The 143,422-nt window shown below is 47.0% G+C and overlaps 6 protein-coding genes, 3 long non-coding RNA genes, 2 other non-coding genes and 1 pseudogene across 16 annotated transcripts; 5 read left to right on the top strand and 7 right to left on the bottom strand.

Annotated features, from left to right (window-relative positions):
• Positions 1 to 18,289: 18,289 nt before the first annotated feature.
• LOC4335334 (putative glycine-rich cell wall structural protein 1) lies at positions 18,290 to 19,281 on the bottom strand. Its single transcript, XM_015778650.3, has one exon. The coding sequence runs from the start codon at positions 19,223 to 19,225 to the stop codon at positions 18,512 to 18,514; it is 714 nt and encodes a 237-aa protein (XP_015634136.1). The 5' UTR covers positions 19,226 to 19,281; the 3' UTR covers positions 18,290 to 18,511.
• A 23,284-nt stretch (positions 19,282 to 42,565) lies between these two features.
• Positions 42,566 to 44,202, bottom strand: LOC136355963 (F-box/FBD/LRR-repeat protein At5g22660-like). The gene is made up of 2 exons (XM_066309283.1): positions 43,227 to 44,202; positions 42,566 to 43,194 (listed from the first exon to the last, which is right to left on the bottom strand). The coding sequence occupies exons 1-2, from the start codon at positions 44,200 to 44,202 to the stop codon at positions 42,566 to 42,568; spliced, it is 1,605 nt and encodes a 534-aa protein (XP_066165380.1).
• Positions 44,203 to 55,733: 11,531 nt separating this feature from the next.
• On the bottom strand, positions 55,734 to 58,214 carry LOC136355935 (uncharacterized). Its single transcript, XR_010740525.1, has 3 exons — positions 57,945 to 58,214; positions 57,035 to 57,103; positions 55,734 to 56,157 (listed from the first exon to the last, which is right to left on the bottom strand). It is a non-coding gene; the product is annotated as an uncharacterized lncRNA (long non-coding RNA).
• On the top strand, positions 57,447 to 58,799 carry LOC9271229 (uncharacterized). Its single transcript, XR_001545164.3, has 2 exons — positions 57,447 to 57,748; positions 58,011 to 58,799. It is a non-coding gene; the product is annotated as an uncharacterized lncRNA (long non-coding RNA).
• Positions 58,800 to 64,475: 5,676 nt separating this feature from the next.
• Positions 64,476 to 68,169, bottom strand: LOC9268768 (uncharacterized). Its single transcript, XR_010740669.1, has 3 exons — positions 66,892 to 68,169; positions 65,325 to 65,928; positions 64,476 to 64,982 (listed from the first exon to the last, which is right to left on the bottom strand). It is a non-coding gene; the product is annotated as an uncharacterized protein (transcript).
• Positions 68,170 to 72,654: 4,485 nt separating this feature from the next.
• LOC136356173 (low molecular mass early light-inducible protein HV90, chloroplastic-like) lies at positions 72,655 to 73,914 on the top strand (annotated as a pseudogene).
• A 437-nt stretch (positions 73,915 to 74,351) lies between these two features.
• Positions 74,352 to 77,914, bottom strand: LOC136355962 (uncharacterized). 5 transcript variants are annotated; one of them, XR_010740569.1, is made up of 4 exons: positions 76,737 to 77,914; positions 75,030 to 76,658; positions 74,671 to 74,950; positions 74,352 to 74,586 (listed from the first exon to the last, which is right to left on the bottom strand). It is a non-coding gene; the product is annotated as an uncharacterized lncRNA (long non-coding RNA). The 5 variants fall into 5 exon arrangements; XR_010740568.1 differs by having other exon boundaries at positions 75,030 to 76,115; positions 76,197 to 77,910; XR_010740566.1 differs by having other exon boundaries at positions 75,030 to 77,470; positions 77,559 to 77,907.
• A 7,557-nt stretch (positions 77,915 to 85,471) lies between these two features.
• LOC136356254 (FBD-associated F-box protein At5g60610-like) lies at positions 85,472 to 87,393 on the bottom strand. The gene is made up of 2 exons (XM_066309882.1): positions 86,405 to 87,393; positions 85,472 to 86,366 (listed from the first exon to the last, which is right to left on the bottom strand). Exons 1-2 carry the CDS (start codon positions 87,347 to 87,349, stop codon positions 85,764 to 85,766), a joined length of 1,548 nt encoding a protein of 515 aa, XP_066165979.1. The 5' UTR covers positions 87,350 to 87,393; the 3' UTR covers positions 85,472 to 85,763.
• A 394-nt stretch (positions 87,394 to 87,787) lies between these two features.
• On the top strand, positions 87,788 to 89,499 carry LOC4335333 (F-box/LRR-repeat protein At3g26922). The gene has a single exon (XM_015779629.3). It carries the CDS (start codon positions 87,818 to 87,820, stop codon positions 89,039 to 89,041), a length of 1,224 nt encoding a protein of 407 aa, XP_015635115.1. The 5' UTR covers positions 87,788 to 87,817; the 3' UTR covers positions 89,042 to 89,499.
• Positions 89,500 to 97,672: 8,173 nt separating this feature from the next.
• TRNAT-GGU (transfer RNA threonine (anticodon GGU)) lies at positions 97,673 to 97,744 on the top strand. The gene has a single exon. It is a non-coding gene; the product is annotated as a tRNA-Thr (tRNA).
• A 17,273-nt stretch (positions 97,745 to 115,017) lies between these two features.
• On the top strand, positions 115,018 to 116,743 carry LOC9266443 (F-box/LRR-repeat protein At3g26922-like). Its single transcript, XM_015779271.3, has one exon. The coding sequence runs from the start codon at positions 115,063 to 115,065 to the stop codon at positions 116,518 to 116,520; it is 1,458 nt and encodes a 485-aa protein (XP_015634757.1). The 5' UTR covers positions 115,018 to 115,062; the 3' UTR covers positions 116,521 to 116,743.
• Positions 116,744 to 117,302: 559 nt separating this feature from the next.
• Positions 117,303 to 123,280, bottom strand: LOC4335330 (transketolase, chloroplastic). Of its 2 annotated transcripts, none has more exons than XM_066309881.1 (7): positions 122,813 to 123,280; positions 120,993 to 121,083; positions 120,790 to 120,895; positions 120,426 to 120,708; positions 120,192 to 120,340; positions 118,667 to 119,100; positions 117,303 to 118,565 (listed from the first exon to the last, which is right to left on the bottom strand). In XM_066309881.1, the coding sequence occupies exons 1-6, from the start codon at positions 123,215 to 123,217 to the stop codon at positions 118,920 to 118,922; spliced, it is 1,215 nt and encodes a 404-aa protein (XP_066165978.1). In that variant the 5' UTR covers positions 123,218 to 123,280; the 3' UTR covers positions 117,303 to 118,565; positions 118,667 to 118,919. The 2 variants fall into 2 exon arrangements, with proteins under 2 accessions (XP_066165978.1, XP_015633388.1); XM_015777902.3 differs by having other exon boundaries at positions 118,667 to 118,820.
• Between the last annotated feature and the right edge of the window lie 20,142 nt (positions 123,281 to 143,422).

Here is a 143,422-nt window from a genome sequence, read left to right as displayed (position 1 = left end):
ACGCATCCAGGCAAGGGTGAGCGTGATGGAGTTCGGATGGGTCCTGCGACGGCCTATGCGGCTTTCGGATTCACCTAGGCACGAGAGGGGACTGCCCGCTGCCTTGCGAGGAGTGGGGGTGAAACCTAAGGTGTGGTGTGTTTGGTTAGAGGGGGTTATGCGAAGCGTCCTGTCACGGTCTCTTTCCGGTATGTCGTGGTGGCATGTCAGCGCACGGAAACGTGTCGTGGGGCTGTGTCTTGTGGCTACAGTTATACACCTCTGATCAGAGTAAAACTATTCGAAAACGTGCCCGCGATTATGGGCGGTCAACCAGATTCACCATGATTAGTCTCACCCTAGCTTAGTCTAATGGAATTGATTATTTCAGGTGGATGGTTGGGCCTGTTGCAACGTGGTGTAGCATTGGACAGTGGATGAGTAATATTGATTAATTATTACAACTGTTTTACCGCTTTCAACTACTGTTTATAAATGCTCGCTTTTATGCAAATGAACCGCTCTAGCTATCCTTTGGTTATATCCTGCATCATACCCCGGTTCCGGTATGACATGCTAAGTACAGTGGGTAGTACTCAGTCTTGCTCTATTTTCCCCAACCCCAGAGTTTGAGTATGCGCCAGATGGTGGCTTTTCCGAGGAGTAGGCTTCGTCCGTGCCGTCGAGGATGCCTGTGGAGTGGTGTTCCCGCTGCAGTCCAAGTCAAGGATCAGCTCCAGTTATCTTTTATTTTCCGCTGCATTTATGTAAGACTTTTATGATGTTTGTAGGACGTAGATCTGTATGTCAACTTTGTCGTTTGTGTACCCTGGCCGGTCTTGGACAGGGGTTTTAATGCACATGTTGCTTGGAATTCTATTCGGAAATTTCTGGGCGTGACATAGATGTAATAGTAGTAGTAGGGACGCCGGCTTGATCCCGAAGGGGTCGCCGGCGATCACTTGCGGGGTAGCGGTGGACTTCTGGTCGCCACCTGCACTATCCCTGAACCGCCTCACGTTTCCCCTCCAGCGCCAATGTTGATCGGGGTTTAGGGTTTTGTTATCGGGGAGATTGAGACCGAGAGAGATCATCATCCCTCTTGGGCTGGCCTCCCCTTTTATATTTAGCACTGTAGGGAATCAGGGGCGACTCAATAGGAAATAAATTGGGCACCACCGATCACGGCGCGTTAGTTAATCTGGAATTAAAACGGATTCAGTCGCTGTGATTTCGCGTAGACAAGGGGTGGAAAACGGTCTAGCACGATTTCCTCCTAGCGCGGTCTCCTCCCGGTTTTCCAAACCGAGAGATCAATTTTCCCAACATTCTCCCCTTTGATCTTGAGGTTAATGAATTCTTTCTTAATAAAATAGTTCACCAAGGCAACGCGTCATGGCAGTTATCATATCGTACCAAGACTCCGGTACCTATAGTTCACTATAAAATTTCTAAAGAACTCTATCTAATCTTAATGGGAGTTAGTTAGGACTAATGCCCCTATTTCCAGGATCTTAGTCTTAATCAAAGGCAATCAGTTATTCCCATGCCGGCTACATGATCTTTAAATAAGTTGGGAAGTAAGCCTTTGGTAAGCGGATCCGCGAGCATTGACTTAGTACTAATATGCTCAATCTTAATGGTTTGATCCTGGATTCTATCTTTCACAACATGATACTTAATGTCGATGTGTTTGGCAGCACCACTCGACTTGTTGTTACTTGAATAGAATACTGCAGCTATATTATCGCAGTATAATGTGATTGGTCTAGAAATGCTGTCGACCACTCTTAAACAATGGATAAAAATCTTAAGCCATTTGGCCTGCCCCGTTGCTTCAAAACATGCCACAAATTCAGCCTGCATTGTCAACGATGCAGTCAAAGTTTGTTTAGAGCTTTTCCATGAAATAGCTCCCTTTGCGAGAGTGAAGACATAACCTAATGTAGATTTCTTAGTGTCTACACATCCCATAAAGTCTGCATCTGAATAACCTAGGACTTCAAGTTCTTCAGACTTCTTGTATGTGAGCATGTAATCCTTAGTGCCTTGCAAATAATGCAAGACCTTTTTAACAGCCTTCCAGTGGTCTAATCCTGGATTAGACTGAAATCTGCCAAGCATCCCGGTAACAAATGCTAAGTCTGGACGCGTACAGACTTGAGCATACACTAGGCTTCTGACAGCTGAAGCGTATGGTACCATTTTCATCTGATCTAATTGTAATTTATTTTTCGGGCTTTGAAATGATCCGAATTTATCGCCCTTAACTATTGGAGCAGGTGTTGCAGAGCACTTACTCATATTATATCTTTCTAGTACTCTGCTAATGTATGATTTCTAAGATAATCCCAGTACTCCTCTAGACCTAAAACATAAGATACCTCACCAAGATCCTTCATATCAAAATTAGATGACAAAAATTCTTTAGTCTGATGCAACATATTAATGTCGCTGCTTGCTAACAGTATGTCATCCACATAGAGTACTAGTATTATAAATTTTCCACCCTTAGTATTAATGTAAATGCAATTATCCACCTCATTCTCCTTAAATCCGAATCTCTTAATTATTTCATCGAATTTAAGGTACCATTGCCTTGACGCTTGTTTAAGTCCATAAATAGATTTCTTAAGTTTGCAAGCCAAATGGTCCTTGCCTTCCATAATAAAACCCTCGGGTTCTGCCATGTATACATCCTCATGTCAGTCACCATTAAGAAATGCAGTCTTTACATCCATCTGATGGAGCTCTAAATCATAATGAGCAACAAGCGCCATGACAATTCTAAATGAGTCTTTCTTAGAGACAGGAGAAAAGGTTTCATTGTAATCTATTCCCTCTCTTTGTGAAAAACCCTTTGCTACAAGCCTTGCCTTGAACCTTTCAATTTTCCCTTTGGAGTCAAGCTTAGTTTTGTAGACCCAATTACAGCCTACTGTTTTGGCTCCTTTAGGAATTTCTACTAAGTCCCAGACTCCATTATGACTCATAGATTTTAATTAATCTTCCATAGCTTCAAGCCATTTGGATGAATGTTCACTCGTTATTGCTTCTTTAAATTAGGTGGGATCATCTACCTTCCCAATATCTTCACCTAAATAAACCTCATAATAATTTGGAATGGCAGATCTCCTCTCCCGTTGTGATCTTCTAAGTGGTTCATTTTCCATCACTGACGGTTGAGAAGGTTCCTCTAGAATTTCTTCATTTTGTGCCTCAGAAGTATGTTGAGTGTCATTATTTAATTCTTTATTATTTTCAACAGAGTCGGTATTACCAGAATTTTTATCTGGTGCTACCACGGTCTGAGTCACAGGTACAACATGAGGTACCAAATTTATTGGAATATTATTCTCTTGGATTTCCGGTGTAACATTAGCCCGAATTTCCTCAAGATTAATTTCCCTTTCTTGTGAGCTCCCACAGACTTCATTATTTTCTAAGAATACGGCGTGTCTAGTTTCCAAAAATTTAGTGACACGGTCCGGGCAATAAAATCGGTACCCCTTAGATGTCTCAGGGTATCCGATAAAGTGGCAGCTTACAGTCTTAGGATCTAATTTCTTTAGTTGTGGATTAAATATTTTTGCCTCAGCACGACAACCCCACACACGTAAATAATTTAATGTCGGTTTTCTTCCGGTCCATAATTTATAAGGTGTTTTGGGTACCGACTTACTTGGAACTCGATTGAGTATGTGTGCAGCTGTTTAAAGTGCCTCTATCCATAAATTCACAGACAAAGTAGAATAACTAAGCATACTCCGTACCATGTCCATAAGTGTACGATTGCGATGCTCAGCCACTCCATTTTGTTGTGGTTCTCCAGGCATGGAATATTCGGCAATTATTCCATGTATCTGAAGGTATTGGGCAAATGGACCAGGACTTTGCCCATAAGGAGTATGTCTCCCATAATATTCTCCTCCTCGATTTGATCTCACTACCTTAATTTTTGCATTATGCTGATTTTCAATCTCAGCTTTGAATATTTTAAACTTATCAAGTGATTCAGATCTATCTTTAATGGGGAAAACGTATCCATAATGGGAGAAATCATCTGTGAAGGTAATGAACGAGTCATATCCATCAACAGATGTTACTGGGAACGGTCCACATATATCCGTGTGAATTATTTCTAATGGACACGTGCTCCTAGTAGCTCTTTCTTAATTTTCTTAGTGAATTTTCCCTTAATACAATCTGAGCAATGATCCACATTCGAAAAATATAAGGGTTGAAGTATCTCTTCCTTAATGAGACGCTCCATTCTTCCCTTAGAAATGTGGCCTAAACGACAGTGCCACAATTTCGAAGACGTCTCATTATCATTACAGGCATTCAATATATTCATAATATGATCATCCAAAGAGAGCAAATAGAGCTTGTCTTGCACGCTAGCAAGACCAATATCAATATTATTATACTTAATAAAGCATTTGTCTTTAGAAAAATTACAATCATAACCACTGTTTGTTAAAACCATTACAGAAATAAGGTTCCTCTTAACAGAGGGAGCATAAAGAACATCATGAAGTAAAAGATTATTGCCGCTTAGAAGTCGAAGATGAAGCTCCCCAACGGCCATCACTTTAATTTCAGCTCCATCAGCCACTCTTAGGATCCGCTCCCCCTTTCTTAGCGTCCTCACGGAACGGAATCCCTGTAATGAGTTAGCAACGTGCACAGTGGCACCTGAGTCAATCCACCCTGATTTATGAGAAAATTCAACATAAAGTAATTCATCAACATTAGAGACAATATTAACATTAGTACCTTTCTTAGCAAGCGAAGCCCGAAAGCCTTCACAGTTCCTCTGTGCATGACCTTCTGCCTTGCAAAACTTGCAAAAGAACTTACCAGCAGAGTTCTGACCTGCTGGAACCTGAGCTTTGCCCTTATGGGCACCATTAGAAGCCTGAGTGGAAGGAGTGTTGGGCTTCTTCTTCTTGTTTTGGGAGTTGCTGGACTCCCCTTGATAGAACTTTTTCTTACCGCCCTTAGCACTATGAAGGAGGTTCAGCTGATCCTTATGCTTCTGTTTGTCAGCCTTTTGACGATCCTCCTCCTCAATAGAATGAGAAATGAGTTCTTCAATGGACCACTTATCCCTATGATTATTATAGTTAATGATGAAAGACTCAAAATCATCATTAATTCCCATGTCCATACTCTTAAGCTCTCCATTCATAGCACCCATCTGCATAATGTGCTTTCTCACACCACCTTTATAATTATAGCGCGTGGACGTTAGGCGCTTAATTATAGAGCTAGCGTAAGACATAGAAGAACTCCTGAAGTTCCTATCAATATTTTCTAAGTATGTCTTAACATCATCAGAGTCCTCAATACCACCAATAATGACATTTGATATGGCACTCTTGATGTACATGAGAGAAATCCTATTGGACTTCTCCCATTCATTAGTTTTCTCACGATATAACTTCAGTTTCTCCTCATAATCGTGCTGAACACTAAAGGGTTCCTCAGGACGGTCCTCTCTAATGGCATAATCATAATCAAGTATGCCTAAGTTGAGCAACACGTCAGCCTTCCACTTAGCATAATTTGACCCTTCAAGAGGCTCAATGGGTCGGATGTCACGCCCGGAATTTCTATCCAAAATTCCAAACGCTTACATGTGTGTGAACCCTCGTCCAGGAATCAGCCGAGGCACACAATAACAAATTGATAATAGAGTACAAATATTACTCTAATTAATAAGCGAATAAACTGTCATTACAGAGGTAGATAGTTCCTCTCAATCAATAAAGATCTAAGCAGCGGAAAATAAATAAACGGCGCAGACGGCTCCACTCCACAGGCAGCTTGACCAAGGCTACACCTAATCCTCCACACCATCAGCCTCATTGTAGAACTCTTCCTCTGATGAATGATTGCAAGGTGAGTATATGACATACTCAGCAAGCCACGCAGCAAATATGCAAGTGCACAGGATAACAAAGGATGGCATAATAGGGTTGCATTTGCAAAAGCAGCATTTAACAAATATTTGAGAATTTGATAAAACAGTTAAGTAATTAAACAATATTAATCCAACGCTATACAACATACCCTGTTGTATAGGCCCAACCATTCTGAACAACCACCCCGGCTGCACAGTTCTATCTCCAAACCAGGAATATACCATTCCAAACCAGGAGCTAATCAAATTATTACCAGTTTAAGCATCTTTTACAATGATGAGAGGTGTGAGACTAATCACGAAAGACATTGTTAGACCCGCCCATAACCGCGGGCACGGCTATTCGAATAGTTTTACTCTGGCCAGAGGTGTACCACTGTACCCACAAGACACAACCCCACATCATGTCACCATGTGCCTCAATACCACCACGGTATCTCGGAAAGGAGTTGTGACAATACCCCTCGCATAACACAATCCACTGCAGCGCACCTTCCTGGATCATAATCACCCCCTTATAAACAAGGCATGGACTCCCCAGCGACCCCCGTGGGCTTATCTCCGCCACTTCTCAGTCTGGTGCCCCGCAATGAACCATGCTATACAAAAGATAAAGCCGTTGCCCATGCTGGCTTGTGGTTGGCACGGTTAATGTTTCACAACCGAAACTCGTGAACCGGTCCTTAATTGTCATGAGCACGACCAACAAAACCATGTGCTCACAACCCACCATTACCAGGTTTTAGTTGGCACATTAATTAATTAACTAATCACGATTGACCATCGTGAACTATCATGAAACCATCATTAAATAATAGTGAATCATTAGTTATCCCATAAGTGAGCTAATGTTTCTAAGCATGGCTAAGCAATTATATCTAATATCTAGTTGAACCAATATAAATAAAGCTCAACTAGTCAAATTATAATATCCCAAGGTATCAAGGAATAAGGTGATCAAGAACAAAAGGGCTATAGCAAACAATAGGTCAATTCCACTCAATGACATTCGAAAATAGATGCAATAGTTGAATAGAAACAATAGCTTTAAATAGGATCAACATGCTCAAAGGGTTGTTTGGGATCTGTGTGACTTGCCTTGCTGGCCTTGGAACTCTTCAAACTCTTCTTCTGCGAAAACGGACTCTCCGGAAACGACGGAATCTAAGCAGAAAAGAGCAAAATCACCAAAACAGCACATAAACAAGCATGAACAGTACATGTGGATATTTTTAATGTGTAGATCTCGATTTTAGAAAAATTTAGAGACTTGAACCAACTAAATCGGAGCTAAGATGAATTAGTTATGAATTTTTAAAGATTAAATCGGATTAAAACACTTAAATTGATTTTAATTGAATTATGGCGCAATAATGAATTATTTTTGAAAAGGAAAAGGAGGATTATTGCGTCAACGGCTAGGGTTTGGTGGACCGGGCGCACGGGCGACGGTTCACGCGAACGGACGGCCGAGATCGAACCAATCCAAAACGGACGGCCGAGATCGATCGGTCTACGACCGGCTCACGGAAGAGGGCGACGATGACGTCAGCGATGACGTCACCACCGGCGGCGGCGGCTCGGCGGCTCGGGCTTGCATGCTCGCCGGCGAACGACGGCACGGCGACGCGGACGGAAGGCACCAACGGACCAAAGCGACGGCGGAGGACCAACGGACGGCGACGGCGACGAGGTTGAAACGGCGGCGGAGATCGGGTCGACGACGGCGACGATGCTCCGACGGTCTCCGACGGCTGCGAAGCAGCGGACGAGGACGGCGACGACTTGGCGAGCACGACGGCGGTCTTCCCGAACGACGGCGACGGCTGAAACGACGGCAACGCACGGCTGGAGCGGCGGCGGCGACGGCGGCGCTAGGGCACACGGCGCTAGGGCTCTTCCGGCGACGAGAGGCGAAGGCGAGGGTGGCGACGGGTAGAGGAGACACCGGGGGTCCTTTTAAAGGGGCTAGGAGGCGGCGGCGAAGGCCCACGGCGGCGGCAACGGCGAAGGAAAGCTCGGACTTGGAGAGAAGAAAGCCGATCCGATTCGAACTCGAATCAAACTCATTCCAAACCGATTTAGCCGAAGTTTCCAAAGAAGAAAAGGTAGAGGAGATCCCGGAGATCATTTCCCCTCTATCAATTCGGCCAGAGAAGGAAAGGAACGGCCAGATTGGAAAGCGGCGGCGGCGGCGGCAAAGCTAGGGTTTCGGCCCGAGGAGGACGACGATCCCGACAGGTGGGCCCCACCTGTCAGCGGGCGGACGCGCGCTCGCGCGCGGCGGACTGGGCCGGCTGGGCCGAGGAGAGAGAAGAGAGGGTTTTGGGCCGACTTTCGGCCCAAAGCCAAAAGAAGACTTTTTAAAACCTTTTTCAATTTAAATTATTCATGAAATGCAATTCCATTTATTAAAAATACTTCCTTAGCTCAAATAAATCCCAGAAAAATCTAGGAATTATAGAATTAAGCAAAGTATTTAGTGAAATTTTATCTGGCCCCATTTTATATTGGAATTTATTAATTAAAATTAGATCTTCTCTTCAAGACTTTTAAAATTATTTCTAAAAATTCCAGTTAAACAACAATTTATATATTTTGAATTTTCAGGGTGTGACATCGGATCTGACCAAAAGCTGAAAAAATCATGAAGAAAAAATATCCAAAAGTACATATATGCAATTAATTTGCGTTGGCTCAATTAATTACATAATTAAACAGAAATGAATTCCCCTAATTACATCACCGTTGGGCAGAAATAATTTTGGGAAACATAATCATAAATAAATTTACGTGAATTTATAATCAATGTAGGTCAGAAAATAAATTCATATCATGGAAAACAAATATCTAGCCAAATTTCTCGTTGGTTCCATTTAGCTAGTATTAAATTAATAAGCCTCCATAAAAAATTTCATAATTTTTCAGCAATTTTAAGCAATATAAATGGTACTAATGCAATTTCTGAAAAATACTTAAAGGTGGATTAAAAAATTAGAAATTATAATATTTGGGCCGGCCTGGCGCGTGCGGCCCATGATGCATGGCTCGGCCCAACCCGGAGGGCGCGCTGCGGCCTGCTAATGGCAGTGGCCCGATCGGAAGCGATCCGAGCCGTTCGCTTAGATGGACGGCTCAGATCGATTAATATTAGTAAAAGAAGAAAAAAAAATTAAAAACATAAAAGTGCCGGCTCTAACCCTAACCCTAAAAATTTCCCCATTATGTTTCTCTCTCCCGAAAAGAACGGCTGCAGCGGCGATTTTCACGGTGGCGGCGGCGGCAGCGGCGCTTGTGAGGCGGCGCCACGCCATGACGTCGCTTGAGGCGGCGGCAGAGTGCAGCACGGGAGGCGGTGGCAGCAAGGCGCAGCACGGGAGGCGGTGGCGGCAGGGCACAGCGCTGGTGGCGGCGGCGGTAGGGCGCAGCGGCGGGGCGGCGCGGTGCGCAGCGGAGAGGCCGCGGCCGGCGGCGCCTCATGCGGCAGGCTGATGCCGCACAGTCTGATGCCGTGCCGGCACCCGCCGTCCCGGTTCTCCTCCACACGCAGCCGGGGCCATGGCAGCGAGGCTCAACCTCGCGCGGCTAACGGGAGGCAGGTGCGAGGCCGGTCCAGGACGACGGCAAGGACGTCAACGAGCGCGCGGGCGAGCTGATGCCACGCGCGGCGACGACAACGTGTTTGTAATGCCGGTAAGTGAGTTGCTAATTTGGGGATTTTAGGGTTCTAATTTGGGGAATTATGTGATTAGGGTTTCTGAAAATTTTGGGGAAATTTGGGGATTGTTACTATCCGCCGAAATTCACCTCCTTCTAATTGCTACCCAAGCCCTAATCGATCTTGGAACGTAAACCTAAACTTAATAAACCATGAGCAGCGCTTAATGGAAACATAATCCGAATAAAACATGATTAATTCACATTAATCTTAATGTAATTTGCATCAAAAACCGACATGGAAATGAGGCTTAGATGCATCTTATGGCTTCTAAACAGGATGATGGGATCATTAGGCTATAGCAGTGGCTCTGATACCAAATGTAGATTATGTGATCTACTAAACATAATTTGCTAAGCCGATACATGATCACCCTAATGCGGAATTTTAGGATTACACTGACCGTTGTTTGAAGCCATGGATGTGATTCTCCCTTTGTTGTCAACCGGACTGGAAGTAGGGGATCGAGAACCTCGAACCACCTCCTCACTTGTCGGTGTAGGTGAAGTAGATGTAGCAGTAGCAGTAGGGACGCCGGCTTGATCCCGAAGGGGTCGCCGGCGATCACTTGCGGGGTAGTGGTGGCCTTCCAGTCGCCACCAGCACTGTCCCTGAACCGCCTCACGTTTCCCCTCCAGCGCCAATGTTGATCGGGGTTTAGGGTTTGGTTGTCGGGGAGATTGAGACCGAGAGAGATCGTCATCCCTCTTGGGCCGGCCTCCCCTTTTATATTTAGCGCTATAGGGAATCGGGGGTGACTCAATAGGAAATAAATTGGGCGCCACCGATCACGGCGTGTTAGTTAATCGGGAATTAAAACGGATTCAATCGCTGTGAGTTCACGTAGACAACGGGTGGAAAACGGTCTAGCACGATTTCCTCCTAGCGCGATCTCCTACCGGTTTTCCAAACCGAGAGATTAATTTTCCCGACAGACATGAGACCGGATCCATTTGAAAATAGACTTTATAAGCTTTCCATGAAGTGCTTGCACTCCCAAATTGGAGTTCGTATGAAGTCGTGGCGGTCGTCACATGGTGCTTTCCTTCAGTCCGAATCCAAACCGCACGAATACTCTCCCCTTTTGATCATCTCCATCATTCCTGAGTAAAACAAGAGCCCATGCGTCTCCGGGGTATAAATAAGATGAACATGAACTCAAGAATGAAGTCACCTGATAGTTGAGTTGATGTGCACAAGCGCGGACAATAGGACCATGAAGTTGTACTTGTAGAGACGTGGATGTATCGATGGTGTTGATGTCCTCATCAATTCCTGCTATTCACATAGTACTATATAGTTTTCTTCTTGATGGAAGTGTCAAATACTTACTAGGAAGTCCCCGTGGGTAATCACCAAATGTTCTAGTATGAGTAAATCTAGTTCCGGGTGGTCATCTAGTATGGGACCTAAGAGAAGCCCTTTTTGTATGTGTATGTCTTACTTGTGTCCAAATTTATTTAATAGTACTCTAGACATACTGTTTTTCTCAGTTAATGGGATAACACCGTTGACATTAGACATGAATATCCCTCTAACGGGTGAAGTCGACGGTGATGCCATGAAATCTTTGCCCCGTATCATAGAGGATGGCATAGGTAAGCATGCATGTTGAACTATACCGATAACAGTGGACTCCCACCGGGGCCACCTTATGTCGAAACTAGATTTCGTCAATACTAAAAGGGGGTGGCGAACAAGCTATGAAAGTGGATGGGTTAGGAAACAACGGATTTATACAGGTTCAGCCCTTCTCGATGATAAGTAATACCCTACTCCTATCCGAGGAAATATTCCACCGATCGTGGTATTTATCTGATGATCTTGGATGTGATTCTCCCCTCAGGGCACCCCCGACCCCTCCTTATATGGGCTAAGGAGTCGGGATTACAAGAGAGCTTATCCCTTACGATCTAAGTTCTATATATACTTTACAATTGTAACCGACTAAGACTACGGGATACTTCCTTGACATAGAAGTTAACATAACACCCGAGTCCTTATCTTTACATATTTTGTTACTCTGAGTTACCCCCGATATCCAGTCAGGTAACGTAGCCCTGTGGGTATATGGTACCCATAATCTCCACAGTAGCCCCTGAGAGCTTCATAGATGACGAGACAACCTTCTCCCGAGTGGTAATGATCTTTTGACGAGTGATTTCATGAAGAATTCGAGTACTTGAATCATCCTCACCACAACTCCCGAGTACCTCAATCATCTCAAGCTATGAAGGGCTAAAAAAGAAAAAAAATCTAGGTGCATCGACTAGATGCACCAAATTAGGTGTAGCCCCCCGACTATATGATTAGTTGAACAACCTAAACATATAGTCAATAAAAAAATAAACAACCGAGTGGTTTATAAAAAATATAGTCACCAAAATGATTGAATCAATTAGAAAGCATATGCGGCTTAAATCCTCAAAAATAATCATAATTCATTGGATATACCGACTGCTTTTGATATAGAAAAACATTTAGCCTAAGCATAAATGCTGATTTTAATAATTTACTTACGTGATAATAACATTTGATATAGTAATAAAAATGTTGTATTAAACCCCACAACTTTTGCAGCTTATAAAGAAGCCCACAAAATAAGCATAACAAAGCTATAAACTATAGGGTACCTTTTAAAATTCATCGTAGCAATTTCCTAAGGAATTATCTAACAGCGGTATAAAAAGATATGTAACGGTATTGGGTAATTGATCACGTACAAATTGCCGAAGCAGAGTTTGCTGAAATCCCAAAGGAACGTGACAAATCACACCGAAGGATATGGGCTGAAAACACTATACGGGCCTCGGCCCAACACTGTTTTCCAATACCCTAAATAAAACCGCCGAAATGAAGTCATCTTCCTGCGCTGCTTCGTCTTCCTTGCAGAATCCCCTCACAAAGCGTTATTCAAACCTTCACGCCGCCAGAGTTAGGGTTCAGATCCACTGCAGCATTCGCCATCCAAAAACAACACCAACTGCACAAATCAACTACGGGCGAACCCATCTCCATCTTCCCCCAAACGATTTAGCAACAATCCCCCGCAACCCTCTCAACCAATCTCACGGAAATGGCAGAGGAGAGAGAATTGGCTCAAAGCCAGTGGGCTTTGTCTGACGTCAAGGAATCTACCTTGTTGGAGATGGTGGAACACTGTGTTCTTCCCAGCAAAGAGATCATCGGTTGGCATCTAGCATTCGGTGAGGCCTTCCCCACTCCGGACACCGACGAAATCATGGTATTTACTCACTTCTTCTACTCCGGCTTCGCTTTGCCCACGTCTGATTTCTTTCGTTGTCTTCTGGAATTCTACGGAATCAATATTTATCACCTTAACCCCAACTCAATTCTTCACATTTCTGTCTTCATTCATCTGTGCGAAGCCTTCCTTGGTATTCAGCCCCATTTTATTCTTTTTCGCTGCATCTTCTTCCTCAAACTCCAGCCTAACAAGAGAAATCCCTGTCTGGTTGGCGGATCCGGCCTGCAACTCCGCGGGTCCCTCTCCAAAAAATACTTCAGTCTTCCTTTTAAATCATCCAATAAGGGCTGGCATTCGATCTGGTTTTACATCCATAACCCTTCTCCTTCTCTACCCGAGTACTCTTGCACTCCTCCTGTCTATAATGAAATCTGGAGTTCACTCCCGATGGGAGACGAGTTATCTCAAGCCAAACACCCTCCTGGAAAAAATGCTGAAAATCAAAGAGCAGGGACTGCAACGGGAGCAAGTCACCTGGCACTTCATCAAATGCTGACTAGCTCTGATAAAAGAGAGGTCAAAGCCTGCCTTCGAGTACAAGGGCCAAACTGTCCCAATCATGAAGACCCCGACTCACTGGACTTCAAGATCACGAAGGCTAGAATGTACACGATCTTCTCTACGGGCATTGAGGTAGACTACAGCCAAGGGCTGCCTGTTACCCCTTTCAACATATTCAACCTGCCTCCAAAGGTAATTGTCAACAAACTTCTGCCTTCTTCTTTCAGTCGGTATCATAAATTGTAATTCGCTTTCTTGATTGTTGCTATAGGAAAATGCTCTTTACAGCTCTAAGCCATTCTCCTCGCTACCAAACGACTAACTGACCAACAGGTGGCCCAACCATCAACCCTGCCGGCCAAGAAAAACAAGCTACGGGCAAGGATAGCCAAGCTATGATGAACCCTGAGTTCCTCTCGACACTCAAGGCTGTTGTTGGCCTGATCTTTCGGTGAGTACTGATAACTACGATTTTTGGAGAAGACGTTGACGATCCGACTACAACCGTACGAGACGTTATGTTGCGCCTTAGCGATCGATACACCTCTCCGTGGGATGTTGATCTTGCCGATGCAAATCAACCTTATTCCTGCAAGCAAATCAAAGAAACAAGCAAGAACAAGATAAAAGCAATCTGAATTGCAAATAGGAATGAATACACACCATAAGTTGGGGTTCCGAAGAACAAGCAGACGGATGGTCTAGCCGACACACGCGCTGCAAGCAAGTAGCAATGGCTAAACTTTAATCTATCAAAACCAAAGAAACACTGAAGGGGTACCTAACTATTTATAGTGGTGGGAGGACGGTCGTCCTCCACCTGGTTGGGGCGCACCCCACATGGGCCCCACTTGGGCCGGGGTCCCAAACAAAGTTACAAGCCCAGAGGCCCAAGATAGGTGATGCAGCACCTTGTTTATATGATTGCGGCCAAATGACTTGGAATCTGGCGATGAGGCAAGATCCGTTGGAAAGAGGGCTCCGAGAGCTTTCCATCAAGTATTCACGGGCCAAAAACAAAGGTCGTATGCAGATTCGACGGCCATTTGAAATCAGCAGTATAGCAGGTGGCCGAATCGGATTCCAGCACTTGGAGGACTTGAACTTGATATCATGCTGTTCATCCATGATGTGAGCAATGGTTGTATCCATAGTAGCCATGGTCCCATCATCCTCCCCTTCTTCACGGAAAACCGTCCTCGGTTTTTCCATATGGTGCTCATCACGTGGTCGATTTAAAACAACCTGTTTCATCCAATCAAAAGAAGACAAACTCGAAGTAATATGATTAGAAATAACATGTCTCTCTAGCTTGCAAGTTTTATCCACATGTACAGGAGGTTCTAAATCCGAGCATATATAAACTCTATGCACCAAATATATTTCTCTATCATTATATTCGCCAAAGATATGAAAAATAGCATTAGTTGGACATGGCAAATAATATTTAGCAAATAATTTCTCCTTCAAACTATCGAGCTCACAAAAATCATCACACTGAACATAGCCCAAAGTATTTAAAGAAGAAGTCAATTCACATTCCTCTACTTCATTAGCAATTTGAATAACATGCTTAAAATCATCGCATAAAGAACTGACATTAGAAATAGCATGTTCATTCACTAGTTGTGGCATTGATATAAGTGAAGCATTATCACACAACTCTTCTTTATCACAAGGAACAACAAACAAATCAACTTGTGACAAAGGAATCTCAGCAGTTGGTTACACTAATGGTTGCTCTACTATAGCATGAAAAGTGGATAAATTCAATTCATTAACAACACACTCACCTTGATTAATTTCAGCACCATTAAGTTTACCTTTGATGCCCTCTTCAGATGATGGAGGTGCCTCGACTTTGAGTGTGAACAATGGGACTGACGGCTCTTTCATGTCTCTCTCCTCCTTGTTGCAGTTGTTCACTTCCTGCAAAATATTAGTAATAGGAGGTACGTGCACAACTTGTTTCTTGTTCACATCCTCAATTGGTTTTTCCACATGGCAAGCAAGTTGTAACAAATGAGCAAAAGAGCTATAACTTTGACAAACAAGCATGTCCTGAATTTCTTTATTAAGCCCACGTAAAAACCTCAACTCTGTAGCTTCTTCGTACTCATCTAAACTACAACATAATAAACAAGCATAATACATGGGAACATAAACATCTCTGAAATACGAATTTTTTTGTATGGCTATTTTCTGGTTATAGGAAGATAAAAACTCACCGAGCAACGAAAGCTCTGATACCACCTGATGAACCCTGAGTTCCTCTCGACACTCAAAGCTGTTGTTGGCCCGATCTTTCGGTGAGTACTAATAACTACGATTTGTGGAGAAGATGTTGACGATCCGACTACAACCGTACGAGACATTATGTTGCGCCTTAGCGATCGATACACCTCTCCGTGGGATGTTGATCTTGCCGATGCAAATCAACCGTATTCCTGCAAGCAAATCGAAGAAACAAGCAAGAACTAGATAAAAGCAATCTGAATTGCAAATAGTAATGAATACACACGATAAGTTGGGGTTCCGAAAAACAAGCAGACGGACGGTCTAGCCGACACGCGCGCTGCAAGCAAGTAGCAATGACTAAACTTTAATCTATCAAAACCCAAGAAACCCTGAAGGGGTACCTACCTATTTATAGGGGTGGGAGGATGACTAAGGGGTGCCAAGGGTCGTCCTCCACCTGGTTGGGGCGCACCCCACATGGGCCCCACTTGGGCAGGGGTCCCAACACAAAGTTACAAGCCCAGAGGCCCAAGACAGGTGACGCAGCACCGTGTTTATGTGATTGCGGCCAAATGACATGGAATCTGGCGATGAGGCTGGATCCGTTGGAAAGAGGGCTCCGAGAGCTTTCCATCAAGTGCTCACGGGCCAAAAACGAAGGTCGTATGCAGATTCGGCGGCCATTTGAAATCAGCAGTGTAGCAGGTGGCCGAATCGGATTCCAGCACTTGGAGGACTTGAACTTGATATTGTGTTGTTCATCCATGATGTGAGCAATGGTTGTATCCGTAGTAGCCATGGTCACATCAAGCTAGCTCCAGGAAGAGGCCAAGAAAACTGATCATTGACGACGATGATGAAGACTCGGACGACCAAACGATTGGCCCGACTGCCTTTGCCCAGAAGAAACCAGCCGACAGATTCGTCCCCTAAATCCAAAAATCTTCAAGGTAAAGAAAAAACACTTCTTTTGACGCATAACACTTGATGGTACTGCAATGAAATCAATGAATGTCTCTTCTCCGACTTTAGAAAACCCTCGAACATAGATCCGTCTGGCAAGACAGAGATTCTGGTTGCCAGATCAGAGACAGTTGGTACAAAAGAATCAGACGCCAACTCCAACCCAAACGCTGAGGAAGAGGCAAGGAAAACCAGCGGCGCGGCTGATAACAAGCCCCCGACTGGAAATCAGTCGGCTGGCGCCAACACTGGATCGAACCAGGAGCCCCTGGCTGAAAACCAATCTGGTGGAGAAAACCATGACGACCAAATACCAAGTTTCCAAGAGAAAACATCTAGCCCACCACCTGCCCAGGAGGAAAAAACCACTGATCCAGAGCTCAGCGGTGGCCCTCATCACTTCCATGCTGACATCATCACCGGTTATTTCTAAAATTCGTCACTCGTAGCCTCTCACAGTCTGCTTTATAAAGACCCAATAATTAGAGAAAAAGAAGAAATCTTCCGAATAAAATCTACCAAGGACTCTAATCCTCCTGGCAAGCTGACATGGAGAGATTTTCGTAGGCGGATGACAAAATCAAGCCCCGTCAACATTTTCGCATGCGGTATTTTAGTCTCATCTAAAATGTCCGCGTGCGAAAACAAAAGGCTCTATTATGCGAAAATCATTTTCCTACCAGTGATTTACCGATTAGCTTCACACAAGTGTTCTCGATGCCCACTGTCGAAAGAACGGCTATGATTTGAAGTCGTTATTACCTTCATAGAGGGTGATATCGAACAAGGTCAAATAATTTATTCGTCGAATTGCACAGACACATTGCTTAATCGGCACTTCGAACTAGTGATTTGTTCTCGAAGAATTCACCACAAGTTAAAAACGCTAGATCCAAGGTAATTAATTATTTAAAGTAAATATTGGTTATCTGAGCTAGCATCCCTTCTCCCGTACTTCTAGCTTTTGGGATCATATATCACAGATTAATAACTAATTGATCTAACTGGATAACAATGTCCCTAGATCAATTTTATTTTACCGTCCGATTAAATAGCCTATGGATTCAGGATTATCGTAGGAATGTTGAATGTTTTTTAAAAACTTAATTTAACAGCATCTCTTATGTTTTTGAAATCAAAGTATTAACTTTCAAATATTTAACTCATACATTTGTAATCTCCATTAATTGTCATAAACTCGAACTTTTTAGGACGCATCACTACTCACTCACGTATATAGTCATGTTTTTTTGTGAGAGCGATGCTTTGGTACTCTACTGGTAGTATTATCCTACCATTAAAAATATTTGTTACTAAGAATATATCAGTAAATTACTAATACAGTGATATATTAGAGGTAATTTTGTCATATATGTTTTTTCCTAACTAGATTAATATGCGGTCATCCATTGCGTTGGCATCGCTTTCCATCGGAAAAGCCAAAAAAGATGGGAAAAAAGGTTTAGTCACTGCTAAATAATAATTATACCTATTCGCACCTTTTTTTCAATAATATGTCTCTTTATTTTTCTACTACCGCTAATTAGAATAGTAGTATAAATCCGACCTTTTCGATCAAATGAAATCAACTATGTATATTTTTTTTATACTAGTAGTAGAGGGCATCATAGTGGAGCTTAATTGCAAACCGGGAACTAATTCGAAGAATCTGCGCACATCGATGTGCATCAAGTGGAGCGGCAAGACGATTAATTTATTGAACAACAGTTAATTAACTAACTAATAACATAACATCATCGCTTAATTCATACTCCTACCAACATGCTGCACACGGTAACAGATATAATTAATTAAGCTCACACATTAACACAGCACACGTCAACTACGACGTCATCATATTAAGCTTTTGCTTCCGACGCACGTACACATGGCAATGCGCGCAACCACATAGTCCTCACGGATGCCCGCCAGCGCCGCCGCTTCCGGCACCGCCGCCACCGCCGCCAGCCGATCCTCCCTGCCCTGAGCCGGACCCACTCCCTCCGCCACTGCCCGTGCCGCCGTTCGCGCTTCCAGAGCCCTGCCCGGTGCCCACGGCGTTGCCGGAACGTCCAGTCCCGCTACCTCCGCCGGAAGCACCACCCCCGCCGGATCCTCCACCTGCGCCGCCACCGCCACCGTGGGTGACGGTCACGCCGCCAGGGCCGATGTGAATGCCTACGCCTTCTCCGCCGCCGCCACCCACGCTGCCGTCGGCCGAGCTCGCGGCACCGCCTCCGCCAACGCCGATGCCGACATCGACGCCGCCTCTGCCCACGTCGACGCCGACCCCGACGCCGACGCCTCCACCGGCGCTCGAGCCGCCGCCACGGCTGGTCCCGACGCCGCCGCCAACACCTCCGCCGAACCCGATGGTCGTGTCGGACCCGTTGTGCGACACCATCCAACCGAAACCATGGCCACTGCCAGAGCCACTCCCGGACCCGGCGGCTTTACTCGGGAACGGCAGCGAGAACTTGCTGCCACTGACGACGGCGCCGCCGCTCTTGTCATCCGGGAAGGTCCTCGCGGCGGCAGGCGGGAACACAACCGCCGTAACACACAGGAGCGCAAGGAGGAAAAAGGGGAAGGCACTGGAGCTGCTACTACTACCACTAGAGATCGCCATTGTTGAGGTCGTGTTTGTTTGATGTGTGAAGCTCTCGTCACCCCAGGTGGGGCTTTTATAGGGGATTAGGTATCAACAAGTCGCGGTATTTGGGTCCAAATCTAGAGGCAGAGATGAGCATATGAGCTACTAGGTTTTGTGGCAGCTTGCGTGTGGAGAAAAAAACCTAACTTAGTATATATGCGGCTTGCATGCATGCCTGTGTGGCGTACGTTGACCGATAATTCATTTGGATTTAGCGAATTAAATGCGAATTTAAAATAAATTATGGACGGTGTATGAAATATTCATGGAGTGTAGTTTAAGCTCGACAGTGACTGATTTGTTTGTGTTGGCCATTTGGGTGGCATCCAGATTACTGTTGCGTAGCTTAATCACGCCCTGGTTTGTGTAATTTACTTACAAAAGGTATGGACGTAACTATATAGCTAGTGATAGCTGGTTTTAGCTATTACTTCATCTATAAGAGACACCATCAACCTATACTTTAAATACAATTTTCTCTTAAACTACTCATCCAATCTACGATCCGATTACACCGTTGTGTTCGTAACAATTAAATATTTACAATAAGATCTCACATGATTATATTTTGATGAAAAATCGCAAATTACTTTTAAGATATATCTAAATTACTTTTAGATTTCACTAAGCTACTTCTTAGACATACAAAAGTAAATTCAGTAAAGCTTAAAAGTAATTTACATATATTATAGAAGTAACTTATAAAAAAAGAAAGTAACTTTAATTAATACCTTTTTTCATTGAACAAAGTATCATATATATATAAGTTACTTTTAGATTTTAGATTTGATTAAAATACTTCCTATACATTCATAATGCTCTAAGGTGATTACTTTTATTATGGACGTAACTACACAACTAGTGGTAGCTGGTTTGTCTAAACCAGCTACCACTCCATCTATAAGAGGGACCATCCACCTATACTTCAAATACAATTTTCTCTTAAACTACTCATCCGATCTACGATCCGATTACACCGTTGTGTTCGTAACAATTAAATCTTTACAACAAGATCTCACATGATTATATTTTGATGAAAAATCACAAATTACTTTTATGATATGTCTAAATTACTTTTAGATTTCACTAAGTTACTTCTTAGATATATAAAAGTAAATTCAGTAAAACCTAAAAGTAATTTACATATATTATAGAAGTAACTTAGAACAAAACGAATGTAACTTTGGCATGTCATTTGAAGTAAATCCGTTGTAGAGATAAAAACATGACTCTATCTAGAAATTAAATTAATCAGCACAAATTATGGAATTAACTAAAAAATAACCGAAGTAATCACCTCAGAGCATTATGAATGTGTGTGTGTTTGATAATTTGTTCAATAAAAAAAGGTATTAATTAAAGTTACTTTCTTTTTTTATAAGTTACTTCTATAATATATGTAAATTACTTTTATATGTCTAAGAAGTAACTCAGTGAAATCTAAAAGTAATTTAGACATATCATAAAAGTAATTTGTGATTTTTCATCAAAATATAATCATGTGGGATCTTATTGTAAAGATTTAATTATTACAAACACAATAGTGTAATCGTATTGTAAATCGGATGAGTAATTTAAGATAAAATTTTATTTGAAGCATAGATGATAGGAATATTTCCCCTACTTGCTCAATGGATTAATAGCAACCAAAACTCCTAAAGTACTAGTACGTGGGTGTCTCTGGTTAAGACTAATTGGAGATGCCTCTCCAATTAGATTTACCGTTTTATTATTGTTTTTAGTTAATTTCATAATTTGTGCTGATTAATTTAATTTCTAGATAGAGTCATGTTTTTATCTCTACAACATATTTACTTCAAATGACATGCCAAAGTTACATTCATTTTTTTCTAAGTTACTTCTATAATATATGTAAATTACTTTTAGAATTTACTTTTGTATGTCTAAGAAGTAACTTAGTGAAATCTAAAAGTAATTTAGACATATCATAAAAGTAATTTGTGATTTTTCATCAAAATATAATCATGTGAAATCTTGTTGTAAAGATTTAATTGTTACGAACACAATGTGTAATCGGATCGTAGATTGGATGAGTAGATTAAGAGAAAATTTCATAAGAAGAAAAAAAAATATGCACAACCTAATAGCAAAAACTACTTGCATCTTGCATGCATGTCTGTAACGCTACTAGTACTTTCCACATAATTGTCCGCGTCGCTCGTTAAGTCTAAATCGATATGCCTCTCGAAATAGATTTTACGAAAAGGTATACGTACTCCTAGAAGACATATTTGTTTAAAAGCATATTTGTTTCAGTTCAAAAAAACCATATATGTTTATCTACACATATATTTTGGATGTAAAAAATATTCGTTTTATTGCTTGGGGTGCTGAAAAACTCGGTTTGGGGCTCAGCTCGAAAACCAAACGAGAACCAAGCCCAAACTTCCTTCGCAGCTCGAGAAAATCAAGGCAAGGTCTCGTTTTTTTACCCCTATTGCGTTTTCAGTAGAAATTCCTTGTCATCTATCCATTTGATTTTTGCCTAGATAAGTACGTTTCAGCGTGGGTTATAGTGTGGTGTACTCATAATAGATCCGTCTCTATACCAGTTTGAGCGTACACGCACGGATGTGTGATGGTGTATGCATATTCGTATTTATTTATGTAATTTTTAACTTAGAAAGGAAGACAGGAGATTACATAGTGGTCTACAGCTACAAAATTAACACTATATAAGAGTACTTTCAAATGAGAATATAATGATATATATTAAATGCGTCACACTAAATATATATATTATTTATTAGTTCAATTACTGGTCAAAATTACATTTGTTAATTAGAAATCTGCATGATGGAAGGCTTAAAAATCTGTCACATGATGTATAAGCAGTTCCTTGTTAATTTTGTTGGAAATTTGGTCATAATTCGGCATATTTTAATCCAAAATAACAAGATAATAAACATTATATTTACAATAGGATTTGATCCAGTGATAGTGGTGAATGTAATCAACATGAGCATGCTTAACGTTGAATAAGCATCAACAATCACATAATGACACAATGTTGACATTGCGATGAACATTAACAGTAAAACTTCTAATTGAAATAATGTAATAAGGTTATACCCCAAGAATGGTCCTCCGCTGGAGTTTGAGGCAGTATTGCCTCCGTTGGTGTTGACGGGAGTCTCCTTCTCCTTGTCTCCAGTGTTCGACATGTTGGTGAAGATGAAGTAGATGTTGACGAACAGTGAGTAGTCGCGCCTTGCGCTCCCCAAAAACCTGATCGCCCGCCCGTCTGTGCAAACGTCGCAGCAACGCGTGGTTTCGGAGGCCTACTCTCCCAACGCGTGTGCACACACTCGTCGGGATGGGATTACCGTAGCAGCAACAGCTTTTGAAAATGGATGAAAGTGTGTCTTCTTCTTCTCGCGGGAGATCAAATCCATTCTCATTTTATAAGAGGAATGGAAGATGAAGAGTAAGAGTCATGGAATAGGAAGAGGAATGGAGCAACTAATTGTCATCAACTAGCCATGAACCATCCTCCACTACACAACCATCAACCAACAATCAATTAAGAGTAATTGATGTAAGTTACCAATGGAATAGGAAGAGGAATAGAGCAACTAATTGTCATCAACTAGCCATGAACCATCCTCCACTACACAACCATCAACCATCCATCAATTAGGACTAATTGATATAAGTTACCAATTCCTTAATCAAATGGATTAATTCTCAAAACTCTTCATCCCATTGATATCCCATAGAAGAATGAATTCACATGAATTCCTAGCATAATGAGCCTTGGAATTTATTTGATTTAATTGATTTAAATGGATTAATTACCCAATTAAATCTAACAATCCCCACCAAATTTCAAGGCTCATGAGAATGCTCTCTATTCCATAGCAGCTTTTATATACCAGTGTTTCGGTGAAGACTGTTAAGTTGAACTTTCACCTAGAAAAGGAGCTACACCTGACCACAACTGAACAATGGACTATGCCTTGAATTGTCAGTCTTGTGCAGTTAGGTTTCACTCAATTCCATAACTGATACTAGGCAACCATTAGTATTCCCTCGGGTTGGAGCTTATAAGTCATACTCCAGGCCTTTCATGAGTATCTAGAGATCACCCAAATCTCATAGACTGTGACTAGCAGTCGAACTCATATAGGTGTGTTCCTTCTAAGATGTTCTGCAGGTCAACATCTCTGCTTGGAAAAGCCACTCGGATCACATTAAGACATAAGCCATCCTACCATGCAGGAAAGAAGAGAAGCACATCATGAAAATGAGCCCATTTCAAGGGTCTCTTCTCTCAGTCACACAATAGTTTGTTTCACCATCCAAATTCACGGGATCTCTGATCATAATGGACAGGTTTCCACTATTATGCAACCTTAGGTGGGTATCAAGCCCATTTCCCTCGATGCACTGTCTATCACATTACGTGGTAGCCCCTTGGTAAACTGATCTGCCAGATTTCTAGCCGTTTGGACATAGTCCAATGCTATCACTCCGGAGTTTTTCTGCTTTCTGACAGATTTCAGTCTTCTCTTGATGTGTCTAGATGACTTCATGTTGTCCTTTGAACTGTTCACTTTAATAATCATTGTTTGATTATCGCAGTTCATTAGGATAGCTGGCACTGGTTTTTCAACCACCGGCAAATCCATCAGGAGTTCACGAAGCCACTCGGCCTCAACTGTCGCAGTATCTAGTGCTGTAAGTTCTGCTTCCATTGTTGACCTCGTTAAGATGGTCTGCTTACAAGACTTCCAGGAAACATCGCCACCTCCAAGTGTGAACACATATCCACTTGTGGCTTTTATCTCATCAGCATCAGATATCCAGTTTGAGTCACTATACCCTTCTAGTACTTTTGGATACCCGGTATAGTGAATTCCATAGCTCATAGTACCCTTTAGATAGCGCATTACTCTTTCCAGAGCCTGCCAATGATCATCTCCCGGATTTGAGACAAACCGGCTCAGCTTGCTTACAGCAAATGAGATGTCAGGCCTCGTTGCGCTAGCCAAGTACATCAATGAACCAATGATTTGAGAGTATCTCAGCTGATCCCTTGCTATTCTTCGGTTTTTCCTTAATAGCACGCTGGGATCATAGGGAGTAGGAGCTGGCTTGCAGTCACTATATCCAAAGCGACTCAAAACCTTGTCCACATAGTGGGATTGCACAAGTGTAATCCCACCCTCATCTCCTCTTTGTAGTTTGATGTTAAGAATAACATCAGCCTCTCCCAAATCTTTCATTTCAAAACTCTTGGACAGATAGTCTTTGACCTCCTCAATCACATTAAGGCTGGTCCCAAAGATCAGTATGTCATCGACATATAAGCACAAGATCACCCCTTCTCCCCCACCATAGCGATAGTATACACATTTGTCAGCTTCGTTCACAACAAAGCCTGCAGATGTAAGTGTGGTGTCAAACTTCTCATGCCATTGCTTAGGTGCTTGCTTGAGGCCATACAAGGATTTCAATAGTTTACACACCATTCCCTCCTGACCTTCTAGTACATACCCGTCTGGTTGATCCATATAGATCTCCTCCTCCAGCTCTCCGTTTAGGAAAGCTGTCTTAACGTCCATCTGATGGACGAGAAGACCATGAGAGGCTGCCAGAGCAAGTAGTACTCGAATCGTGGTCAAGCGAGCAACTAGTGAGTATGTGTCGAAGAAGTCCTCGCCTTCCTTTTGGGTATAACCCTTGGCCACAAGCCTTGCCTTGTACTTTTCGATTGTACCATCAGGCTTAAGCTTTTTCTTGAAAACCCATTTGCATCCTACGGGCTTGCACCCATATGGACGCTCAACGACTTCCCAAGTATCATTAGACATAATCGAGTCCATTTCACTGCGTACTGCTTCCTTCCAGTAGTCAGCGTCAGGAGATGAATATGCCTCTTCTATGGTTCTTGGGGTGTCATCCACGAGGTATACAATGTAGTCATCTCCAAAGGATTTTGCAACCCTTTGTCTCTTACTCTTGCGAGTATCTACAATGTTGTCCTTCTCAGGATTTTCCTCAGGCGTTTGATCATTGTGTTCTATCGGTGCAAAGTGCTCATGGGGCATGACAGTTTCTTTACTAGAAGTGCTAGGTGTATATTTCATAGGAAATTCATTCTCAAAGAATGTAGCATCTCTGGACTCAAGAATTGTACCAACATGCATGTCGGGTACTCCAGAGTTTACTATTAAGAATCTATAACCCACACTGTGGATAGCATAACCAAGAAACACACAATCAACAGTTTTTGGTCCAAGTTTCCGCCTTTTGGCTATAGGTACATTTACCTTGGCCAAACAGCCCCATGTTCGTAGGTATGAGAGATTTAATTTCTTCCTTTCCCATTCCTCGAATGGTGTTATTTCCTTATGCTTCATTGGAATTTTATTCAGGACATGACACGCAGTCAAAACTGCCTCACCCCACCATTCCTTGGAAAGCCCCGCAGTGTCTAACATGGCATTCACCATCTCAGTTAGAGTACGGTTCTTTCTTTCGGCCACCCCATTTGATTGGGGTGAATAGGGAGGCGTCATCTCATGAATAATTCCAAACTCTTCGCAAAAGGATGCAAACTCATTGGAAAAATACTCCCCACCTCTATCAGACCTCAACCGTTTGATTTTCCTTTCAAGTTGGTTTTCTACCTCAGCTTTATAGATTTTAAAGAAATGCAATGCCTCATCCTTAGTTTTCAATAGATACACATAGCAAAATCTAGTGCAATCATCTATCAGTGTCATGAAATATTTCTTTCCCCCTTTAGTCAACACGCCGTTCATTTCGCACAAATCGGAATGAACAAGTTCTAGAGGTGCCAAATTCCTCACCTCAGATGCCTTGTGAGGCTTGCGAGGTTGTTTCGATTGAACACAAGTATGGCACTTGGAACCTTTTACCAAAGTGAATTTTGGAATTAAACTCATGTTAGCTAAGCGCGTCATACAACCGAAATTCACATGACAGAGTCGCGAATGCCACACATTAGACTCATCATTCTCGCTAATATGGTTCACAGCATTATGATTATTACACATGTCATTCAAAGAAAAGCGGAACAAGCCTCCGCTGTCATAACCTTTTCCAACAAAAGTCCCATATTTAGATACGACACATTTATTGGACTCAAACACAAGTCTAAAACCTTCTCTACACAATAGAGAGCCGCTAACTAGATTCTTCTTTATTGAAGGGACATGCTGCACGTTCTTCAGCTGCACGGTCTTTCCCGAAGTAAACTTCAGATCGACCGTACCAACACCATGAACAGCCGCAAGCGACCCGTTTCCCATCAACAAGGAGGAACCTCTCCCGACCTGATAAGAAGAAAATAGAGAAATGTCAGCACATACATGAATATTAGCACCAGTGTCCACCCACCAATCAGGTGAATGAAAAACAGAGAGAACTGTAGGTAATATTTTACCGTACCCCGATGTTCCTCCGCCCTCGCTAATGATCATGTTGGCAGACTTCCTGTCTTTGCGCTCAGGACAGTCCTTGGCCCAATGCCCAGACTTGCCACACACAAAGCAGTCTCCCTTTGCCTTTCCCTTGCTTTTCTTCTTAAAATTGGTTGCAGCCTTGGGTTTGACATCAGGCTTGACTTTCTTGTTGTTGTGGGATGCATGAGGGTTCTTCTTCTGTACCATATTGGCACTAGAACCTCCCTCAACCTTTTTGCCCCGGACGTCCTTTGCCCTCGCCTTCTCCTCAACACCCAAAGAGCCAATGAGATCAGGAACACTGAACTCTTGTCTCTTGTGCTTTAGAGAAGTGGCAAAGTCCGACCAAGAAGGTGGTAGTTTGGCAATAATGCCACCTGCCACAAACTTGTCCGGCAACTCACAGTTGTTGTTCTCAAGTTCCTTAGCCAGCATCTGAATCTCATGAGCTTGTTCAACTATAGAACGGTCATCGACCATCTTGTAGTCATAGAACTGCTCCATAACATACAGCTCACTGCCGGCGTCAGAAACTCCGAACTTGGCCTCAAGTGCATCCCACATTTCCTTCCCAGAAGGCATGTACATGTACACGTCCACTATGTTGTCAGCGAGTACACTGATCAATGCTCCACGGAACAGGCAATCCGAAGCCTCGAACTTAGCCTCTTCCTCAGGAGAAAGAGGTGGTTCACTTCGTTTGCCCCGTGAAACATAGAAGCACTGCATCGCTGTCAACCACAATAGTGCACGTGCTTTCCATCTCTTATAGTTTGAACCATCAAAGGCATGTGGTTTCAGTGTAGCAGCAAAGCCAACTACCGAAAATGACCTATCAGGTTTTTAGATTGTTGGAAATTTGGTCATAATTCGGCATATTTTAATCCAAAATAACAAGATAATAAACATGATATTTACAATAGGATTTGATCCAGTGATAGTGGTGAATGTAATCAACATGAGCATGCTTAACGTTGAATAAGCATCAACAATCACATAATGACACAATGTTGACATTGCGATGAACATTAACAGTAAAACTTCTAATTGAAATAATGTAATAAGGTTATACCCCAAGAATGGTCCTCCGCTGGAGTTTGAGGCAGTATTGCCTCCGTTGGTGTTGACGGGAGTCTCCTTCTCCTTGTCTCCAGTGTTCGACATGTTGGTGAAGATGAAGTAGATGTTGACGAACAGTGAGTAGTCGCGCCTTGCGCTCCCCAAAAACCTGATCGCCCGCCCGTCTGTGCAAACGTCGCAGCAACGCGTGGTTTCAGAGGCCTACTCTCCCAACGCGTGTGCACACACTCGTCGGGATGGGATTACCGTAGCAGCAACAGCTTTTGAAAATGGATGAAAGTGTGTCTTCTTCTTCTCGCGGGAGATCAAATCCATTCTCATTTTATAAGAGGAATGGAAGATGAAGAGTAAGAGTCATGGAATAGGAAGAGGAATGGAGCAACTAATTGTCATCAACTAGCCATGAACCATCCTCCACTACACAACCATCAACCAACAATCAATTAAGAGTAATTGATGTAAGTTACCAATGGAATAGGAAGAGGAATAGAGCAACTAATTGTCATCAACTAGCCATGAACCATCCTCCACTACACAACCATCAACCATCCATCAATTAGGACTAATTGATATAAGTTACCAATTCCTTAATCAAATGGATTAATTCTCAAAACTCTTCATCCCATTGATATCCCATAGAAGAATGAATTCACATGAATTCCTAGCATAATGAGCCTTGGAATTTATTTGATTTAATTGATTTAAATGGATTAATTACCCAATTAAATCTAACAAATTTTACATAGAACATTAGTTAAGGACACATTATATTTTGGGCGGGATAGAGCAAGTATAATCTCTATTATTTTGGTAAAAATATATGATATGGGTGATAAAAGAAAGATTGGGAGCCTCGATTATTTTACATTAATTACGTTAGACCAACAAAAACGTGCATACTTACAGCTGCAATTTCATTTTTCTATGTAAAATTTATACTTTCGGAAATTAAGATAACTGATTAATATTCTATTTCCGGACTGTCATGCACTTCGGTTTCTTTTTGACTTTAGATATGGCCGTGCCTTCGCTTTCAACTGAATGTATAATTTTCTTGCTAAAGGTCAACCCTTCCGAAAGTAGGATAAAAAATTATCAGCGTATATATTAACAAAGTCAGATACAAGAGTTCGACGTTCAACTGACTAAGAAAACAATCTTCTGCCAAGTTTTCCCTATAATTTGCCTTTTCCGCATTTTCTCGCGCAGATTATATCTTCGTTTGACCTTACGAACCCGATTTGTTCCAAACAGTTATATGTACGTATCAATTTTCGATGAAACTTATGAAGCATATATATATATATATATATATATATATATATATATATATATATATATATATATATATATATATATATATATATATATATATATATATATATATATACTAGTATGGTCCAAATTAAGAAAGATGAACTACTGTTCAGACACCTTTCTGTGAACATTGTTTGTTTATATACTATAAAGGCTGTGAGGTTTAGAATCTCTACCTAATTAACCAGCTTCCAGATGGATATATTTTGTACTTTCCACGGACCAAACTTTTGACCGTCGATTTTACCAACTACCTCCACTGAAACTGAAGATGGCTGTGAAACTGAAGAAACAGGAAGCCAATGAGGGGAGAGAGAGAGAGAGAAATGTCCAGGGGTTTTTCGGCTAGCTCCACAAGGTGGTGGGCTAGACGACCTGGGTTCAAAGCCTCACCCCTTCTAATTATTTGATATTAGATCCTTCCCTAATATTCGAGTTTTAACGAGGGGAGAGAGGGGACAACAATGGAAACTCTTTCAATCACCCAATCACCCAGGAAAACATCCACCCTTTTATTGTAAATATATCATCTAAATCTCTACTATTATAAAAATTGAAGATGTTTTTACCGGTGTTTTGGTAGGCGATCCGTATACGAGAAGGTTTTAAGTTCGTTTGCTTTTGGAAATACAGATCCGTATTTGAGTTGGGTTTTAAATCCGTTCGCTTTTGGAAATATAGAAGGAGCCGTATCAGAAATCTCTTTAAAAAAATTGCATACTAACTTGACATGATTTTCTGGAAAAATATATATCCAAGCGAATTCTCACAGTGAACAATAATAATAAGATTAAAACAGCCTTCACCCATTGCAACGCACAGGTATTTTTTCTAATAGTTATAAAAAGAAAAAAATAACAGTAAGATGGAGCAATATGTAATATATCACTCCGCAAAGATGTAGCTTAAAATTCAACTTGTATAAATTGTAACAAAAATAATAAATAAACTCAAATTATTATACTTATATTTACAGCTAAATTTATCATTTTTGTTATAACTTGTACAAGTTGAATTTAAACTTTCATGTTTGTGAAGTATTATATTACATATTTATCGATCATGTTAATATTTTTTAAGAAAATTTATAACCATTTAATTAACATATAATAAACGGATGAACATCGACGTGATTAGAACCATCTTGGGGATAACAGGACGAGGAGACGCCGTCTTGTCAGCAATTCGAGTCGGCTCAAGTCACTCAACAGTCAACACATTCGAGCACAAATTGGACGAACACCTAGTCGGCTATGCGAGGAAACAAAGCAAGAACAAAGACATGGTTTGTGCTGCCGAACACATCGCAGCTTGCTCCGTGCCGAACAGAGACATAGGCGTGTGAAACAAACACATAAACACGGCGGTTAAGCCACTCTAATAATCGTGCGCCATGACCGTCCATTGTCCGCACGGACCGCACAATCACAACACGCACGTATGAAAAAACAGGAAAACATGAAAAAGTTGAATTTGTTGAGATTATAGGCATATAATGATTTAATCTATTCCATAAATAAATCATGACATTACAGACGAAAACTAGCATGAACGCATCATTAGATCTACACATGTAAATTACACAGTATAACATAAACAGATCAAATATGTACAACATATTGAACACGTACCGAGGTGGGGGAAAGACCGGCTGCTCGGACGAAACTTTTCGCAGGCGTCTACGAAGGCACGCAACACGCGAACGAAGAGGAAGACGAGCCGACGCGGACGAACAGGGAGCAGTCGCGCAAAGCACTTCCCAAAAACCTTATTGCCACCTTCTCCCGGTGCAGGAGTCGAAGGCAGAGATTCCGGAGACCTGCTCTCCCGATCGCAGGTGCACGAGCGACGGTGCAGCACAGAGTAGGAGGCAAACCCTAGATTGATTTCGCGTGTGTTGCGTAAAGATGGCGGGTCGGTTTATATAGAGAAGGGTCGCTTGATCAGGGCGCCCGTACGATCTCCACTGCGCGTAACCTTACCGGATAAGTCGCGTGTAACTTATCCAGACTCCACGCCCTGCGCAAGGTGAGGAACCAATTTTGGTGGACCATTCGACGCGTACGTCGTGCACGCGCGCCGCCTGCCCTGCCCTGCCCTGCCTTGCCAGGTGAGGCGAGCGAGCGCGCGTGTGTTCCCCCTCTTCTCTCCACCACACATGCTTCAAGTGGCTAGGAGGGTATCCTCCCTTTTAAGGAGGTCCCCCTCTCCTAGAATAAGCAAGGTGGTACTAAACTCCACATGCATGCTATCCTATGAGGTGGGCTTTTGTGATTTTCCAGAGAATTAATCTTCGAGTGGGCTAAGGCCCATTCATTAATTCCAGCAATCCCCCACCAAATCTCAAAACCCACTGAGATTTGCCTTTTCCAATGTACTGTTTATATACCAGCGATTCGATGGAGACCGATTAAGGTTGAACATCCACCTAGAACTCCAAGCTACACTTACTCACAACTTGAACAATAGACTATGCCTTGAATTGCAAGTCTTGTGTAAGCAAGTTTCACTCAGAGTCTTATCTGGTACTAAACCGTCTGTAGACTACCCCTCGGGTGGAGCATATAAGTCATACTCCTAGGTCTATAGTAAGCTTCCTAGAAGATTCACCCAAAATCTCCATAGACTGCGACCAACAATCAAGCTCACAAAGGTGAGTTCTTTGAAGAATACTCTGCAGGACAACATCTTCGCTAATTAAAGCCAACAGAACTCATTAAGGCATAGCCAACCTGCCTTGTAGCTCACGAGAGTACATGCATCTTCACTTAGAGAGGGTATAGATTGGTACTCTCCTCTAGTTTATTAATGGTTTGTTCTTCCCAGATTCTAATTCACGGGATCTTCGATCACATAGACTGGGTTACCACGATAGTATAACTCACATGGGTCTCAAACCCATCTCCTTCGATGCATTGTCTATCACATTTCGTGATAGTCCCTTCGTGAAAGGATCTGCCAGGTTTCTAGCTGTTTGGATGTAATCCAACGTTATAACTCTAGAGTTTCTTAATTTCCTGACAGACTTCAATCGTCTTTTCACATGTCTAGACGATTTCATATTATCCTTAGAACTATTCACTTTGACAATTACCATTTGATTGTCACAGTTCATAAGGATAGCCGGCACCGATTTTTCAACAATAGGCAGATCCATTAATAGATCATGCAGCCATTCTGCCTCAACAGTAGCAGTATCCAGTGCCATCAGCTCTGCTTCCATGGTTGACCTCGTCAAAATGGTCTGTTTGCAAGACCTCCATTAAACAGCACCGCCACCCAGTGTGAAGACATATCCACTAGTGGCTTTGATCTCATCCACATCAGAGATCCAGTTAGAATCACTATAACCCTCCAGTACCGCAGGATACCCAGTATAGTGAAGCCCCAATTCCACAGTACCTTTCAGATAGCGCATTACTCGCTCAAGCACACGCCAGTGATCATCTCCCGGATTAGAGGTAAATCGGTTCAACTTGCTCACAGCAAAGGAGATATCAGGCCTAGTTGCACTAGCCAGGTACATCAACGAGATAATGATTTGGGAGTATTCCAGTTGATTCCTAGCAATTCTCTTGTTCTTGCGAAGCAACAAGCTAGGATCATCAGGTGTTGGAGAAGGCTTACTATCAATATAGCCAAAGCGATTCAAGATCTTCTCCACATAATGGGACTGCAAGAGTGTAATCCCATTCTCACCTCTAATTAGCTTAATGTTTAAGATAATATCAGCTACTCCCAAATCCTTCATATCAAAATTTTGAGACAAGAATGATTTAACCTCATTTATCACCTCAAGATTTGTCTCAAATATCAGTATGTCATCAACATACAAGCATAAAATAACTCCCTCACCCCCACCATGGCGATAGTACACACATTTATCTGCCTCATTGACTGCGAAGCCTGCAGATGTCAATGTTTTGTCAAATTTCTCATGCCATTGCTTAGAAGCTTGTTTCAGACCATACAAAGACTTCAACAATTTGCACACCTTGCCTTCTTGACCTTCAACTACAAACCCATCAGGCTGATCCATATAGATCTCCTCATCCAGCTCTCCATTCAGAAAAGTTGTCTTAACGTCCATTTGATGAACGAGAAGACCATGTGAGGCTGCTAGGGAAAGTAGCACACGAATTGTGGTCAATCTAGCAACAGGTGAGTAAGTGTCAAAGAAATCTCCGCCTTCTTTCTGAGTATAGCCCTTAGCAATAAGCCGAGCCTTGTACTTTTCAATAGTACCGTCAGGCCTAAGCTTCTTTTTGAACACCCACTTGCATCCCATAGGTTTACACCCATAGGGTCGCTCTGTCACCTCCCAAGTCCCGTTAGCGATAATGGAATCCATTTCACTACGGACAGTCTCCTTCCAGTAGTCAGCATCAGGAGATGCATATGCTTCTGAAATTGACTTAGGAGTGTCATCCACGAGGTACAAAGTAAAATCCTTACCAAAAGACTTAGCCGTCCTTTGTCTCTTACTCCTTCGTGGAGCTGCACTGTCATCCTCCTCAGTGACATGTTCATGTGTATGTTCAGTTTGTTCTGGTGGTGTGATTGAACTGGGAATTATTTCAGATGATTGGCTCGAACTACTATGTGTATCCTTCATTGGGAAAAAGCTTTCAAAGAAGGTAGCATCACGAGACTCCATAATTGTACCAACATGCATGTCAGGTTCCTCAGATTTAACTATTAAAAATCTATAGGCAATGCTGTGATAAGCATATCCCAGAATGACACAGTCCATAGTCTTAGGTCCAAGTTTGCGCTTCTTCGTTATTGGTACATTGACTTTCGCCAAGCACCCCATGTGCGCAAGTAAGAAAGTGATGGTTTTCTCCCAATCCATATCTCATATGGTGTTTTGTCCTTATTTCTGTTAGGAACTCTGTTTAACACATGATTCAAGGTCAACAATGCCTCCCCCCACCATGCCTTAGGTAGTCCCGCAGTGTCCAACATGGCATTCACCAAGTCAGTCAGTGTGCGGTTCTTTCTTTCAGCAATCCCATTAGACTCGGGAGAATAGGGAGGCATCCTCTCATGTATGATGCCATGTTCCTCACAGAATAAGTCAAACTCGTTTGAGAAAAACTCTCCACCACGATCAGACCTAAGTCTTTTTATCTTTCTGTCAAGTTGATTTTCAACTTCTGCCTTATAAATTTTAAAATAGTCTAGAGCGTCGTCTTTCGTTTTCAACAAGTACACATAGCAAAATCTAGTAGCATCATCAATCAAAGTCATGAAATATCGTTTTCCACCCTTTGTCAACACCCCATTCATTTCACAAAGATCTGAATGTAGGAGTTCTAGTGGTGCCAAGTTTCTTTCCTCGGCAGCCTTGTGAGGCTTGCGAGGTTACTTCGATTGCACACAACTATGGCACTTAGAACCTTTGACAATGGAAAACTTAGGAATTAAACACATGCTGGAAAGCCGAGACATCAAGCCAAAATTAATATGACATAAACGTGAGTGCTAAACATTAGCCTCATCATCCACACTGCCACAAATATGGTTCACAGACTTATTGCAGAAATCAGAAAGGAAAAGCGGAACAGGCCTCCGCACTCATAACCTTTACCAATAAAATATCCATGTTTAGACACGACTACTTTATTAGACTCAAAAAACAACTTAAATCCGTCTCTAGTCAGACGGGAGCCACTAACAAGATTTCTGTCGATAGAAGAGACATGCTGCACGTTCTTCAGCTGCACGATCTTTCCCGAAGTAAACTTCAGATCTACCGTGCCAACACCATGAACAGAAGCATGTGACCCATTCCCCATTAGGACGGTGGAACCCCGTGCGACCTGATAAGAAGAAAACAATGAGATGTCAGCACAAACATGTACATTGGCCCTAGTATCAACCCACCAATTAGTAGACTGATTAACTGAAAAAACAGTAGGTAAATTACCACACCCGCTTCCATCTCTAGTGTTGCCAATGGTCACATTAGCAGACTTAGATGTCTGCCCTGCAGGTGTCTTCATCCCCTTGCGCTGTGGACACTTACTAGCCAGATGACCAAGTTGGCCACACACAAAGCAAGTCCATTCATCCTGATTAGGATTGTTGTTGTTCTTCTTCTGCTTCTTGAAGTTGGTGGTCTGCTGAGCTTTGTATTTCCCCTTGCTCTTGTTCTGGGCCTTGTGCACAACATTGGCACTGGACTGCCCACCATCGCCCTTAGACGCGGCATCTTTTTCCTGAGCTTTCTCCTCAACATCAAGAGACGCTATCAACCCCTCAACGGAGTATTCCTGTCTCTTGTGTTTGAGTGCAGTACCGAAACTTCTCCAAGATGGACTTAGTTTCGCAATAATGCACCCGGCCACAAATTTGTCGGGTAAGACACACTTAAGGAGTTCAAGTTCCTTAGCCATGGTTTGTATCTCATGAGCCTGTTCGACTATAGAACGGTTATCAGCCATCTTGTAGTCATGAAACTGCTCCATGATATACAGATCATTGCTAGCATCAGTAGCACCGAATTTAGTATTCAGTGCATCCCACAACTCCTTAGCGTCGGTCATATGCATATACACCTCGACCAGACGATCGCCAAGAACGCTAAGAATGCATCCCACAAAGAGAGTAGTGGCTTCCTCGAATTGCTTCTGCTATTCTGCAGTAAGAACTCCTTCAGGTTTGCCAGTACTCACCCAGAAGCATTTCATAGCTGTCAGCCATAGAGTGACCCTGATCTGCCATCTCTTAAAATGCACACCGGTGAATTTATCCGGCCTCAGTGCATTGGCAAAACCAGCCATAGTAAAATCAAAGTTTTTGGATTGTTGAGATTATAGGCATATAATGATTTAATCTATTTCATAAATGAATCATGACATTACAGACGAAAACTAGCACGAACGCATCATTAGATCTACACATGTAAACTACACAGTATAACATGAACAGATCAAATATGCGCAACATATTGAATACGTACCGAGGTGGCGGAAAGACCAGCTGCTCGGTCGAGACGTTTCGCAGGCGTCTACGAAGGCACGCAGCACGCGAGCGAAGAGGAAGATAAGCCGTCGCGGACGAACAGGGAGCAGTCGCGCAAAGCGCTTCCCAAAAACCTTATTGCCACCTTCTCCCGGTGCAGGACGTCGAAGGCAGAGGTTCCGGAGACCTACTCTCCTGATCGCAGGTGCACGCCGGCGAGCGGGATGGAGTAATCTACGAGCGACAGCGCAGCACAGAGTAGGAGGCATACTCTAGATTGATTTTGCGTGTGTTGCGTGAAGACGGCGGGTCGGTTTATATAGAGAAGGGTTGCTTGATCAGGGCGCCCGCACGATCTCCACTGCGCGTAACCGTACCGGATAAGTCGCGCGTAACTTATCCGGACTGCACGCCGTTTGCACGCACCGGATTTTGGCGGACCATTCGACGCGTACGTCGTGCACGCGCGCCGCCTGCCCTGCCCTGCCCTGCCAGGAGAGCGAGCGCGCACGTGTGTTCCCCCTCTTCTCTCCACCACACATGCTTCAAGTGGCTAGGAGGGCATCCTCCCTTTTAAGGAGGTCCCCCTCTCCTAGAATAAGCAAGGTGGTACTAAAATCCACATGCATGCCATCCCATGAGGTGGGCTTTTGTGATTTTCCAAAGAATTAATCTTCGAGTGGGCTAAGGCCCATTCATTAATTCCAACAGAATTAACCCCTCGTTTTTTATACACCCTTCCTCCCAAAATATAAGGCACAACCACTTTTCTCTCATGTCTCATAAATATAATGCATGTATACATTAACTAGCACCTCTTAATCCTATAAAATTGATTTATTTTAAATCCTATACCATCAAACCTCCCAATCATATTGTTTGCACGAGTCAAGGTGATCCAACCAAGAAGGCGATTAAACATTTTCTTGGTTTTTTATTACGAGTGGTTGAGCCTTCTACAATAATATTGTAGGATAGAGAGAGTATATCTATATGTCTACTATCATAAAAATTGAAAATTATTTCGTCAAAATTTTGGTATGTCATCTATAGAAATTGGTTTTTATATGTTTATAAGGGCATCTCTAGTGTGAGTTCAACTGTACCATCCATTTTTAGATGATGGAAATAGGTTACATCTCCGGCCTCTGCCCGTAGGCACACAGCCAAAAAGTCCAGAAGTGAACAGAAAAGAGCTTAAAAAAAAGGCGAGATGGGACAAACCCACTACTTCTGCCAATAATATGATCTAGTAAAATAATGTTTTTAAAATCACGTAGATTCTATCACAAAATTCTGTAGGTACTACGCCATCCAAACAGGAATAAAAGTTCCTTGGCTACCAATTCCAAGCATAGTATCCTGTTGTTCCTGTGAAAGCATCATACATTAAGAGTAGAGCCAATTTGAACACATAAAGATAACCTGCATGATGTTAGGCATTTTTTTATGATTAAAAACTATATCATTACGGCAACGCCAAATTGACCAACATAGAGCACTAGCTCCAAATAAGATTATTTTTTGTCTAGGCACTCCCCTTAGCCATTTACCAAAAATAACGTTGTGGGGAGGGGAATATTGAAGGCAAAGAAGACACATTGCCAAGTAAAACGTGCAACATGACAGTCAAAGAAAAGATGTTGGATGGTCTCTTGTATATTAAAAAACAACATTGCTGGTTTACCCTACATTTTCTCTTTATGAGGTTATCTTTTGGTAAGATCATTTTTTTAAGAAACCACATAAATACTTTGATTTTTAACTGTATCATCCATAAAAGCGAATTTCACTTCTACTCGGTGCATGCAGTGTTTAAAGTCGATCTGCAGGACCTATGTATAAAATTTAAAAATGGGCAAAGATCGACTTCAGCCGAGACGTCGATTTTCATTCTGACAAATAACAACCGACTCTCACAACGTGCATGGTTCAGTTTTTTTTGTTGCAAGTGTCGATTTATCATCACGCTGGAGTTGCTCTAAGTCGTCTGTATCTAATTCAACATGAGTCTAGAATAACTATCATGGATCCTTCTCCTAGCCCAGCCCAACGGACCAACACCTTCCAATGCGCCTCCACTCCGCGCTGCACGCGCTCCTCCCCTGATCGACGTCTTTTTTTCTTTCCCTTGTTTTGTTTTCTTTTTCTTCTTTTCTTTTCTCACAGCCATACTGATCCCTTCTAATCTCCTCTCTTTTCTCTTTTTCCTTTTTTTTTCTCTTCCAAATTTATCTCATCAAAAATATCTTCCTTTTGAAATTATTATTGTTTAAGGTGTATATGAGACAAGTTTGTTATTTGCAATTGCTTTCCATTTACAGTAAAAAAATTCACTAACTGAATAATCAAAATTTCAATCTTTGGTCAACTTATGGAATTGTCACAGAATCGATTTGTGAAGCTATGGAAAGGTATACATAAAAATCATGTGATGATGCATGAAGTGAACGCAACTGGATTCAATGCTATATATGATTTCTGACTTTGTTTTGCCATTGTTTTGTTTTGTTTTGTTTCAATTTGTCGTTTAAATTGACAGAGTTTTATCAATCGTGAAAATTGTCTTCACCTGTTGCAACACACACCTATTTTTCTAGTCACCTAAAAGTCATAAAAAACTTGTAAAAAATTGGTAGGACAAATTACGTGATACATCACTACAAAAATATATAAGTGCAAATTCAACTTATATAAAAAAATATGCACATCTCTATGGATTTGTATGACAACCACCATTGTCCACGCCATATTTCATAAAGAAGAGGTTTTCCATTACCATTCTTTTCTTACAACAAAATAACTTTTAATTATATATACTTGAGTGAAGGCAAAACTAGCGCACAAAAAATCATCAATATAATGGAAATAGAAGCATGATTCAAGGACTCAACCGAAAGTTTTAGTTGTTTACATGAGTGTGTAAATTAAATTTTCTTTTAGATTTTTAAACCCAACACAAGTTTTAATTATTTAGCAACCAAAAGCAAATCTTTAACTGGTTAATCAAATCTACTAAAAATGGCATTGCCATTTAGAACTTGGATTATCTACTGCCTGCTTTGATACCATCGTATCAATTGTAGTGCCGAGTGCTAGGGCGCTACCCAACATAAAAATCCGGACAGAGCCTTCTAGTATATATGGGATCCATTAGTGACTGTCTACATGAATTTTAAGCACATTAGCCATAAGCAGGAAATTAATGAGTGTGTCCGCTTATTGTGAGTGCCGACGTTTGTAATGTGTTTAAAAAACGGTTTGGCTATTTATATTGAGGGTACAGAGAGGGCTGAAATTTCTGAAATTTTAGATATTTTGTTTAGGGAAGGCACTGTAGGGGAAGCCCCCACAGTTAAATAGCTTTATTATAGAAAATAAATTACAAAAGATATAACAAATTCAAAAGGGACTGTCTCTCAGAAACATTTAATCTAAAAACTAAAAGGGAAAGATCACTCTTAAAGAGAGCTTTCCAAGAAGAAATTGAGGGTGCTAAATTCTGGAAAATCAGGGAGTTCCTCTGTTACCAAATATTCCAGGCTGCATAAAGAATTTGTAGCGAGGTGGTGTGGCCTTTGTGCTTGCAAGCTGGAGGTACCAAATTTTAGATATTTCAGTACGAAATAATTTGAAATGTTTTAAAAAATGGTCGAATTTGATTTTATTTAATAAATTCAAAAAAATTTGAAAAAATCCTCAAATTTTGGGCAAAATAGTTTACTATCGATTTTGGAAATTCCACTCCAAAATATTGAACCTTGCCTTTTGAATGAATGAATGACCCCTGGAGGGGCAAAAATACACCTTCGATTAATGATATTGCTTTAGAGTTTCTTAAGTGTGGTTTTAATTTTGATATCTCCTCATTCTTTTCATCTCATCTAAATAGTCACTAAAAAGTTATAAAAAAAGTTAACAACATAGAATATGAGATATACCATGACACAAACATATAAGTTTAAATTCGAATTTTGATATATTAAAAAATAACAAATTAAGCTATTATATGTACTTTTTAAAATTTTTCTTAGGACTTGTAAAAAGTAAATTTTGACTTATATGTTTGTGCAGTGATATATCTTATATTAATATATCTTTTTATTTTTTTAAATAATATATATGATTATTTATGTGACATAAATATAGAGGATATGTCTTCTTGATAGCAACACTTTTTTTTTCAATTGTAGCATTTTGGAGCAGGCAATTGGCCCAACCATTAAAGAAAAACTAGATGATGCCACGCTCTTTAATGTGGGATATTTCGATAAATATATGTTAAATGATGGATGAATTTGCGAAACGATTACAAATCAGGCACCTGATTTTTTCCCAAAAATCGGGCGCTATTTCATGATCTTTTTATGAAAATGTTTCAATACTTGAAAAAAATGTGTCAGCATTTGAAATGATGAAACATAACCAAATCATTCTTGAAACATTGGGCTAAAACATATGAAACATTGATTTCGAACCATTGAAACATTAAAAAACCCATGTGCATCAAAGATGAAAATATGAAACACTATCAAAATATCCACTGCAATATTTAATCCAAACAAAAAGAAACATCACAAGTGCAATAGCTGAAACACACAAAAAAAAATATACCCGGTCTGTACTACATCTTCCTCCCCTCTTGCTAAAACAGGCTTGCTGAGGGCCACCGGTTTTGTGCTCTCCTCCGATCTTCGCTGGAGATACACGCCGAGACGCTACAACACACTCCTGCTACGCTGAGGTGAGCAACCGCCGCTTCCCTATCGCTGCTGCTACTGGGAACTCGGTATGCCATCATTGTCGCTTGGGCAAAACGGAATCCACGCCACCACCAGATCCTCACAGGGTTCGTCATCTTCCTCCCAGCTCCTGGCCTAGCTAGAGCTATGCTGATGTGCACCGGCACGCCACTGCAACCGCGAGGAACCCTCTCCGGCCACGACAACCATGGCCTGGCCGCTGCCATGGAGCCCATGCAGTGATGCTTGGTCATCATGAGCTCGTACATGTGAGAGATAAAAGGTGGCTGAGAAGGAAGCGATTACGTGGCGATATGGAATAGGTGGCTGAGCAGGCGCCTGATGTTTAGTTAGCCATCAGGCGCCCAAGCCTAATCGTTTTCGATGAATTTAGATCGTGAAAATGATGAGAAATGATGATTTAGCATGTTTATATGTTGAGCTTTAAAATGTAATAATTTGTAGATGATAGACGTAATTAAAGTTAAGTTTTTGTATGTACTATGGTGGTGTTTGAATCTCTTGAAGATGAAGATGAAGATTAAGTGTTTCACGCAAAACGATATGGTAATAATGTGTGATTAATTGAGTTTTAATTATTACAAACTTGAAAAATGGATTAATCTGATATTTTAGAACAACTTTTATATAGAAAGTTTTCGCACCAAACACACCATTTAGCAGTTTGAAAAACGTGCCATTTTAATCCAAAATTTAATCCACTCTTTTAAGTGGATTCAAACAGGGCCTATACATGTTGATCTTTTAGTGCTTAGTGGGTTGATGTGACCTACTTGCATGTTACTAATTATAATTGCTATGCTTACATATTGTGTTTTACATGTTTAGTAGGTTGTAACTTCGTAGAAATGTATAAATTCACACATCAACAATCATATGCTCAAGCAGATCAATATATTTCACAAGGACAGGGGTAAATAAATTAAAACTTCACATAGATTGCTCCAACTTTAGGATGATTTCAGCGCAATTCCTAATTCGCGCATATGCGCCCGCTGCGTCCACTTCCAGCCCACATGACCCATGCGGCACCGCAGAAGCTTGGCACTAGTTTCTTTCTTTTTTTTCATGAAATCAGGCGCTAGTTTTTTTTTGGGAAATCGCTTCTTTTTTTCTCTCCACACTCGTGCGTGTTTTGCGATATTTTATAAATTCAATATTTCACCTTCAATAATATCCATTGAGAGTTTTGAATTTGAGTTGAAAGTTTCTTAAATTAAAGTTGAATGTTTTGAATTTTGCGATGAAAGTTTTCAAATTTAAATTGAGTTTTTTGAATTTCGAAGTGGGAGTTTTTAAATTTGAGTTAAAAGTTTTTCAAACGTGAGTTAAGTTTTCAAATTTTGAGTTAAATGTTTTCAAATCCAAGTTGAATGTTTTTCAAGTCTGAATTGAAAGTTTTCGAATCCAAGTTGAAAGTTTTTAAATCCAAATTAAAAGTTTTTAAATCTTGACTTGAAAGTTTTCAAATTTAAGTTAACAATTTCAAAAAATCTTAACTTAAAATTTCAAACCTTTGTTGAAAGTTTATTGCAGCTAAACGTCCATACTTGTTCCAATTTTTCGCGTGCTAAAAAAATAACTGATCAGAGTAATTAACACTAATGATAGTAATTAGTGGGATCCGATCCACTAATCAGGAGGACGTGGGGAGGGGGTCGCCCATTAGGAACCCCCTGATTTTAGACAAATGAGGGGACATCTCCTCGAGATATCAGATTCCCCTCCAAAATTTACAAGAACACGGCCTTCGCTGACCTGCTCATCATCCACCTTTTAATTTTCCTTTTCTTACGCATCTGCATCCCAATTCTACCCCTCGTCAGCACGACGCACACGCATTGGAGCACTAGTGCGTTCCTCAGCAGCAGCCTGGCCACTGTCGCCTGCCCGTCATCACCCTCGTAGTGCACCAGGTTGATCTCCTTCACCCGACGCCGCAGGCACCGGATCGCCGAGAAGCTCGCGATACCAGGGGAGCTGTCTTCTTCGCTGTCGTCGCCATCTTCTTCGCTGTGGCTGTTGTAACCGATGTTGCTGCCGTAGTCATCACCGTCGGTGTCGTCGTCGTCGTCGTCGCTGTGGCTGATGTAGCCACTGTCACTGCTGCCGTCGCTCTCGCTCTCACTATCACAGTTCGTCGGATTACATTTTTCTGGTTTCAAGAACAGGGTGAGAGACTCCAGGTTTGGGGTCATCTCCAGGATCCTCCTCATGGCGATGGCTACGCCGCAATCTGGGACGTGCCCGGTGAGTTCCAGCCGTCGGAGGTTCGTGAACGTCCGGAAGCCGGCGGCCGGGAAGAGGTCACTATCGATGCACGAACCGAGACGATCAAACTTGAGGTGGAGGTGCGTCGAGCCTGCAAACATCGCGAGAAATCTTTTTGCATACTGTCGAATTCCTCCTCCGAGGTGATGAGTTCCTCGCTGCAGAAATCCACAGTGCAGGAGGTTATTGCCAGTGAGCCGTGCATCGAAAGAGTATACGACGGATCGTCCGACACGGCGCCCCTGTACGCAATTGTTGTGAGCTCCGACGCGTCGATGGCGACGTTGTCGACGTTGTGGCAGCACCGGAGGGCGAAGCTGCGGAGGCGCTTGTCAAGTAGGGAGAGGGTCTTCAGCTGGCGGAGGGCTTCGAGCGTCAGGTCGGCGAGGCGCGGGCAGCTCGAGATCAACCGTTGGATTCTGCTCCTGGAGCCGTGGATGCCAGTCAAGCGCATTGTCTTCAACAACGACAGGTCGATGGATTCCAGCAGGTTCAGGTCGCAGTAGCTTAGGCACAGGGTCTGCAAGGCGACGCAGGAGTAGAGCGACCGTGGAAGCTCATAATGGCGCCCAGGGAAAACAGGGGGCTCGCTGTCGACGATGGTGGAGAGTCTGTCCCTTTCGCCGCCGGCGCAGATCGGGCCGATCCAGAAGCGCAGGTCGAGGTGGAGCTCCTGCGAGCTATGGCACACGACATAGGTGACCCACGCGTCGACGATGACCCTGTCCCAGACGTGGTAGCTGTCGCAGGCGAAGTGGAAGCTGCGCAGCGGCACGTGGCGGCCGGCGCAGCGGCGGCGGCAGAGGAGCGCGGCGTTCATCCGGTCGAGGAGCTTCCAGCTCATGCTCTTCTTCTCCTCGGCTTGGAAGTACATGGTTATCCAATCGTCCTCCCTCTCGCCCTCCTCCTCCTCGAAGGAGATGGTGTGGACGTAGCCGAAGATGTATCGCCACCGGCGGGACAGTACGGCGGTGCGGGCGGCCAGGTTGTTGGGGAGGAAGGAGAGAATGTGGCCGAGCAGGTCGTCGGGGAGCTCACTGATCCGATCTTCTCCGTCCCCGCCGCCGGCGATGCGCCTCTTCTTGCTTTGAGAAGCCATCGGTCGTCGGCTCGTCGGTTGTGGCCCTAGGTTCGTGTCGAAACAAGATTTCGGCAATAATAAAAGGGGGTGGCTATCAAGCTAGGAAAGTGGATGGATTTGGAGACAAGGAATTTTATACAGGTTCAGGCCTTCTTATTCAAGAAGTAATACCCTACTCCTGTCCGGGGATGATTCCGCCGAGTGTGTTATTGATCGTATGATCTGGGAAAAAAGAAATTGTCCCGAGAGGAACCCGGACCCCTCCTTATATAGGGGAAGAGATCCGTATTACAAAATACAGTCCATATCCCTAAAGGAATATGTGATTACAGATAAAATACAATCTTAACCGACTAAGATCTCGGGTATTTCCTTGACATACAAGTTAGAAACTAACCCGAGTTCTCATAAATATATTCTATCTATATTTGGTACCGTATATCCGACTAAATTATAACTGTCATGTAGATATGGGGTATCCATAATCTCCACAGTAGCCCCCGAGACCTTCGCAGTTGACAAAATAGCCTTCTCGAAACAAAAAACAGTAATCCGAGTGCTTCAATTCAACTTGCTCCAGCTTGCCGAGTGCTAAAATCAAAGACTGTGAAGGGCGAAAATAAAACATGGTGCATCGAGTAGATGCACCTAATTAGGTGTAGCCCCCCGACTATGTGATTAGTTGAAACACTAAACATGTAGCCAAGAACCGAGTGGTTTTATAGCGAAGTATGCATGGTACTCAGTAAAATACCCAGCCGACTACTTCTCAACTTGAACATATCAAGGATAAAAAATACGAAAAGGGCCGAGTGATAAACACTCAAAAGGTCTAAAAATAGACATATTTGATAGGAATCCGAGTAAGAAACTCTTAAAATGATCCACCAAACATGATAAAAATCATAGTAATCAACGAGTCTAATAGCCTAAGCTATGACTCTCACCATAACCAAATTAAGCATATAACATGCTAAGAGAATGACTCTTAATAAATTAGTCATCTCCAATCAACCCAAACAGCTTTTGCAGCCTAATAAGGCTTACAAAAATAGTATAACACCTTCCTGTCAGGCACCTTTTGTTTGCATCGTGTTAATTCCAAAGAATTATCAAACCACATTAAAAAGGATTTTAACAGCATTAGTCCACATCATTGTGAGCACAAATTGCCAAAGCAAAAAGCGCCTAAGTCCCTAGAGATCACAACGGGCCACGCTGAAAATAAAATTGGGCTAAAGTACTGTGTTTAGGCTAATAACACCGAAGTGAAATAAAACGTCTCTTCGTCTTCCCCGCCGAGACTCTCGCCATTTTCCCCATTTCCTGCTATAGTACAAAACTGCGCCGGCAATTCATCAATCCGCTCCAATCCATCCTCAAAAACTTCACGAAATTTCACCCCGCGTCCACCGCTTCAATTCCCCATCCCTTTCCAGCCATATCTCGGATCAAATTAAACCATTCAGTTCACATTCATGGCGGAAGAAAGAGAAAGCTTCGAGAGTCAGTGGGCGCCCTCCGATGTGACGGAAGGTAATCTGAAGGAGATGGTGGCGCACGGCGTTCTTCCGGCGAAGGAGATTATCGGGTGGCGACCGGCATTCGGCGAAGCATTCCCGACCCCCGATACGCATGAAGTCGTGGTATTTGCTGATTTCTTCTATGGCGGTTTCTCCCTTCCAACCTCAAGATTTTTTCGGGGAATTCTGAATTTCTATGGAATCAGCCTGCATCATCTGAACCCGAACTCCATAGTTCACATCGCCAATTTTATTCATGCCTGCGAAGCTTTTCTGGGCATTAGGCCTCATTTCACCTTGTTCCGCCGAATCTTCTTCCTCAAGCCCTAGCCAAACAAGAGCAAACCATGCGTTGTTGGGGGCACTGGTTTCCAACTCAGGGGAACACTAAGCCAAAAATACTTCTCCATGCCCTTCAAGACCTCAAACAAAGGCTGGCACGCCAACTGGTTCTACGTTCAAAATCCTGAACCTGCCCTTCCCGAGTACTCTTGTCTCCCTCCGGTCTACCAAGACACATGGAATTCATTGCCTATAGGAGATGAGGCTGCTCAAGCAGTGGAACTGATGGAGCGCATGATAAAGCTGAAGGAGCAGGGTTTGCAGGGAGAACAAATCACTCGGCACTTCATTAAAAGCCGGTTAGCTCCAATCAAAGAGAGATCCCGCACAGCTTTTGAGTTTGACGGCAAACATGATCCAAATCGTGCAGATCCAGACTCTCTTGACTTTAAGGTCATGAAGAAAAGGATGTACAAGATCTTCTCAAATGCTATCGTCGTCAGTTATTCGCACTTGCTGCCAGTCGTGCCATTCAATGCCTTCAATCCTCCTCCACCGGTATGTAATCAAACACTTAAACCTTTCACAAAATATGGTCTTGTCTTTTTATTGAATCAGTTAACAATGAAGGATATTACGCCCAGGAATTTGCTTTGATGAAGTTGGATCCCCCAATCACTCAACGCCGATCACCCCACCACCAAACCGGTCAAGGGAGCGGGGGTCCCAAAATCCGTTCCGAAGCCCGGCCAAATACCTCTAATCCAGCCGGCCAGCCAGATTCACGCAAAAGGAAGTTGGTGTCGAGTGACGATGAAGGCGATACCGCTAGAAAGCCTGGAGACCGAGAAACAACCAAGAAACTGCCGAAGCAGGCTACTACAAGGAAAAAAGCATCCAGTCGTCCAGTGCCAAAGATCAGGAAGTCTTCCAGGTACAAACCACATAACGATCTTCCTTGCATTGATGTGTACCCAGTGTAGTAATAATACTGATAACCAAACTTGTAGGAAACCGTCTGATATAGACCCTTCTGGAAAAGACTCTAACCCAACCAGCACGGGAACAAACTTAAAAGAAACCGAGCCAACCGCTGAGGATCATCCGAGTGATAACCAGCCAGCAACCGATAATGTAGGATCTGGTGATCAACCCCCAACCGGAAACGAGTCGGCCGAAACTGGAGCCGGGGTTAATCAGGAGCCCCCGACTAAAAACCAGGCACTGGGCCAAGTCAAGAGATTCCAGAAGTTGGAGCTCAGGCAGACAGCCCTCGTAAAGAAGACACCAGCAGTGACCCAACGCCAGGATCTCCCGTTAAGACGCAAGAATCGACTCATCCCCGTCCGGAAATCATCACGGGTAAACACCTTGCCCGAAACCGTGTTGATCCAAATGACTCTAACCAATCGTCTACCCTTTATACGTGGATACATTAGGACCAATGATTGGTGATGAAGAAGAAATTCCCCGTATACAGGCGGCTGAAGACTCACGCCCTCCCATCCTAGTTAAGTGGTGGGACGATGATATGCAACCTCAAGGAATCGTGATAAGCAAGCAGAAAGAAGATGAAGAAGTATGCTTGTTGAAAAAGGCACTCAGCCAGGCCACTCGTATTGTAAATGTAAGTCCATTTGTGCATAGTTTTAATTGTCCCCTTTCATATCTTGCTGAAACGCCGATAAATTCATATTGCAGAGAATTCATCTTAGAAATGAGGCGAAAACCACAACTTTGGAGAAATTAGTTCCCCATCTTGGAACCCTTGAAGCTACTAAAAACCAGCTACATGAGGTCAAAGAGCTCGCGAGAAAAACTGAGCATGATCTAAGGAATAGAATCTCCGAGCTTCAAGAATCCAACTATGAATTGAATGGTTCGTCCAAAGGTAAATACCATATCTGTCTGACGTATTCGCGAAGCCTTCCTTGTCATATCAATTAACCGAAAAGCATTACAGTACAAGCTGCCAGGATTTCCGACCTAGAGAAGCAGGTCGAGGCCCTGGAGAAGGACAAGGCCGAATTAGCAAAGCAGAGGGACTCGACCTTAAAAGATGTTGAAGGTAATGATAATTGATTCCCCATGTTCTTATAGCCGCTCGCTGATATGAATCTATTGATGAAGATCGCAAAATCAAGTCCCAGGCACAGTTTGATGTCTTAGTTGACAAGATCAATAGGCTTGAAGGGGCCAGGGATAAAGTCGCTAATGCCGCTACCCCACTCATCCAAGCCATGTTCTTCAATAACACCGGTCCAAGTGCACTTGACACTTCCGAGATCTTTGACAAGCTAAGAGTCGCTCCAGATACTTACTTCAAGAATATCAGGGAGGCTGGGAGTATGGGAGCAAGCCTGGTGTTGGCGATGACCAAGTCCTTGTACCCGAAGATTGATATTGACGCCATTGACGGCTTTGCAGACGGGACAAGTGAAGAAACAGCCCTCGACCTCATCAATGATGCGCAAAAAGCCGCTGACAAGATTGCTGCTGACGTAGTTGAGAGATTCCAAGATGTCGACCTTCGGCCGACTGGGTCTGATAATTCCGATGATGAAAGAACTGACACTGATTAGTAACAGTGATTCTGATTATGATGGAAGATCAATTTGTACAATACTGATGAATTTATGCTGTGCTAGACATTTCTAACTTAGCCTCTAATTTCTTAAAAGTTTTTGTCAAACCTTATTGAGCCTAAAACTCACAAAAGTTATTAAAAAACTTTCAGTCCTGATTGACTAAGCCAAAAAATCAAGCAGGGCAATGATAAATCAAGTAAGCAAATTGAATTGATAAAAATCATGTTCCATTATTATTATAGTAGCCCCCGACTGATAACTCAAGAAAAGGCTTGATGTTAGCAGTCAAAGAGAAAAATACAGAAGTAATGTCTAAGCATAAAAATGATGAAGATGTTCAATATTCCAAGAATTGTTGATAAGAGTACCATCTTCGCGCTTGAGTCGATAAGAACCTGGCCGAGTGACTTCAGCAATTATGAACGGTCCTTCCCACAAGGGAGATAATTTATGCCGATCCTGTGTGGTTTGAATTTTCCTCAGAACCAGATCGCCGACTAAAAAGGCTCGTGATCGAACATTGCGATTATGATAACGGCACAACCCTTGTAAGTACCGAGCTGACTGGATTAGGGCGGCTTCGCGGGCTTCTTCCAGTCGGTTGATATCGTCCGCTTGATCTTCCTCATAGCGCTCCTCCCGGAAGTTGCGAAATCGAAGGGATTCAAACTCTACCTTACTTGGCAACATTGCTTCTGCGCCATAAACCAAGAAGAACGGCGACTGGCCGGTAGCCCAACTGGGAGTAGTGCGCAAAGACCAAAGTATGGACGGCAGCTGTTCTACCCACATGCCAGCATAGGGACGCAGTCGGTCGAAAACTCGTGCTTTGATCCCTTGAAGTACCACGCCATTAGCGCGCTCAACTTGTCCGTTACTCATGGGGTGTGCCACGGAGGCGTAACAAATTTTAATGCCAAAATCTTCACAAAAGTCTTTAAATACTCCGCCAGTGAATTGAGTGTCATTATCAGTGATGATACGATTTGGTACTCCAAACCGATGTACAATATTGATGAAGAAATCTTTAGCTTTTTCTGCGGTGATTGTAATGACCAGTTTAGCTTCAATCCACTTGGAAAATTTATCCACAGCTACAAAGAGATGAGTATAACCACCGACCGCCTTTTTGAATGGGCCGACCATATCAAGCCCCCAAACTGCGAACGGCCAAGACAACGGGATGGTTTGCAGCTCCTGAGCTGGTAAATGAGTTTGTCGGGCAAAGAATTGACAACCCTCACATGTTCGCACAATTTTGTCGGCGTCGGAGACAGCTGTGGGCCAGAAAAAACCCTACCGATAAGCCTTGCCGACAATGGTTCGTGCGGCAGCGTGATTACCACAGATGCCTGAATGAATATCTTTTAGCAATTGTCTTCCCTCTTCCAAAGATACGCAGCGCTGCAGAATTCCTGATGGACTTTTCTTGTACAACTCGGTCTCGTGAATGACATAGAGTCTGCTGCGCCTGGAAATCTGCTCGGCTTCATTTTTGTCTTGAGGGAGTTCTTGTTTGGTCAAAAATCTTATGAGAGGTTCTCTCCAGTCGGCTTCAATCATGCTTACGCCTTGAGTATCCATGGTTTCAATTGTTTCTTTTCTGGGCACGGTTGGTTCGTAAAGATGTTCGACGAACACATCTGAAGGAGCTGCTTCCCGTTTTGAACCAAAATTGGCCAGTCTGTCTGCTGCCTCATTATTATGTCAGAGGACATTGGTGAGCTCGAGTCCATCGAATTTATCTTCCAACTTGCGTACCTCTTGTCGATAAGCGGTCATATTATCATCTAGACAAGACCACTCTTTCATGACTTGATTAACAACCAACTGAGAGTCTCCACGGACGATTAATCGGCGAATGCCTAGAGAGATGGCAATCCTTAATCCATGGAGCAGCGCCTCGTATTCCGCCATGTTATGGGACGCAGAAAAATGTATCCACAATACGTAGCTCAATCTTTCTCCAGTCGGGGAAATTAAAACAACCCCAGCTCCAGTGCCTGTAAGCCTCCTCGACCCATCAAAATGCATAGTCCAATATTCCATCTTTTTCTCTGGCATGTCTTCTTGGCACTCGTTCCACTCGGCGAGGAAATCAGCTAAAGCTTGTGACTTGATCGAAGTTCGTGGCTTGAAAGATATGTCCAAAGACATCAATTCTAAGGCCCACTTTGCAATCCGTCCGTTTGCTTCGCGGTTATGAAGTATATCCCCGAGTAGAAACGATGTGACCACCATGACCGAGTGACTTTGAAAGTAGTGAGATAATTTCCTGACGGTAATTAAGACACCATATAGTAACTTTTGAACCTGAGGATATATTGTCTTGGAGTCGGCCAAAACCTCGCTAACGAAATAAATTGGTCGTTAAACTTTTTGAATATGGCCTTCCTCTTCACGCTCGACAACCAGGACCGTGCTCACAACCTGGGAGGTCGCTGACACATATAACAGTAGCGGCTCTTGCGGATGTGGCGAGGCCAAAACTGGTGGAGTAGTGAGAAGTTTCTTAAAGTCTTCTAAGGCTTTTTGTGCTTCGGGTCCCCACTGGAAATTGTCGGTTTTCTTCAGCAGCTTGAAAAAGGGCATCCCCCGCTCGCCGAGTCGTGAGACGAACCGGCTGAGCGCCGCCATGCAACCAATCAGCTTTTGGACGTCTTTCTGGGAGCTTGGCGGTTTCATGTTGAGGATGGCGTTGATTTTCTCCGGGTTGGCCTGTATGCCTCTACGAGACACCATAAATCCAAGCAGCTTCCCTGACGGTACTCCGAAGATGCACTTTTCAGGGTTTAGTTTCATCCTGAAAGCGCGGATGCTCGCAAAAATTTCTTCTAAGTCCGCAATCAGATCATCCTTCTGCTTGGTCTTGACGACTACATCATCAACATAAGCTTCAACATTGCGGCCGATCTGAGTTGAAAAACACCTCTGAATCATGCATTGGTAGGTTGCTCCTGCGTTCTTTAGTCCAAAGGGCATGGTGATGTAGCAGTAGGCCCCAAAAGGCGTAATAAATGAGGTCTTCATGCAGTCGGATTCTTTTAGTCGGATCTGATGATATCCCGAGTAGCAGTCCAAAAAACTGAGTAGCTCGCAGCCGGCCGTTGAGTCAACTACCTGCTCAATGCGAGGTAACCCAAAAGGATCTTTGGGACAAGACTTGTTGAGGTCGGTATAATCGACACACATGCGCCATTGCCCCGTCTTTTTCCGAACCAGGACTGGGTTAGCCAGCCAGTCGGGATGAAGAACTTCTTTAATGAAGCCCGCTGCTAACAGCTTGGTTAATTCCTCCTTGATCGCATCCTTCCTGTCCTGTGCAAAATGGCGGAGTCGTTGCTTGATGGGTTTGGCGTCTTCCTTAACATGTAAAGAGTGCTCAATCACCTCTCTAGGAATACCAGGCATATCGGATGGTTTCCATGCAAAGATATCCTTCCTGTCCTGGGAGATTTGCGTCCGAACTTGTCGACTAGGTCCTCGTGGCGAATGCCTTTAGTAAAGGCGGCGATGATGACATCGTCGGTTATGTCGGAGATCTTGTTGCGTTGCTCGGAGAAGCATCGGATGTAATCTCGAAGGGATTCTCCAGACTTCTGAATGACGTTGTAGAGATCAAACTGTGTGTCGGGGCGTTCAAAGGTGCCCTGGAAGTTGGCGATGAAGTGATCACGAAGTTCTGCCCATGATCATATCGTGCCACGGGGTAGTCCATGGAGCCAGGATCGGGCGGAATCTGCTAGGGCCACAGGTAGATAGTTTGCCATGGCCTTGCTATCTCCTCCTGCTACACGGATTGCGAGTCCGTAGACGGTGAGCCAAGACTCTGGATTAGTGGTGCCGTCATACTTCTTGATTCCACTCGACGCAGGTCATTAGTGAAGGCAACTACTCCATCCACGTCGTCGTCGTAGCGATCTGGTGAATGGCGGTGACCTCGTGCTGCACGGCGCTGGTTGATCATGTCGCGAAGATCGACGGGACGCTGGCGAGGTGGAGAGCGAGGCTGTTCAACTCGGCGTTCCCTGTGACATTCGGGAGGCGAGTGAACAGATCGTTCGTCGTGGCCCCTGCTCCTGCGACTGGATCCTGTGCCGATGATGCTGAGGCTTGGCTGATGATAATCATGAGATCGGAGATGGGGAACCCGGCTACCAGTCGGCATGCGAACGCTGCCGGAGTTAACCAGAACTGAAGCGGCGATCATGGTCTTGGTCTGGTTCAAGATGTTGACGACGTGATCGGCTTGATTGAGTGCGTCTTCCTTGAGGAGGGTGTCGAGAAGGGTGATCGCAGCGACAGCGTTCTGTTGGGGGGTGCGGAAGACCGCTGTCCCCTCAACCTCTTTTTGCCCGATGAGTTCTCTCGCTCATCGCCCGGATTCCAAGGCGCGTTGCCGTCGATCTTCAGCCTCCTTTGCAATCCGTTCGCGATCTTGTTGCTCACGCTGTAGTCGTTCTCGCTCCTGTCGTTGTCGTTCTTCTTCCAATCGGCGACGTTCAGTTTCTTGCCGTGTGCGCTCTTCCTCCACTTCTCGGGCTCGGCGCTGTTCCTCCGTTTCGTTGTCAGCCATGAATATGCCGAAAAAGAGAGGCGTGTAGTTATCTTCGTAGCTGTCGTCGAAGTCGTCGAAGTTGCCGTGGTCGTAGTGGTAGCCGAAGTCGTCGTAGTCGAGGATCTCGGTTGGTCGTGAACTGACGCCAGGGGAGCTGAGGTAGCCATCCAATTCTTCCGTCGAGACTGTCCCAAGAGGTTGGAGTATAACGCCAACCTCCCTAGAGCTAGATTGGATCGGGGCCGAAGCCGGATCTCGCCTAGATCGTCGGGTGGGGAGATGCCTTGGTGGTGAAGACAGCGGCCAGATCATCAGGAAGTCTCATCAGGATTAAGGGATAGGACCCGTCTTCTTGATCTGGTCGCGGAGGAGTAGATTGGATCTCGTCCGAGTGGTTTGAAGCCGACTTGGGAGAGATGATCTTGGAGTAGGCCTCGGCAGAGTTCGGAATACCGAACAGCGCGGGGACCTGGTCTCTCCCCGACTGGTTCGAATCCGAGTCAAGGAGAGAGATCCTGCCGAGGTCGTTGGTCATGAAGTTGAGGCTGCCGAACCGGAACGCCTGCCCGGGAGGGAAGGCGAAATCGTCGATGCCGGAGACGGAACCCATCGCACTTAGTCGGCAAAAACTTGACGCTGCCCCTACCTGGCGCGCCAACTGTCGAAACAAGATTTCGGCAATAATAAAAGGGGGTGGCTATCAAGCTAGGAAAGTGGATGGGTTTGGAGACAAGGAATTTTATACAGGTTCAGGCCTTCTTATTCAAGAAGTAATACCCTACTCCTATTCGGGGATGATCCCGCCGAGTGTGTTATTTATCGTATGATCTGGGAAAAAAGAAATTGTCCCGAGAGGAACCCGGACCCCTCCTTATATAGGGGAAGAGATCCGTATTACAAAATACGGTCTATATCCCTAACGGAATATGTGATTACAGATAAAATACAATCGTAACCGACTAAGATCTCAGGTATTTCCTTGACATACAAGTTAGAAACTAACCCGAGTCCTCATAAAGATATTCTATCTATATTTGGTACCGTATATCCGACTAAATTATAACTGTCATGTAGATATGGGGTATCCATAATCTCCACAGTTCGTGTGATATGGCGTGTTATGACGAGCAGAAGGGTTTTGTTTGTATACCCGAATCCATAGTGGATTACCCTTGTCGCGCGCGGAAAAGCTAGTTAACTTTTTGGGAGTTAACGTAGTTAGTTACTTAGTTAAGGATAATGACAAAATTAAGAGAATACTTCCTTTTTTTTGAGTTTTTTTACTAACAAATTGAAAACTTTCAAGTTAGATTTGAAAATTTTTGACTTAAAATTTAAACTTTAAAGTCAAATTTTGAAAACTTTCAACTCAAACTTTGAAAATATTCAACTCAAAATTTAAATTTGTAAGACATTTTGAAAATTTTCAACTCAAGATTTGAAAACTTTCAACTTGAGATTTGAAAACTTTTACCTCAGATTTGAAAATTTTCAACTCAAGATTTGAAAACTTTTGACTCCAGATTTAAAAACTTTCAACCCAAAGATTTGAAAATACGTGGGTTGAAGATTAAAAAAAATAAAAAAACGAAAAAAGAAAAAATGACAAAAAAAGAAAATCGCAAAAAGAAAAAAAAACAGCGCTGGAGGTGCTAGCTGGCGTGCGCGACAGCAACGGAGGTCACACGCACCAATTAGCAATCCCCGATAACAATACGTATGTTCGGCCGTTTGTTCAGCCTTGCCCCGTCCGGGTAGGAATATGGCTCTGCTTAATGCTCATGGCTACTTCCTCCGTTTTATAATGTAAGACTTTCTAGCATTGCCCACATTCAAATAGATCTTAAATGATATGTCTAGATTCATTTAACATCTATTTGAATGTGGGCAATGCTAGAAAGTCTTACATTATGAAACGGAGGGAGTATTAGCTAATTTAAATATTCTCCTAGTTGTGTAAGTATTTTCCATTGCCAAATGACAATTTGAATGTGCTGCTCGTAGTGTGTAGAATACTAATCCCTCATGCTTAATAATACTTGTTGTTTACATAAGACTAATATGAAACTTTAAAATCTTTAACCATAGATAATTTTCAAAATATCTTTTCATAAATATAGAGATCATATGTAAAGTTTAGTCTTAAAAAATACTTTAATAAAACCATATATTTGTGAGAATTACTGTACAACGTGTTGTTTACTAAACAACGCTTTTCACCGCCCTATTCCCTTGCCCCGTGCGGTACCACCAGTTGTCGAAGTGACAACCGCGCACGTCGAAGGACGTGGTTACTCAACAGTGTTGGAAACAGTAAATGTATTAAGTAGTTAAAATTTTTCGGGATCCCCCTTTACACGGCCCTAGGGGGCTATTTATAATCCTATTGCATAGGGGGCTATTTATAATCCTATTACAGGTTCTCCATTAGGGTTTAGGTTTTACAGGGGAATTTACATGGTTGCCCTTATGAAAACGATGTTTATACGGGTACACAGTGTAATTTGGATACATAGGCCTTCTATGGGCCGACTGGCGAACGTTAGTGAAACGACCCACATATTCCACAACAAGAGTAGAATATAAGTCTATAGCATATATCTTCATAAACATCGTTTACTCAGAGATATGCACATCAGAGTTGCATAGCAGAAACATCGCATTGGTTCCAGTTATTATAGTACCATAGATACAGCTCAAGACAAGCCTCGAGCGATAACAGCAAAATAATATACAAACCCCAAAAGCTCAGCAAATATACAACACACTAGAAAATTCACAAGTACCGCTACAGATATTGCTTCTATTCATATTAACGTTACTGCTACTAGTACAAATACTACCGCTGCCACTGCTACTACCATCACCACTACAGCAACTATATGAACCATGCATATTATACACTAATTATCATAGTCAATCTCAGCATCATCGTAGAGTCCTTCCTGGTTGTCATCCATAACATGAGTTCCTTCACTTCCAGCCATATATTCTTGTTCAACAGATTCTAATGATTCAACATCTATATACAAGGAATTAACATAGGGGATGAGTACAAATGGTACTCAACAAGCCCATCAATAGCAAGAAAATGTGTGAATGCAACTATCTCTAGAATCCAAGATTCTTCAAAGAATTCATAATGTTTTTGACAAATATTTGTTGCAAAAATTCAAATTTTAATTATAAAACACTACTGCATATCAAGTACCACAGGATAGAATCTCCGATTGATCCCTTTCCTGCCGCGTTCGCAGTTTCTACCCGAAACAGGGAGTGACATATCACAATTCATACACTCTGCAGAGGTGTGTCGCTGTACCCACTGACGCCTTAAACCTTTTAATGCCCACGCCCGTCGGCGCTTGAAGCACACTTCATGGTGTATGCCGGCAAGGCTAAGGTCACAAGCTTTTTATCAATCCCATCTATTAATTATCTCTGCGGGTGATTCCCGCAACAACAGCGAATCATTGGATCCTGCAACAATGGCGATCCACATCATCTAATCGAATTCTGCAACAACAGCAACCCTCATCGCTAGGCCACGCTCACAGGATTCGCGGAAGTCCTTAAGCCCGTTGGATAAAGCCATTAAGAAAGAACTACTAAGCTAGCATGTCCCATTCCAAGTCATATGGTCGACACGATCGCTACGACGCTTGCATACCTTACAGCAGTTGTTAATTAACCTTATGATGTTAAGCATATACAGCTGACTACACAATAACCAAGTTCAGACTGCCAATTATTAAGATCACCAAAGAACTGATCCACAGATCCACATGCACAATATTAACATTCAAAAATAAATTTCTGGTTTTCTATGCAATGGTGAGAGTTATATAGGTTGCAAATATTTGAAATAACTAAGCAATATGATCAAGAGATGGACTTGCCTGGATAAAAAACACCACGAATACCCTCAAATTCAATCGAAATGAATGATTCCTCAGGAACTCGAACTTCTGAAAAAAAAAATACGAAAGTCCGAATAAGGACATATTCCGAACGCATAATTTACCGCATGCAATGCATATGAATGATGTATTATGAATGGCAAATATAATGATCAGGTGCTGCTTTATAAATTTATTTTGCTCTGTTCAGATTTTATTTTAACACTCATATCAAGAATTTAGAATCATCAATTTATATGACATAAAAACTTGCTCACATTCTGTTCTAAATCTAAATCTAATTTCCTGGAGACTATATATGATCAATTTAGTCCAGCCCACAAAACCAAAGCCCAACCAGCCCACTTTCTTTCTTCTCATCTTCTTCTGTCCCTATCTCCTTCTCTCCCTCACGCCTTCTCTCCTGTGCCGCCATCCCCAAACAGCGCCGCCAACACCGACGCTCTCCCTCAGGCCGGCTGCCATGCCCCACTCCGGTGATCTCCCTAGCAGCTACCCCTGCAGTGATTTGATCCCCCTAGTTCCCACAAACTCATGTCCTGCTTCACCTCCATCCTCTACTACCACCACTCCTCTCTCAAGTAATTTGAGCATTGCTGTCCTCCATGGCTATTGGTACCCAACTCCTGTGATGGTCGCTGTGGAGACGGCCAATGCCTCAAATGGCAACTCTGCCGGCCACAACCCTCACCAGTAACTCCATATCCCTTTTCCCCCTTCTATTTCTCTGTTCTATTTCTCATAATGTCTCACAATAGAAGTATTTGTTAGATGTGTGCCACTGTAACCTTGTAATGCAAATAATATGGTCTCTAGATTCTTGATTTGTAAATAATCTGACTTCTAATCATGATTATATGCCATGGATGATGCTCTTAATCTAGTTTACCTCTTTGTTGATTATTCAGTGGTTGTGAAAATATATAGTTGAACTCCTCTTTTGCTTCTACTGCAGCTTCTATTGGTTGGTTGATTCTACTGAATCAGCGTCTCCTCCTTGAGCTGGGGTACCTGCTCCAAATGGAGCTGGAGCCCCTGCTCCACCTGATGTTGGGTGATTTTGCCCTCTTGTATTTTTCTTTTCTTCTCTAACTCTCTGGTTATGGTGGTTCTTCTTGCTAACTGGTTTTGGTCTCTACGAGGAAAATGAGGCTCGGTCAGGATGGAGTTCACACTGATATGGTTTTTGTGACAGGGACATGGTTGACTACTAGGTGACTCACCTACTAAGGTTTTACTGGTGGTCTCCCTGTTTGACACCTAAGCATGGTTTATTCGGTGGAGGCTCAGCATAATTTTTCACAGATTTGCAATTAAATAAAAACCTAGTGAAAAATATAATATTTGTAACTTTTGCATTATAGTACCATAGACTTTAAAAATATGGAGATTACTTTGAGTTTAGGGACTGATTTTCAATTGCCCAAAAACTCAGAGTTTACCTAAGAAATAAATAGTTTTGGAAGCTACTAAGAGATGGCTAATGTTACTAATTTTGTGCCCCGAAATGGTTTGGTTGCAAAATATGTGACATCAAGCAACTCTAAATTTTCTCTTTTGCCTAAATCTTATATTTGAAATCTCCTAAAGCAATTAGGTGTGGTCACAGATCACACCAATATTTTTATTTAATTTTCACTATTTCTATTTTAGATGAATAATGTATGAGATGCATTATTTGATGTATGCAACAACACTGTATAATGTATATGTGAAGAAATAAAGAATTTACTTATGTGTCTAATTTGTGTTTTCATCTGTGATATATGCATATGAATCGATCCTCTAACGCAAAAAAAAAAAAAAATCCAAGCCAATCGTGTGACACAACTAGTCGTTCAGCTCAACACACTGAGCATACTATAACTAGGTTGCCAACAGCGCGGCGAAGCAAATTAAAATTTTAGGTTCGTTACAGTTAGCCCATTAGCGAATAACCCTAAGAGGCCGGGATGGCCCATTGGGCTTCCCTGGTGCCGAACCTGCTAAAGCGAAGTCTACACCCTTCGCCCCATATGACTGGTCCTGCGAGGTACCCACACGGCTTTTTGGCCTTAGCCGTCTTTGTTCCACAGCCTTCGCCATGGAGGCTTCGCCCAGGTACACTTGACGTCTTTGGCTTGAATCCTTGTTGGTATCATGGTTTCGGTAGGTCTGGTCGAAGGGTCTCATGCCATACCGCCAACAAGCCCCTCACAGGCGAGGGTGAGTAAGGAGCTTCAGCCGAGACCGTGCAAATTATGTGCTATGGTATGAGGTGCCCCCATTCCGACGTTCCTGCCGAAACCCATAGTGGAGTCCTGCAAGAAATTTTGAACGCATTCATTTATATTTTTATGGTTACCATTGTTTCGAATAGCTTTCGCCATTTGCCCGTGTCGAAGCCCTTTTTTCTTTTTTGGTGGGCTGCTGTGAACAGAGATGGGCTTCTCTCTGTGGGCCTAGCGCTGTGCGGCCCGAGCCAATGGGAATTTACCGTTTCGCCTGGCCCTGGGACACGTGGCGGCTTATGATTGGGCGGGGAGGTAAATCGTCGCCTGGGTGGGTTATATATACCCCCCACCCGGTTTTTACCACCACCCCCCAGTCATTTTCACCGCGAGCTCTCTCTTTCTCTCTCTCTTTTGTGCGCTTTCGATCCGCTAGTCTTTTCAGCCATATTCCTTCGACAGGTCTCTCACTTTTCGACATAGCCCCTCGCAAGCCAGACCCGGCCTCCGTAACAGGCCCTAATCCCGGCAAGATTGATGATGACACCACCAATCTGGTAAATCAAGAAATGAAGAGGTATTGGTATATCAATGAACACACTCCATAGAGTTTCTGCTCAAATCAGAGTGTTGGAAATTAAGAAACAGCTGCTTATCTGGGGACTTCGCTTGTCGACGAAGATGAGCTTGCGAAGCTGGTTGACTCCGGCGTGCTGACGGAAAAGCAGGTCTCTGCCCTGGGAAAGGCTGTGGTGCCAAAGCCCGCCGACAACCGGACGATGGTCTTCGCTGTGTTCTTCGAGGCAGGCCTTCGGTTTCCATGCAACGTCTTGCTACCGGAGATCCTTCGCCTGTTTTACGTGGAGCTCCCCCAACTGAGCCCATCGGCTCTCGTCCGGATCGCCATCTTTGACTGGGCATGTCGGACTGGTAGGTTCGAACCGAGTGCTGAGCTTTTCGGTGCCATTTTCTATGCCACCGTAAACTTGAAGACGAAGAAGACAGCGTTCGGGAGCGTGAACTTCAATGTTCGCCCCGAGCGTTCCGATCTCTGGCCAGTTAATGCTTCTATGTCCAAGTGGGATCGCCACTGGATGTCGAAGTGGTTCTACCACTCCATCCCCTTCGAGGCCAGGTCAGACGCAACGAAAGCTCTCCGATGACGGCGCAAAGCGATCGCGCCGATCAGGAAACCGAAGGTTGCTGGCATCATGGAGGCCCGTTTCTCCCTGCTTCGCAAAGTCTGCCTCCGCCTTAGCTGTCGTGACTTGGTAGAGGAGTTTTGCGTGCTTCAGATCTTCCTCCTCTCCCAGTCATTGCAAATCGAGGTGGACCGGGACGAGGAGGCCGATGGCCTGTCGAAGCTTGTCATGCCAAAGGGGGGGGCGAAAAGTAGGCTTCTGCTTCCTACATGTATTTGTATTTCGCTCTTTTTCCCTGCTTGGCGCCTGATATGATAAGATGTTTTGTTTTTGTAGTGTTAACTCTTGTTCAGGCCGAAGCCGAAGCTCGGAAGGTGATCGGCGATGTGTCGATCACAGAATACAGCCAGCTGCTTACGCGGCAGGCGGCTGGTCGGGCGAATCACATGTGCGATGGCGATCTCCCCTCCCGGGCGAAGCCCTCCGAGGTCGATGGCGATGAAGGGACCTCCAAGAAGCGCAAACGTGGGCAAGTCAAATCGGCCCCACGGAAGCGAAAGGCCCCTGCCTCCACCGACTCTGATGCTAACGATGAGGACACCGTCGACGACTAGGACAGTGAAGAGGAGGGGGAGGATGAGGTGGAGACGGATGTTGCGATCGAAATGGCCGCGAACGAGCTCGCCGACAACCGCATCGAGATGCGCGGCTACACCCCAACCCCAAGTCCAGACCATGTCGAAACTGGGGTGGAGTCGAACAGTTCCCCCCTCGGCCGGAAGGATTTGGAAGGGGCAAAGCCACTGGTTTCGATTGCGGCGGCCAAGGTGGCGAAGGGAGGGAAGGTTAAGAAAACCTCCAAGAAGAAGGGGCTCGTCGATGTCGCTTGTGTTTTCAGCGATGACGAGTCTTCGGATGAGACCCCTACTTCGCCCGCTAGGCGGAGCCATGGTCTTTCGACCGCTCTCGGTGCTACGGCCGACGTGGGCGAAGCGCGAGGGAGCGCTGCGGCCGGTACTTCAGCTTCTGCTGACCGGGTTGTGAACGCCGCTGCCAGGCTCTTCGGAAGCCCTCCGCGTGATCCAGTTGCTTCGCTGCCCGCCATCCAGAAGGGGAAGAAGGCAGCCATTGAGACGTCGGCTTCGGAGTATTCGCTTGCGGCGCCTCGCTTCGCCCCTGGGGATTTAGAGACCCAGGCGGGTCTTATCCCCTTCGTCGAGGGGGTAAGTCATCTCGTTTCTCCGGCTGGGAGCCGAGCCTGTTCACCGAGTTGAACGAGTTCGATGAAGGCTGTACCGCCATCAAGAGCTTAGCCATCCGAGTATGTTATTCATTTTTTTCTTTCTCTTTAATTGTTGTTTTTCCACGACTTATGTTAACGACGATCGCTTTCGCCCCCTCTCCCCCCTTTTTTTTTGACCCAGATTCTTGTGGCTCATTGTTCGACTGAGCGAACCGTGAGGGCTCGCTTTGACGGCTTCAAGAACCATCTTCGAGCTAAGGACGACGAACTGGGCCGCAAGAGCCTACAAATGGAAAGCCTCGCCAACACCCTTAAGGAGGCGAAGGCTGAGAACAGGCGGCTCCAAGCTGAGCTGGAGAAGGGGAGCGAGGCGAAGGCCGAGATCGAGCGTCTCAAGGCCGAGCTTAAAAAGGAACAAGACCAGTCCGCCGCCTTAACTGAGGGTGCGCTCGTTTGTGCATATTGTAGTATCGAATTAAATCTGAGTGTAATTATTACTATAGGCTGTTAGTAGTAAATATGGTTGGTGGCTGAATAGTAGGTAGCAAGGGTTGGATGGAGTTTGACACCGGCTGGAGCAGCTCCATGAGATTGCCGACGGAGCAGTGATGAAAGCGACGCGACGGGACGGGCAGGGCTGTCAGTGCGCAGGCAGCAGTAAAGGCGCTGCAGCCACAGCTGCTGGTGTCGGCGTGACTTGGGAGAGGGTGGGGGTTTTTCCTCCTTGCTCAGCTAGGCCTGCGCGCATGGAGCCGACAGTGAAAGGCGCACAAAAAAAAGAATAAATGTGATCAGCAGGATGATTAGTTGCATATTAATGTACACAATTAATTGCTCGATAAAATTGTAATGAATGTGAAATGCGTGATTGACAATACCGAAGTTCACATAGATAGCAATATAATAGCGTCACACAAATTCGAGTAGAACAACAGGACAGTAGTTTCTCATACCGATAACACACATAAAATAGGATAAATTGAGAAAGACATGAGCAAGGAGTACAAATTTATTAAGGATGGAAAGTGATGCAGGACTAGTTGTTGTAAACTTCATTTGCAATGGCGTCACGAACAGCTCTCATCCCAGCAGCACTGTTAGGTGCGTCGTACCAAGTCGCGCAGCGGTGGTGCCTGTGGGATGGGAGGGTACCCGTTGTACAACCAGTTCTGTGTCATGAAATGGGGGTCTGCACTGTCAAGCCTGAAGTTTTGGAGAGCAAAAACGCAGTGTATGATCTTAGTTTGGGTGTTTGGCCTAGGGAAAAGAGGTATCTCCCTAAAAATCCTCCACTGACTCTTCATAACTCCAAAAGCTCTCTCAACTGAAGTACGCAGGGAGGAGTGTGTATAGTTGAATGTTTCTTCCCTCCCTTGCAGTTGACCAGCAAATTCATTCAAATGGTAGCGTACATGCGGGTACGGTGGCAAGAAACCGCACCGGCATGCGTACCCAGAATCCACTAGTAGATATTTACCTGGACAGTGAACATGAGAAATTTCAGATGAAAATTGCATGGGGGAGTAATATGATGGTGATGTGTACTAACTGGATTAAAAAAACCTTCAACATTATGTACTTACCCCATGGCAGCCTTGGAAAATTATGGGGATAGTTCCGGACAGCTTCTGTTAGCACCCTCTGGTCGTGCACAGCTCCAGGCCATCCGGCATGTGCAAATATAACATGATCATCCCATCCAATTACAACTAATACATTCCTTGATGTGATATGATGACGATTGCGGTGCAAATTAGCTTCTTCAACTGCAACACGAACTGGGATGTGGGTCCCGTCTACAGCTAGCAAAAGGCAGGAAATTTTCATCTCGTGCGACCCGGTTATGCACTCTTCGAAAACTTGGATCCACAGGCTTGTTGATATCAGCTGCCATGGAGTAAACTGCATCAAGCACTTTATGGAAGTACTTGCATATGGTTGATCCCGACCGGGCCATCCTATTATTTGTTGCCCTTTGCGACTGCCCAGCTGCCATGATGTATAGAAAAAGCCCTAGTGCTTCCATAGGGCAAACCTCGTTACTTCCATTAAGATGGTAACGATTAGTTAAAATTGCGAACAAAGCATGAATTTGGTCAGCCCTCATGCGAAAGACATTATGGCACTGAGTAGCATTGGCCATTGTCTCCATCATCCACTGCATCCCTGCCTGTTGTGGCGCCCGCCTTGCAGCTCTACCTTGCACTTGGGCTTCCAAATCAGCTACCAACATATCGATTATGTTGTCTTCCTCATCTGTGTAGTTTCCAGCCGATGACCCACTCGTGATATCTGAAGAAGTGCTCATGGTCTTGAACATAATACGTATACAAATAACTTAGTGGTTACTGCACTTTCGAAGTGGACAACATATATAGTAAACATGAATGCTCCATGCAATGTACATATTAGTGCAGTAAGTTAACAATAAGTTTTGTTAGTGCATTAAGCTAACACCTGCACAGCGAAGACACAACCATGTTAGAACTGTTAGTGCTACAAAAATACTAAAAGTTAAATTAGCGAAGAAAATTGTGAACCCAAAAGTTAACAACCTAACATTCGACAGTGATACGCATGAGCAATAATTAATGGCCCTATATGCACGTCAAACATAAATACGGGAAGTGCATGCTGCAAGTAGTCACTGATGTACTGTAGTTCATTAAATACTTCATTTAATTCGGTTCCTGCAAAGAAAGCATCATCAATTAGCACTTGAATGAAGTGCTCAGTCGCTTTTCACCAGGCAGTACAACCTGCATGTCAGTCAACCTGCATGTCGCCAACCTGCATGTCAATATAGAATGCAACACACAATAATAGGCAGAATAACAAGATAACTAGGGACTAAGCAAACTTATTGAAAAGCTACATCAAACGAAATGTGCCGATATTGTTTTCACCTACACACTCAACATAATACCACAGTTACGTTGCTCGAGATGAAGTCGAGCAAAAATTATTCGAGACAGACAACACGTTCGAAAAAAGAAGTGCTCATGGTCTGGCACACTCATCGTTCGACAGGAACTCCCAGACGGATCGATTATCAGATAGTGTCATGCAATGTTAAAACATTGCATATCCGGAAAGATCATAGCTTCCAGGGACGCCCCCGTAGAGAGCACCCCCATAACCAGATCCCCCATAGCCGGCAGCACCACCATTTCCATCATCGCCGTCGTCATCACCACCTTTACCATGACCACCTTGTCCTCCCTTGTTGTCCCCAACTCTCTCGCCGTCATCATCAGCACCGTCCTCATCATCTCCAGCTCCAACTCTTTCAGCTTCGGCAGCATAACCAGAACCCTCTCCAACCACAATACCTAGAGGTGACAATCAATAACTGTAATAACAACTGGTTATGTATTGTAAATGTAACAACAACTTTATGTGACAACAACTTGCGCAATATTGATCAACACTTTATGTAACTAGGGGTTTTGTTATTGTGTAGCACTTTATGTAACTAGAACCTAGAGGTGACTTCCAGTAATGGTAATAAACCTTAAATAGTAGGTTGCCATCATTGCAAATTATGTCTTTGCATAATGCTTAACAACAGCAGGAATGACTTTGGTACCAACAGTCTAGGTATGAACAAGAGCAAGTATGAATGAAAATAAATTGTATGATGAACCTAAACAAGCTGCATGCAACATACATACCGGGAGGAGCTGACTGGAGGTATCCTCCAAAACCAGGCGGGGGTAGTGGCTGGTACTGGGCCATGTCCTGATACTGGGACTGGATGAAGTAGAGCCTCCCCTCCGGTGTGGGGCAGTCATCAAGGAAAAACTCGCGCAAGAAGCCATCACGAAATACCCGGAGGGCCATGTGGTATATTGGGTCCCTGGAGCTGACTCCGTCTGCCTTCAACAGCTCCATGCAGGCCCTAGCACTCTTTGCTTGCTTGAGCTCTTCGCGCCTGGCCCTGCTCTCGTTTGACTGAATGCGGAGGTTCGCCAAACGGTTCAGTGCGCCACTGGCATAAGATCCCCTTGACCACTTCGAGCTGCTGCCAGAGGATGTTCCACCAGTGAGTGTTCTCTTGCCACGCCGTGGAGTTTGATCCTCGGGTTCTTGCTGCGCTTGCTCAGTCAAATCCTCAATGTCGAGGATTTCAGCCTGTTGAGGAGCTGCAGAGATGGCGCATGGGCTCACAGGGACCCCAGAGCGGTTTAGGGTACATACCCTACCCCTAAACACCGTGTGGTTCTCTGGAGTGAAGAGAAGGGGACCGTTGCGGAAGGCACGGGCACCTCTCCTCATCTGCACAGGAATAAGCACAAAAGGATTAATGAGTACGGTATTCATAAAAATCATACTAAACAGTATGCAAGGCATATGTACTTGTAATCAAATGATATGTAATACTACCTTTAGTACTCTTAAAAGTAGACTAAATGAGCTATACATTACAATAAACTAGTACAGCTACAACCTTATCTTAATTTAGTCGTAACTAATTAAGTAGGTTGGTTTATGTCAAATAATAGTGGTGCAAGTTTTTATAAGATCAGTCCTTACTGACTGATGCCATGGTTGGTTAGAACATAATAAGAGGAAACGACGTTATGTAATTCTAAACATATTATTCATAAATGTACCTTTAGTACACATAAATGCAGCCTAAATGAACTCTACATTTCAGTTCACTTCTACAGCTAGAACTACTTAAATAGCTAATTAGCCGATCGCATGGTTGGTTCCAACTAAATTCGAAAATGCTACCTTATGTACTTGCAAACAAATAATTTGTAATACTACCATTACTACTCATTCATTGTACAGTAAATGGCCTTTACATTACAGTAAACTACTACAGCTACAACCATAACTACCAATAGTCCTAACTAATTAAATACCTTGGTTAAAGTCACATAAAGCTAGTAATAGTGATTCTGAAAGTACTCCTAAACAGAAGCATGCTCAGTCATAAAACAATAGCGCTACCTCTGTACAACACTAACTGAAGAGTATGAGCCTACATGAACATGACAACAGAGATAAGTACTAGAGCAAAAAGTATTTCTATCTAATTACTTCCAACTAATTAAATAGCTTCGTTAAACTCAGCATACTAGTATTACATGTAATCAAACGGTGTGCAGTACTTACATTAACAGTAGTCTCTAATGCTACACCTGTTCAGCATACATTTTGATTTGCTAATTACTAAAATGTATATGAACCTATATTGATGACAAGAACAGGAATGAAATGAACACATACCTGGTCCATCCTTGTCCACCACTCAGGGCTTGCAAGGATGTTTCCCGTGAATGGGCAGCGCCCAAGGCCAGTTGCCATCGACTCCAGCCAGCACCATGTTTGGAAGCGTCGGCGATAAGTGTCCCCAAAGTTCTTCAACTGAGTGCGGTTCACAACCTTCTGGGCCTTCTGAACTGAGTGTGGTTCACAACCTTCTGGGCCTTCTGGTACATCTTGACCTCAAGGTTGGCGTAGCCTTGGCGGTTTGGGCAGGTGCTCGTGATGGTTCGTGCCTCGATCTCTTCCATGTAAGCCTCGAGGAAAGCTTGCAGCTCCGCCTCGTTCCAAGTGGTGTGCCCAGCAGCCATCTATGAACCAAAGTCATGCAAGCAAAAAAATGGGGAATAAATCACAAAATGTTGGGCTGTACCTTCCGAAGGTGATCGGAGTCGAGGAGGTCCCAATCGAGCGCCACAGCAACGTTCCCCGGGGTGAGCTGGCGCACCAACTGGCAGATGGCTTCAGGGAAGTTCAAGGCGATGCAGATGACGGCGCGAGCTACAGCTTGCACATCTTCTTCGGTGGTGGCGGTGTAAGCAGCGTCCGAACGGAGAGATGTGAAGAAACCCTCAGAGGATTCCAGATCTGAAGGTAGCCCCCTCCTTCTAAGCAAAGCGATGGGCGACGGAGGCAAATGGAGGAGGTGATGGGTAGGGGATTTGTCGACGATGAGTTTGCGCTTCACGCCTACCGCAGCCATGCCCTTATATAGAGCTGGATCCCCTTTCCGCAATGGCGATGCAAGGGCGCCAAATCCCCTTCAACTGTGCAGCACGAGATCGGAGATGACCGGTCTCTGCAATGGCCACAGCGATTCCGGAATCGGGCAGCTGATGCCTTCCCTCTGCACGAAGCGCCGATGCCCCTGCGAACGGCACCTTTCTCCTCCTCCGATGCACCACACCAAAGTGGGCTTGTGGATGCTTCCTTTTTAGGCCAAGCAGCCTATGCCATGCGCGTGGTCTGCCAGGCTTGCCCGGACTGGCGACGATGAAGATGATGCAGACGACGACTGCCCTCTATGCTTGCTGCCACGATTCGAGATTCGACGACCGCCGGTCTTCATACTCCTGCAGGCGACCTCGAGATGTCCTCTGTGCGAAGAACAATGGGGAGGGCACAGCAGTATATTTTGGGCAATAGGTGAGCTTGAGCTTGGACATGCAACAATGGTGGTGCGGTGCTCTGGAAGGAACGATGAATGGCAAAACACAACACGCAAGCTTTTGGGGAAAGTTTAGCTCACTGCGAAAACTGATGGGTAATAAGGTGTCTGGACCAGACGGAAAGGCAGACGGCCACCTAACTCTCGTCACCACCGTCACCATTACATCTGTGTCCATGTTACTGACTAGCGCCCCCTCCTCCACGCCTGATGCATGTCTATACGCGCAGCACAGCCAAACCTACACTAATGAGCGCACCCTGAATAATACAACCTTACCGAGCCGAAGATGGAGGCTCTTCGTCTGGAGGCCCGCAAGGCAAAAGCAACTGCTGAGAAAGACGCACAAAGGTTCACGCGGGAGATGGCGAAGGCGACTGAGTCCGTAAAGACCACGTGCCACACGCTTTGCCTCGCCCTTACTGAAATGGGGGAGAAGGTGCGAGTAATCCCTGGCGAAGGTGCTTCTGCCTTCGACTTCTCGGAGTGGACCCAACAGGCCGGCGGTGCGGTCTCCGATTCCGCCACCGCGTACGCCAATTGTTGCGCGTGTGTGTCAGTGGCCTTCACCATGGGCCTGCTGCAACAAAATGAGTGCGAGCACATCGCCGAGTTCCCCAAGCTTACGAAGGGGGATTGGGAAGTCAGCTCTCAGGACGTTTCGCCCGCCTTACGCGCCTGGCGCAAGCAGTTCTGGCAAAAGGAGGGCCGATCTACCGTTAAGGCGCGCCTGCTCGAGCACTTGGCGAAGGTAGAGGCAGCAGAGCAGGGCAAGGAGCCAGCGACCGAAGAAGGTGGAGCGGATACGGGTGCAGGGGCGGACGTCGACCAATATCATCTAGAGGTGTGAGGACCTCCGCCTGTTTTTCAGATTTTAGATTTCTTTTGGCGTTGGCTGCGGAAGGCGAACGATGTAAATTTGGCCGATGGCCCTCCCCCTTTCGCATTGTAGCCGAAAATGGCCCTTTTGATATATGAAATAGATGAACCGGGTTTAGCTAAATGTCCCGTTTTGATGGCTTTGATGTGTATGCTTGCATCATTTTGTACACGAAAAGGGGGCGACGCTTTTTGCCCACTTTATGTGCTCCGCCCTCTCTTAACCTTGCACTTTGCCATTTGTCATTTTTATGCTGTCTCAGCAGGGTTTTCGCCGAAGTTGTGTGATCGGCCTCTTTTTTGGGATCGGTGGAACAAAAATGAGAAATTCGTCGCGGTTAAAGGCCTGCCAAAAATTAAGTATTCATGTCGCGAGATGATAATAAATGGTAATAGTTACAAGGTTTTGAAAGTTGCCGGCTGGATGCGAGCGCACCCCGGGCGAACCCTAGACGACTATGACCGTATCCATGTGGAACATCGGGAGGACATGGCCCGCTTTTGGCGAAATCATCGGAGGACTGATCGTCAGGAAGCGATCGCCCAACGCCGTTATGGTCTAGTTTGTGTTTCGCCTCCTTCTCCTCTTAGGGTAGTGTATAATATTAGTAGTGATGACGAACCAAGTTCGCCAAATCACACCTTAGGGAGTGGAGGGTGCTTTGGAGGCGAAGATGTAATTTTTTTTGTAAGTTAGGCTATAAAGCCAGTTACCTTCTTTCACCTGTACCATGTTGTATGGCATATATTTTTTGAAGTTAATACAGATGTGTTATATTTCCTTTTCGCTATTATACGCATAGCCACCTTTCGTGCTTTTGTTAGGTTGAAACATGTCGGCCCCCTTGCGTATATTAGCGAAATAGGTCTGCTGACTTTTCAGCTTTCGACTTCCGTTTTCGACCTGTAGTATTCCGCGTTAAAGAAACGCTCGTGTTTTTTACATAGATCGAATACGACGGTGCTCGGTTATTCATTTCCTGAATCAAGTTGTCGCGGTTTCAACGTTCGGCGAGCGATGTTTCGGCCGATTCGTTTTGCCCCCTAGCGCTTTCGCTGATCAGACGTTTGCCTTGGGGTTTTTCCACGAATTATCACACACAAGTAAAAAAGGCGAAAGACATAAGGATTTTATATTGGTTCGGGCCTCCAGGATGGATAATAGCCCTACATCCAGTTTTTTTTTTCATTTTCCTCTTTTTTTTTGTATTTTTGTGCCGAAGGGCTTACATAATAAGAGATGCCGAAAGGCCTATATGATAGTATGTACATTTTTACAAGATGGCGAATGGGGTGCCACCCCTTCTAGACATAGAAACGGTTAAGAGAAGCAGCATTCCAGGAGTGGTTGAACTCTTCGCCTTCCAGCGTCGCCAAGCGAAAAGAGCCAGTCCTGGACCTATGCTTGATGAGGTATGGCCCTTCCCACTTCGATTCAAGCTTTCCAACCGCCACTAGGTTGGCCTTCTTCCTTAGGACTAGATGGCCAGGCAACAGCTCTGTCGATCGAACCTTTTTGTTGTAAGTTGCCGAAGTGCTCTTGGCGTATTCGTGCATGTGTTCTAGTGCTTCGACTCTCACCCCTTCGAGGAGTTCGAGCGACACCTCGCGCCCATCTTCGCCTCCAGAGAACATTACCCTTGATGAGTTAGCCCCTAGCTCTGTTGGGGTCATTGCTTCGTCACTATAAAGAAGCATGAACGAGCTAAACTTGGTTGGCCTTGTGGGGGTCGTCCGAAAGGCCCAGAGAACAGATAACATTTCGTCTAGCCATTTGCCCTTCGCCGCCCCTTCAAGCCTCTTCTTGAGCGCCTCAAGGATCTTGCAATTTGCTCATTCGGCCGCCCCGTTCGATTGTGGGTGTGCGACCGAAGCAAACTTGATTTGCAGGTCTAGGCCTTCGCACATCTCTCTGAACTTGTCAGAATCGAACTGCTTGCCATTGTCAGTGATGAATTCTTTCAGTACTCCGAAACGGCAAACAATGTTCTTCCATACAAATTTCTGTACTGCTACCAAAGTGATCGTACCGAGCTATTCGGCTTCGATCCAATGGGAGAAGTATTCAATTGCTACAATTGCAAACTTGTACCCATTTCGTGCCACCGGGAAAGGGCCAATGATGTCCAGCCCCCATCTAGCGAAAGGCCTGACTGGTGCGATAGGTTACAGCTCGTACTGGGGTGCTTTCTGGTTTCGGCCATGCCACTGGCAGCTTTCGCATTCCTTGGCTTGCTCCACACAAACTTTCAGCACAGTGGGCCAATATACGCCCTAGCGAAACACTTTGGAGGCAACCGTTCTTGCGGCTTGATGCGCACCGCACAACCCCTGGTGTATTTCTTTCGCTATTTCCTCGCCTTCGGTAAAGGAGATGCAGCGAAGCAAGGGTTGGAGCACCCCGGAGCGATACAACTGCCCCGAAGTCAGCTTGATCTTGTGGCTCTGAGCTGTAGGCGCTTTGCTTCTGCTTACCATTCTTGAGGTACTTCACGAACGGTGTTCGCCAGTCCTCTGGGTCTTCGCCCAGTTCTGCCTGGTCAAATGCCATGATGTCCAGGCTCTCTGTGGGCACACTTAGTGCGTACAAAACTTCAAAAAATATGCCTGGCGAATGTGGGCCTCCACTGGCAGCGGATTTCGCCAGGGCGCCTGCTTCCTCATTCCGGTCTCTAGGTAAATGTTCGACCGTTATGCCGGCGAAACACTTTTCCATAGATCGAACAGCCTCCAGATTCCTCTTCATGCCTTCTTCTTTTGCCTCAAAAGATTTGTCAACATGACTTACCACCAGTTTGGAGTATGTTCGGATGAGCAAGCACCGAACCCCAATGCTTTTCCATCCAAGAGGTTTTCACACATCAGGGTTGCTTAGTGTGTCTGCCTGAAAAAAATAATTTTCACATGCGTTTAATTGCAGTGGAACTTTTAGCCGGCTGAAAAAAAAAAACTGTTTGTTGCTGCATAGCAAGGGAGCAAATATCATTACCTATATGGCAGCATAGCACGGCGAGAAAAAAAATCAATGTTTATTCTTCTTGTCGTTTTCTTTTGTTGATGTTCTGTGAAACCAAGGTCTAAGCACTTGTGATATTTAGCTGTATATATCCACTGGTGATATATTTGCATAGTTTCTATCCGTTTTATTTTTTAAAAGAATTGGATCAAAATCTGATGACCGATAAATAGCAAAATATTTCTATATAGGAAAAAGTACGAATTACCCCCAAACTATCGCGGTCGTCCGAATTACCCCCTGATCCGGAAAACCAGACATTCTTCACCCTCAACTTTTAATACCGGACAAATTACCCCCCTCGACCTAATACAGACCGGTTTTGTCCTACGCGGCGTACACGTGGCAGTCCAGTAATCATTTTATTTATTAAAAAAATATAGTACCCACCTGTCATACTCCCCTCTCTCTCCTCTCTCTCCTCTCACACTCTTCCTCTCGCTTTCTCGCCGGTCGGCGCGACTCGGCGGCAGGCGGGGGACGCAGCGACGACGGCGGGGGACGAGGAGGCGGCGGCGGCCACGGCCATGACGAGCAGCCGCCCCTCGGCGCGAAGATGGATGGAGGCTGGTGTGGGCGGCGGCGCGGGACACGGAGACGGAGGCGGCGGCGGCCACAACGAGCAGCCGCCCCCTCGGCGCGGACCCCCTCGCCTTCCACGTCGCCGCCTCCTCCTCCCTCGCCGACGTGGCCGCCGCCGCTGCCACCACCACCACCACCACTCCCCACCTCGCCGCGTGCCCTCGTGACCTCCTCCTTGATCCCCCGCCTATTTATACTCGTCTCGTCACCCGCCTCATCATCAACAGCAGCAGCAGCAAAAGAAGAAAAAGAAAAAAGAGTGATCTAGCTAGCTCGCCTGAGTTCATCAGCTGTGTAATTTGAGTTATTAGCAACAATGGCGGCTGCTACCATGGCGCTGAGCTCCTCCTTCGCCGCTGCCGCCGCTGGTGGCGCGCCATGGCGTGGTGTCGTCGGCGCCGGCCGCGCCGCGGTTGGCTTCCCGCCTCGCCGGCGTGCTGTCGCGTTCGTCGCTAGGGCCCAAGCCGAGGTGAGCTGAGCGTTCTTGATTGGTTTCACTGTGCGTGTTCTGGTGATTTGTTTCGTGTGCTAACTTGGGGCGACTTCGTCGTCGTCGTTCGATCGATCTACAGCCGGAGGTGGAGCCGACGAAGGAGGAGACGACCACATCGTCGACCCCGACCCCGACTCCGAGCCCCGCGGCGGCGGTGCCCAAGGCGAAGTCGGCGGCAAGCACGGGGCTGTGGGACGTGCTGGCGTTCAGCGGGCCGGCGCCGGAGCCGATCAACAGGCGGCTGGCGATGGTGGGGTTCGTCTAGGCGCTCGCCGTGAAGGCGTCGCGCGGCGGTGAGCTCCTGGAGGAGGCCAGCAGCGGGGGCGGGCTCGCGTAGTTCGCCGCTACCGCCGCCGTTCGTCCGTCCCGCCCGTCGCGCCGCCGCTTACGCGTCCCCCGCCGCCGCTGCCTCTGTCCGACTCCGCGCCGAGGAGGCGGCTGCTCGTCGTGGCCGCCGCCGCCGCCTCCCACTACACTGGTCAAGGTCACCTGTGACGGGCCCAAACCCTCACCTTTGACGGTTTTGGGCTTGGTCAGTGATCAGTGGTCACTGGTAAGTCCAGTCACCTTTGACGGGTGGCCGGCCGTCAGTGGTGACATCCACCTCTGACGGGCAAGTTAATAGAAGGCCGTCAGAGGTGTTGGTCTAAGCTAGACTAGGGCTTGTTAGGACCCGTCACAGGTGTCTCATCTCTGACGAGCCCCTAAATAAAGGCCCGTCAGAGGTGATGATCTCCGGTATATAGTAGCCGTCACAGGGTGACCCACCTGTGACGGGCCCGAAAGTAAAAGCCCGTCACAGGTGGGTCACCTGTGACGGTCCGACGTTTGCGAGTCCGTCACAGGTGAAGTTACCTGTGACGGATGTTTCTTCCGAACCGTCACTGATGAGTTAATTCCAGAAAAAAAATAAATGCTAAATATTGGCTAGCCTCAGGAATTGCTAGCCATGCCCTCTGAAAAACAGAAACATCACAGGTGCCAGTCACCCCCCCTCCATATCACATATTCCCCAACTGCCCAACATCACAGATGCATCACATATCACAGATCCATCACAAAGCAACAATTTACAACATCACATATGCAACAATTTAATTTATTATAGCACACAATTCATACCCCATGAAAGTCCTCAAATGATTACCAAAATTTCTTGTATTCTGTTCGTTGTGAACCTCCACAACCTGTCAATAAGGGAAAAAAAAAGGAGAAAACAGATGAATAGTACAACATAAATCGTAGTTGATCAAATGTGATGACAATTTAGTAAAGTACCATAAATATTGCACATATGAAAGTAAATTACATTGCACTCTATAAAAACATAATTTTTTACATCGCCAGAAATTATAAAAACATCTTTTTTACATCACAATAAATTATCTAGCCAAGTTCATGAGTCTATTTGGCATGAAAACGTCCTTTCTTGTTCATTATTTCTGCAAGAATAAAGGCGCACAATTCGCCTCTGATAGCGGGGGGGTTGATGGGTGAGATCTTGAAGCCAGCTCTACCTTTCTGTTTAATAAATAAGAGGTTAATTAGCACGTTTTGAATAGCAATGTAGATATTGAAATGAGCTTATTCGCCATTAGCAACAACCTCAGGGTCGAAATCTTTCACCTCTCTTAGAAGTGTTGACATGTTGTGGCACACGTGGAAACCACATTGGTCTCCGATCTGTTGTGCGCATGCAAACTTGGTGTCATGATAAAGTTCATTCTTGCCCTCCTTGTGCCTACCACCCTTTTCCACATATGGACCCCAAGCCATATTTAAGGCCTTGGTGATTTCACTGAAATCATAATCTTTGGACTTATTGGAGTTAAGGTAGGTAACCCTACTCCACTTAGGTACGATGACTAGGAGAATCCAATGTCGCCTGCGCAGTGGTTATGTAGCGTTAGTACTAAGAACCTTAACTTCAAAAACAATATACACGAAGGGTATTGTCCTCTTACTCTTGGTTGTGTGCGCACATGATGTACTCCTTGTCTTGATGGGCCCATAAACACCGGTTGACATAGTCAACCACCTCAGTGAAGCTCTGTCGTAAATTAACCTCATTCACCATGGATGGATCAAGGAACCCAACCTGATTACCATGGCGTCGACTCTCGATCCAACACAACCTTAAAATATTTACGTATTAGAACTAATTTAATTAGGAGATATAGTCCAGTCATATCACAAGTATAGAAGGTATGCACTTACAAGGAGTAGCATTTTAGAAGACCAGTGTCCAACTTCCGGATCCTGAAAAGGTCGAAGAGGTCATCAAAGCCTATAGTTATATAGGCAGGCGACGATAGGAACGGCTGGTGGTCGTGATGTCCAACTATGGATGACTCCCTCATTTTCCGCTTGGCATTGCTTAGCTCCATGTATTGCTTATGTAGCTCTCGGCAAGCAATACCCATCACAGCTAACACATTGTCCTCCACCAATGGCATGCCTAGCTCAAATTGGGCTGGCGCCCTCACGACCTTCCCCGATTTGCTCACCGGCATCGACGTCGCAGCCTTGCCCCTTTTTGGCTCCGGCGCCAACTCCCCGACCTTCCCCTTGCCTCGTTCACGCTACTGGCCCTTGACAAGTGGTGGGGAGCTATCGGCCTTTCTTGTGGTCTTTATTGGAGCCAAGCTTTGAGCTATATCTGCCAAGTCCATATCAGCTCCACCGGGAGAATGAGGTACTGACAATGCCGGTCCACGGGGAGCCTCAATTGATAGCTTAGACTTGGGAGGTGTAAGCTCCGTCGGTCGACTTGGACGAGGAGTCATCTTCACAACTATGTCTTCTTTAGGCCATTGTATGAACGTCTTGCGCGCATCGCCCAAAGTCATGATTTCATCATTTGGGGGCACGGGCAGCGGATAGCCTGACCAGGTGTCCTTTACTGTATCGATGGACACCTTGGCATACCCAGCTAGCAGGTCTGCGCCGTGGACCTTGTCTGTAACCGAGGGCTTGAAAGCCATGCCCTCAGCGACTTCAGGAGCGAAAGTTGGGTGGACTCTCGCTAGTAGGACACACTGTGCTGCGCCCTGCATAAGGTGAAAGTTTGAATTTAATATTGGAATGTGTAAATGTCTTTTATTAGATATGGATCGGATAACAACAATTACCTCGATGTGGTCCACTGCAGCTAGTGGTGCGATCGGGAGACCAGGGGCCGGCACCTCTGTGGATGCACAACTACTCCTATGCTGTGACGGACTCGCGTCGTGTTGTACACGAGGAGTTGGTTGCACAGCAGGTGTTGTGACTCGGGGTATATTCATGTCGGCGAGCACCTTGTTAACCCTTTCTTCCACCCTTGCATTCATGCTAGCTTCTAGTTCTTGAATGACCTCAACCTTAAGTTCGGCCTTCAAACGAGCGTCCCTCTCTTCCTTGGAGACTTTCCGTTTCCTGTATTGGGAGCTGTACTGAGGGAGTCCATGCTTCCAGGGCACATCGCTACCAATTCCCCGAGTTCGGCCAGGATGTTCTTTGGTTCCGAGCGCCTTTGTGAGGATGTCATCTTCGCGCCTCTTCGGCGCGGACTCAACCTCGCTTTGTGAAGCTTGTTCAGCAACCAAGCCCAACTAGAAAAGAAGATAGTCGTTTATACGAACTTGTACTTTATACGAACGGAAATTAGTTAGGTTAAGTAGTGAACTCACCAGTTCCTGATAGACGACGGCATCACTTTTGTTCTCAAATGTGACAGAGCCGTCCGGGTTGACCTTACCCCTTGCCCGCGCCCAGTTGCGAGCTCTTTGTTCAGGGATGTCTGAAAACGGGGCAGGGACATTCGCTGCTGCAGCGGCTGCATCTTCTTGGGCCCATATTGCCTCCTTGCCGATGTACCCTGCGGTGCCCAGCCGATGCGGGTGCTCATTCCGCTGTTGCAGTACGCGATGTGCCTCGCTGGATTCCCTAAACTCTTGGGTGGTCTTGAGAGAGCAGAATTCCTCCCACACCGCTTCGGTTATTTGAGGGTATTCATCGAACGGCGTATGATTGCCGGGCGGGTTGACATACTCGGTGAAGAGCTTCGACTTCCAATTCTTCCAAGCTTTGCCCATCTTTTGGAATGCCTTCCGCTTGAGCCTATCCTTTGCTTCGGCTGGAAATGTGAACCATTTCTCCATTGCCGTCCAAGCTCGCTCTTTCTCGGCTTCTGTGACCTTCCCGATATCTTTATGGAGGATCCCGAAGTTCTCACGTGCCGCTATCCCGCAGCAGTTAGACCATCTTCCAATGACAGTCCTGGGCGCCGTGGGCCTACCACTAGCGTCAACCTCTCTTATAACTTGCACTGTGGTCGGCCATATATTTTGTGACCGCGGATTTCTACTAGACCTACTTGCACTTGTCTCGCCCGACATCGACGTATGTTGTTCCTGCGGCAATTCTGCAGCACAAACAGAAGGCAATATTTGCTAAGGGGTGCTAGCTAAAATTTATGTGGTCATGTGGTGAAAATTTATCCTATAAATTACCATGAATTTCGGGTTGTTGGACCGCCGTTGTCGCGGGATGACCTTCGGCAACTGCCTCTGTGGCTGGGTTTGCTTCTTCCTGGATCCTCGCAGGTGTTGGGGAGGACGGGTTTGCGCCGGGCGTTGACATGGTTTAACTTTCGCGAAAAAGATTATAAATTTCCTACCATTAGACTAAATAGCATTAGATCCAATGTAATACGGGGTATACTATGAAAGATATGGCCTCAGTTTTGCTGAGAAATATGCATCAATTACAATCATTTGCATGAAGGGATAAAAAGAGGAAATCAGCTACTAGGAGAAAAAAGCAACCCAAAGAAAATAGAACAAGTGTAGTTCATCTGTTCTTATCAATAAAATAGAACAAGTGTAGTTCATCTGTTCTTATCCATAAGGAAAAGAGCAAGTGCAGGAAATTAGAGTAGTAGCAACAGCATGGCCATATAATAGCAGCAATAAGAGCAGTAGCAGGGCCATATAACAGCAGTAGGGGTATATATGCCACAGGGGCAGCAACAGCAAGGGGAGATTCACATAAACAGCAACAGCAGGGTGGAAATTCACATAAACAGCAACAGCAGGGTGGAAATTCACATAAACAGCAACAGCAGACGGAAATTCACATAGACAGCAAGGGTATATAAATCAACAAGTGTAGATAATCTGTTCTTATCCATAAAGAAAAGAACAGGTATAGATAGAATGTTATTAAGCAATTCATCCTTGGCCATTTAACAAGAAGTACAGGGGCAACAACAGCAGTGGTATATAAATCATGCATATATTATTGTAGATAAAAAAATGAACAAGTGCAGAAAATCTGTTCTTATGCATAAAAAAAGAGAGAGAGCACAAAATCTGTTCTTATGCATAAAAAAAGAACAAGTGTAGAGGTATATAACCACTGAATCAATCATGAAAATTTAAAAAACAGCAGCAGCAAGGGTACAGAATTTGCATGATTGACATAAAACAGCAGCAGGAGGAGTATAAATGCAAGTCCACAAAATTCAATAGGTCTAGCAACATATATAGCAGTACACACTCCATGAATGGTTATATGTCCAAATGGCACTTAAAACCACATTCAAGTTGCACTTAACTAACAGTTGCAACCATAGGCAGCAGCATGGGCAAACATAGACAGCAAGGGCAAACATAGACAGCAGCAGTTGCACTTAAATCCACATTCAAGATTCACTGCACCAAAATCATGTAATACGGGGTATACTATGAAAGATATGGCCTCAGTTTTGCTCAGAAATATGCATCAATTATATTCATTTGCATGAAGGGATAAAAAGAGGAAATCATAACATCAAAAGAGCAAATCTGTTCTTATGCATAAAAAAAGAACAAGTGTAGATACTCTGTTCTTATCCATAAAGAACAAGTGTAGAGGTATATAACCACTGAGTCAATCATGCAAATTTAAAAAACAGCCCACAATAAGGGTACAGATAAACTATTCTTATTGAGCAATTCATTACTTATTGAGCCACAACAGGGGCAAAAAGAAGAATAGATAAAAAAATGAACAAGTGTAGATAATCTGTTCTTATTGAGCAATTCATCACTGGCCATTTATCAATCCAGAAGAAAAGAGCAAGTGCAGAAAATCTGTTCTTATGCATAAAAAAAGAGCAAGTGCACAAAATCTGTTCTTATGCATAAAAAAAGAACAAGTGTAGAGGTATATAACCACTCTACACTGGCCATTTAATAAGGAACAAGTGAACAAGTGTAGGGGCAGTAGCAGGGGTGTAGATAAAAAAGGAGACAGTACTACTAACTTCATGTAAACAGCAATTCATCCATTCAATTCAAGCAAGTCTAGATAATAAAACAGCCCACAATCATTGTGGCAGCAGCAGCAAGGGTATATAAATCATGTATATAAACAACAATTCATACAATTGACCTATTCATAGACAAAAAGGGTATATAAATCAACAAGTTTAGATAATCTGCAAAGCCTCCTTAATCATCAAATTATGACAGAAAACAAAATGCATGGAGAATTTTGGTGTCTAGGTCGGTTCCGTCCATGGACTACACTGGCCTATCCACCAAAATTCCCCATGCATTTTGTATTCTGTGATGGTTTGATAACCTCGGAACTACATTAAATCTGCGGCCAATCTATCAATTCTTCCCTTGTAACTAGATTTCAAACCCTACACCTAATAAAGGTCCTTAATTATCAAAGAATTATAGAAAACAAAATGCATTAAAAATTCATGCTAAGATCCTCTATTGATGCTAAGATTCACTGCACCAAAATCATGTATATAAAATCTAGCCCCTACATTCATCCAAAACATCCACAGACAACAAATCACATTTAATTCATCTATACAGCAGCACCAATAATCGAAACAACAAATCACATTTCATTCATCTAAACAATGCAATTCATCCATCGGAAAAAAGGAGGAATGGGGGAGGGTGGCGGCATACTTGGAGAAGCGGCGTACTTGGAGACGGCGGCGCAGGCCGTAGTCGTCCTGGATCCTGGTGGCGGCGGCGGAGAGGCAGTGGCGAAGAGGTCGAGGCGGTCGGCGGTGGTCGGGGATCCCGGCGTCGGGGAGGTCAGGGTCGGGGAGGTCGGGGAAGTCGATGGACGGACGGCGGAGAGGACGACCGGCGGCGAGGGCGGCGGTGGAGAGGACGGCAGAGATGGCGGCGGAGAGGGCGGAGGAGAGGTTGAGGCGGCGACGGTGGAGATGGCGGTGGAGAGGACGGCGGCGGTCGAGAGAGTGAGTGAGGAGGCGGCGGTGGAGAAGGAGGCGGCGAGGGCGGCGGAGAGGGCGGAGATGGCGGCAGAGAGGGCGGCGGCGAGGAGGGTCTGGATGGCGGCGGAGATGGCGGTGGATATGGATGGCGGCGGTCGAGAGAGTGAGTGCAGCGGCGGTGGTGCAGGCCGGCGTCGGTGGAGAGGTCGAGGCGGCGGTGGAGAGGAGGGCGTAGAGGGCGGCAGAGAGGTCGAGAGAGGCGAGGCGGCGGTCGAGAGAGTGAGTGAGTGAGAGTGGGCGCCGGATCTGGATCGATCTAGAAGATGTCCAACCCTAGGTCAACCCTAGTCAAACTCACCTGTGACGGGCTCCAACTATGTGGCCGTCACAGGTGGCCTCACCTGTGACGGGCGCCAACCGTGGAGCCGTCACAGGTAAGACCACCTGTGACGGGCCCAGCACTCTGGGCCGTCACAGGTGAGGTCACCTGTGACGGCCCTACAGATAGAGCCCGTCACAGGTGAGTTTGCCTAGAGCAATTTTATTTTATTTTATTTCACTTAGTTCTTTTATTTTCCTTAACATATTTTCACATACACTACATATTTTTTTATACTTAATTATTTTATTTCACTAACAGTAGTAATTGCACTTCATTATTATACTACTTTAATTATATTATTTCCAATGCTAATACTTGCTTAATTATTTTATTTCACTTCTAGTGGGTGTTTCACTTAATTATTTTATTTGACTATTTCATAAGCAATATACTATTGATCATTCCGAACATATTAGAGTCATACAGATAACAGACATGTAGACATAAACTACGTACATAAATTACAAAAATAATCCTTCCTCGTGGTCGACACGTGCATATTGAACTTCATCTTCTTCCTCCTCCTCTTCTAGAGGTATTTCTTGACCTATGCCATGGACGTGCTGGTTGTAATCATCCTCGTCTGCAATATTGTCCAATCCAACAATTCTCCTTTTCCCTTCACGAACAACATGTAGTTTCTTGTTACACGGGTCAACTATGTAGAACACTTGAACAACTTGTTTGGCGAGAACGAACGGTTCATCCTTGTACGCGTTGTTAGCCAAGTTGACAGTGGTGAAAGCTTCATTGTCAACTTTTACATTGCGAAGATCGACCCATCGACAACGAAACAACGGGACTTTGAACTTCAAGTAATCTAGCTCCAATATTTGCTCAACTCTACCATAGTATTGATCACGACGACCACCGTCACTAGCAGCCTCGATGCGTAACCCACTGTTCTGCACTGTGCATTTGCTGTCTTGCTTGACCGTGTGAAAGGTGTATCCATTTATGTCATATCCTTGCCAGGTGGTGGCACTCCATTCAGGACCCTGTGACAACCACTGAAGTGTTTCACTAGGCAAGTTCTGCAACCTGGCAATTCGGTTCTTCAGCCACTCGTTGAAAGAAGACATGTGCTTATTCCTGACCCAACTCTCTGATCGGCCTGGGTTCTCTTGTCGGATAACTGCAAGGTGTTCGTCAACGTACGGCACCACCTCAGTCATATGCTGTAGTACCGTGAAATGAGCTTTATCGTACACCTTACGATCCAACCTAATAGTCTTTCTTCCAACAGTACCAACACCGTCAAGCCTCCCTTCGTGATGAGATCGTGGTAATCCAATTGAAGATGTTTCTGACATGTAGTCCACACAAAATTCGATGGCCTCTTCGGTGGTGTAACTCTCGATGATACTCCCCTCGGGGTGTGAACGGTTCCGTACATAACCCTTAAGGATCCCCAGGTACCTTTCGCAAGGATACATCTGCGTCATGAATGCTGGACCACAGCACTTTGTTTGCCTCACAAGGTGCACTGGAAGATGTTCCATTATGTCAAAGAAAGTTGGAGGAAAGTACATCTCAAGATGACATAGGGTTCTCACAAGTTCTGCCTGTAGTTCATCTAGTCCCTCGGGATCAATGATCTTCTGGCCGATTGCATGGAAGAAGGAACACAACCGCTGGATCGTGTGTCGCACCTTAGGAGGCAAAATATTCCTTATTGCAACGGGCAACAGCTGTGTGATAAGAACGTGGCAATCATGCGACTTCATTCCAACCAACTTAAGATCTTGCAGTGAAACGAGCCTACTGATTCTTGATGAGTAACCAGATGGAACCTTTATACCACTCAAACATGTTAGCAAATCAATCTTCTCTTCTTTCGAGAGAGTGTAGCAGGCTGGAGGAAGGTAAACCCTGCCGGATTCCGTGGTTATGGGATGTAGCTCCGACCGAACACCCATATCTTCCAGATCTCGTCGGGCGTTGAGACCATCCTTTGTAGTACCTGGGTTAAGTAGTAATCCCATTAAACTCTCGCATACATTCTTCTCGACATGCATCAAATCTATGCAGTGGCGAACTTCAAGATCCTTCCAGTATGGTAGTCTCCAGAATATTGACTTCTTTTTCCACATGCTCCTCTCTTTTGTCTTTTGTTTTTCCACATGCTCCTCTGTTTTTTCCTTCGATGTGCTCTTCTCTTTTCGCTTTCCAACTTTCCTCTTTTTTCCAAACTCGTTGGTTATTCCCATCACTAAGTTGTGCACCTCTGTCCCTGTTAGCTCTGTCGGGGGTCCGGCTGTATCTCTGTGTCCATTGAAATTCTTTCTCATATTCCTATACGGGTGATACCTTGGGAGAAATCTCCTGTGACCCATGTAGACCGTCTTGTGTGAATGCTTCAACCATTTGCTTCTTGTTTCCTCCATACACTCCGAACACGCCCATTTCCCTTTCACAGTTTAGCCAGAAAGGTTGCCAAGGGCCGGATAATCGTTGATGGTACAAAACAGCATCGCATGGAGGTTGAAATACTCTTGTGCATATGCGTCCCATGTTCGTGTGCCCTCATTCCATAGCTTTTCGAAGTCATCGATTATCGGTTCAAGGAACACATCGATATCGTTGCCAGGTTGTCTCGGTCCTTGAATGAGCATGGCAAGCATAATGTACTTTCTTTTGAAACACAACCAGGGAGGAAGGTTATAGTTAACAAGCAGAACTGGCCATGTACTGTGACGACTGCTCAAATCACCAAAAGGATTAATGCCGTCCGTACACATTGCGAAACGCATGTTTCTTGGGTCATTTGAGAATTCCTGGTAAATCCTATCGATTGTCCTCCACTGTACTGAATCTGCTGGGTGCCTCAGCATAGTATCGACTTTCCGTTCTTCGGCATGCCAGCGCACAAGCTTAGCTTGTTCCTTGTTCGCAAACATTCTCTTCATGCGCTCCGCAATTGGGAGATACCACACCACCTTTGCTGGGCCTCCCCTCTTTGACTTACTTCCTTCACCTTCACTCTTTGCTCGTTTGTATCCTGATGCCCCACAGATAGGGCAGACATCCAAGTCAGCGTATTCCTTATAATACAAAATGCAGTCGTTCGGACATGCATGAATTCTTCTGACCTCCAGGCCCAACGGACATAATACTTGCTTCGCTTCATATGTCGTCTGAGGTAAATTGTTCCCCTCTGGCAACAGATCCTTTAACAGCTCAAGGAGTTCTGTAAAACTCTTGTCCGACCAGCCATTACTAGCCTTAAGCTTCATGAGTTCCAACACGCATGACAACTTGCTGTGCTTCGACTTGCATCCATCATACAACGGCATCTGGCAATCTTCCACCAACTTACTAAACTTCTCATAATCTCTGTCGTTGTCCTCTGCGTCTTCAATGTCATGCAACATTGTAGATAGACATTGAGTGTCCAAATCTATGGTCTCTCCACCTAAAGGAGAAGGTACGAACATGCCTTCTCGAGCTGCGGCGGTGTTCTCTACATCCTGATCCAACACTTCTTCAGCTGCGACATCAGGCGCCTCTTGCTCTCCATGCTTGGTCCAGCAGGTATATTTCTTCATGAATCCATTCATTATCAAATGAGCATGCACTTCATCCTTGTCTTCGATCATCTGTTCATTCTTACAGTCCCTACATGGGCACAACATGTGCATGCTCATCCTACTTTTTCTATCATTATCCGCAAATGTGACAAATTCAGTGACCCCCTCTCTATACTCGGTAGACGAACGATGCGCATAGTACATCCATCTACGATCCATCTGAAATCAACAACATACGAAGAAAAATAAATGATGATCGATATGTTGAGAATGAATGGAGAATAATGTGTTTTTTACCTTGAATTTTAGCAAAAAATCGCCCCCCTTGCCCTCCCAACCGATTTGTGAACAGTACAATGGTCGGGATGGAAAGCAGTTGGCAGTTTGGGGGTATTTATAGACCCAACACACCTCAAACGGGTTAGATAAAAAAAGCCCGTCAAAGGTATTGCTCATACCTTTGACGGGCTTCTATTCAACGGCCCGTCACTGGTATCCTCTCACCTGTGACGGGCCAGAAATGAAAGCCGTCACAGGTGGCGGCCCATCACCTCTGACGGCTTCTAATGTATCGGCCCGTCACAGGTGAGGGGATACCAGTGACGGGTTGGAAGAAAAACTCGTCACTGGTATACCTCTGACGGGTTTTCCTTTCGGCCCGTCACAGGTGAGGGGATACCTGTGACGGGCCGCGGCCAGATGCCTCACCGGTGACGGCATCCCGTATAACCCGTCAAAGGTAATGGTCACTACTGACCAATTCGTTTGCCCGTCACAGGTATCCCGTCAGAGGTGTGAGGATCTGGCGTAGTGTCCGTCTCTGCGTCCCGCGCCGCCGCCCGCAACCGCCTCCATCTGTCCCCGCGACGAGGGGTGCCTGCTCGTCGTGGCCACGGCCGACACCGCCGCCTCGTCCCCCGCCACCACAGCCACTGCGTCCGCGTCACCCGCTGCCGCCTCCGCCGCCGCATCCCCCGTCTGCGCCGCCGGCGATAAAGCGAGAGGAAGAGTGAGAGACAGAGAGTGAGAGAGAGAAGAGAGAGGAAGAGAGAGGGGAGCATGATATGTGGGTCCCATATTTTTTAATAAATAAAATACTGACTTGACTGCCACGCGTACGCCTCATAGGACAAAAACCGCTTAGGATTGGGTCGAGGGGGGTAATTTATCCGGTATTGAAAGTTGAGGGTGAAGGAAGTTTGGTTTTCGGGTTTAGAGGGTAATTCGGACGACCGCAATAGTTCGAGGGGGTAAGTTGTACTTTTTCCTTCTTTATATGTCAAAAGGATATATAGTAGTTGAAAAAGACATGCATAGGCATTCTTTGGAAAACAAAAAAAAATAACTAATACGTGCTGAAATAACTAGGGCGAAAAACACAAAACACCTTTAGTGGCGTATCCACTATCAGAGCTATAGGGTCTCGAGCCCCCACTAAAAATTTTTATTATACATCCATTAGAATAAGAGGTTATAGTTTTGTGTAGTTTATTTAGCCCCTCTTGATAGCCCTTCCTATATCCGCCCACCAGCTTGTTGTAGACTTGAGATTCTACTACGTGAACGTCGCCTTTGCTGACTTGCTGACAAACCAACCCTCGATATCGTGCTTTTGCTTAAGCTGCCACGCTAATTTTTGCTTGACCAGCTTAACGCACACTCGTTCAAGGACGAGCGCGTTGCCCAGCAGCAGCCTGGCCAGCAGCCTCTGCGTCAACTCGTCGCCGTTGTAGCCCACCAGGTAAATCGTCGTCACGCGACGTCGGAGGCACTCGATCGAAGAGAACATGGACTCGTCCTCGGTGGTGAACAGATCGTCGCCGTCGCGCTCACGGCGCTTCTCGTCCACGTCCTCTTCCTGTAGGCCGTAGTAGTAACCATAGTCCGGCTCCTTCGGTACCGGCACCAGGAACAGCGTCAGGCACTCCAATTTTGGTGTCTGCTCCAGGATCCTCCTCACAGCGTTGGCAGCGCCATCACTTGGGAGGCATCCGGTGAGGTCCAGCCGCGTAAGTCCGGCGAACGTCAGGGACGAAGTGAAGTGCTTGCTCTCCATGGATGCGCCCATGCGGGCCGACTCGACGTGGAGGTGCGTCGTGCCGGCGAACAGGTCGAGGAATCTGCCGAGCCTGCCGATCTCCTCGCCGAGAGGTTTTTGCTGCAGAGTTGGACGGTGCAAGACGAGATCCTCTGCACGCCGCCGTGGAGGGACAGAAGCGACTCTGGCTGCACGGCGCCGCTGTACGCCAGAGTAGTCAGCTCCGTCGAGTCGATGGGGACGCTCTTGACGTTCTGGCAGCACCGGAGGGCGAAGCTGCGAAGGCGCTTGTCGAGGATGCAGAGCGTCCTTAGGTTGGGGGCGCCTTCGATCTTCAGGTCGGTGAGACGGGGGCAGCCGGAGATGAGCCGCTGGATGTCTCTCCCGGAGTTGCCGGGGCCCGTCAGACGCATCGTCTCGAGGAGCGGCAGGTTGATGGATTCTGGCACGTTGAGCCAAGCGTAGCTGACGCATAGCGTCTTCAGGGCAACGCAGGAGTAGAGCTTTCTTGGAAGAATGTACCCACACCTGGTGGAATACAGGTGCCCCTCTTCATCGTCGTCGGACTTCTCCGGCGTCTCTCTCCTACTCTTCACCTTCGCCTTCCGCTTCCTGCAGCCGCCTCTCTCGCAGATTGGGCAGATGAAGAAGCGGAGGTCGAGATGGAGTTCCTTGGAGGCATGCCGAAGGACGTGGTGGAGGCACATGTCGACGAAGACAACGTCCCACCCGGTGATGCTGTCGAAGGCGAAGCCGAAGCGGCGGAGCGGCAAGTTCCGGCCGTTGCACCGTCGACGGCTGAGCAGCGCGGCGCTGAGGCCGTCGAGGAGATGGCCGCTGCAGCTCTTCCGCTCCTCTGCCTCGTAGAAGAAGGTCTCCCAGTCGTTGCTCCTCTGGCCCTCGTACTCCTCCAACGAGATGGTGTCGACGCAGCCGAAGACGTCGCGCCACCGCCGGGACAGCACCGCCGTGCGGCCGGCCTCCACGTTCGGGAGGAACGACAAGATGTGGCCCAGCAGCTCGTCCGGGAGATCGCTCAGCCGGTCTCTGCCGTCGTCGGTATGCATCGCCGGGGATGACGACGACTCCTCGCTAGACGCCATAATATCGGTTGGTCGATCGATCTCGATCTCCGCCGTAGGCGGTTCGCATTTTCGCAACAATGTCTGCGGTTGTCTTGGGATTTATATTGAAAAAAATAATGCAGTAGGTTCGTTTGATCGATCCGTACGTTGATCGTGGAGAACCAGGGCTCGTTCAACAGTACGCATCCGAGGATTCAGCGATCTCGAATCTGTTATAAGGAATTTATCTAAATCTAAAAATAGTAACTATAGATATCTTTTCAATTTTTTGGATTTGCTGAAACAATGTTGATAAGAGTTCTTAAAATGCGCTCCACGAAAATCGAGACGGAATCGAGTTGGTTTCTGCCGCGATTTTGTCTCGCATTGACTTGACCCGGCTCGACCGAAAACGATCTAGGGCTGGCACAGCGTCGCGATCATCATAAATACACACACCTACGTTACCAGTTCACCACGACGAAGACGACGCCAAGATCGAATAATATGACGGAGCCGAGATCGAATACGGCAAAGACGATGACCATTATGCAGCGCCGCGACCGGCTGAGCGATCTCCCGGATGCGACGCTGGCGCGGGTGCTCTACCACCTCGGCTCCGTCAACGCGACCGTCACGTCCGCGCTGTCCCGGCGGTGGCGCAACGTCCACGCCGCCGTCCCCGTCGTCGACCTCGTCGACCCCAAGAAGGGCGAACGGTGGGGAAACGTCTCGGGACAGAAGACCTGCTTCGATCATCAGGTTACCGCCGCCATCCTCGGCAAGGACTTGCCGACCCGCAAGTTCCGGCTCGACGCGTTCTACCCGCCTTACGACCTGCGCGACCAGTGGTTCGCCATCGTCTCCGTCTCCGGCCTCGAGGAGTTCGACGTCAAGCTCCGGTACTGGGACCACTCCAGGCGCAACCTCTGTCCGTTTGGCACCCACCCCAAGGCCTCCGCCGACTTCGACGAGGAGATGCGCCACTCGTTCACCGCAACGCCGCCGCACATCTTCCGGTGCGACACGCTGCGCCGTCTGCTGCTCACCAACTGGACGCTCGACGTGCCGGCGGGCGGCGTCTCCATGCCGTCGCTGGAGACCCTATTCCTCAAGAGGATCATGGCGGAGGACGGGGCGGTGCAGCGTCTCATCTCTGGCTGCCCGAACATCGCCGACCTGACGCTGGAGCAGTGCCCCAGCGTGAAGAGGCTCGTCGTCGCCAGCCCGCGCCTCGACAGCTTCGCCATGATCTGCTGCCACCACGCCAGCCACGTCGTGCTCCAAGCCGAGCGCCTCCGGACGCTGCGCTACAAGGGCGGCCTCCCCGGTGAGAACTTCTTCTCCATCGCCAACTGCGGTGACGTACTGGCCATGACCATCGACATCTGCGAAAGCCTCCTCGGGAAATCGGCATCGGCTGTCGTCCCCATCACAAAGGTCATCACCCGGTGCACCAACGTCACCTTCCTCCACCTCCACCTTCGCCCGACAATGGCGTTCCACAGCGGGACTTTCACACGCGCCCTCCGCCATCTTCCCCACCTCCGGCAGCTCGCTCTCAAGGGCCTCCTCGACAATGACGAAACCGCCTTATCAGTCTCCACGTTGCTTCGCAACACGCCGAACCTCGACGTGCTCTCGCTGATCCCTCTCCGTCCTCGCCCCCCAAAGCCTGACTATCTTTACATGTTCGACGGCTCCGACGATGACTCCTCGCAGAACGGCTAAGAGGAAAACAAGAAGGACAAGAGCGCCTTGGACGGTGAAGACACCTATGTTCATGTGCCGAAGATCTTGTGGGAGACTCGAGTAGAGTGCTTGCACAGGCTGAGGAAGATCAAGCTGCTCAACTACAAAGGGACGCCCAACGAGAGGATGCTTGCAAAGTATCTCCTCTCCAAGGCATCAGCTTTGGAGCAATGCTCCATTACCCTGCCAGCTAATAAAACATCAACAGAAGATCGTCGATGGAAGTTGACGAAGGAGCTGTCATACTGGCGAGCGAACAAGCGGACAAGAATCTCTTATAAGAGTCACGTCTAGATTATGAAATCTTTGCTTCAATTCTTTGGGTAAAAATCTGTATATTGGTTGAGTCACTATTGGATGACGAAAGTTTAATTGCTTCGAGCATATCGATTCAAAGGTTATGTTGTCGAAATAAAGAGAGACAAAATTTCGGAATCTACCATTACTTTCGTCAAACTTTCATAAATATAGTACATACAGTACATCACACTACGAATTTAGCATTAAATGTATCATTGAACTAAAGAATATGGAGCAAGGAGTATAACAAAACTATAAAATTTATAACTCCCAGAAAATATATAATGCTAAAGATCTAATCTCATTACAAAATATGTAGTTTGATGTTAAATTATAGATTTAAAATAATCTTGTCAAAGCACATGTAGTTTCGTAAAGTTTACTATAAGGAAATACTTCAAAAATACAGATTTTTTTCTCCTCAACCCAACCCCCACCCCCACCCCCACAACCATTTCCCCATCCATCTTCTTCCTCTTCCTCTTTTCTCTTTTCTCCCTTTTCTTTTGTTTCCTCAAATCTAGTTGGGCGGATGTGCGCTACGTTGTGCAGGAACTGGCGGAGGGCTGACACCCACTTCTTGCTGACTTGTGGGGCAGCGGGGCAGGGCACCATGTCAGGTGTTGGTTGCGGCAGTCAGCGGTGACATGCTAATCGCAGCCACCCTGAAGGAGGATGGCATTGTCGTCACCGCGTCGGTCTTTCTGCCTTGTCTTGTGTTTGTCGTCCTTAGCGAGAACGACCATCTTGGCAAGGGCGACGAACGGGGCATCAAGGCAGTGATCACCGGTCAACCAACTTTGGCTCAAGATGGTAACCTAGGACGACGAGGGAATTTCAGATAGTGCTGGTGGTATCCGGGGTATATGAATCTAGCATGATGGCTAGATTCAGTGTTCTCCTGTTGATAAAAGGTGGCTGTAGTGAGAAGAGAAGACGGTGAGATCATTAGCGATGTCGGTGGCAACCGGGTTGGTTGGATCAGGCCAAATAGCTAGATTTGGTATACTTTTAGAATGCATGGTAGCTACAGCGAGGAGTGGTATCGACAAAACGATGACGAGCTGGTTGGTAATGCAGGTGATGGATGGGGTGATGTTAGATCTATGGCCTAAGTGCCACAGGATCTAAGGACTAAGGTGGTTGTGCCCAAATCTATTTGTGCAGTAACAAACTACAATTGAGGGGCGTCTACTCTACCTCCTATGGATGGCATCAGCAAGCAAAGAAATTAGCATTTGGGGGTTAGTGAATCTGGATCACTTGGATCTGGCCAACGGTTGGGGTAGGGTGATGAAAGAGACAATCATGGATGGAACGCGGATAAGGGCTGCTGCAGGAGCTCTGACTATATTTTAAGATCGTCTTATGATTTTTGCTGTGGCATGGATTGTTAGGCAACAAAAGATCGAAGCTAGTCTTCTAGTGTTTTTGTTTTTAGTTATTGTTCTTTCTCAGTCACGAGACTTGGAATTATTCTTTTAACACTTGGTTGTGCGTGGATATAGAGACTGGATTTCTATCCAATGTCTCAAAAACATACAGATTTTTTGTTTTAGTAAAATAATGAGCGTGACATGATTGATATGCATGGTGAGATGTTTTTTCTTTGCTGTCCATTATTGTCTACTGTATGTTCATCATTTTTAGCAAACAACAGTAGACTTCACAAAAAAGAGTTCTCTTACTGCATAGTAAATGTTACCTGTTTCAGTTGTGGCTCTGTCGGTTGATGTATCCTTTCACTAACACTAACATTAGTTGATCCTCGTACCGCTGCCCTGTTCTTGAATTGTCGGCAAGAGTGCAACCCTGCACAGAAGGATTCAGGAAACCTGTTATTCACAAGTCAGATCATATGAGAATTCAGAACTGATTTAAAATTTGGTTAACTCCTATTTGCCAACTCACCCCCACTCCTCCTCAAACCCAGAGTGGTTTTAGTTATAATCAGCTTCATAGGCACACACATCATCCTCTACCCTCTTCTTCTTCCATTGCACTTTACCTCTAGCCCCTGCCTCTTAATCGACATTGCAAGGTCAAGCTATATGTTGTTCCCGCTGCAGCCGACTGAGGAAGAAGGCGGCCGGCCATGGGAAAGGGCAACCTCTCCCAAGCTGGCCGACTCCTTCGAGCCCTTTTCAGGACACCACGACAAGTTCTTGCAGAAGCACAAGCCAATGGGAACTCAGCAACGATGACCTAACTTCATAGGAGCACTAGCAGCGGTGTTGACTTAAGAGGAGACGAACTGAAAATTTTTGGATTCTAAAATTGGAACAATCAAAAACCTTTTTTCAAAGTTTCATCATGCCGGTATTTATTGGATTTAGTAGCATGACTAAGGAGGTCATGGTTGCGGCGAATAGAGCTACTTGGAAGGCGAGATTGCTATTGCGCGACGCGCGACTGGACACATGTCGCGCACGGAGAGGGAGCAGCGGAGGCGCCGCGAGGGAGAGGAGCGAATTTTTCCTTTTTTTTCGCTTTCTCTTTATTTTCTGTTTCTGTTCTTTTGGTTTTTTTCCTCCGGTTTTTTCGTTTGTTCGGTTTTTTTTTCCTGTTTCTCTTTTGTTCGGTATTTTACAGTTTTTCTAAAGATGTATAAATACCAAGTTTGTATTCGTATGTATACCAAATTTATATTCGTATGTATAGAAAGTTTATATACGCGTATACGAACTTTCTATATGTGTATACAAACTTTCTATACGCGTATACGAAGTTTGTGTACGCGTATACAAAGTTTGTATACGTGTATACCAAGTTTATATACGTGTATACAAAGTTTATATATGCGTATACAAACTTTCTATACGTGATGTATTTTCTATTTTTTTAAATTTTTTAGTGCGTATACAAACTTTCTGTATGTGTGTATATATTTTTTATGCATTGAAATATAATAAAATATATATATATACATATGTATATACTTATATATACACTTGTATATATAGTATATACATACGTATATACATATAATGTATACAGTACGTATGAGAGAGACTATAGGGCGTGACTGACCGCGCGCGCGGAGCCGCGCGGCTGATCGCGTATCAGCACCCCCCCCTGGAAGGTGGCAATCTCGTGGGCTGCACCCATGGCTTTGGTCACAACATCGTCAGCCTAATCAACAAGAGGAGAGGAGAGAGCTGTTGTGATACACTAGTACAGATCCTTCTATCTGTAATGGGCTTTAACATGTCTAGAATTAGCGGATCGTCATAAGGAAGTCATCTCAATCGGGCCGAAAAAGCACCCGATTGAGATATGGTCGCACAGACATGTTAGATTGGTGTAAAACTCAGGCCCGTCACAGATAACACCTATCCGTGACGGGCCATAGTATAGGCTCGATTGAGATACCATTCCATATCTCAATCGGGCCTCAAGTTGGTATCTCAATCGGGCCTCAAGTTGGCGCCCGTCATGTATGACCATCATCCTTGACGGGCGCCAACTTGGGGCCCGACTGAGATAATAACTAGGCCCGTCCCAGTTATAGATGACTCATCCGTGACAGGCTCTATACTAATGTCCGATTGAGATGACTTAATCTCTATCGGGCTTTAACTAATGGCCGTCACCGATGAGTATTTTTCCATGTTTCATATGAAATATTTATATTTGTAAGTTGTCCTGTAGCAAAATAATTAATTGCAGTATAATAATTCATTTTATTAGTTAAAATAATTTTTCGGGTACTAAATAATTTAAAATGGAAAATTTGTCAACAACAAAGTTGTATAACTTATCAATATTTACAACTTTTAGTTTGCTCATTTTTCTACATAACTTTTTTTTGAACAGTTTGAATTTGAATTTGAAAATATGATAACTTCAAAACAATATTTTCAAATACTAAATAATTTTAAATGGAAAAATTGTCAACAACAAAGTTGTGTATAGCTTATCAAGATTTACAACTTTTAGTTTGGTCATTTTTCTATATAACTTTTTTTTAACAGTTTGAATTTAATTTGAAAATATGACAACTTCAAAACAACATTTTCAAATACTAAATGATTTCAACTAAAAAGTCATCAACAACAAAGTTGTATAACTCATCAAGATCTATAACTTCTATTTTTTTCATTCTTCATCCGACAAAGTATTAGTAACATTGTTAATAAAAATTACATATATATATGTGTTATAGTTTATAAAAGCAAATAAGAGATATGTGAATTTTGTGAACAATGTTACTATCACTTTGTTGGATGAACAAAATGACGAAAATAAAAGTTATAGATCTTAATGGGTTATACAACTTTGTTGTTGATGACTTTTTCAGTTGAAATCATTTAGTATTTGAAAATGTTGTTTGAAGTTGTCATATTTTCAAATTCAAATTCAAAATATTCAAAAAATTTTATATAGAAAAATGACTAAAATAAAAGTTGTAAATCTTGATAAGTCATACAAGTTTGTTGTTACATTTTTTCCATTTGAAATCATTTTCTACCCGAAAAATTATTTGAATTTCTTATATTTTAAAATTCAAATTTTGTAGAGTTTAATCAAACTCGGATGGAGAAATGACCAAAATAAAATTGGTAGATCTCAATGAGTTCTACAACTTTTTTTTGACAACTTTTTTATGTGAGTTCATTTAGTATCATAAAATTCAATTCGAAATTCATTTTTGCCTACAAGTCTGATTTACCTCCTCTTCCCTCTCCACCACTTCAAAATTTCGGCAACCTTATCTTCTCTTCTCACTCAGTCCTCTCTCTCTCCATGTTATCTTCTCCTCTTCCTTCTCTCACTCAGGCGGTGGCCGGGCAGTGGTTTGGCGGGGGACGGCGGGAGCAGCGGTTGCAGCAGGGAGGTGTGGCGGCGGTGGGGAGGGTTAGCGACGCCGGCCTCGGGGCAGCCGGATCCGGGGTCGGTGGCCCTGGAGCCGCCGGATCCGACGACGCTTAGCAGCGCGAGGCGACGGCGATGAGCGGATATGGTGGCGCCAGCCTCGGGGCGGCCGAGTCACGACGACGGCGGGGCAGCGCGCAGCGGCGGGTGGGAGCGGATCCGGTGCCGGCGGCGCCCTCCCGCATGACGACGATGGCCCCGGGCGGCGCCGCCATCCCCTCCTCACCGTCCCTCCCCCCCCCCTCCTCACCGCCACGGCGGCAGGGGCGGCTCTGCCGCCTCCGGCTGCCCCGCCCCACGTGGATCTGGCGCCAAGGGTGGCAGGAGCGACCGATCCGATGCCGGCAACGACGGTGGGCAGCGAGGGTGACGGATCCGGTTCGGGCGACGACGGCAGGCGACGGGAGCGACGGATCCGGTGGCAGCGACGACGGCGGGCAGCGGGGGCGATGAATCCGGCGCTAGCGACGGGAGCGGGGGCAGGTGGCGGCGCAAGCGGCTGGCGAGCTTGGGCTGCGGTGCTGCCGCATGCGGCTAGGTTTTTTTTTTTTTTAATTTTATTTTTTTCGCGATTTTTTCTCAACCGTGATGGGCTATAATTTAGGCCCGATTGAGATGAGAGTCATCCGTGATGGGTTATAGTTTAGGCCCGTTTGAGATGAGAGTTATCCGTGATGGGATTTTGTGTTGGCCCAATTGTGATGTGTGTCATCCGTGATGGCCGGATACCTGAGTGAGATACTTTACCACATCAGTGACCTTTGCTCCGTGACGGGGGCTCTACCTGATAGAGATGAGACTTGCCGCCTATTACAGATGACTGAACCCGTGCTAGTGATAGCATCCTCAGTCGTAGTGGAGAAGGTGCTATGCGAGGCAATGGGAAGGGAGAGTCACCATGGTAGAGGCAAAGGCTAGGGTTAGGGCTAAAATTCCACGTCACATACCGTTTCAATTTTAAGCTTCGCAATATGCAATCTCATGTGACTGAACTTTGTTAATTTTTAGATGCCTAAAATCTAGCAAATACAAAACTTAGAAGTCATAAAAAATTACAAAATTATACAAAAATTCAGCCCTTGAGCATGAACTGCCGGAGGTGGGGAACATGCAAGAGGGCGCGCGTGAAGGCGCCACTATGGTAGTATGGTACGCCAACGCCGGGCGGAGGTGGAGGTGGAGGAAGGTGAGGCTGGCGCACCGATGGCACTGCGTCATCGGCTTGAGGGTCGGCTACCCGCACCGAGGAGGCCAGATACAGGTGTAGAGGGCCGAATCAGGCAGCCGTCCCACCACCTCCATGTCGTCACGCTACTTCCATGCAGCCAAGCCCTGAACGCCTCGCTGCCACCGCTGGCGGCGGCTCGGGGACGGCTCACGCCCCGGAGAGGCCAGAGCCGGATGGGAGGGTGCCGGGTCTGTTCAGTGGCATCGCCTCGCCGTCATCGCATTGCCCCGGATCTGGTCGGGGCCGTGGGCTTTGATGCCGTGACCTTGGGGGAAGGGAAGGCCCAGCGGCCACCGTCCTTGCAGCCACGCGGTTTCCGGTGGCCCGCTCGGGCAGTGGCGAGGTAGAGGGGGAGGGAGGCGGGGGTGGTGGCGCGGCAGCTGGGGCCGACTCTGTGTTGCCCTGCCTTAGGAGCAGCCCGGGGGGGGGGGCAGGTGCAGGGATTTAACTAGCATTATTATAACATTATTATGGAGTTCTAGAGAAATCTGACATATTTTTTGTAACCAGCAAGTAGACTGCATTTTCTGTTGAAGCAGCTTCCATTGGTTTGTCGAAGCTTTTTTGAGATGTTTCAGTTCTTAGGTGAGGATAACCAAGGAGGGCGACCATTTTATTCTTGTGCATTTTGTTAATTTTCAAGCTAGTTCATCCTAGCTATCAATTCAAATAAGTGAAGTTAATCTTTTTATGCTTTTGCAAGAAACTTATTTTAGGGGTATTTGGTACATGTGCTGGAAATTTCTCTCTAGGTATTTTATATTTTTGTGATTTTCAAAAAGCACAAAAATGCAATCATGTGTAAATTCAGTTATAAATATAAGCATCTTCTGTTACAAATTTGTGTAACTTTAGTTAAAATCGAATATGTACAACTTCAGGCTGCATGCGCAAATGTAGCCACAATGACGTGCAACTCATAATATAAATATATGCAACTTTTTTATAAATATGTGCTACCTCAGTTATAAACTTGTGCAACTAATTTCTTGATGTTTTTTTTATGTTTGTGCATGCTTTGAAATTTTGATGCATGCATGGTCTTACAAAGTAATTCTGAACTGCCAAGAAGAAAGAGAAACAAACAGCCATGCTTTTACAGGCAAATTGCACCCTTCCCCTATGTTTACTTATGTGCAACATTATCCCTTTTTTTTGTTGTTATTTTCATCAGTTTGCCTTGAGAGGCATGCAGATTACACAAGTGCAGATTGCAAATTTTTTTTTTTGGGGGGGGGGGGTAATTCTGTAGTGACTACCTTTTGTGCAAATCTATGAATATTTTGCTAAGTTTGTACTACCTTACTTTTGAGAATGTAATTTGTCTGATTTTGTGAGTTCTTTTTTGAACTAAACTAATGTTTGTGAATTTCGAAGTCAGGAACTAACAATTGACCCTTATATGCAAATTGCACTCCCCATTTAAAGTAGTTGCCATTTCTCAATAATGTGCAACTTTAGCTACAAATTTGCCCACCAACTTCAGTTATACATCTGTGCAACTATTGAGTTTCTTCTATACATTTGGTTTGGAACACTAGCTAGGGCCATTTCTGTCTTGATGATGCAAAGTAGAACAAGTAGCTGTTTGATGTGAATATGCTACTTCCCGATTTTGGTAACACTTTCTAATAATTTATTAAATTTGACTGCCTTGCCATGCTAACTACTAGTACTTGCTAATCCCAGTTTTTCGAAGCACACACTGATAATGAACCGGAAGTGCATTCATATGAACAAGTTACAGATAAACAAAACAAGGATCCGTCAAAAACAAGTCATCAAATTTATTGGGCAGAAACCCACTTAGCTGAAAATTCATGAATGTTTTGTCAGACAAATGTATCAAACAATACATGATATGACTTATGTTTTTACTCTTCCAATTGCTATGCTATGCCTTTCTTTGAAAACAAAATTAGTGTACACTCTAAATTTTTAATCTGGCCTCCTCTGTTCCTTTTTTTCCCTCCAATATATTAATTTGACTAGCAAACATGCAACTGTGGTACAACAGGTGAAGTCAGTTTTCACGATTGATAAAAACTCAGACAATTCAAACGACAAACCAAAAAAAGACAAATAAAATAAAGTCAGAAATCATATATATATATATATATATATATATATATATATATACATACGTACGTTATGGAGTAGACCTATAATGGGAAATGAAAGTGGCTAATTTTGGAATTGAATAAGAAGCCCTTTTAACTCAGTGGTAGAGTAATGCCATGGTAAGGCATAAGTCATCGGTTCAAATCCGATAAAGGGCTTTTTTTACTTAGTGGTAGAGTAATGCCGTGGTAAGACGTGAGTCAGTGGTTCAAATCCGATACAGTACTTTTCTACTAAATTCATTCACTTTCTTTCTTTTTGAAATTTTCTCTTTTTTTATTGAATTTGATAACTTAGTGCGAGATGCATGCATTTTTAGTTTAAACACTAAGCGAAGCAGGGGGGTGTAAATTGCAACTATTGATGAATAATCATAGTAGAATCAAGGGTACAGAGTCAAAAAGGGGTTCTGACCTAAGGCTATGGATGAATCAGTTCAAAGAATTTACTCTTAACAAATTCTTAGAGTATTTCTGGTAGAATTGGGGAGCATTAGGTATAAATATGATACATAGCCCTTTCTTATTAATAAAAGAATAAGGAACCGCTATCTCATCCCTATTGGTATCGGTTTGGTTGGGCCACTACTGCTAAAACAAACCCCAGTTTGAGGAAGGAACGGTGGGTTCTCAAAATCCAGTATCACCGAGCCTTGTTATTCTCTTGCCCCAACTTATGCGGGGTGCAAATTTATCGATTTGGATCAGTACTATAAGCCTAAGTATTTTATTGATCAGGCGGCACCCAGATTTGAACTGGGGATAAAGGATTTGCAGTCCCCTGCCTTACCGCTTGGCCATGCTTCCAAAAAATACGATCTAAAATCGAGAAAAGAGTAAGTATTCATCCACGTTTCTTACTAAAACTAACTTTCTTTTATCTTAAATCTAATTCTACCTACTTTTTTCCAATCTTTTTCAAAAAATCAATTCATGCTTTTTTTTGATCCAGTTTCGATTATTCTCCTCAAAGGATTCTATCTTAAAACACACGTTGCTAACACTAGAAAACTTCCCTTTTCTTTCTATTGAAATGAAAAAGGAGAAAAGTGGATTTCTAGTCACAAGCTACAAAATAAGAACAAATTGGAACCATTAACTAGAATTCTCTTTTTATTTTGAATTTCGGTATTCTCTCCCGCCTGCCATTTAATGGCATAATAAAAGACAATGGATTTATGCCATATATATATATATATATATATATATATATATATATATATATATATATATATATATATATATATATATATATATATATATATATATATATATATATATATATATATATATATATATATTGTCGACAGGGGATACCCGTAGACCGGATATAGAGGGTATTGGGGTACGCTGGTACGAGGATCTACGTAGTACGACATCAAGCAAACAGGAAACATGGATTATACTGGTTCAGGCCCCTTGATAGGTAATAGCCCTAATCCAGTTGATGTAGGATTATATGACGACAACCACAGATTACAAAGGGAATAGCAGAACTTGATGATACCGACGAGATCATAGTCGAGTTGGTTCAACTAGATCACCCGGCGACTTGGCTCCTGTAGGCTCCGGCTTCGTAGGCTGTGGTGGGTGTGTTGACGGTAAGACTTGATGCCTTAAGCCGTTCCCGGGGGGTCCCTTTTATACCACGGGTCAGTCGATCTCCAAGTAGGACTCGGAGGTGGCAGACCCCACACGGTATAGTAACGACCCAGTTCTATCCGAGTAGGACTCCTTCCATTGGTGAACTCTGTTTCCCTCACGTGATAGGTTTCCTTAACATATACAGGAATTACTCGTATACGCGCAGGTATACCGTATCGGTATACAACATATATCCAAGGGTATAGGGTATACCTTATCCGTAACCCTGACAGTAGCCCCCGACTTCGGCTTAAATGAACTCAATGCGACCGGTTGCGACTTCTAATGTCGGAATCGTTGTCGTTCTCATCTAATCGATCTCGGTGTGAGAACCATAGAGACAAAGAGTTATCGACAACGCCGTTTGAAGTTCAACGGTCATGAGTGAATTTAAATTGAAGTCCAGAAACTGCTGCATGTAACGGACCCAGAATTTTCCGGCGGCAATCTCTCTCTTTTCCTTGGAATGCGCACTGTCAGTAGTGCGTTAATTTAAAGGAGTTTTGGGGATCCCTTTTGAAGTTCGTTTGCCGCAGAACTCACCAGCCCTCACACGCCCTTGGTCTTCTCCGCTCCCGCAGAAAAACCCTAGCTTGTCCATCTCGTTTTGTTCTCCGGCGATCTTCCAACGGCGATGGATCTCGACAAGTCCACCTCCACCACCACGTCCCTGAAGAAGCTGCAGGACGACGATGCCCTCCCTGGTTGTGGAACCATGGAGCGGGAATCAGGAGGTACTGAACCCGAACCCATCTTGGGCCGCATGGTTGCGGTTGAAGATTACATTTCTTGCGGTTTTCTTCCTCCGCCTTCTGAATTTCTTCTTCTCGTCTTGAATTTCTATGGTCTTTCCTTGCTTCATCTCAACCCCAATTCCATCGCGTTCCTCAGTATCTTTTCTTATCTTTGTGAGGCCTACATTGGGGTAGAGCCATTCCTTGATCTTTTTCGCTTTTACTACGAGCTGCGCTGGATGGAATCCAACAGGGTATCTGGATGTGTCGGATTCTGACTTCGGGATGGTCTGAAGTCGCGCTACATCCCCTTCAAGTGCCCTTCCTCTCGCAGTAAATGGTGGGCGAGGTGGTTCTATCTTCAGATAGAAGACTCAGATCCTGTCCTTGTTGTCCCCGAGGAGCAACCAGACAAGATTCTAGAGTGGACTGCCAAACCCACCCTAACTCCCTCCCTCCAGTCTTTCATCGACATTGTCGATGACCTCTGAGTACGAGGGTTGTCGGGGTACGAAGTCGCTGCCGACTTCGTTGGTAGGCGGATCCAACCGCTCCAGGCACGTGCCCACCCAGCCTTTGACTACTCTGGGCCGGAGGACGTGACCCGGATTTCTCCTCGGGGTATTTTCCTTGTGTTCCAATTTTTTTTCTGGATGTGCATGTTTCCCCTGACTTATCGAGTTCTTGTTTTCGATCTACCGGTTTAAACAGCGACACCGTGACCCGCCGCGTCAGCCAGATTACGATCAGCGGTCCTACGACAGCGAGCAACATCCCCGTCCCCCTTTGCGAGAAGGAGCCGGCCGAGCGCGAAGCCGCGATCAACATGAGTGTACTCGATGACTCCTTTACTTCTGTCTTCCCAGGATCGCATCGTGACTTCATATACGCAGGCACTCCCTCTGACGGATGTCATCGGGCCGCTTGCGGATCATCAGGCGGCGGCGTCGCTAAAGGAGGGCGTCGCCAAGGAGGCATCCGACATTGCTTTTGCTACTGCCACGACGAGTGGCAGCAACGTTCCGAAGAGAGGGAGGAAGTTCTCCTCCATGCTTGGGACTCGTCGGAAGGCGCCTGCCCCATTGGTAAGCCTATCTTGTCCTTTAACGTGTAGTCGGAAAATCTTGACCTCACACCATGCTTATCTTACTTAGGCCTCGGACGCGTCTCCCCCGCCTCAGCGACGGCAAAGGCTGGTGACGCTTGGCGAAAAGTAAGTAGATGAATTTGAGGTCTTTTAATTCACAAAACTTTGGTAGCCTGACTTTATGAAAATCACGGAAATCCTTCACTGGGCGGCGCGGGCGAAGGCGGCGCAAGATGGGTTTGGAGCGACCTCTAGTGCGTCTCCTGCAGCGGCCTCGACAGATGTCGTGGTCGTGCCCAGGGACCGGGAGGCGACGCCCAGTGGCCCTGCCGGTGGCCTTGTGCCCACTCGGGGCCCACCCGCTGATGTCCTCACCTTGGGGGAGCTCCAAGCTGAGATGGAGCGCATCCTCTAGGCCGGTGCTCGCGGCATAGGACGCGAGATCGAGGAGGCCAGGGCGGCGGCGGCGGCGTCGGGCGAATGAACGCGCCGACAAGCTAGCGTGTGACCTAGCGGAGGTCCTCGAGGACCTCCAGAAAATGAGGGAGCTGGTGGCCGGCAACGAGAGGCAGCGGCAGGGGCTCGAGCACCGCATGTCGGAGCTCGAGAACAACTTGTCGGAGATCCGTGGCTCACTGCGGGTTACCTACACTGGCCTGCACCAGCTCGCCAGGGAGTGCGGCGTCACGACCACCATCCCGGAGAATCCCGATGAGTTCTCGCTGACGTCCTCGCTCGCAGAACTGGCCACGGCGATGGAGGAGATTCCCTCCAAGCATGCGGCCAGGATCGGGGAAGAGACGTCTAACGGGATCTACACCGGGGCGTGCCACATCCTCGCGTGCGTAAGGTTGACGCACCCTGATCTCGACCTCCGGAGGATCCTGGATCAGGGGGCTGCTAATGACGCGCATAAGGGCGTGATGGAGGAAGTCGGTGACTTGGGGGAGTCTATTCTCCCCCTTTTTCAAGAGTAGGATTTCAGTCCCCTTGTACTCCTTAATCAATCATGCTTGTAAAACTTTCATAGGTTCAAACTACCTTTGTGTATGCAGTCGCCACCTTCGTTTTCTTTAGCATGTTGATTCCTATTACTTTGTTGTCGTTGTAGAGATGTCGATGTCGAGGATGTCCAGCAGCGCGGGCAGCCTGAGACGTCGGTAATCGTTCCGGCACTTGTGCTCGAGCCGTACGTGCCGCAGGACGATGTCGATCAAAGACTATCCATGGGGGCGGACATGGCGATGACGTCCCTAGGTTAGTGCTTTGGTCTTCACATCCTTTACTCTTTTGTTTGGATTGACTTAATTTGTTGTGTTCTCGAGATAGAAGAACAACTTGACTTAGTCATTTCCGTGTTGGGCAGACCTCGAGAGCGCGTTGGCCGATCGAGATCGTCGAATCCAGTACTGAAGGACGAAGTTCGAGGTGGCCGAACTCGAGAGGACTATGGTGGAAGTGAAGAAGGAGCAGGCCGTGGAAGCTCTCCGAGGTCGCGGAGGTGTGGTTCAACTCGTACCTCAAGAGTTGCTGCACGGCGATGGCTGAAATCTACAGGGAGCTCTGAGTACCTCACGGGAATCCCGAGGAGTCGGCGGCCTGATACATCTATGAAAGTGCATTAATCCTCCTAGTGGGTTTTGGTGATTAATGACAAATGTGGTTAAGGGACTAATGAGTTTATTGAGCTACTTTCAAACGCATTAGTCCAAGGTGTGGAAGATGGATGCTTGGAGACCCCCCAAAAGTATAAAATCAAGCGGACCGGAACTCAAAAAGTGCATAGGATAGTTTATTTATTGCAATCGAGTTTTTAGGAAAAACTGTACTATTAAGAGGGATTCTAGGTGATGCTCTGAGATATATCAAGTGCTCTTAGTGTGAACCAAGTGTCAAAGTTTCCCTAGGAGTTATTTTTACAAATACTCCATCTGTCCAAAAACGCATGTCCGGAACTTCCTGTCTTCCAGGTCCGGAAGTTCCGGTCTGATGAAAGAAATTTTCCGAAGTGTTATCCAGAACTTCCTGTCTTCCAGGTCCGGAAGTTCCGGTCTGATGAAAGAAATTTTCCTAAGTGTTATCCGGAAGTTCCTGTCTTCCAGGTCCGGAATTTCCTGTCTAGTTTCTAGTTCAAAATTGAGTAACAGCTAGATGATGTCACCTAGCCGTTATACATACACAGCTCGTTTCCAGCTCGATTCTTGGCTATTCCACTTTCACTTTTCAAACCTAGAGCTGTTGCTAGCTTCTCGCAACTGTTTCTTGCCTTCTCCACTCAATCTAGAGCCTAATTCTTGTGAGAAAGTGAGATTGAGAGTGAGAGAAGAAGATTTGGAGAGGTGTGAAGACTAGGATCTTGGGTGAGCACTTGGAATATCTTGTGGGCTGTCATCTCGGTGCTTATTACTCTTGGAGATGATCTCCTAGACGGTTAGGTGTCGCCCGCGAGAATCCGCTGCATATTGTGGATGTCCCGCGTAAGTTTGTGAAGGATCTCCTCTCCTCCGAAAGGGAACGAGATAAGTTAATGAAGTTCTTGTGCTGAGATTCTAGAGGTTTTCCAAGTAGAGCAACCTACACTTGTGGAAAATTTCTAGAAGTAGTTTGAGTTGGATCTTGGTGGTCACTCAATTCTAGAAGTTTGCCTAGGGGTGTTTGTGGTTGAAGGCTGTGGATTTCCTCTGGGGTTTTTGCACAAGTGAGGCAAGGGGTTAATTGAGATCCAGCTCTTTGGAGCTCCTCAACAGAGAGTAGGATCGCAAGATCCGAACTTCGGGAAAAAAATCGCTCTTGTCTCTTTCTGTGTTGTTTCTGTGGATGATTCTGTGATTTATCTCCTGCTTAGAATACCTGTGCTTCATCTTGTGAAGATTGGCTTAGTCTCCTATTTCAAAATTTGAATTTCATCTCTTATCTGTTACCCAGAAGTTCCTGTCCTAAGAACACCGGAAGTTCCGGGCCTGGCAAGCCGGAAGTTCCGGAGTTCCTTACCAGGAAGTTTCGGGTCTGTTTGAATTTTACCGCTGCGATTTGTTTTTAAGTTTTCAGGGACAGCCTATACACCCCCCCCTCTAGGCTTCATCAGCACGTTCAATCTCATTGTTGAATGGGGCCTGTACACAGCTCGAAGGGGTCGGTAGACGTATCGACGAGGCCCTGAAGCAGGAGTATCGTCGATCAAGCCGCTATGCCGGAGGGCATGTGTCGGCCTGCATCTGAGATCATCGCCTGCAGCTGCACCTCGAGTTCCTCCACGAAGGGTTTTTCATGTTCTCGGAGGACTCCCGCAAAGATAAACAATCTGGCGAAGTCGATGGCGCCGCTCGCCGAGAAGGTCTTTCAGTCCATGGATTGGCGTTGGCCGTCCTGGTAGTCTCTGTATCCTGTAAAAGATATCTCAAGGAGACATGTAATATATTTTGGAATATTTACGAATTGTAAGAAGTACTTGTGAAATAGAAAAGAAATCTATCTAACTAAGTTTTCTTACTCTAGATGTGCTGTGTATGAGTGTTTTCTCACTTCGCGACTTCGATCAGTCACTTGAGTCATACACTGTCCCTAGACCCTAGCCTTGTCCTCGGAGAATCGTTCTCGGAGGATAAGGCTCTTAGACCCTTGACCTGCCTTAGTTGAACAAGCACTGATCCTAGCCCCCAGCCATGAAGTTGGAAAACCCAATTTCTGATTACACGGCTTCGTTAATACGCACGGCGAGAACTCTTACATGACCAGATCTTACATGGTCGTTTGTCTCTACATGATCCGACAAGGCCTTATCCGCTCTGGGTGTCCCTAGCCGAAGTTCCCTCAGGTTCCTCAGAGGCCTTGTCAAGACGACGTAAAGGGACATTAGGATAGGTTTCAACGCTAGGTGTCGTCGTGGTAAGGGATCACATTGACCGTCATCTTTACCTGAAAATAAGCTTTATTGAAGCTGTAAGATGTCTTACAAGTATGGATACTATTGATTTATACATAGAATTTACGTAATTGATCAATGTTCCAAGAATTTGCTAACTCGCGACCATCGCCGTCTACAATCTTGAATGCACCTGGCCGCAAGACTTGCGTGATCGTGTACAGTCCTTCCCACTTGGGTAAGAGCTTGTTACGCCATGCTTGGCTTTGAACCCGTCGGAGGAAGTAGTCGCTGATCGAAAGCGTTCGTGCTCTGATGCGCTTCTCGTGGTATCGGCGAAGGGCCTGTTGGTAGCTGGCTGCTCTGACGACAACTCTTTCTCGATGTTCCTCGAGTAGATTCACATCGTCGTTTCGCTGCTCCTCCTGGTCCTCGTCGGAGTACTTCTGTACTCGTGTACTCTGATGTCGTAGCTCAGTGGGGAGCATGGCCTCTGAGCCGTACACGAGGAAGAATGGTGTCTCCTTGTTGGACGTTGTCGGTGTGGTACGCACGGCCCATAGTACAGAGGGGAGTTCTTCAACCCATTTCCTGTCATGTGACATCAGTTTGTCGTAGACACGGGTCTTGATTCCTTGTAGTACTATGCCGTTTGCCCTCTCGACCTGTCCATTGCTCTGAGGGTGAGAAACCGAGGCGAAGCAGATCTTGACTCCCAGTCCAATACAGTAGTCCTGGAAGTCGGCACTGATGAACTGGGAGCTGTTGTCTGTTATGATGCGGTGAGGCAATCCATATCTGCAGAATATCCCTTTAATGAATTTGATGGCGTTGTCGGCCTTGATTTCCCCCATGGGTGTTGCTTCGATCCACTTGGTGAATTTGTCGATCACCACGAATAGGAACCTATAGCCGCCCTGTGCTCGTGGGAATGGTCCGAGTATGTCGAGCCCCCAGCACGAGAATGGCCAAGTAAGAGGGATAGTTTGGAGCGCTTGCGCTGGTAGCTTTGTGTTTTTACTGTGAAATTGACAGGCTTCACACCGCTGAACCATGTCGCAAGCGTCTTTGAGGGCTGTCGGCCAGAAAAACCCTTGTCGAAAAGCTTTTTCGACCAATGTGCGACCGGAGGCGTGTGACCCACAGATCCTTTCGTGTATGTCGAGGAGGAGATGTTTGCCATCGTTGGACGAGACGCATTTGAGAAGTAGCCCGTTTGGCGCCTTCTTGTATAGATCGTTGCCAATCATACAATAGATTTTGGCTTGACGGGTTATTTTCTCGGCTTCTGCATCGTCCTCGGGCAACTCGTCGCTAGTTATGAATTTAATGAGTGGGATCCTCCAGTCATTTGTGGTCTCGATGTCGGCCGGCGTGTTCTGCCTCTGTAGCCCCCGAGCTGATGTCGGGGGCGACTGTGCTATCTTCGTCGTTTGCCTCTTTTACCGATGGCTTTGTCAGGACGTCTAGGAAGGTGCCGGGTTCGAGTGGCTCCCGTCTGGATGCGCGGCCGTGCTAGGTCGTCCGGTTCGATGTTGTCCTTGCGGTATACGTGTCGGACCTCGATTCCATCAAACCTTTTCTCCAGCTTCCTGACTTCTGCGAGGTACTTGGATAACTCGGGACTAGAGCACTTCTAGTCTTTGTGCACGTGGTTTGGGAATAGTTCGGAGTCCCCTTTCACGATCAATCGCTTGACTCCAAGTGCGGCTGCTGCTCTTATCCCAGCAAGTAGTCCTTCGTACTCGGCTGTATTGTTGGTCGCCCTGAAGTCGAGGTGAATTGCATGCTTGAACTGATCTCCCGAAGGTGATGTCAAGATGAACCCTACTCCTGCTCCTTGGTTGTTGAGTGCGCCGTCGAATGCCATTGTCCATGTTTCGCTGTCGGTTTGACCGTCCGACCTGTTTTCAGGCATAGTCCAGTCAGCTACGAAATCGGCGAGGACCTGGGACTTGATGGTTGTTCGTGGCACAAAGTGGACATCAAACTAGCTTAGCTAGACTACCCATTTCGCGATGCGGCCAACAACGTCTCTGTTTCTTACGACTTCACCAAGAGGGAAGGAGGAAACAACTGTGACCCTGTGGGCTTGGAAGTAGTGGCGTAGCTTTCTTGATGTCATGATTACTGCATAGAGCAGCTTTTTGATCTGTGGGTATCTTGTCTTCGTGTCGTGGAGAGCTTCACTGATGTAGTAGACTGGTCTTTGCACCTTATCTCTCTCGACAACAATGACAGTACTCACAGAATATGGCGTGGCGGCAACATAGAGGAATAATTCTTCATTAGATTAGGGGGCAACAAGTACAGGGGGATATGACAGGTAGCGCTTGAGTGCGATGAACGCCTCTTCGGCTTCCTGTGTCTATACAAATTTGTCTTGTTTCTTCAGTAGAGCGAAGAAAGGTTGTCCACGCTCTCCCATCCTAGTGATGAACCTGCTCAGTGCCACCATGCATCCAGTTAGCTTCTGGACTTCCTTGACTCTTGTGGGCGACTTCATATTTTCGATTGCCTTGATCTTCTCGGGGTTTTGTTCGATCCCTCTTCCAAAAACGAGGAACCCGAGTAGCTTGCCCGATGGTACTACAAACGTGCACTTCTCTGGATTGAGCATGAGGCGATATCGTCGGAGGTTGTCGAACGTTTCCCGGAGATCGTCAATCAATGAGTCGCTTGTCTTGGCCTTGACAACAATGTCATCGACGTAGGCCTCGACATTGTTCCCAAGCTGATCGTTAAGTGCCCCTTGGACCGTGCGTTGGAAAGTGTTTCCTGCGGTTATCAGTCCAAACGGCATCTTAACGTAACAGTTACACCGAACAGCGTGATGAATGCTATCTTCTCCTCGTCCTCTTTCGCCATGCTGATCTGGTGGTAGCCGGAGTAGGCGTCAAGAACGCTCAACAACTCACAACCAGCTGTTGAGTCCACCAATTGGTCTATTCGAGGAAGAGGGAAGTGATCCTTGGGACACGCCTTGTTGAGGTCGGTGAAGTCGACACACATCCTCCACTTCCCGTTAGCCTTCCGCACCATGACTGGATTGGCTAGCCACTCTGGATGGAGTACTTCTCTGATGAAACCAGCTTTGAGAAGCTTATCGAGCTCTTCTCGTATGGCTTGTTTCCGGTCTGGTGCAAATCACCGCAGTTTTTGTTTTACTGGCTTGGCATCGGGTCGCACCATGAGTTTGTGCTCAATCACCTCCCTAGGGACCCCTGGCATGTCGAACGGCTGCCAAGCGAACACATCTGCATTGTCGCGGAGGAAGGTGATGAGCGCGAGTTCCTATTTCTCATTCAGTGATGCCCCGATCTTGACGGTCTTGTCGGGGTTGGCACTGGAAAGCGGAACGATCTTAATTGAGCCGTCTGGCTTCGGCGTTATGTTTGTTTTGCTCACTTTCTTGGGTGGCTCAGCTGTGGCGGGTGGGTTGGGCGTGTTCTCGACCATGTCGAGGCTCCGCTTGTCGCGCTGCATTGCCAGCTTTGATACGCCCGGGCATCTTGAGCACTTGATACGCGTAGTAAGATGCGGCCATAAACTTCGCGAGTGCCGTCCTCCCGATGATGGCGTTATATGCTGTGTCAAACTCAGCAACATCAAAGGTGATCTGCTCTGTTCGGAAGTTGTTTGCTTGGCCGAAAGTCACAGGAAGTGTGATCTTGCCCAATGGCTTGGACGACGACTGAGGGATAATTCCATGGAAGGGTTGATCAGTGGGCGTCAACTCGCTTCGTAGGATCCCCATCGCGTCCAAGGTGTTGGCGAAGAGTAGGTTGATGGAGTTGCCGCCGTCGATGAGAACCCGTGCAACTTTGATATTCCGGATAGTGGGCTCGACCACGATCGGATATCGCCCTGGGGTGACAACAGTCTTGGGGTGGTCTGCTTCTGAGAATTCGATTTTCTGTTCTGACCACTTCATCTTGGGTGCAGCCCCCTTCCATGTCGAACAAACTTCACGCTCCACTGTCTTGTACTCTCGCTTTGAGGAGTACGCCGTGGAACCTCCGAAGATGTATGAGACATGGAGATCAGAGTTTGGGTATGCCAAGTCCGAGTCCTGAGTAGCTGCTTCAGTGGCCTTCTCGACTACACGTACTCGCTTGCCTTTCTCCAATGCCAGTTGCTTCGCGAGCGACTTTTTGAAGACGAAGCAATCCTCCAGAGAGTGCATGTCCGACTTGTGTATAGGGCACCATATTTTCTTCGTGTCGTTGCCTTGTGGGCTGGGTGCTCGGGCGAGTCCGCGTACTCTGCTGCGAGCACTTCCGTTTGAGTTTTCCTTTTCCCACTCTTGTGACTTTTCTTCTTACTTGACTCAGGTGCGTCCTTGGCTAGTTTCTTATCTCCCGTCGTCTTTGGCTTGTCGTTCTTGCGTCTCAATGCGTCGTTCGCGTGAGCACATCGATCGACAATCTCGAATAGTTTTCGAGCAGTCGTGATCCGCCTTGTCGCCAACTCCTGGGTGGTGTAGCGATCTCTGACACCAGTCTTGAAAGCGCGGATCACAGAAGCGTCGGTGATTTCGGGGATCGTATTTCTGCACTCATTAAAGCGCCGAACGTAGTCCCTCAATGATTCGCCCGGATTCTGTGTCAACACATGTAGGTCGTCTTCGATCGCGTGGCGCTTGTAAGTTCCTTGGAAGTTAGCGACGAACTGCTGCCACAGATCTGCCCATGAAGAAATCGAGTATGGTGGGAGGTGAACTAGCCATGAACGTGCAGATCCTTTCAACGCCGCCGGCAAATAATTCACCAACATGTTATCGTTTGCTCCGGCAGCGTAGAGTACTTTGGAATAGACCTGAAGGAATTCTTCTGGGTCGGTGCTCCGATCGTACTTCTCTATTGCTCCTGGTCGGAATCTCTTAGGCCATCAGACATCACGTAGGGCACGACTGAAAGCTCTACACCCGCCGCCGGGGGCGGTGGGTTGTCGGCGATCGTATGTCCTCCGTGGATGTCTATCTGATGACGAGCATGATGAGGATGATGACGATGACGATGAGTGACTTGGTTCCGGGGTACGATTACGAGGATGACGTACGGGTTCTCGAGAATCCTGTCGTCGCCCACCGTTGTTGTCCCGGCGCCGATCCCCATCATCATCATCATTATGGCGGTGTCCTCCACCAGTATCGCCCAACATCCACTGTTCGCGATGTTTGCGATCGTGGCGGTTGTGGCGGTTATCACAGTCTTGGTTTTCGCTCGGGTGTCCTCCTCGCTCTTCGTTCTCGCGACGTCGCGAGGAGTCATGATGTCAGGAATGGTTTTCGTTGTCACGAGCGTGTCGTGCTTCTCGGCGGCCATTCAGATGGTCACGGAGATCGCTGGTGCCGCGAGGTGGAAGGGTGGCTTGACGAGGTGACGCCCGCTGCTCAGGTAGTTCGCCATTAGCGTCGCCGGTTGGCGGTTGTTCTGGCGGTACCCTGGCAGCGGCCTCCTCGAACGCGTTGCTGAGGTTGGCCACCGATTCCCATAGTCGTTCTATCCACTGTGCGAGATCATCGTTCAGAACGGGATCATAAGGGGTCTCCCTCAGTATTGCGTCGATGGCCCTGATGTGCTGGGCCGGTGTAACCACTTGATCCTCCACTTCTGCGTTAGCGCGCGCAGACGTACTGATCCCATCGATAGTGAACACATCGCGTGGTGTACTCGTTGACGACGAGGCCTGGTCTTCGAGCAAGTGTAGAATTGACGGCTCGTAGGGATCGATGTCGATTACCCCAACGAATCGATCTGAGATAATTGTCGCTCCTCGTTCCTTGTTTGTATCTCTAAGAGAGATTTGTGACTGCTGGACCTTAGGAGGTGACGTCTTCATGGCGCTGAGAAGAACTTTGTAGCTTGAGAGGTCGTGATTCTTTGTCTTGTGAATAGGACAATAGACATCACGGGTTGGAGAAGTACGTTGGATTCCACGCTCTTTGCAGGCACGGATCTCAGCTTGTACGTCGAGAAAAACCCAACAAGCTTGCAAGGTATGTTTCCTTGTTTTGTGGATAGGACACCGGGACCTCGTCGCTTCGGAAGTTGTCCTTGTCGGCTCGTGATTCACGTCGGAAGGACAAGATTTGGCCGCACTAGGATCCTTCTCGGGCTCAGATGTCGTTGATGTTCCGTTCTCCACTTCTGCAGGAGGATCCTTCGACATGGAGTCATCCAGGGTTGTAACCATGACGTTCTCGCTTCTGGTCATTGATGGACCAGTAGAGATCGGCACCGTGGTGTAAACCGGGAAGACGATTTCGCCGACTTGAGTCCACACCAGCATTGTCGAGGTAGAAACTCCTTGGTTGATGCCGGGGTTGACGCTGTTGTCGACGAAGCTTGATGACATAGTAGTAGAACCTTGAGCACCAAGTGCCCCTACCTGGCGCGCCACTGTCGACGGGGGATACCCGTAGACCGGATATAGAGGGTATTGGGGTACGCTGGTACGAGGATCTACGTAGTACGACATCAAGCAAACAGGAAACAGGGATTATACTGGTTCAGGCCCCTTGATAGGTAATAGCTCTAATCCAGTTGATATGGGATTATATGACGACAACCACAGATTACAAAGGGAATAGCAGAACTTGATGATACCGACGAGACCGTAGTCGAGTTGGTTCGACTAGATCACCCAGCGACTTGGCTCCTGTAGGCTCCGGCTTCGTAGGTTGTGGTGGGTGTGTTGACGGTAAGACTCGATGCCTTAATCCCTTCCCGGGGGGTCCCTTTTATACCGCGGGTCAGTCAATCTCCAAGTAGGACTCGGAGGTGGCAAACCCCACACGGTATAGTAACGACCCAGTTCTATCCGAGTAGGACTCCTTCCATTGGTGAACTTTGTTTCCCTCACGTGATAGGTTTCCTTAGCATATACAGGAATTACTCGTATACGCGCAGGTATACCGTATCGGTATACAACGTATATCCAAGGGTAGAGGGTATACCTTATCCGTAACCCTGACATATATATATATATATATATATATATATATATATATATATAGCATTCAACCCGGTTGTGCTCGCTTCATGCATCGACACAAAGAATGTCTTATGTACACCTTTTTATAGTCTCATAAATTGATTTGGTGACTATTCTCCATAAGTTGACGCATGGGTAGTTTGCTCATTGATCAAAGATTGAAATTTTGATTATTCAATTTGTGAAACTTTACTTATAGATGAAAAGTATTTGCAGAGTAATTGTTAACAATGAAATTTGATAAGCCCTGAAGTCATCATCGGCCTAGAGTCAGTATCGGCTTCAGAGTCCTAGAATCAGCCGATGGGAATTATCAAGTCGCCAATAGTCAGATTCTTGCTATATTCGGTTAAGGAAATTAATCAACTAAAAGAAGTTTATCCAGAAGAGACAGAAGTTTATCCAGAAGAGACAGAGTTCAAGGAGTATGCGGCATGGCAATGTATCTTTTAATTAGGAATAATATGTTAGTTTCCTTTTATCTTTAGAAAAGTGTGTTTAGTGTCCGATAAGGACTTCATGTTTTCCTTTTATCCCTAGGAAAGTTTCTTTCTTGTCTAACAAGGACTAGTATCTACCCATGGGTATAAATATGTATACCCGGGGTCATTGTAAACTATCTCCACGATCTACAATTCGGCGCATCGCTACCCTTTTTTTACTTTTCTACTTTTCGACGAGTTTATACTTGTCATGGTTGTTTGCATCGGCGGAGCTAGGGCTTTGATACTCTGATCTTGTCAATGTAAGCACTACTATCATATATCTTTGCTAATCTAGCTTGGTAGTTCGATTTACCTGTATCGGCTGAGATTCGTTTTAGGGTTTATGCCGATATCGGCTAAATCGCTTTACCATATTAGATTAGCTAAGATATCGACCACCCTGAAATTCAGTCAAGGGCTTGATTGTCAAGATATTTTTTTTATTTTCATACCTAGTACTGCATCAGTACACTCGACCTACTAAGTCGTGCTTAGAACCATAATCTTTAGCCTGCTTTTTAATTGTCAATAAGGGTTTCACCGGAGTTTCAGCCAATGAGTTATATATATGGACGTTGTATCAGCTTACAAGAATTACATACAAGTTGCATTTAGCCCAGCGCAACAAAGGTTTCATTGTTTATCTAATCATTTGGATTCCATGACATCGGACCTCCAGCCGATGTATGCTTTAACCTTCGGATCAGTGCCTATTCTATTATATTATTGTTAGACGATTGGTTTCTATTGGATTATATTATTGTTTTATCATATTATCATCAGCCGATTGTCTTTATTTACATCAAGTGTCAGATTCTACATCAAATATAGAGCTGATAGCTCAAAACCCTATCGCTACCGGCTGGTATCGGCATCGGCTGAAATTACTCCATCGGCTTATCAGCCGATCGGCTCTTTGATATGTTATTTGTATATCTTATCAGTTGATGGATCAAACCGGCATGCCCGTATCTCACCAAGATTTGGACCTGCACTGGAACTAAACAGATCTCCTAGGCCATTGTTTCCGTCAACTTAGTTCGTGCACAACACAGTTCTGGCACCATCAGCCAAGCGTGGATTTCTAGTCAATAGTATTAACCGTGCCGCATACACACCTTAAAAAATGATAATTGTATAAGCAAAATATTTTTGAGTTGAGAAATTTGGAAGAGAAAAAAAGAAGAAGAAAACAGAAGGAGGAAAAGAGAGAGGATTGGAAGTAGAGTGAGAGGATCTGGATTGGGAGAAAAGAAAAGGAGAAAAATAAAAAAAAGGGGGAGAGAAAAATAAAGACCAACCAGGAAAGGCGCGTGTGGGGCACCGAGTGGATTCACGTGGGACAAAGCGGTGGGATGGTGTAGGTCGATTGGGTTGGGCTAGGAGAGGGAGGGGTTGAGCTGGGAGGAGGGTGTATAGTAGTTATTCTAGACTCACATCTTAAAAACCAATTTAAAGTATAAAAATTCTGGTAGAAATATTTTCAGTTTTTCTAATATATATGGTAGAGATAGAGATTTGATCTCACCTATCCCTATTTCTCTTGGGATATTTTTATTTTGATTTGTCTTGACTTTCAAGTCAAATTGCAACGAACACTTTTTGACCAAAATATGCAAAACTTATCAAAGTTCAGAAAGAAAAAAAGTTAAGCAAAAAGAAGCATAGATCCCATGGGTCATTATTGGGCAATGTCCAAAGCAAATATAGGTTACTAGAAATAAAAACAGATCTGAAATCCGTTAAAAGCCCGTTAAACCAACAGACCTCTTTTATGACAGTCATAAGCCCATTAACTTGTTCTGTGGTCAGTTTCTTGGGCTTCCGTTGGATTTAAATCCAATGGTCCACAAGATCAATGGATGGATTCGGAAATCTAAGGTGATTATTGCTTAATTAGCGGAATCTGGATTTGCTGAAACATACTCCCTCTCCGTCCTAAATAAACCAATCTTATATATATGAACATTATATAGTACTATGAATCTGAACACGTAAATTTATAGTACGATGATACCGTACGAGATTGGTTTATTCATATCCAGTACTACTACTGTACTACGGATCTGAATACGTATATATTTGTAGTATTAGAATCTCGTACGAGATTGAGGTGGTGTTTGGATCCAGAGACTTAACTTTAGTCTCTATATTTAAACACTAATTTAGAGTATTAAATATAGACTACTTACAAAACTAATTACATAAATAAAAGCTAATTTGCGAGATAAATTTTTTAAGCCTAATTAATCCATAATTAGAGAATGTTTACTGTAGTATCACATAGGTTAATTATGGATTAATTAGGCTCAATAGATTCGTCTCGTGAATTAGTCTAAGATTATGGATAGGTTTTATTAATAGTCTACGTTTAATATTTATAATTAGTGTCAAAAAAAAAACATCTGATGTGATTAAAAATTTTAGTACCATCTGTTTTTTATTTAATTTGGAATGAGGGAGTCCCGTTGAAGTACGCTCCCCAATGATCGAGACGGAATCGAGGTGGTACCTGCCCCGATTTTTGCTAAAACCGACTAGAACTATAAAGGAAGAAACAAACTCGGGCACGGGCGGCGCCTAATCGGCATAAATAGCGCCTAACTGCGACGACAGCCGACGCCACAAACCAATCTACGACGCCGTCAAGAGACGACGCCGACAATATGGCGACGACGACCGGCAGGCACCGACACGACCGGCTGAGCGCTCTCCCGGACGGAATACTAGTGCGCGTCCTCTCTCACCTCGGCTCCGTCGACGCGGCTAGCACCGCCGCGCTGTCCCACCGGTGGCGCCACATCCACGCAGCCGTCCCCGTCGTCGACCTCGTCGACCCCGAGAGCGACCAGATCTCAAGCGCCATCGTCGCCAAGAACTCGGCGGCGCCCATCCGCACGCTCCGGCTCGTCGATCTCTGGCCGCCGCACGACGCGCTCCACCAGGCGGTCGCCACCGCCACCGCCGCCGGCCTCCAGGAGTTCGACGTCAAGCTCAGGCACGGGGACTGCTCCAACCGCAAGCTCTGCCCCTTCCGCCGCCACCCCGATGCCTCCGCCGACTTCGACGACTCCATGCGCGGCTCGTTCACCGCCACGCCGCCACACATCTTCCGGTGCGACACGCTGCGCCGCCTGCGGCTCACCAACTTCCAGCTCGACGTGCCGGAGGGCGGCGTCTCCATGCCGTCGCTGGAGATCCTCTCCCTCAAGAGGATCATGGCGACGACGGACGAGGCGGTGCAGCAGCTCGTCTCCGGCTGCCCGAACCTCGCCGACCTGACGCTGGAGCAGTGCCCCAGCGTGGCGGACCTCGTCGTTGCCAGCCCGCGCCTCGAGAGCTTCGCCATGATCTGCTGCCACAACGCCGCCCACGTCGTGCTCCACACCCAACGCCTCCGGACGCTGCGCTACAAGGACGGCCTTCCCGCCGGCGAGAACTTCTTGATGATCGCCGACTGCACCAACGTCCTGGCCATGACGATCGACATCTGCGAGAGCCTCGTCGGGAAATCCGCCCCCGCCGTCGTGCCCATCACGAAGCTCATCACCCGGTGCGCCAGCCTCACCTTCCTCCACCTCCACCTCCGCCCGGCGATGGCGTACCACAGCGGCGCCTTCACGCGCGCCCTCCGCCACCATCCCCACCTCCGGCAGCTCGCGCTCAAGGGCCTCCTCAAGGACGACCAGACCATCCGCTCAGTCTCCACATTGCTCCGCAACACGCCGGAGCTCGACGTGCTCTCGCTGTTCCCTCTCCGTACTCAGCCTGCAAAGCCATACTACCTCGGCGTCGACTCCGACGACGACTACGACTCCGAGGAGGAGGAGGAGGAGGACGGCGGCGCCTCGGATGATAACCAAGGTGTGCGTGTGCCGCTGAGCTTGTGGGAGAGCAACATCGAGTGCTTGCACAAGCTGAGGAAGATCAAATTGCACAACTACAAAGGGAAGCCCAACGAGAGATTGCTCGCAAAGTATCTTCTATCCAAGGCAACATCTTTGGAGCAATTCTTCGTTACCCTACCAGCTAAAACCACGGCAGATCGTCAATTGAAGTTGACCAACGAGCTTAAATACTGGCGTGCCAACAAACGCGCTATAGTCTCTTGTACATTATTATGATTTTTTTTTGCTTCAGTTTAAAAAGTCGGTACTGATCATTTAGATGGTGAAAATTTGCTTTCAATTTTGTAAGGTTTTGTGCCTGAGGAAATAAAGAATAACTGCGTTTTTATAGACAATAATGACGTGCACGACATGATTGACGATGTTGTGTTACTTTGATCTGCATTATAATCTGTATTTTAACATCGTCTACTGGAATGTTCTACTGCTCATGTATAAAGCATGGTGCCAATTACAGTATCATGTTTAGAATACGGCAGAAGACCTTACAGAAAATAGAGTACATGGATAAATGTTGCCGCTTTGTTCGTTGATTCATCCCTTTCAACTATTCCATTGCCTGTTCTTGAATACTCTGCAAAACTGCGAGTCTTGCAGAACAGCAGAAGGATTCAGAAAATCTACGCGGTCAGGTCATATCGAGAATAATCCCCTAAAAATACTTACGTTCATCCATGCCATTGCATGTTCTTCAATTCTCCGCAAACTGCAAGCCTTGCAGAACAGCAGAAGGATTCAGAAACCGTGCAACGTAAGGCTCTATTTAGTTCCCAAATCTATCACATCGAATATTTGGACACATGCATGAGGTATTAAATATAGAAAAAAATTAATTACACAAATTACGTGTAAATTGCGAGACGAATCTTTTAAGCCTAATTGCGTCATAATTTGACAATGTGGTGCTACAGTAAACATTTATTAATAACGGATTAACTAGGCTTAATAAATTGGAAAAATCAGAACCATACCATTATAACTTGATAAAAAGCCGATAATGAATCTGATAATGCCATCAACATTTTATTCTGCAACAACATAGTAATGGCAGTTCATGGGCCGGCCCCGACTAATAAACTCTCAATGCTCCCAAGTGCGACGGCAAAATTCAAGAGTGAATTGAAACAGCATGTAAAGTGCCTTACACTGACTGGTTCGTTCAAAAAAAAAGTGCCTTACACTCAGAAAGCCTAAACACGGACTCCTCAAGCACAAACTACTTGAAAGCCTGCCGCTTTATTCAAATCCAATATATTATTGAAACTGGCATTCCTATATATATGCTCATTAAAGCAAACGATACTTCACAGTGACTTGGCCGTTGCAATGACATTTTCCACTGTCAAACCAAGCTCCTTGTATATTTTCCCAGCAGGCGCACTAGAACCAAAACGGTCAACACCAATAGCTTTACCTTTTTCTCCGATATATTTCTCCCATCCAAATGTGACCCCAGCCTCGACGCTGATCCTAGAAGTTACTTCACTTGGAAAAACACTCTCCTTGTATTTCTCCGACTGCTCCTCAAACAATTCCCAGCAAACCAGTGAAACTACTCGTACAGTCTTCCCATCTTTCCTCAGCTCATCTGCGGCTTTTTCTACAATCTCAAGTTCAGAACCAGTGCCGATGAGAATGATATCTGGTTTGTTTCCTGATGAATTATCAGAAATAATGTATCCTCCCTTGGCAACGCCTTCCGCTGATGTTCCTTTCAGCTGTTGAAGCTTCTGCCTAGAAAGGGCAAGGACAGAGGGCCTTTGCCTATTAAGAACTGCAATCTTGTAAGCTCCAGAAGTCTCGTTTCCATCTGCAGGTCGAAGCATTAGTATGTTTGGCATGGCGCGGAGGCTGAATAACTGTTCAACAGGCTGATGTGTTGGCCCATCTTCTCCAAGGCCAATTGAATCATGAGTCATTACAAAGATCACCCTTGATCCACATAAGGCCGAAAGACGAATGGCAGCTCTCATATAGTCAGTAAACACAAAGAATGTTGCACAGTAAGGTATTAGTCCAGGACTGTGCAATGCAATGCCGTTGGAAATGGCACCCATTGCATGCTCTCTCACACCAAAACGGATGTTTCTTTCTTCAGGTGTGTCTTTTTGAAAATCACCAAACATTTTTAGTAATGTCATATTTGATGTTGCGAGATCGGCACTACCTCCAAGAAATCCAGGTATTGCTTTAGCAAGAGCATTCAAGCATTGTTGAGATAAGTTCCTTGTAGCATCAGCAGGATTTTCAGGAGTATATTTCTGCAAAACAGATAAAAGAACAGTGAAAAGAAAAACATATGCATCATTTTTACACCTGCTATTTGAACAGACATGGCATTTGAATTCAGGGAAGCACTTACTGGAAGAGAATTGTCCCACCCGGAAGGCAGTTCTCCTGAAATTATGCTCTTTAACTCAGCAGCCTCCTGGCGATATTTCTTTTCATATTCAACAATTTTTTTATTCCATTCAGCTTCCAGAGAAGCACCCTCATCAATATGGTGACTCCAGTGCCTGTGAGGAATAATTTTATTAACCAAACTATCGTGCAGAACAAAGTTTGTTTGAACAAAAAAATGGAAATTGAAACATAAATTTCACAAAACTGCATTATCAGTCTCCTTTTTCCTCAAAAACATTATCAATCTCCTTGAACTTTAGCAGCACAGGTTGTTGTGGTCTTCCCCACACGGAATAAGTCTGAATGTCTGGGTGGTGATTGCTATAGGGGGTAGTTGCATTACAAGCAGGAACGTTCTTGCCTTCTCCGCCTGTTGGCGTTGGCCCATATTTGCTGCTTAAAGCATAAACCCTAGATTAGGGTATTTGTAAGATATGTGATATAGATTACTTTTGTGCAGCTGTGCATTAGTTTTGTACCGAATTATTATCTTCAAAATTTTTGGATTTATTTGTTGATATTTTCTTCTCACATATTGGAGAAATTGTATAAGGCTGAAGCATTTTTGCTAGGATTGCTCTCATTGTCTTTTTAGGGGTTACTTTCTCAGTTAATTTCAGGAACACAAAAAATCATCATTGAAGCCTTCTCTTGAAATATTGCTTCTAGAGTTCTAGTTAGCAAGAAGAAACCTTTTTTTATAGCTCAACTGAAGCAGCCTCTCCAGATGGTGGTGCATGGCAAGTCTAGTGCTGCAGCAAGTAGGCAATACTGAAGCAGGAAAGAGGCAGTGCAGGGCAACTATGACACTGAGGAATGCAGTAAGCCTGCACACACCCTGGAGCTCGCAATGAACTGATGTGGCATGCTTTACGTATCAGCCTGCTTGTGCACCCCTGACAGTTTACTGAGAACAAGTGGTTTTGTGATGGAAAAAAAATAAAATATGTCGTTTTGTTTTATTAATGCCACAAAACAAAGGGTCTGAAATTTACTGATAAAGAGCAGTTCAAGATTGACCACACATATGATGCTCCCGATTTATACATCTGAAAAATAATTCTCGATTTTAACTATTACATATAGGAAGTTTGCAACACACCAAAGAAATCATGGATGGGAAGCATTGCTGTTGATTTTATTTTTTTACTACTCTTGTTCTGTGGTATTAATGTATTCTAGTAGAAATAGGGCATTGATCCCATGGCAATGCTTACAGTGTACCACCAAATGTTGAGGAAGATAAATTTGAATTCATCTTGACCTTGCAATTGATCAGTTAAACCACTACTTTCTTATTAAACCATCTTATTTGAATTGCCTGAAGACTGGCTACATTGTTAAACTACGATGGTTGCTCAAAAATAAAAGATTGCTAAAAAGATATTAAATTATGAATTATGATTACTTTTCCTTCGAAAATGTGCAGCACTGCAGCCTAAATCCAACAGTGGCTTAAGCGTAGAGTAGTGAATAATATGTACCTTTTCACCTCATCAGGAACATGGAAAGGTTCATGATGCCAAGAAAGATTGTTTTTGGTTGCCTCTACTTCTTTGGTACCTAGAGCGCTACCATGAACACTATAAGTGTTTGCTTTGTTTGGGGATCCATAACCAATAGTAGTAGTCACCTATATGGAAGATCAACACCTTCTGTCTGGTAAAACTGAATCGAGATGATAAGCAAAGAAATTAAAGTGGCAAACTAGCTGTCACCTTGATAAGAGTTGGCTTGTCTTTGACTGCCTTTGCTTCCTTAATTGCAGCACGGATGTCATCATACCCTGTGTTACCATTTTTCACCCAGATAGTATGCCAACCTAGTGCCTCATATCGGGCAAGTGCATCTTCAGTGAAAGCAATGCCTGTGCTACCATCAATTGATATATGATTGTCATCGTAGAAGGCAATTAGTTTCCCGAGACCCCAGTGACCAGCAAGGGAGGATGCCTCATTTGACACACCTTCCATTTGGCAGCCATCCCCAAGTATAACATACCTAAGACCATCAAGTACCAATATTGTATTAGAACTTACCACTGTCCCTATTGTGCATTAGGTCAAGAAAGGAATAACTTACGTGTGATGATCCACGATTTTCAAATCAGGCTTATTGAAACGGGCAGCTAGATGTTTCTCAGCAAGCGCTAGGCCAACAGCATTTGCAAAACCCTGCCCCAGAGGACCTGCATAACATCAGAAGGTTTTAGAGATAGGTAATTTTTCCGGAAGAACACCAGAAGGGGATAAAGCAAACTTTAAAAATTAGTACAAGAGGCAAACCAGTAGTGACTTCAACACCAGGTGTTTCGAAGTTTTCTGGGTGACCAGGAGTTCTGCTTCCCCACTGCCGGAAAGCTTTCAGATCATCCATCTGCACAAACAAATATGATCCTCTAATAAAAAAAATTAAGAAGGAATTAACGGAACAATATTAATATCTTACTGACTAAACAAATAAAGATGATAATTCATCACCAAAAATATAACATCTAATTTGAAAACCATATAAAATCTCAATTTTTTTTAAGATACTGTTTTAGGGTGTTGGTTTTGTTCTTAAAGAAATAATGTTTCATCTCTTTGAGATAATTTCCCCAATATATCCTAACTCAAGTTCATATCTCTTGTCAATGAACTGTTTGCAAGACCATTTATGGGCTGATGTTAAGGTGTAGAGGCATGGGATTGAACGAGCTAGGTGAAATGGCAAGGTAATTTGGATGCTATTAATTACAAGTAAAGGTAATCAATAGGGGGTAAAAATGTCACAAAACCTAGAGTTAACTACAACCTTGTTTTATGTGTGCTAAGCTACAACAACTAAAATATGAAAGTATGACCTATAATGTACTGCTTTCTTTTATATTCGTTTGCATCAAAACAAATAATGTTGCTGCCATGGCATGTATGGAGCTTGGTGTCATCAGCTGATGGGATAACAACTGCTCCAACTTACCAGCAGTCTAGAGAATAAGGATTGAAAATGCTCAGCAGAACATAAAAGAGTGGAAGGCCAGAAATATACTGTGATGAATGATGTGGATGTTTAATCTGCTAGCCATCGCACATCCAATAAGAAAGTAAACAAAGCAACAGAACAAAAACAGGTGAAGACAGCCAAAACCGCATAATGCAGAGAAGATTTATTTCATTTGTTATGCTTAGTGAGTCAGTTGCTAGAGAACATGTTAAAATGACTTATCACTGTTGGACACCTCAACATTAGAGATAGTCTAACTCTCTAGATATACATGTCTGGAACTTGTTTCTTGTCCAACTTGTGATGGCACTGCTGCTTTGGTGCAATCATGATACGTGTACAAAGGAGAAATAGAGAACCAAACGAAATATAAGACTACAAATTTATCAATATTACATTTAGTGCACAAGATCAACATGCACTCCCTCTGGTCAGGTTTATCTGACATTTCCGACAGCTAAATACAACTAGGTGCAAGCATTTGCACAGTCCAAACCGTCCAGTAATTTCATCCGAAGGGAGTATATACAATTGGAATATATTCTTATTACAGATTATGACAATTCTCATCTGGATATATGTTATCCATTTTTTTAGATAATGGAAATGGATTACATCTCCGGCTTTGTCATAAGACACACAGCTAAGATATGTTATCCATTTACCTCTGAAACTTAATTTAGAAATGAACAAACAATCATGCTGATATAAGTTTGCCCTGCCTGCTTACCAATTGTCAAAATTACTGTGCGCAGAAAATTACATGATTCCTCAGATCATCCCAAGAAAGCTTTCATGCCGGAATTGAGAAGCCGAAATAGCACCACAACTACCGGTAGAAAACCGGACCATGAAAGCAGAGAGGGGACTGGGATAAGCATACCCATCTTCTAAGAAGCAGTACAAGAATTGAAACAGATTGCCGATAGGATCAAAGATCTCTCTGCAACCTTTGATGCCTTTCGCATTTGGTTCAACTTATTTCAATTTAAATCCCAAAACAACCAACATTAGTTTCATATTTCCAGGGCAATCGATTTCCATTTACAAACTGCTCCTAAAATTCGACCAAAAAACCCTCCTAAAGCCCCACAAAAAATTCAAGAAAAGAGGAGCTCACCGTGACGCTGTCGTATCCGGCGAGGTGAAGCAGTGCGTACTGGAGCATGCATCCATGGCCGGCGGAGAGGATGAAGCGGTCGCGGTCGAACCAGTAGGGGTTCTTGGGGTTGAACCGGAGGAACTCGTCGAATAGGACGTGGCCCAGCGGCGCGCACCCCATGGGGAGTCCCGGGTGGCCGGACTTGGCCTTCTCCACGGAGTCCACGGCGAGGAACCGGATGGTGTTCACCGACTGCTCCACCACCTCCGCCGCCCCCGGCGGCTGCGCGCGGAGGGCGGTCTGCGGTCGCCGGCCAACGGCGAGGCGGACGCGGGTGGAGGGGCGGCCACGGAGGAGGGGGAGAACGGAGCCACGCCCGGACGCGGCGGCGGGCGAGGTGGGAGCTTGCGTCGCCGTCGCCATGGCCGCGAGGCTTCTCGGTCACGCGTGGCTTGCTGCTACGAAAGTCGAGGAGTGTGGAGTGTCATCAGCATGGCCACCTGCCTGTACAGAAGTAAACAGTGGTGGGCCCCAGCAATTGGAAGAACTGAAGTGACACGTGTTCCTGTGCTCGACACGTTGCTGCGGTAGTTGGAGAGCGCACAGTTTTTTTCTTTTTACTTTAAGTAAAGTGCGCGGTTCATAGTTTGGGTTGATCGTGTCAAAATTGTAAGTTTGGTTGAAATTGGAATAATGTGAAGAAAAATTTAGAAGTTTATGTGTGTATGGAAGTTTTGATGTAATGGAAAAGTTGGAAGTTTGAAGAATAAGGCCTTGTTTAGTTCCAAAGTTTTTTTCCAAACTTCCAACTTTCCATCACACCAAGCCTTTTATATAGACACAACTTTTCTATCACATCTGACGGAGCGTGGGGCTCCTCATCGGGAGACCACGCAGGCTCCCCTTTGCCGGTTCGGCCGGGGGCCCTGGGTGAGATTCTAAGCTCCTAGTCTGTGTGTGGAAGGTTCGCGAGAGTGAAATCACACAAGACACGGGCGATGTATACAGGTTCGGGCCGCTGAGAAGCGTAATACCCTACTCCTGTGTTTTGGTGGATCTGTGTATGAAGAAGCTACAAAGTGCGAGTCAGCCCCCGATCGTTCTGGGATCGTTTTTTCCCTCTTTCCTTCTCTAAGTGGGCAAGGTCCTCCTTTTATATCTCAAGGGGATACCACATGCACCATCTCTCCCTCTCTTTCTTACTTGACTTCTCTTCATTAATGGACGGAGATTTGTATGGCTGCCGTCCGAATGACCTTCTGATGGGACGGCCCATACCTACCTCCACTTCCGCCGGAAGCAGGCGCGACGTGGGAACATGGCTGTCTGCTGACGACATGACCATTGTCAGACCGGTCACAAATCGGTCATTCTTGTCCACCACGTGTCAGTTTAACAATCTGCATGTTCGCCCTTCTTCATACAATATCTTGCCTGTAATGGTTAGGATGAAGCCTGGCATATATCTGACCGGAACCAACGTGCCATCTCCAGGAGCTAACACGCCGGTTCCGGCTAGGGACGAGTGCTTGGAGGCTCTCGTCCTGACGGGATGGGGCGAGGCGTGTGTCAGACCGCCTGTCGCCACCTAACCCACGATCTGACTGGTCTGTGACCGGTCACAGACCGGATAAACGAGCGCGCTGCACTGCGTTACATGCGGCGTGACGCGCTCGTCCAAACCGCAATAAATGTGGTTAGGTGAGCCCCGCTATGCTCACCTACCCCATACACGCGGCGCAAAACCCACAAGGGGTCGGGGCGCCTCGGCCCTCGGGGCCGAGGCGGTAGCGGTCCGACCCCTCGGGGAGACAAAGAGAAGGGCGGCCGTATCACCCTCGGGCCCGACCCCCCCGAGGGGGTTAGGCCACGTGGGTGATCGTGTCTGCCTCAAGTCTCTAAGTCATGATACTCCCGGTCCCATGTCACCGACAGTAGCCCCCGGCGTTATGCCAGGGCGATCGCCCTCCTCGAGGGAAGCGGTCGGGCGTGACGCCACTTCCTAAGGCCTGGTGACAGGTGGGGCCGGTCTAAAAATCGGGACAAGCCGGTTCGTTTTTCCTGGAGATATGATGATGGCGCTTCGGTCGGCGAGCGTAATTAACTCGCGCACGAGATGTTCCATCTCGACTGCCACAGCCGCATATCCACCTCATGCACCGCAAACGGGCGAATGGGATTAGTGGAAGCGTGGGCGCGAGAAACGAGGGGGCAAGATAGTGGGCGCGAGAAACGAGGAGCTGGGCACAGCGTTGGCAAGGGTATAAAGTCGCCGAGGAAGAGATTTGCTTCCTTCCTCTCGCCATTATTCCCCTTGTCTTCGCCGCTTGCGCCCTAACTCCTTGTTTCCTGTGCCCTACCTTCGCCACACGCGCTCGCTCTCAAACATCTCTTCTTCCGGCATCATGGCACGGGGCTCCGCTCCGCTTGACGGTAGCGTGCTGCCGCCTTCCCGCATCGTGAGCGAGAGACAGGCCGGGCTGCCGCGCCGCTTCATGCCGGAATCTGCCACCGGCCGGGAGATAGTCTCGCTGGGCGAGGGATGCCCGGCGCCACGCTACCCGGGGCGGTCCGTCTTCTTCCTCCCATTTGCTATGGCAGGGCTGGTTCCGCCATTTTCTTCTTTCTTCATGGATGTTCTAGAGTTTTACGATCTCCAGATGGCGCACCTCACCCCCAACGCGGTAATGACATTGGCCATCTTCGCGCACCTGTGCGAGATGTTTATCGGGGTGCGCCCATCCCTTCGGCTGTTCCGGTGGTTCTTCACCGTACAGCCGGTGTCGCCGCCGTCGGTGGTTGGTGGTTGCTACTTCCAGCCGCGGGGGCCGGTGCTGAACCGCTACATTCCCTGCGTCCTCCGCAAGAAGTGGGATGACTGGAAGAGCGACTGGTTCTACACCCCCCTCGCCGACGAAGCGCGCCTCCGACTTCCGAGCCAGCCTCCAGCGCAGGCCTCCAACTGGCGGGCGCCGGTAGATCTGGGAGATGGTTACGACGCCGTCCTCGACCGCCTGGCGGGCCTGCGATCCCAAGGGCTCACAGGGGCCATGGTGTTCGGCGACTATCTTCGTCGCCGGATCGCGCCACTCCAGCGGCGCGCCTGGGAGTACACCGGGTCCGAGGACTGTATGAGGACCCACCGGGGGGTCAAATGGGACTGGGTCCCCGAAGACTTCAAGGTAATGATCCAACGGGTGCTGAATCTCAGCTCCGCGGAGGCATCCCTCATCCCCCAAGGAGTCCTCCCCCTCTGCAGCGATCCAGATCGCGCCAACATCCTGACCATCATGCAGGCGGTCGGGGCGTCGGAGGAGCGGGCTCCTCGAGGCCACGATGGCGCGGGCGGGAGCCGCAGGGGGGAACAATCTACCCCGGGAGGGGGTCGTGCTTCTGGGCCCCGCGACGGGGGCCCGGGGAGCGGCCGCCCTGCCGACACCCGAGGGAAGAGGAAGCAAGAGGGTATTTCCTCCCCATCTCTTCCCCGAGGGGGCGGGGCGGCGCGTGACAGCAGCAGGCGCCCGGAGGGGGCCGCGCCGACGCCGCAGCCCGAGGAGGAGCGGAAGAAGAAACGGCTCCGCAAGATGGGGGGGACAGAACCATCCCGGGGAAACCTCATTTCCCCTCCAAGGTGGTCGTTTAACCGACCTCCTCGCAGGTTCGTCCCACGCCCATTGTGGCTGTATTCATTCTTCCAACACAAGTTTTTATTCACCCATCTTGTTTGTCTTCTGGCTTTTCTTCTGCTTCAGCGAGATCCCGTCGCGTCCCTCCCGCCATTCCAAGTCCGGCCAGTCTGAGGCCGAGGACCCGGCGACCACAGAGGCTCGGAGGCGGGAATCTGACCGGCGAGAAGCCGCGGATCGCCTTCGGGAAGCCGAGGAGGCCGCTCGGGAGGCCGCCCGGGCTCGCCAGACCGAGGAAGCCGCTCGGGAGGAGGCCGGACTCCGCCAGGCCGAGGCGACGACATCCTCCGAGGCGACCCGTGAAACTGACCGGCAAGAGGCCGCGGATCGCCTTCGAGAAGCCGAGGAAGCTGCCCAGGGGGCCGTCCGAGCTCGCCAAGCTGAAGAAGCCGCTCGGGAGGAGGCCAGACTTCGCCAGGCCGAGGCGACGACGACTTCCGAGGCAACTCGCGACGAGGCCGCGGGCGCATCGCTTGGGCCCACTCCCTCGTGCGACGCTCAGGACAAACCAGGTCCGGGGGACATCCCCGAGTCCGGCACGTCCATCGGCGGGCCAAGCCGCGCGGCATCCTCTTCGAGGCGGCTCTTCCCCACGCCTTCCGTTGCTCCACTGAGCGCAGAACCCCTTCTGCAGGCCTTGGCCGTCGCAAACACCACGGTGTTGGACGGGTTAAGTGCCCAGGTGGAGGCCCTGCAAGCAGAGCGGGCGGAGCTCGACGCCGCATGGGCGCGTGTCGAAGAGGGGCGACGCTCAGTGGAGGCCATGGTGGAGGTGGGCCGCAAGGCACACCGCCGGCACGTCTCAGAGCTCGAAGCCCGTCGGAAGGTGCTGGGGGAGATCGCCAAGGAGGTGGAGGAGGAGCGGGAGGCTGCCCTCATCGCCACCACCGTGATGAACGAGGCGCAGGACACCCTCCGCCTTCAATACGGGAGCTGGGAGGCGGAGCTAGGGAAGAAGCTCGACGCCGCCCGGGGGGTCCTTGACGCTGCCGCTGCCCGAGAACGGCGGGCGGCGGAGACCGAGGTGGCATCCCGGCGGCGCGAAGAAGCCCTTGAGGCCCGTGCCATGGCGCTGGAAGAGCGTGCCTGCGCCGTGGAGAGGGACCTGGCGGATCGCGAGGCCGCCGTTGCTATCCGGGAGGTCACCCTGGCGGTGCACGAAGCCGCCTGTGCCGAAGAAGAGTCCGCGCTCCACCTCCGCGAGGACGCGCTCACCGAGCGGGAGCGAGCTCTCGAGGAGGCCGAGGCCGCGGCGCAACGGGTGGCGGACAGCCTGTCCCTCCGCGAGGCTGCGCAAGGGGAACAAGCGCGTCGCAATCTGGAAAGTGCCCGCGCCGAGAGGGCCGCACTGAACCAGCGGGCCGCTGAACTCGAGGCGCAGGCAAGGGAGCTGGATGCAAGGGCGCGTAGCGGCGGGGCGGCCACGGGCGACAGCGACTTAGCCGCCCGCCTCGCAGCTGCCGAACACACCATCGCGGATCTGCAGGGCGCGCTGGATTCGTCCACCGGGGAGGTCGAGGCCCTTCGCCTGGCAGGCGAGATAGGGCCCAGCATGCTTCGCGACGCCGTGTCCCGTTTAGACCGCGCCGGGCGGCAGGCGGGTCTCTGGGGCGGGCGGACTGTGAAGTACGCCGCCAACCAGGGGGGCCTCGCCCAGCGCCTCTCGGAGATGGCCGGGACTCTCCAGCGGCTCCCCGAGGAGCTCGAGGGGACGATTAAGTCATCCTCGAGGGACCTCGCCCGAGGAGCGGTGGAGCTCGTACTGGCGAGTTACCAGGCCAGGGACCCCAACTTCTCCCCATGGACGGCGCTGGACGAGTTCCCTCCCGGGACCGAGGACGGCGCGCGCGCGCAGGTCCGGGATGCCGCCAACCATATCGTCCACAGCTTCGAGGGTTCGGCCCCTCGGCTCGCGTTCGCCCTCAACTCCGACGAGGAGGGCGATGACGGCGGTGTGGGCGACAGTGGCGACGAGGCTGGCGACCCGGGTGCATCGGAGTGAGCCCCCAGGCCCCCGCCAATCTTTAAATAGTTTCTTCTTTTCTTCTTCCGAGGCCTTCGGGCCCCCTTCTTGTATAGACTAATTTTTTGTGTCAATTCTATTTGTTGTGTGTATGAGACGAGGATGTCTGTGCCGCGGTCCTTTTGTGTCTTGGCTTGAACAAGGGCTCGTGCCTAGGTCCTAGTCCTCAAATGGCTCGGGTCGGGGCTAGTGCCTGGGGAGATCCACATGTCGAGACTGGCCAGGCCGGGAGCGTGGTGACCGAGGGTTATGGGTGACCCGATTGTGGGTTTTTGCCGATTCCCCCCCGGAGTTCACCACGCCCCGGGGCACGGCTCGGTTCTGGGCCCCGTTTGGCGATTTTAGCCGACCCGAGCCCCCGAGGGCAGGATTGAACACGAGTGACCTATTTCAAGTCAAGATCCTTCAAAAAGAAACAACAGCACAGATACAGCCTTTAGGAAATCGAAAATGCTTTTATTGAAATACAGATATAAGAGAAAAAAGAATATGCATATGTGGTAGCCCCCGGCCAACCCTGCACGCCCGAGGGGGGTGCGTGGTTGGCCTGAGCCCGAAACCTGACACCCGATCCCCCTTTAGGGGTAGAAGCGACGAAGGTGTTCGATGTTCCACAGGTTAGGCAGCTCTGTGCCGTCGCCCGTGGCCAGCCGAACGGAGCCCGGCCGGGGGACGCCGATCACTCGATACGGACCCTCCCACATTGGTGAGAGCTTGCTCAATCCAGCACGCGTTTGGACGCGGCGTAGGACGAGGTCGTCGACGCAGAGTGATCGGGCCCGGACGTGGCGCTGATGGTAGCGCCGCAGGCTCTGCTGGTAGCGCGCGGCTCGGAGGGCCGCGCGCCGCCTTCGCTCTTCCAAGTAGTCGAGGTCATCTCTGTGAAGCTGATCTTGATCAGCCTCGCAGTACATGGTGGCCCGAGGGGACCTCAGGGTGAGCTCGGATGGGAGAACCGCTTCCGCGCCGTAGACGAGGAAGAAAGGCGTTTCCCCGGTTGCTCGGCTTGGCGTGGTTCGGTTCGCCCAGAGCACCGCTGGCAACTCCTCGATCCACGAATCGCCGTGCTTCTTGAGGATGTTGAATGTCTTGGTTTTAAGGCCTCTGAGGATTTCCGCATTGGCGCGCTCCACTTGGCCGTTGCTTCTGGGGTGGGCAGGTGAGGCGAAGCAGAGCTTGATGCCCATGTCTTCGCAGTAATCGCCGAAAAGTTCACTAGTGAATTGGGTGCCGTTATCCGTAATAATACGGTTAGGCACTCCAAACCGGGCTGTGATGCCCTTAATGAATTTAAGTGCGGAGTGCTTATCGATCTTGACGACCGGATAAGCCTCGGGCCACTTAGTGAACTTGTCGATCGCGACATACAGATACTCAAACCCGCCCGGGGCCCGCCTAAACGGTCCCAGGATATCGAGCCCCCAGAGAGCAAATGGCCATGAAAGTGGTATGATCTGCAGGGCCTGGGCCGGCTGATGGATTTGCTTGGCGTGGAATTGACACGCTCTGCATCGCCGGACCAGGTCGACCGCATCATTGAGAGCTGTTGGCCAATAGAAACCTTGACGAAAGGCTTTGCCAACCAAGGTGCGCGAGGCGGAGTGGGCTCCGCATTCGCCTTCATGGATATCGGCAAGAAGCTCGACGCCTTGTTCCCGAGGAATGCACTTCAGGAGGATTCCGTTAGCCGCGCGCCGATAGAGGGTCCCTTCTACCAGCACGTAGTGTTTGGAGATGCGCTGGACGCGTTCACTCCCTTCGCGGTCCTCGGGTAGAGTCTTATCTGTGAGGTATGCTTGGATCTCAGCGATCCAAGCAATCAATCTAAGGGAGCTGGGAGCGCTCCCCTCGGGTCCCGAGGCCTGGACTCCGCGGGCCTCGGGGGCCTGTCAGGCGCGTTCGTCTCCTCTAAGGGGTCGGGTCGCGCCGACGGCTGGGCAAGCCTTTCTTCAAAGGCGCCCGGTGGGGTCTGGGCTCGCGAGGAAGCGAGCCGTGAGAGTTCGTCGGCAACCGTGTTATCCCGTCTGGGCACGTGCCGAAGCTCTATCCCGTCAAAATGGCGCTCCATACGCCGTACTTGGCGCACGTAAGCGTCCATCTGCGGGTCAGAGCACCGGTACTCCTTACAGACTTGGTTAACGACCAGCTGGGAGTCACCTAACACCAGGAGGCGGCGGATCCCCAGTCCAGCTGCCACCCTGAGTCCTGCAAGGAGTCCCTCGTACTCTGCCATATTATTGGTCGCCCGAAAGTCAAGGCGAACCAGGTATCTGAGGACGTCTCCGCTCGGCGAGGTCAACGTGACCCCCGCACCGGCGCCCTGAAGAGACAGGGAGCCGTCGAACTGCATCACCCAGTGGGCGATGTGAGGCAGCTGCGAGGGGCCCGAGCTGGCCTCGGGGACTGAGACGGGCTCGGGAGCTGGGGTCCACTCTGCCACAAAATCGGCGAGGGCCTGGCTCTTGATAGCGTGGCGTGGTTCAAAGTGCAAATCAAACTCAGAAAGCTCGATTGCCCATTTCACCACCCATCCAGTACCCTCTCGATTATGCAAGATTTGGCCGAGGGGGTAAGACGTAACCACCGTGACTCGATGCGCCTGGAAATAATGGCGCAGTTTCCTCGAAGCCATCAGAATAGCGTAAAGCATCTTCTGGGCCTGAGGGTATCGGGTCTTGGCGTCCCGGAGGGCCTCACTAACAAAGTAGACGGGCCGCTGCACCTTTCGGTGGGGCCGATCCTCTTCGCTAGGGGCCACGTCCCTGGGGCTCTCTTCGTCCAAGCGGCCTCGCGGGGCGCACTTGTCTTCTGTGCCGACGACCTCGGGGTCGGAGGACGACAGGGGCGGCCTTCCCACAGTGGCCTCGGGGCCGTCCTGGGGGTCGGGGGCTCCTGGCGTCGTCGGACAAGCGGGCAAAGGGCCAACTCCGGTCGTCAGGGGCCTTAGGCCACCGTTCGGCTCGGGGGCCTCTTCTCCCTGCTCTCTCCCGGGTCGAGTCGGCACAGGGTTAGCCTCGGGGTCAGAGGGCGATAGGTGCGGCCTTCCCGCAGTGGCCCTCGGGCCATCCTGGGGTCAGGGGCACCTGGCACCGTCTGACAAGCGGGCAGAGGGCCTGCTCCGGTCGTCGGGGGCCTTGGGCCACCGTTTGGCTCGGGGGCCTCTCCTCCCTGCTCTCTCCCGGGCCAAGCCAGCACAGGGTGGGGGTGCGCGGAATGAGGATTGTCCTCATCGCGCTCCACAACCAACGCCGCACTAACCACTTGCGGGGTCGCCGCTAAGTAGAGTAGCAAGGGTTCATTTGGCTCCGGGGCGACCAGAACTGGGGGAGAGCTGAGATACGCCTTCAACTGAGTGAGGGCACGTTCAGCTTCCTCCGTCCAAGTAAACGGCCCGGAGCGTTTGAGGAGCTTAAATAAGGGTAGCGCCTTCTCTCCCAGCCTCGATATGAACCGACTTAGGGCGGCCATGCAACCGGTGACGCATTGCACATCCCTAAGCTTGCTGGGGGGGGCGCATCCGCTCTATAGCTCGTATCTTCTCGGGGTTGGCCTCGATGCCTCGGGCAGAGACCAAAAACCCGAGAAGCTTGCCCGCAGGTACACCGAACACGCACTTATTGGGGTTCAGTTTTATGCGGGCGGAGCGGAGACTCTCAAAAGTTTTCGCTAGATCCGAGAGTAAGGTCTCTTGGTTGCGCGTCTTTACAACCAAGTCATCGACATAAGCCTCAACATTACGTCCTATTTGGCTACCCAAAGAAATTCGAGTAGTACGTTGAAAAGTAGGACCTGCATTCTTTAACCCGAAGGGCATTGTCGTATAACAATAAGTTCCTATGGGGGTAATGAATGCAGTTTTTTCCTCATCCTCCCTAGCCATGTGAATCTGATGGTAACCAGAGTATGCATCTAGAAAACACAAAAGGTCGCACCCCGCTGTGGAGTCGACAATCTGATCTATGCGAGGCAGGGGGTAAGGGTCCTTAGGACATGCCTTGTTAAGGTCGGTGTAGTCGATGCACATCCGAAGCTTGCCGTTCGCCTTGGGAACGACCACCGGGTTCGCCAGCCACTCCGGATGGATGACCTCGCGGATGAATCCGGCCTCCAGAAGTCGCGCCACCTCCTCGCGGATGAAGGCTTGACGTTCCGGGGCCTGGCGCCGCACTTTCTGCCGGACCGGCCTTGCGCCCGGCCGCACGGCGAGACGGTGCTCAATCACCTCCCTGGGGACCCCGGGCATATCCGCCGGTCTCCATGCGAAGACGTCAGCGTTTGCCCGCAGGAAGGAGACGAGCGCGTCTTCCTATTTGCCGTCCAGAAGACCACCGATCCGTGTGGTCTTGGACGGGCCGTCGCCCAGGGCAACCTCCTTGACCGGGACCTCGCCGCATGTGATCATCCGCTGCCTCGGGGCAGCGGGGACGGAGGTGCCAAGCCTCTCGTCGCCACCCTCGGGCTTGGACGCAGCGGCGAGGTGGTCCGCGCGCTGCTCCATACAAGCAAGCGCGACTTTGAGGTCGCCATGGACAGAGATGGGGCCACCGGGGCCCGGCATCTTCATCTGGAGGTAGGCGTAGTGGACCGCCGCCATGAACTTCACCAACGCGGGCCTCCCTAAGACCGCGTTGTAGGGCAGACTGAGGTCCGCCACATCAAAGTTCACCCGCTCCGTGCGGAAGTTGGCGGATCCACCGAAAGTGACCGGGAGGTCGATATGACCTAGCGGCCAAGTGTGCCCCGGCGTCACACCGATAATCGGCTGGGACGGCCGGAGCACCATCCCCGGGGCCTTGATGGCGTCAAAGGCTGCGGGGGAAAGGATGTTGAGGGCTGCTCCTCCATCAATGAGGACACGCCCCAGCTTCACGTTGCAAACAGTGGGGGAAACCACCATTGCGATCTGTCCTCCCCGGGCAACGCACGGTGGGTGGTCGGTCTGGTCGAAGGTGAGGGCAACCTCCGACCACCGCGCCCGGCGCGTCGCCTCATGAGTAGGGGCCGCGGCCAGAAGCTCTCGCTTCATGGCCTTGAGGCTCCGGCGAGAAACGTGAGCACATGCTCCCCCATCGACAGTGGCAATGGTGGCCCCAGGCTCTTGGAAACCTAGGTCATCATCGCCGTCATCGATGTCCTCGGCGGGGGCCTTCTGCTTGGCCTCACTTCGCCGATTGCAGGAAGGAACCGCCGGGGACTTGCCCTCTCGGCGCTCCTGCCTCCTCTCCTCCTCCCACTTCCTCGTCCGCTCAGCCAAACTTTTGACTGCGCGGCAGTCCGCGAGGTCGTGAAGGGAAGTGTTGTGGACGATGCACCACTTGCCGGTTGGGCGCTCCCTGCTGGGAGCGCCGGCCTCCTTCTTTTTGTCGCCCGCAGGCCTCCCCTTTCGGGTGGCCCACGAAGCGCCCTCGACGGCGAGGACATGACCCTCGTCGTCGGTATGGGCTGACCTCTTCTTCCTCCTCCTGTCACGCCGCCCTGTCTGAGCAGCGGATCCGGGGGCGGCCGAAGCTGCCACACCGGAACCGGAGGGGTTCCAGGTCCATGCCTCCTCCTTACGAGCCACTCGGTCCGCGAGCTGAAAAAGCTCCGCGGTAGTCTGGGGCTCTTTGGAGGCGATCTTTTCGAGCATGCGGTTGTGCCGCACACCCCCCCTGAACGCGTAGATCACCGCGTGTGCAGGGATGCATGATATGGTGTTGCGGACTTGACAGAACCGCTGAATGTATGAGCGAAGTGACTCATCATCCCTTCGCTGGACTGCATGTAAGTCCGCTTCTTCACCTGGGCGCGGATATGTGCCTTGAAAGTTCATGGTGAACTGTTGGCACAAATCCTCCCAAGAGTGGACGGACGCGGGTGGCAAGTTCATTAGCCAACCCCGTGCCTGTCCCTTCAGGGCCATGGGAAAGAAATTCGCCATGATCCTGTCATCACCCCCGGCGGCCTCGATCCCGGTCGTGTAGACCTGGAGAAACTCGGCGGGGTTGACGCTCCCGTCATATTTTTCGGCGATGGTGGGCCGGAACCTTGGGGGCCAACGGACGTTCCGAAGGCTCGCCACAAAGGCTCTACAGCCGACACCACCAACCGGGGGCACGGAGGGCTGATCCCCGCGTCCGTGTTGATGTGACACTCCGGACGAGGAGGCGCCCTCCGTTGCGTGGGCAGCACGTCGGCTATTACGCCGGCGCTCGATATCGATGCGGGCATCCGGCCCCCCACGCAGATCTTCCTGGGTCGGAGGCGCTGACGAAGGAGTGGCGGCCGAATGGCGAGCAACAGCCGCCGCTCGCCGCGCCCTCCGCCTTGACGATACGGAGCCGGTGGTAGCAGCGCCAGAGGTCTTGGTGGCGGAGGACCGCCCACCAGCACCTAGGCGCTGCCGTGCCGTCATGACCAAGTTGGCCACGTCGTCCAGCCAACGTTGGGCTGGAGACTCCGGGTCAGGGACAACGGGCGGGTGACGTAGGAGCGCGCCCGCAGCTTGGAGTGCGCCCTGAGGCGTGCTGCCGTCGCCATAGACGAGGAGGCGACGCTCCCCATCTCGCCGCCCTTCCCCATCACCCGTGGATGTCGAAGTCGCGGATCCTTCGACCCTCTCGAGCGCCTCCTCCCGCCTAGGACTTTGGCGTGGAGGGGGCGGTGGAGTACGAGCTCGACGGCGTGGGTTTGGCTCCCCGTCGTCACCGCTAACACTCGGAGAGAGGTTGTGCGCCTTTGCTTGTTCGGCCATTGGGCTGATCAGGAAAAGCTTGGCGCACACGAAAGAGTGCGAGAGCTCAGAAGATCACTCGCAGAGCCCCCTACCTGGCGCGCCAGATGACGGAGCGTGGGGCTCCTCACCGGGAGACCGCGCAGGCCCCCCTTTGCCGGTTCGGCCGGGGGCCCTGGGTGAGATTCTAAGCTCCTAGTCTGTGTGTGGAAGGTTCGCGAGAGTGAAATCACACAAGACACGGGCGATGTATACAGGTTCGGGCCGCTGAGAAGCGTAATACCCTACTCCTGTGTTTTGGTGGATCTGTGTATGAAGAAGCTACAAAGTGCGAGCCAGCCCCCAATCGTTCTGGGATCGTTTTTTCCCTCTTTCCTTCTCTAAGTGGGCAAGGTCCTCCTTTTATATCTCAAGGGGATACCACATGCACCATCTCTCCCTCTCTTTCTTACTTGACTTCTCTTCATTAATGGACGGAGATTTGTATGGCTGCCGTCCGAATGACCTTCTGATGGGACGGCCCATACCTACCTCCACTTCCGCCGGAAGCAGGCGCGACGTGGGAACATGGCTGTCTGCTGACGACATGACCATTGTCAGACTGGTCACAAATCGGTCATTCTTGTCCACCACGTGTCAGTTGTCACACCCCGAAGTTTTCCTCCCAAGCCAAAAGTGTAATTTTTAAAACGACCCCAAGAAAATGCAGGTGAAATCAAGAGAAAACCCTAAGAAAGTAATGCAAATAATAATCGGATTTGACATGTGGAATTTTTCTTAAGTTCTACATGTCGAAATTCATTAACAGGATTTTTAGTGGAATTTTCAGAGCTCTAGAAATAATTTCAACCAATTAAAATTGAGCAAGCAATATTTTAATTCCAGGGAAAATCCTTTTTCCTTTTTCTTTTTCTTTTTCCTCTCTTTTTCCTCTTTTTTTTTTCGAATGGGCCGCCGGCCCATTCCCTCCTTCCTCTCCCCTCCTCCTTGCTAGGCCGGCCGCAGGCCGAGGCCCAGCCAGGACGCCCCGCCGCCTCCTCTCTCGGGGTCGCCGACAGGTGGGGCCCACCTGTCGGGTCCTTCCCCCACCTCCCACCGATCTCGCTCGCGCCGTCGCGCCCGCAACCGCCGCCGCGCCCTCGTCTCCGCCTCCTCCGGGCCACGTCGACCACGCACGCGCGTGCGCCGCGTCTCCCGGCCACGTCCGGTTCCCTCTCCCCCTATTTAAGCATCGCCGTCGTCCCCTCTCACTTTTTCCCCATTTCGCCGCACTCTCTCGAGCCTCCCATCGCTCCCGCGCCGTGCAACCCCTTGCCGCCGCCTTTTCCGCTACTCCGGCTGCCGCTAGCCGCCGTTAGGGTCGCCGCCAGACCGCGCCGTCGCCGCCGTTGGGTTCGCGTGGCCGAGATCCACCCCGTCCACCCCTCCTCCGTCGAGGTTCGTCGCCGGAGCCCTCGTTCCCCCGCACTCGGGTGAGCACCACCTCCACCGCCGCCTTCGGCCATGGTTTCCGGTCGCCGTGGTCCATCTCCCTCTCTCTAATCCCTCTCTTCTCCTTCCTTAGGGCACCCCGAAGCTCGTCCGCCCACCGACGTCGTCCTCCCGTGGCTTGCCGTCGCCGTTCGTCATCGTCTTCCTCCGCGCCGGCCACCCTCGGTGAGGCACTCCCTCCCCTCTTTTCCCCTCCCTCTCCCTCCTAGCCGCCGCTTTAGCGCCGCCGCCCGTTAGTCGTCGCTTTAGCATCACCGCCCTTCGGCGCCGCCTTGCGCCGCCGTCTCCGCCGGCGGTTGCCGTCGTCGGCAACGCGCGTGCGCGTGCGCGCGCCGTCGCCGTGACCGGTCGGCTGGCTTTGTGCCGAGCCGAGCCTAGCCTGGCCGCCGCCGCACCGTCCGATCGGCCCCGGGCCGATCCGGGCCGTCGATCCCGTGGACCGGCGGTGGATCACCCGCGTGGTCCCGGTCCACGGTAGACCGGCCACCCGTGCGCCGCTGACATGCGGGCCCCGCTTGTCGGCACCGCACCCCCCCCCCTCCGTGCTGATGTCAGCCCTGGAATATATTGCGCAATAAATGATTTAAGGTTTTTCTTTTATAGTAATAAACACAGTGAATCTTCTAAAATTCATAACTAATTCATCCGAGCTCCGTTTAAGCCCATTCAAGTCTCAGTAAATCAAGAAAAATGTGTAGAATCCATTAAAAATGGTTTTGTTCCCTGTTTCAGTAGTCTTATAGCCTGTTTGCAATGTTTGCTTTGTATGTCGCTAGATTCCGATTCCTCCGACGCTCCGGTGTACTTTGAGATAGTCGCCGAGGTTCCTCCAGCAGCAGAGCAAGGCAAGTCATGCTTGTCACTTGAACATGTTGATCCTATATTGCAAATGCTCTATTGTTTTCTTTCAAATATTGCATTGTTTTATAATATTACTATGGGATGGTTACCTATTGTTACAGCCATGCTTTTTGGATACCATGCTCCTTTGTTAGCTTGGGGTTATAACATGATTAGAGTTTGGACTAGGAATTGCTTAGCCATGCTTAGTTCAACTAGTTCACAATGGGGAAAAACATATTAATGTTTAGACTGTTGGTTCTAATGATAATGTTGGATTAGTACCACCGCTCTGGTGTTGGTTAATTAAAATGAATCACATGGTGGGCTGTGGGTGCATGGTTTTGCTGGTCGCACCCATGGCAGTTAAGGACCGGTTCGCGGGATGCCCTGGAAGAACTTATCGTACTTACCACAAGCCAGCGTGGGCAACGGCTGGGCTTGTAGTGTAGCTTTCCTCTAGCCGACGCATCCAGGCAAGGGTGGGCGTGATGGAGTTTGGATGGGCCCTGCGACGGCCTATGCGGCTTCCGGATTCACCTAGACACGAGAGGGGACTGCCCGCTGCCTTGCGAGGAGTGGGGGTGAAACCTGAGGTGTGGTGTGCTTGGTTAGAGGGGGTTATGCGAATGGTCCTGTCACGGCCTCTTTCCGGTATGTCGTGGTGACATGTCGGCGCACGGAAACGTGTCGTGGGGCTGTGTCTTGTGGGTACAGTTGTACACCTCTGATCAGAGTAAAACTATTCGAATAGCCGTGCCCGCGGTTATGGGCGGTCAACCAGATTCACCGTGATTAGTCTCACCTTAGTGTAATTCTTTAATTTGGATAGTTTAGGTGGATGGTTGGGCCTGTCGCAACGTGGGTTAGCGTTGGACAGTGGATAGTTAATATTAATTAATTATTACAACTGTTTAAATCTTTCAATCTCTGTTTATAAATGCTCGCTTTATGCAAATGAACCACTTTAGCTCTTCTTTGATGATTCCCTGCATCATACCCCTATTCCGGTATGACTTGCTGAGTACAGTGGGTAGTACTCAGTCTTGCTCTACTTTTCCCAACCCCAGAGTTCGAGTTCGGGTCAGATGAAGGTTTCTCAGAGGAGTAGGCTTCGTCCGTGCCGTCGAGGATGCCTGTGGAGTGGTGTTCCCGCTGCAGTTTAGTCAAAGTTTAGTCAAGGCTTAGCTTCTGTTGTCTTTCTTTTTCTTCCGCTGTATTTATGTAAGACTTTATGATGTTTGTAAGACGTGGATCTGTATGTCAACATTGTCGTTTGTGTACCCCGGCTGGTCCTGGACGGGGATTTTAATGCACATTCTGCTTGGAATTCTATTCGGGAATTTCTGGGCGTGACAAGTTGGTATCAGAGCCGACCTTGACCGTAGGACAAGCCAAATGGAAAAGCCTAAGAGCCCCCTGAATCCTTTTCATTGCATATGTTCTTTGCAATTGGATTTGTTCCGGGAAAATTGGGATCTGTTCTTGTGGTTCAGGGGAAAAATCTTGTCGCTCATTTAAGTGGGATTTGCCAAAACGAGTCAGTCTAGGGTTTTAGTAAAACTATTGGGATTTATGCGTCAGTCAGTTGGGATTTGATGGGTGAAATGCATTAGGTCCTAGCTTAGTAACATGGGTTGCAAGGTATTTATGCTTTGTTTGTTATTATTAGTATGTATCTAATTCCTCATTATTTTATCGTTATGTGAGTCTGTCTTATTTATTCGCTCTCATGCAAAATGATCTATGCATAAAATTTCGCTCTCATTCGATTCCCTCATTTGAGTCTTTATTGCTTTGTTTAAATTTGGATTTGAGCATGCATTGATCCTACTCCCTTGTCTTCTCTAGATGGCCGGTCACCCACCCAACCACCGCGGAGAAGGCATGATCGACTTTGTGGCAGAGTTGACACGCATGACACTGGTGGTGGGCTACCCCAACGCGCCGGAGTACACGACTATTCCACCGCTCAGTGGCGAGCTTCCTCACCGTGTCCGCTTGGAGGTCCACGGCTACGTGGGGACTTGCCTCGCTAACATGGCAGTTGAGGCGTCAGGAGGCACAGTAGATCACGCCTGTCAGGAGGCAGCCTACTTGATGATGGCCAGACTACGGGAGCGCCACAACTACATCTTCCAGGACACGGCATACCGGTTTCACCCTCGTCGAGCCAGCAATGATGACGTCAGTTCCTTCCGTCCGACAGCTGGCGAGAACGACACCACCTTTGGTCACATGTGTGCTGTGATGAGGGGATTGGACAGGATGCACTCGGACCTGCACAAGGCGACCAAGGCCTTGAACGATGGGAAGCTCATGAGGATCGTCGCTCTGAAGGACGAGATAGCGCGCCTGAAGAGGGAGAACGCTCAGCTAAAGGGTCTTCCAGCGCCAGGAGGAGTCCGGATCCGCACTACGCCCCGCAAGACTACGACGGGACCCGTGCGCATCCAGCTTGCGCCCAGGAACCCACCTCCAGCAGCAGCCCCCGCAGCACCTCCAGTTCCGCCCGCAGTTCCTGCAGCTCCAGCTCCAGCTCCCGCGTCCGCTCTCTCCTTCGCTCCAGCATCAGCCGCCAGAGGCCCAGCCAGTGGCACCGGAGGTTGGTTGTCTGCTACTCCCAGTGGCAGCCGCGATCTCAGCAGCAGCAGCTCCAGTGGCTCACAGTCAGGCAGCGGCGAGACGTATCTGCCAGGCTCCAGGAGTCGCTCAGAGGGACCTGGTGACGAGCAGGAGGACGCCTTCGACTCCACCGACCGCAGGAGCCGTTCCGAGCATTAGGCTCGTTTTTCCCATTAGTTTATCGACTGTCTAGTTTCTGCTTGTTAGTTTGTGTGTTTAGGTTGCTTGTTTGGGGTCAGTCGACGGTCGATATCATGTGCCTATGATATGGCTGTCTTAATAAGGATTTTTGCTTGCTCTTTTAAGTGTTTTAATTCAGATCAGAACAATTGCAGTTTAAATTCCTTTGTAATAAAGCTTAGTTCCTGAGCATCTGTTTTTCTTCTTTCCCCCGTCTGCTTTTCCCTCCAGATGGTCTACACCAGGACTGGTAGCCGCGCAACAGGCGAGGGCAGCAACGGCGAAGAACGCGCTGATGGTGTGCACCCCAGCAGTGATTCCGGCAATGGTCCGCCACCACTTCCCGAGAATCCGACCCTTGCCCAAGTTATGGCACATCAGACTCAGATGATGGCAGCCATGATGCAGCAGATGCAGCAGCAGTACCAGCAGATGCACCAGAGGATGCTGCAGCACGCCGAACAGCAGCACCAGCAGTTTGGTCCCCCTCCCCCTCAGTCCAAGTTGCCTGAGTTCCTACGTGTCAGGCCACCCACCTTCTCCAGCACCACCAACCCTATGGAGGCAAATGACTGGCTCCATGCAATAGAGAAGAAGCTGAATCTCCTGCAGTGCAATGATCAGGAGAAGGTCGCTTTTGCCACACACCAGCTTCAAGGTCCTGCGTCGGCTTGGTGGGACAATCACATGGCCACCCACCCACCGGGTACTGAAGTCACATGGGCAGAGTTCTGCCGTAGCTTCAGGAAGGCACAGGTGCCAGATGGGGTCGTGGCACAAAAGAAGAGGGAATTTCGTGCACTCCATCAGGGCAACAGGACTGTGACGGAGTACCTCCATGAGTTTAATCGCCTCGCGCGATATGCACCAGAGGATGTCCGCACCGACGCCGAGAAGCAGGAAAAGTTCATGGCAGGTCTGGATGACGAGCTGACCAACCAACTGATATCTGGGGACTACGCCGACTTTGAGAGGCTAGTTGACAAGGCAATTCGTCAGGAGGACCAACGCAACAAGATGGACAGGAAGAGGAAGGCCGCACAGTTCAGGGCACCTCAGGGAAGTCACCAGAGGCCGCGCTTCACTCCCGGGCAGCAGGGTGGACCTACCACCATGATCGTCCGCCAGTACCGCCCGTTCAATCCCAGCAACTTTCCTCAGGGCGCCAGTGGCAGTCAGAACCACCATGGAGGTCAGTCCAACCGCGGTGTAGCTCCACGCCCACCAATGGCACCGGCACAGTCAGGCCCACCCGCGCAAGCCAAGAAGGAGACTGGAGCAAAACCAGGGTCCTGCTTCAACTGTGGCGAGCTTGGCCACTTCGCTGACAAATGCCCGAAGCCCAGGCGTGCCGGGCCAAGGTTTATCCAGGCTCGTGTCAACCACGCATCTGCGGAGGAGGCACAAGCAGCACTAGAGGTTGTATTGGGTACGTTTCCTGTTAACTCAATCCCTGCAACAGTACTTTTTGATTCTGGTGCAACGCATTCTTTCATTTCAAAGAAATTTGTGGGGAGGTATGGGTTAAGGAAAGAAGAGCTTAGCACACCAATGAGAGTTCATACCCCGGGAAATAGTTCAACCTCAGTCAGTTTTAGCCCTTCAGTGCTAATAGAAATCCAAAGATCACCATTTCTAGCCAACCTCATTCTTCTTGAATCCAAAGACCTAGACGTCATTCTTGGGATGGATTGGCTGACCAAGTTTAAGGGAGTCATCGATTGTGCGAATCGCACAGTCACCTTGACCAACGAGAAGGGAGAAACCGTGGCGTACAAATCACTAGTCTCACCAAAGCAAGGGGTCTCTTTGAATCAGATTGAAGCAGAAATCCCAGTGGACACCGTGGAGAAGAACTTGAGGAAAATGGAAGATATACCCATAGTCTGCGAGTATCCGGAAGTGTTCCCCGAAGACCTCACTACCATGCCACCCAAGAGAGAGATTGAATTCCGGATTGACTTGGCACCGGGAACCGCTCCAATTTACAAGAGACCGTACAGGATGGCGGCCAACGAACTAGCAGAGGTCAAGAAGCAGGTTGATGAGCAGCTGCAGAAAGGGTACATTCGACCAAGTACTTCACCTTGGGGTGCTCCGGTTATTTTTGTGGAGAAAAAGGATAAGACGAAGAGGATGTGCGTTGATTATCGCGCACTCAACGAGGTCACAATCAAGAACAAATATCCCTTGCCGCGAATCGACGATTTATTTGATCAATTGAAAGGAGCTAAAGTGTTTTCTAAGATAGACCTGCGATCAGGCTACCACCAGTTGAGAATTCGGGAAGAGGATATTCCGAAGACGGCCTTCACCACTCGGTACGGGCTATATGAGTGCACGGTTATGTCCTTCGGACTTACTAACGCACCTGCATTCTTCATGAATCTGATGAACAAAGTGTTCATGGAATTTCTGGACAAGTTTGTTGTGGTATTCATCGACGACATACTTATCTACTCAAAATCCGAGGAAGAACATGAGCAACATCTCCGTCTGGTACTCGAGAAGTTGAAGGAGCACCAGCTATACGCCAAGTTCAGCAAGTGTGACTTCTGGTTGACGGAAGTCAAATTTCTGGGTCATGTCATTACAACCCAGGGTGTGGCAGTTGATCCGTCGAACGTAGAGTCAGTCACCAAGTGGACCCCACCGAAGACCGTGTCGCAGATTCGAAGTTTTCTAGGACTGGCAGGTTATTACCGCCGATTCATCGAAAACTTCTCCAGAATCGCCCGACCCATGACTCAGTTGCTTAAGAAAGATGAGAAGTTTAAATGGACAGCTGAGTGCGATAAGAGTTTTGAGGAGCTCAAGAAGAAATTAGTATCCGCACCGGTTTTGATTCTGCCCGACCAGATGAAAGACTTCCAAGTCTATTGCGATGCATCCCGTCACGGACTTGGATGTGTCCTAATGCAAGAGGGCAGAGTGGTTGCGTATGCCTCACGGCAGTTGCGTCCACACGAAGGGAACTATCCAACTCATGACCTGGAATTGGCAGCAGTGGTTCATGCTTTGAAGATCTGGAGGCACTATCTAATTGGCAACCGCTGCGAAGTATATACGGA

Source organism: Oryza sativa, chromosome 4 (genome assembly GCF_034140825.1).
Source record: "Oryza sativa Japonica Group chromosome 4, ASM3414082v1".
NCBI lineage: Eukaryota > Viridiplantae > Streptophyta > Magnoliopsida > Poales > Poaceae > Oryza > Oryza sativa.
The sequence above is the reverse complement of the archived record's forward strand: the minus strand, read 5'-3'. Positions and strand labels throughout refer to the sequence as shown.

Bases quoted from the DNA above. Each gene is read 5' to 3' on its own strand.
- LOC136355963 (XM_066309283.1), bottom strand. From the start codon at position 44,202: ATGGCTTCTCAAAGCAAGAAGAGGCGCATCGCCGGCGGCGGGGACGGA. The intron at 43,195-43,226 runs GTATGCAAAAAG...CGATGTTTGCAG, and splicing joins CTCGGAGGAGGAATTCGACA to GCTCGACGCACCTCCACCTC.
- LOC4335330 (XM_015777902.3), bottom strand. From the start codon at position 123,217: ATGGCGACGGCGACGCAAGCTCCCACCTCGCCCGCCGCCGCGTCCGGG. The intron at 120,896-120,992 runs GTTTGCCTCTTG...GATGTTATGCAG, and splicing joins TGGTGTTGAAGTCACTACTG to GTCCTCTGGGGCAGGGTTTT. The intron at 118,566-118,666 runs GTAAGTGCTTCC...TCTGTTTTGCAG, and splicing joins GGTGGGACAATTCTCTTCCA to AAATATACTCCTGAAAATCC.
- LOC9266443 (XM_015779271.3), top strand. From the start codon at position 115,063: ATGGCGACGACGACCGGCAGGCACCGACACGACCGGCTGAGCGCTCTC.
- LOC4335334 (XM_015778650.3), bottom strand. From the start codon at position 19,225: ATGGCGATCTCTAGTGGTAGTAGTAGCAGCTCCAGTGCCTTCCCCTTT.
- LOC136356254 (XM_066309882.1), bottom strand. From the start codon at position 87,349: ATGGCGTCTAGCGAGGAGTCGTCGTCATCCCCGGCGATGCATACCGAC. The intron at 86,367-86,404 runs GTGCAGAGGATC...CCAACTCTGCAG, and splicing joins TTCTGTCCCTCCACGGCGGC to CAAAAACCTCTCGGCGAGGA.
- LOC4335333 (XM_015779629.3), top strand. From the start codon at position 87,818: ATGACGGAGCCGAGATCGAATACGGCAAAGACGATGACCATTATGCAG.